Source organism: Vulpes lagopus, chromosome 14 (assembly GCF_018345385.1).
Source record: "Vulpes lagopus strain Blue_001 chromosome 14, ASM1834538v1, whole genome shotgun sequence".
NCBI lineage: Eukaryota > Metazoa > Chordata > Mammalia > Carnivora > Canidae > Vulpes > Vulpes lagopus.
The window spans coordinates 26,656,165-26,757,967 of record NC_054837.1 but is presented as its reverse complement, the minus strand read 5'-3'; the positions used below and the strand labels follow the sequence as shown (position 1 = coordinate 26,757,967).

Here is a 101,803-nt window from a genome sequence, read left to right as displayed (position 1 = left end):
GGACTTAGAGTTGGGCCAATGGGGGAGAAATGGAAGTCTGTGGCCTAAAGAGCAGGGCGGTTTCCTGTCCTCATAGTCCAGTATTATCTGGTTCAACGATGACCTGGGAAAAAATGCAGGTGGGTGCTGGGTGACAAGCCAGAGACTGAGGGAGCTAAATGCTAGTCCAGAGCCAACAAAGAGAAGGTTCCACTACAGCTGGTACCACCCATTCAGCTCCCACTCCTCTTAGCAGAGGCTAAGATCCCACAAGCTGGCCGAGTCAAACCACACTTCCAGGCAGGTAAAAAAAAAAAAAAAAGACACAAAAGAAATGGATCAGTTGTTTAATTAGGTTCTTTGTAAGAAATTTAGAACACCAATTTGTGAGGGTAAACTCCATTTGTGAGAGAAAACACAGAGCGGAGGTAGCCCTGAAGCTGAGGAACAGCTTTGATTTTTGGCAGAATTTGCGAGTCCACAGCTTTCTGATCAACCTTGCGCTGCTCTGTAATCTCGTATTTCTAGGTGGAAGAAAAAAAGAAAGAAAGAATTTAAAAGTAGGGCACAAGTACCAGACTCTAGCTAACCCAGGAATTCTATCTCACAAGTACTCAATCCCAGGGAGATTTAGAAAGCAACTTTGACCATCCCTTCCTTAGAAGGCTGTGAAGTATAATCTTGTTTTTAATATAATAAAAATAGTAGCTCTCTTTCTTTTCTCCACTTCAATACACATCAAAGATCAGCAAGGGTGGGGGCACCTGGGTCAGTCAGTAAAGCATGTGACTCTTGATTTCATCCCAGGTTATGATCCCACCAGGGTTGTTGAGATTGAGCCCTGTGTGAGGCTCTGCACTGGGCATGGAGGCTGCATGAGATTCTCTCTCTCTCTGCACTCCCTCCTCTGCCCCCCAAAAAAGGATAAATAAGGGTCAACTCCTAAAAGAACAGCAGCAGTTAATTCACAGAGCTCTACCAAACTCTCAAAAGGATTCTAGGCTGAGTTCTCAATTCCCATTAAGAATCAATGAATTCGGCAGCCCTGGTGGCTCAGTGGTGTAGTGCCACCTTCAGCCCAGGGCGTGATCCTGGAGAGGGATGGAATCCCAGGTCAGGCTCCCTGCATGGAGCCTGCTTCTCCCTCTGCCTAGCCCCTCAAGAATAAATAAAAATCTAAAAAGAAAAAAAAAAAAAATCACTCAATGTTGAGGAACCTGGGTGACTCAGTGGTTGAGCATCTGCCTTTAGCTCAGGATGTGATCCTGGGTTCCAGGATTGAGTCCCACATCAGGCTCCCCACAGGGAGTCTGCTTGTCCCTCTGCCTAGGTCTCTGCCTGCCTCATGAGTAAACAAAATCTTAAAAAAAAAAAAAAAAAAAAAGACCAACAACAACCACAAACCACTGAATGCAGCACCACCTTGAACAAGATTATTCCCCAGATATTCTCTTTATTTACTTCTCTTTGTCAATTCTTAACTTTGTTTTCACTCCCACCCAGGGAAGCTGGAACTATCACAGGCGAAGACAGAAAGAGCAGCTTACCTCCTTCTCTGTGTCAAAAATCTCCCCTTCCTGGTGTCTGGGTTTACGCAGCTTCTTCTTCTTGAAATAAGCATCAGTGAGATGTTTGGGGATTTTCACACTGCTTATATCAATTTTGGTGGAAGTGGCAATGACAAATTTCTGGTGTGTTCTACGCAGAGGAACTCGGTTGAGGGCCAGAGGTCCTAGGGGGAAAAAAAAATCAACATACTGAGGGAAAGAGAAAGCAAAGATTTAAGAATGGATTTAAAGAAATCCAATGAGATGAATTTTCTTTTTCTCAGCATCTGAATCTCAAGCTGCTCTCTCTACTGCCAGCATTCAGACTTTTTCAAGATGTTTGTCCATAGCTCCCCCGCCTCAAACCTTAAGTGTCCAAGCTGGGAGACAGCACTGTCGCTCATACACATTGGCCAAAAACACAGGTCCCTGACAAATTTAAACCAAGCACTGCTCTCCAGAGTGAACAGTACACTTTTTACCTGTCTGGCAACTGTCCTTTGGTTTCAAGTGGCAGATCAAGTACAACTCTTATGCAGGATCATTCCTTGGGGTTAATAGCCAACCATTCTGCACTTTAGGTGGCAGTTACTTAGTGGTATGTTGCCACCCAGAACTTAAATACCCGCTTCTTTAGAATTCAGGTGTATGCAAGACAATGAAATGGGGTAAGTAATCTCACAGCACTGGAACTTCCATGTAGGTGGGAGCAAAAATACATTTGAAAATATAAAGTTTCTGAGAATATAATATCCTGGTGATTTTCTTACCAGTCACAAGTAGCAAGCCACTGCTCAGTTGCTTCAGGAAAACTACCCTCTGTAAATTAAAGACATTTCTGTGATTAAAAACAGACTTCTAAATTCATCAAATCACAGGCTTTAAATTTGGTAGAGGAAATTCCAAAATATGTATCTGCTTAGCAATTCTGGAATGAACTATACAAAACCACCAACAGGGGTGACCCTTGGATATGAGCGATACTTTTGTGTGCTAGTTTATAATGAGCAGCTATTAACTTCTAACAATAAAAAATTTAAAAGAAGGTAACATAACAACTCAGTAATTCTATCCTGCAAAATTATCCTGAGGAAGTAAATATATAAACACTTTTGGGTATAGGGGCATATGAATCAACTGTAATAAGTACTATCAACAGTGGGAAATGGTAATTTATTGGATATTATGGACTAAACCACATTACAGTAGTGACTGGGCTGCTGGTATTGTTATGCCCTCCCACCTCAAACTACAGGTAACATAGGCAAATAAAGAAACTCTACCCAGAGCGTGAACACATTAGGATTAAGCACCTGAGCTGAGGGGTTCTGCTCACCTTGCCTCTGTGGCGCCCAGTGAGGATGATCAAAATGGTCCCAGGAGTGATGCTAGCTCGCAACTTTCTCACATGCTGACTGAAAGGTTTTTTGCCATGGCTCAACAGCTTGCGAGGCACATCTTCAGTAGGATAATACCTAGGCTGCAGGGAATCCATAGGTCCAACTTATTTAAACAAGCTAATCAGATTAGTATTGCTGGTTGTGTCAGTCTTAACACTGGTTATACCCCTCTTCGCCTATTTGAAATGATTTACATAATTTCACTTCCAAGTAGACAGTAAATTCAGAAAAGATCAATGCTGCTTATCCTTTCCTAGGCAAAACACAGGAGAGAATCCATTTAACTAAAGGAACAAAGACAGAAAGCATTAAGCAAGTTACCTTTGTAGGCTTGGGATTAAACCAAACTTTGGAATTATACAGCAAGCTCTGTGTCCTATCGTTACACACTGTGCCATAGCAGTGATTCTCAAGCTTTTCTGGGCTCCTGGAACTTAACCTAATCTGTACATCTCCAGAAACGCTTCTGACACACATTTTGGAAGTTACAGAGGAGGCATGGCTTGTTTTTCCATTCAAATTGTGTTCACATACTTCACATTAATGTGCATGTCTCATTACATCACTACCATGTAATGCACAAAGGAAAACAAAACAAGACCCCACACAGACTATTACGTGTATGACAAGTAACTCACGATGACCTCCTGCTTTTATCACAAACATTAGTACCTAACAGAAAAACCAGCCCACAAAAACTATGACAAGGAATCAAAGCACCATTTTCCCTCTGGGATAGTAATTTTCAACTGTGATGACCATAATCCAACTGGGAATATTCCCAAAATGGAAATTACAAACATCGAGAAAATGTTGCGGCTTGTGGGTGTAAAGAGGAGCCAAACAACAGTGCTCTGGTATATAACTGCTCCACAGGCCTGGCAGCATACTAGGCTACATGCCCCACTTAATTCTCGCAACACTCTGAAGTAAACCTTTATTCTTTATAGGCGAGGAAATAAAAACACAGAAAAGTAATTCTACTTAAGATCAAACAACAAATGTTTAAGAAGCCTGGTGTAAACCCAGAATCCTCCATTAGTAATCCTCTGCCCAACACAAACTTCTAAAACCCACACAAAAATCCCCTCCTGGGGGAAGCGGGTGGCTCCGCGGTTTAGTACCACCTTTGGCCTAGGGCGTGATCCTGGAGTACCGGGATCGAGTCCTCTGCGTCGGGCTCCCTGCATGGAGCCTGCTTCTCCCTCTGCCAGTGTCTCTGCCTCTCTCTCTCTGTGTATCTCTCTCATGAATAAGTAAATAAAACCTTAAAACAAAACCACTCCTGGTATTCAAGCTTCCACTAGGCTTCCCGTTTACAGTCTCTTCCAAACCTTACTTACCATTTTGCGAAGTTTGACCACTCGGGTACCACCATTCTTGTCACCACCAACTGGTTTTGTAACGGTAGCAAGAACCTTCTCCTTCTTTTTCTTTTCAACCTATCACGACACAAATGCTTCAAAGTCAGAGGCAGACAAAAATTTTTAAGGTGAAGATGTAAGTCATGCTCAGTCATCTTCAACCCTTACCCTGGATTTAGCTGCCGAATACTTCCTCTTGTACATGGCTTTTCTGGAATACATAGCCGATCGGGAATATCTGCCAATTCCTCTGACTAGGACAGGGTTTCGGCTGCAGTGGGGCTTCCCCTTCTTTGGCGTTTTAGCCTTTAGGTTACCCTTCTTTGCCTTGCCACCAGCATTAACCTTCTTAGGTTTCTTCTCCTTAGTATCCGGCTTCTCGGCTTTTTCGCCCGCCATCTACCAGGGTATGTTAAAGAGAAATGCATTGCAACAATTATCCCATGACAAAACATTACATAAACAGTACATTGATAAGGCTTCACCCTCTCTCCCCTGTAAGATCTAGGCCTTCCAAAGCCACACACATCGCAACAGCCCTCATATATGTAAACATTTGAAGAGCTCTTACATTTGCTAAGTATTTAGTGGTCAAGGGGATCCCTGGGTGGCTCAGCGGTTTAACGCCTGCCTTCGGCCCAGGGAATGACCCTGGAGACCCGGGATCGAGTCCCACGTCAGGCTTCCTGCGTGGAGCCTGCCTTGGTGCCTCTGCCTCTCTCTCCTTATGTGTCTCTCATGAATAAATAAAACTTAAAAAAAAAAATTAGTGGTCAAAAGTCCCTATTCCACTCGTTCACTGTTGCTGGTTTGTGATTTAGAAATCTAACAAATCGCCACAGGTATGAAGCAGTGAGGCCGGGCCCGGAAACCGTTGGTTTCCAGGGCTTTTGCGCTTTTCAGACTGCTGTCTCATTCAAGAAACTCGGCTTAGGAGACGAGAACGCACAAACACCAGCCCAAACTCAGGGCGGACTAAACAGCGCAAACACAAGGGGCGACTTCCGGTCGCGGACGTGGTTAGATGGAAAAGTAGCATTTGGCCTCAGCCCCAAAGCCCAACGTGGCTCAGACAAGTTCAGAGCTGTGTTTTGGTACCCGAACCCGGGATTCCGGAGCGCGCGCCCTCACTCTGGTCCCTGAGGCCCCACTCCTCAGCTACGGATCCCCAAAAGGGCCCCGTATCCCCAACCCAGGGGGGTGACAAGCAGCCGGAGTTTCGGAGCCTCTCCGGCACCTCACCTCACCCTCTTCGCGCCATAAGCAAACCCAGGCGAGATAAATGAACCGTCTGGGAGGCCTCTCAGTTGGCCCCGACCATGTCCGACCCCTGTAGGTGTCCACTTGAAACCCTCCTGGTTCGGATGGCGAAGGATTGGGGATTCCGAAATCGAGTCTTGCAGAGAGGACCCGCCATTCTTACCTTGCAAGATGGAAAAGAGAACTAAGATCCCCGCTTCCGGTCTATAAGGCATCACGGGAGATGCTGAGTATCACGTCCTTCCTGATCTGTGGCATTATGGGAAATGTAGTTTTCTCTCCTTTGATGGTGTTCTTTCTTTTCGTGTGTGTGTGTGTGTGTTATTTCTTTTTATAAGAGGCAAAAGCGAAGAACACTTTGAAAATGTTTCATTTTATAGACCAATCAAATTCTCAAAACACTTTTGGAAGCTGACATAAATTACAACTTTTTATTTTGCTTACTAAGGACATTAGAAAGGACTATCATTTTCAAAATAAGAAAGGATACTTAGATGAAAAACCAAATCTCCAAATAAAGTGAAATCATTCCTATGAAAGGCTCGTTGGGGACCTTCCATGGACATTTTCTCCGCAGTTGACTTAGGGCCAATATCCCCTCTTCAGACTATAGATTATGCTCAACGGCGGAGAGTCAGAGAAGCTAGAATCTAACATAAGTAAAATAGGAGTGCCTGGCTGAATCAATTGCTAGAGCATGTAATTCTTGATCTTGGGATTGATGAGGTCGAGCCCCACATTGGCTTAGAGATTACTCAAAATAAAATATTTTTTAAAAATTAAAAAATAATATGAATAAAATACATTCCCGTTCTCGAAGAACACACATTCAAAGGAAAAACAAACAGAAAAAATGAATAATTATAAGATATTTATTCTGGGAGATTTAGGAAACTTTTACAAAAGAGTTGAGTTTCATGTTGGATTTGGAAGAATATAAACACATTTGGCAGGTGAAAGTGATTATTGGAAGAATAAAAGCAAGAAGCATGAAAGCATGTTGGAGTACAGTTGTTCATCCCTTCTACAAGCATTTCTGGCTACTTTGTACTTCTTTTCTTTTGGAAGTTTTGTTTTACTTCATTTTATTTATCAAAGTATAATTGACACACATGTTGCATTAGTTTCAGGTGTCGTGCTCCTTCATTTCTTTTTTTAAAAATATTTTAATTTTATTTACTTATTTATTTTAGAGTGATAGAGCGTGCCCATGAGCAGAGTTGGGGGCAGAGGGAGAGGGAGAAGCAGACTCCCCACTGAGCAGGAAGACCCACTCAGGGCTCTATCCCACAACCTGGAGGTCATAACCTGAGCTGAAATCAAGAGTCAGACGCTTAACAGACTGAGCCACCTGGGTACCCCCAGATTCTTTATTTCTAAAATGAGGATAACAGTATTACCTGCCAGGGCACCTGAGTTGGCTCATTGGGTTAAGCATCTGCCTTTGGCTCAGGTCATTATCTCAGGATCCTAGGATCAAGCCCCAGGTAGGGCTTCCTGCTCAGTGGGAGTCTGCATCTCCCTCTTCTGCTGCCCCTCCCCCTGGTCATGTGTGTGTACCCTCTCTCTCTCAAATAAATAAAATCTTAAAAAAGAAAAAACAATATTACCTGCCTCACAGGGTTGTTGGAAAGATTAAATAAATTATTGTACACAAAATCATAAAGAACACTATTTGATGCATGGTAAATGCTAGATAAATGTTAGCTCATGTTACCATCACCTGTCCCCCTGCATGACACCACTGTCATCAACACCAACATCATAGTTTTTTTTTTTTCCTTTTTTAGATTTTATTTATTTATTTATGAGAGACACACACAGAGAGAGAGGCAGAGACACAGGCAGAGGCAGAAGCAGGCTCCATGCAGGGAGCCTGATGCCAAACTCAATCCCAGGTCTCCAGGATCACACCCTGGGCTGAAGGCAGTTCTAAACCGCTGAGCCACCCAGGCTGCCCCACCAACATCATAATTATTGGAGATTCTACTATATGGCAAATATTCTGCTAATGTTTATGCAGCTAAGAGAATAAGAAAAATATTGTATGTTATGTAGTTAGAACTGTGTTATGTGCCTTGCTTTATTTCATTTAATCCTCTCTACAGCCTATGAAGGGTTCTATTATGAGGACTCTGGGGCTCAGAGAGGTCAAATAACTTATTCATAACATGGATTTGATTTTAGAGATTGTACTTTTAATTATCCATCTGTAAAGATTAAAGAGATGACTAGGGACACCTGGGTGGCTCATTAGGTTAGGCCTTTGGCTCAGGCCATGATTCCAGGGTCCTGGGATTTTGCCCTGCATAGGACTTCTTGCTCGGTGGGGAGCCTGCTTCTCCCTTTCCCTCTGCCTTTCCTCCCTGCTTGTGTTCTCTTTCTTTCTGTCAAAAGAATAAATAAAATGTTAAAAAAGAAAGATGACTAATGAAGATGAATAAAAGTTCTTTGCTCATATTAGAATTATGAATACTTATTACCTTTGCAAAATAAACAAAACACTGCATCCAAGCCCTTAAGACAACATATATACATATGTGACACCTTTTTGGCTTGAATTTTCTATTCTCTTTCATTTGCTTGTGGCTGGTGGAGAGCTTTTCACCTTTTCTTCAGATCTAAGTCACCTGCTTTGTGGTTGTGTTCCCTGGGAATCATGTAGTCTTTTTCCCATTCTGGTTGACTGAAGATACAAATAGAGTGATCAGATATCTCTGAAAGCCTCAGAGATTTCAGTGGAAACCTTCAGACTACAGTGAATACAGACTGGCTATACCTGCTGAAACATGCAGGTTTTAAATGAGTCTGTCTTCCTTCCATACAAATTAAGAATGAGTGTGAGTCTAATAGGCTGCATTTTATGCCAGTGTAGGATTATTCACTGTCTGGACCTGTAATATTCCCAAGGAAAAGCTTGGGCACTGCTCTTTTTTAAGAATGGAAATGTCAGCACCTTTATTTATTCAGCTTCCTGAGCAAAACACCTCCTAAAAACAGGTACTTCAGAAAGTGTATTGGGGAAGAAGAAAGAAAGAAAGAAAACGAATTGGAATGAATGAAGTGCAGAGCTGTTCACTTAAGCCCCTAAAAAAAACCCCAAAAAACAAAAGACAAAACAAAAAAACCCGACAACTTAGAAACTTTCACGTAGTACATGCATCAAAATATTTGTTAAATTACCTGCCATTAAAACAAAAAACATGGATCCCTGGGTGGCTCAGCGGTTTGGCCCCTGCCTTTGGTCCAGGGTGTGATCCTGGAGACCCAGGATCAAGTCCTATATCCGGCTCCCTGCATGAAGCCAGCTTCTCCCTCTGCCTTTTCTCTGTGTCTCTCATGAATAAATAAATAAAATCTTTAAAAATAAAATAAAAAACATAAATGAACCCCCTCTTGTGTTTTGTTGTGGTACTGCAAAATTTACTGTTCATTCCTTGGACAAAATATTGTCAATATATTAGTTATAAAGTAAATGTTATTATCAAGCACCTCTTTTTGTCATATTTAAAATACTTTTAAATTTGTGCAGTGCTTGGGGGTGCCTAGATGGCTTAGTCGGGTAAGTATCTGCCTTTGGTTCAGGTCCTGGGATTGAGCCCTATGTTGGGTTCCCTAATAATGGAGGGGTTGGGGGGGGGGTCTGCTTCTCCCTCTTCCTCTGTCTCTTCCCCAGCTTGTGCATGCTGGCTCTTTCTCTGTCAAATAAATAAATAAACAAACAAACAAACATCTTTTTAATTTTTTTTAATTTTTTTAAATGACTTCATTTATTTATTCATGAGAGACAAAGAGAGAGGCAGAGACACAGGCAGAGGGAGAAGCAGACTCTCTGCAGGGAACCTGACATGGGACTCCATCCCAGGTCTCCAGGATCACGCCCTGGGCTGAAGGTGGCACTAAACCTCTGAGCCATCCGGGCTGCCCAATAAACATATATATATTTTTAAAGATGTTTATTTATTCATGAGAGACACAAAGAGAGAGAGAGAGAGAGAGAGGCAGGGACACAGGCAGAGGGAGAAGCAGGTTCCCTGCAGGGAGCCCCATATGGGACTCGATCCCAGATCCCTGGATCACGCCCTGAGCCAAAGGCAGTCGCTCAACTCCTGAGCCACCCAGGCGTCCCTAAATAAACATCTTTAATAAAAAAAATTTTTTTGCACAGTGCTTCATTAAGTACAAAGCAAATTTTTCCTTTTTTTTTTTAAGATTTTATTTATTTATTCTTGAGAGACAGAGAGAGAGAGAGGCAGAGACACAGAGAGACACAGGCAGAGGGAGAAGCAGGCTCCATGCAGGGACCCCTAGGTGGGACTCATTCTGGGTCTTCTCTAGGATCACGCCCTGGGCTGAAGGCAGGCGCTAAGCCGCTGAGCCACCCGGGCTGCCCGCACCCCCCCCCCGCGCCCCGCCCTTTTCTAAGATTATATTTATTTATTTGAGAGAGAGAGTGTGAGCACACACAAGTCAGGAGGGGGCAGGGAAGAGCAGTGGGAAAGGGAGAAGCATACTCCAGGTTGAGCAGGGAGCCTGATGTGGGGCTTGATCCCAAGATTCCGGGATCATGACCTGAGCCAAAGGCACATGCTTAACTGACTGAACCACACAGGTGCCCCCAAAGCAGACATTTTTGCAGACACTAAATCATTTTAAGCCTCAGGGCAAGTAAGAATGTGAAGTAGGAATTTTTTCCTATAAAGATTTTATTTATTTATTTATTTATTTATTTATTTATTCTTTTTATTTTTTAAAATACTTTGTTTATTCATGAGAGACACACAGAGAGAGGCAGAGACATAGGCAGAGGAAGAAGCATGATCCCCGCAGGGAGTCCGGATGTGGAACTCGATCCCCAGATCCCGGGATCATGACCTGAGCCAATGGCAGATGCTCAACCACTGAGCCACCCAGGTGCCCCCCTCCATGAACACTTTTAAGAGAAAATTGAGTAACTGAGTGAATCACTATGTTGACCTTAACTTAGAGAGGTATTATCAATGTTGTCAATATCATCCGCATTTTATGAACATCACATGCAGAAGCTTATCATCAGATCATATATCAAGTGAACTCCAGGTTATAAGGTCAGTACCCTCTGTGTAGTACAACTGCCTGCTGATTTTCTGTCTTTCTGTGGCACCAAGAGGTAGGATTCAATGTGTCTGTGTGACATTGTATAACTCACTTATTGTAAATGAGCTTCAGTTCTTTCATATTAAATGCCTCCTTCAGTGGGACCTGAGTGGCTCAGGCAGTTGAGGGTGTGACTCTTAATCTTGGCCCTGGTAATGATCTTAGGGTCATGAGATGGAGCCCTGCCTGGAGCTCCACTTGGGGCTTCCTGCTCAGCACAGAGTCTGCTTGTCCCTCTCCTTCCCTCTCTGCCCCTTCCCCTGCTTGAGCACTGTCTTTCTCTCTCTCTAAAATAATAAATAGTGATCTCAAGTCCTGCATCAGGCTCCCCAGGGGGAGCCTGCTTCTCCCTCTGCCTATGTATCTGCCTCTCTCTGTGTCGCTCATGAATAAATAAATAAAATCTTAAAAAATTTATATCTCATTAATTTTTGTATGTGTTGATTATAGTTTGAATAATAATATCTTGATATATTAGATTAAATATATTTGCATTGATTTCACCACTTTTTACTTTTTTAAGTGTGACTACTGTAACTTTTTTTTTTTTTTTTTTTACTGTAACTTTTAATATTACATATATGGCTCACATAGTTGTATTGGACAATAATGCTGGTCTAGGGATATTTGTGATACATTAAGAGGAAAAAATTAAGTCACAAAGATATATACATCTTTGTGATTATATATGCATATGTATACACTCACTTTTTTGAAAAAAATTATTAAAAATTTTTTATTTATTTATTTGAGAGAGAGAGAGAGAGCATGAGAGGACAAGCAGTAGAAAGGGGCAGAGGGAGAGAGGGAGAAGCAGATTCTCTGCTGAGCAGGGAGCCCAATGTGGGTCTGGATTCCAGGACCCCAGGATTATAACATGAGCTGAAAGTAAGCACTTAACCAACTGAGTTACCCAGGTGCCCCCAAATTATCTTTTTTTTTTTTTTAAAGATTTATTTATTCATGAGAGACACACAGAGAGAGGCAGAGACATAGGCAGAAGGAGAAGTAGGTTCCCTGCAAGGGGTCTGATGGGAGACTTGATCTTGATCCTGGAACTCCAGGATCAAGCCCTAAGCGGAAGGCAGATGCTCAACCACTGAACCACCAAGCATCCCAAAATTATCTTTATTATAAGGGAAATACACAGCAAAACAGAGCTGGAAGCTGGTGTGGATGGAAGATCTGGAAAAACAATCAAACAAGCTGCTTAAACATGGCTTCCTGCTGTGAGGGAGAATGATTTGGCCTGATCTTTCCACCTTTACTGATTCAGATAAATCCTCTTAGCAGGGCTGGGCCCAGAGAGCCCCATTTTCCAATTTGTTCTCTTCTTAGGAGTTTGGGAAAGTTTAGATAGTTCTCAGGCTTTCAAGATATAGAGGACAATGGGGAGAAAGAAAGGATGTTACATCCCTTTGGTCTGGTGTTACCCCATCCTCATCCCTCAGTATTTGTTGATGCCAAAGAGATGAACTGCAGGGAATTGGAGTAACTTAGGCAGCAGTACACTGAGCAATGAGGCTGTGTTGATGAGGAAGTAAGCAGCATCCTACTTGGTGTAGAAGCTGGCTAGGAGAGTACGAATGGAGAGATGCTGAAGAATTTACTGGAAGAGGCAAATTGGAGTCCGTAGTCCATCTGTTCCCAGAGTGTCAGTAGCTGGACTTTTCTTTGGTCAAGGGTCTCAAAGGCTATCCTTTCTACTGAATGTAAGAGGACATACATCGCCTGCTGGCTTCAGAGGCAGCAGAAGGCATCTGACTCCAGGCTCATCTGACTCCAGGCTCCTACCCACACAGTTAATATAATATACATAATGTGGGGGCACCTGGGTGGCTCAGCGGTTGAGTGTCTGCCTTCAGCTCAGGGTGTGATCCTGGGGTCCTGGGATGGAGTCCCACATCAGGCTCCCTGCGGAGAGTCTGCTTCTCGCTCTGCCCTATGTCTCTGCCTCTCTCTGTGTCCCTTATGAATAAATAAATAACATCTTAAAAAATAAAGTACTTCTAAATGAATATTTTTTCTAAGTGAACATTTCTTAAGCCTATTCTAAACCAGGTACTCTACTAGGCTCTGGGCATATAAAGATGAAGAAAGAGGCACCTGGCTAGCTCAGTCAGTGGAACATGTGACTCTTGATCTCAGGGTCGTGAGTTCAAGCCACACATTGGGTGTGGAGCCTACTTTAAAAATAATGTAAAATAAAGGTGAGGAAGATAGTGAGTTTATTCTAAAAGAAACTTGTAAGGGAAGAGACAGAAGAATCAACCAACAATGATGTTAAACTGTGTTAGGGGCCTATGGAGGGATGAATAGGCAGCCCCCAAAGCATAGGGAGGGAGGGTCTCTATTTTATTCTCAGGAATAAAATTCAGGGGTGTGTGCAGAGAATGATTCCTGGAGGAACTGATTGAGTTAGAACTGAATCTTGCCTGATGCTTAGTTTTCCAGATGGTGATGGGTTTAAAGGGTGTCCCAGAAAGAAGGAACTAAATTTAGGGAGACAGGGAGGCCTTTGGAAACTGCCTGATTATGTGAGTGAGTGGGAGTAAATAAAGCTGAACAGGTAGGCATTGTTCATATTTAGAAGGGCCTGATGTGCTAATGGGAGGTTTTCATTTATTGCTAAAGGTTTTGAACTCCCCCATAGAACAGGAGAATGGTATGATTAGATTTGTACTCTCAAAAAGATCATTCCAACAGCAGAATGTACAGATATAGGAAAGATTGGGGAAGCAATGGTTTCTGCATTCAAAGAGTTTACAGTTTAGTTTGGAAAAGAGACAAATAATAACCGGCATTTAGCAAGTCCTTACTTGCCCAGCACTAAGTACTTCATAAACAACAAATCTTTCATGTTTCACCACCTACCCTATGTAGTAAGTAGTATGGTGATCCCTCCATTTTACAGAAGAAGGAAACTGAGACACAAGAGAAGTCAAGTGACTTCCCTATGGACACCCAGGCAGACAGGCTGAGCTTTGCAGATCAAGAACTTATGATAATGCGTCGTAGAGTAGACTGTGTGTTTAGTTCTAAGCTAGGATAGGTGTCTTGGGGACCATCTAACCTGGACCAGGAGAATCTGGTAAGTCTTCCTATCCCAGAGTTGATGACCTCTAGTTTGAGATTTCAGGCATTAACTAGAGTTCATGAGGTGGGAAGTCAGAAAGAACCCTCTAGAGAGAGAGGGGACAGATTGTGTAGAGAGCCTGGACTGTGCAAGAGCATGATATATTGAGGGGGAACTGAAGGTCATTGAGCATAGCTGGGTAATAGAGTGGCGAGAAGAGGGGCTGGTGAAGTAAGTGGGGGCCAGATTAGGTAGTTTTTTAAAAATGTTATTTATTTATGCATGAGAGACACACAGAGAGAGGCAGAGACACAGGCAGAGGGAGAAGCAGGCTCCATGCAGGGAGCCAGATGTGGGACTTGATCTAGGGACTCTGGGATCACACCCTGGGCCAAAGGCACGTGCTAAACTGCTGAGCCACCCAGGAGTCCCCAGACTAGGTGGTTAAAATATTTTGTTAATTTCATCCTCAAAGCAATGAGTAGCCATTGAAGTATTCAATGTAGGGAGTGACTAGTTTTGCATTTTAGATTATTCTGGCTATTATGTGAAGAATGGGTTGGAAAGGGCAAGCCTGCAGGCCTAAGATGAGTTAGATGTTGTTTGAGTCAATAACACTTGGCCTAGACGGCCAGAATTGAGGGGGTCTGGAAAGAAACAGGGTGGACAACTGCTTGTTGAATGCCTATTACATAAATTAAAATGACATATATTAAAGACAAATTTTGTAAGGATTTTAATTTTTATTTTTTTAAGGATTTTATTTATTCATGAGAGACACAGACACACACACACAGAGACGCAGAGACACAGGCAGAGGGAGAAGCAGGCCCCATGAGAGAGAGAGAGAGAGAGAGAGCGAGGCAGAGACACAGGCAGAGGGAGAAGCAGGCTCCATGCAGGGAGCCTGATGCGGGACTCGATCCCGGGTCTCCAGGAACAGGCCCTGGGCTGAAGGCAGCGTTAAACTGCTGAGCCACCCGGGCTTCCCTGTAAGGATTTTTTTAAAAAAGATTTTATTTATTCATGAGAGACAGAGAGAGAGGCAGAGACATAGGCAGAGGGAGAGGAAGGCTTCTCTTGGGGAGCCCTTGCAGGACTTGATCCTGGGACCCTGGGTTCATGCCCTGAGCTGAAGGCAGACACTCAACCGTTGAGCCACCCAGATGCCCCCGCCCCCCCCTTTTTTTTTATCACCAAGGCTGAAGCAGTGAGCACAATATATGAGGGTTCTCTTAAAGGAATGAGGTGGGAGCACTGGGAGGAAAAAAAATGATTTTGGAGCTACATAGACATGGGTTCAATTCTGACCGTCACTTACTAGATCTGTGGCCTTTAATGAGTTACAAGGACATTCATCAGGTAAAGGCTCTACCTTCTCATTCTGGTCTGAACCACCATCATCTCTAGTCTGGAATATTACAGCATTGTAGTATTCTGAACTAGTTTGTTTCCAGACTTGTCCTCTTGATCTGAGTCTCACAGAGTACCCTTACTTTATTACTTTACATTTTAAAACATGGATTATATTCCTTTTCTGCTAAAAAATCTTTCAAAGGCTCTCCATTTTATCATTCATTTAAATAGTCTACATATATATGACCTTAGATCATCTCATGGTGCCTGGGTGGCTCAGGCCATGATCTCAGGGTCCTGGGATAGAGCCTTGCATCAGGCTCCCTTTGCAACAGGGAGTCTGCCTCTCCCTCTCCCTTTATCCCTTCCCTACCCTATTCTCATGCATGCTCTCTCTCAAATAGATAAAATAATACAATCTTAAAAAAAATTGGGAGTACCTGGGTGGCTCAGTCAGTTAAGCATCTGCCTTTGTCTCAGGTCATGATCCTCAGGTCCTGGGATCGAGCCCCATATAGGGCTCCCTGCTCAGCAGGGAGTCTCCTTCTCCCCCCCCCCCCTCAGGAAAAAAAAAAAAAAGGCCTTAGATCCTCTCTATGGTGTTCTCACTTCATCTCTTACTGCTCTCCCTTCACCCCTTCCACCTCCACCTGTGCTCCAGCCAGAGACCTCTTCATAATTTTTGGGATACAGGAGGCAGCCTCCTGCCTTAGGGCTTTTGCACTTGCCTCTCCCTACGCCTGAAATGCTATTCACCAGTTATTACCACTGACTGCTGCAGGATCAGATCTATACTCCAATTGTCCTCCTCAGTGAATTCCTACACTACGAAGGCAATAATATAGCAGCGACTGGATGGCACAGTGGGTTGAGCTGCAGACTCTCGGTTTGGGCCCATGTCCAGATCTCAGGGTCTGGCGGTTGAGCCAGGGCGGAGCCCCACCCCGAGCCCACCACTCAGTCAGTACTGGAGTCTGCTTGAGATTCTCTCTCTCCTGCTTCCCCTCCTCCTTGTGCTCTCTCTCTCGCAGATAAATTAAAAAAGCAATAATATGGAGGGGTGTGGAGAAGTGGCAAGAAAGGAGGATGGAAGTACAGTATTGTCTCCAGTATTTTAGCAGGGATTTCTGTTTTTTTCAGTTCACGACTGTACTCCCATAGTTGTGTGGGGTCTTGTCTTGTCTTTTCTTTTCTTTTCTTTTCTTTCTTTCTTTCTTTCTTTCTTTTCTTTCTTTCTTTCTTTCTTTTCTTTCTTTCTTTCTTTCTTTCTTTCTTTCTTTCTTTCTTTCTTCTTTCTTTCTCTTTCTCTCTTTCCTTTCTTTCTTTCCCCATCGTTTAAAACAGTGCCTGAAAGAGAGAAAACCTTCCACAGATGTTTAATTATAATGGTAATCCAGGTAACAATCCCAAAGCACTAGTTCTAGGCATTTTGCATATTCAATCTTCCCGAGAATACAGCTCCTCTCTTCGTTTTACAGAAACGAAGAAATGGCGAACCCCGAAGCTCAGAGGCTCGGCCCCTGCGAGGTTAGCCGGGCGGCGAGCGGAGCGGCGATTTGTGGGACGAAATGAATGAAATTCGATTTGGCAGTCAGGGCCGGGATGCAAACGGACAGGGCGGAGCGGCCGCGGCGGGTTCGCGCACGTGCGCACGCTCGTGAGGGCGCCGCGCGCGCCCCGCAGCCCAGGCGCACAGGCGCACAGGCGGGGGAGGGGGCGCCGCCGACTGCGTCGCGGCGGAGACTCCACGGGGCCGCCGCACTGCCACTACCCGCCGCCGCTCAGTCCCAGGCCGACGGAGAGCAGGAAGTGGCGGCGGGCGTCGCGCGGGGTGACGTCACGGCGGCGCCGGCGGGGATAGGCGGGGGAGGAGGAGGAGCGAACCGGGCTTGGGGGGCGGCTGCACAGTCTGCGGGATCCCCAGGCCTGGAGGGGGGTCTGCGCGCGGCCGGCTGGCTCTACCCCCGCGTCCGGTCCCGAGCGGGCCTCCCTCGGGCCAGCCCGATGTGACCGGGCCCAGAGCAGCCTGAGCAAGGAGCGGGTCCGTCGCGGAGCCGGAGGGCGGGAGGAACATGACATCGCGGAGGTGAGGAGCCCCGAGGGCCCGGCCCGGGCCTCGGCCCCGGCCCCCGCCGCGTTCGATCAGCCCCGCCCGGGAGGGGGCGCCCCTGCCGGGCTTCGGGCGACGTCCCGGGGGTCGCGGGGGCCGGCTGCCTCCCAACTTGTCGCCCTCCCGGGGTCGGGGGCCCGGCACCGCCGCGCCCCCACCTCTCGGGTCCCCATTCATTTCCTGCCTCCCCGAGTTCCGGCTCTCGCAGCCCTGGGGATGCCCGTCGGGACCGGGGCAGGTAGAGCCGCCCGGGGAACCGCGGACGCCAGCGGCCCGGCTCGGCGCCGCATTCCTGACCCATTGCCTCATGAGAATTGCCTCATGGTGATTCCGAAATAACCCCGCTCGCTGGGGGAGGCTCCTCGCCCCGGGACGCGGGAGGGGAGAGGAGGGAGTTTCGCAGGCCGGGGCCCCGACGGTCGAGCCGCTCTGGGTCACTCGGTCTCTCGCTTGCCTTTGGGGGCTTCACTCAGGAACTTGACCCCCTTTCTGTGGCTCTTTGCACCTCCCCCCCCCACCCCTCACGTGCCAGAAATGGAAAAACTGACTGTATCTGCTGCTATTAGAAGTATTTCCTTCCTCCGCGGTCTTCGCTTTGGGAGATGGGAGGGAAGGGAGCTGTATCTCTAGTCAGTTAATCCTTAACCACGGCTTGGAAAGGCAGGTACCATTAATTGCCTCCGTTTTACGGATGTGGAAACTGAGGCTCAGAAGTTACATGCTACTAAATGTCAGGATTTGCACCCAAGAATCAGAAGGAGGATTAGTGAATTGATGGGAGCCTTTGGAAGTTCGGGGTAGTAATAACACTTCTAATAGCTAACGTTTATTTAGCTCTTCCTGTAAGCCAGGCATCTTTAATCCTCCCTATAACCTTGAGAGAAGAGAAATTATTCCTTTTATTATTATTATTATTATTATTATTATTATTATCCTGGTTCTAAAGATGAGTAAACTGATTTTCAGAAGTTAGGCAGCTAGCTTGAAGCCACTCAACCAATTAGTGGTGGAGCCAGAATCTCCCCCCTCCCCTTTTCATCACCATGTTGCTATTATTATTTTATAACTGTTGTTAATTGTTTGTAAGCCTTATTTTGTTGTTGAACTGTAGCGTGACCTACTGTTTTCAGATAATGATCTTGTTATTTTGCGTTGCCGCTCTTTATATACGATTCACACATAAGATCCATTGTTTGGCCTTTTCCTTTATTGTCTTGTTATGGTCACTGTCATAGACGTTTGAAAAACTATTTCAAGCTGTTGGGGTTATTTGAATGAGAGAATTTTTAAAATATTAGGAATGCCTTTTCAAAATACACCTGCACGTTACTCAGTCGTGGAATGGAAAGGGGGAGAGAAAAGAAAACCAAGAACTCTTAGGAAATTGAGCGATTTGGACAGGTCTGTTGGCAAGTGCTTACAGATCTGGGTAATATATAACTTTATTTCAACAGGACAGTGTATAGCCTCAAATGTTCTAATGTTTTAGGGAGCTTTTAAATAAAACAGTTGTCTATTCTTTAATCTGTCAAATAGTCATTGAACCTTTTGTTACTTGTGTCTGCTCTTCCAGACAAGTAAGGATCTGCTTCTTTAGGAGACAAAAAGACTGGGGGTTGGGGGTGGGGAAGGGGCCGGGTAGTAATAGACCCTACATTGTCCAGCTTGTTAGTGTAGAAGTGGAGAACTAGGGGTATAGCCAAAGCTGTAAGTGGCAAAGATCATTCCTTTTCTTTGGCCCTCCTATATTATGGAAAGGAAATGTGTGCCACCTTAAAAGTCAGCTTGTAAACATAATGCTTATAATTGGGAATTATTTATTCTATTTTCAGATTGCAGGTCTGTTTTATTTTTGACCAGCTTTATTGAGGTAGAAATGACACACAATAGATTGCATATATTTCAGTGTGCAATTTGTTTTTTTGACACATGCATAATCCTCACGAAACCGTCTATCATAGTCAAGATAATGAACATATCCATCATCCCTTATGATATTTCCTTATGTCCTTTTTAATCCTTTCCTTGTCAGGTGACCACTGCTCTGCTTTCTGTCACTACGCATTAATTTGTAATTCCTAGAAATTTTATATATAAATGGAATTTAATGTTTGGTTTCTTATGCTCAGCATAATTATGTTGAGATTCATCATGTTGTAGTGCATATCAAAAAGTTCATTTCTTTGGGCAGCCGGGGTGGCTCAGCGGTTTAGCGCCGCCTTCGGCCCAAGGTGTGATCCTGGAGACCCAGGGTCGAGTCCCACATTGGGCTCCCTGCATGGAGTCTGCTTCTCCCTCTGCCTGTGTCTCTGTCTCTCCCTCTGTGTGTCTTTCATGAATAAATAAATAAAATCTTTAAAAAAAAAAAGTTCTTTTTTTTTTTATTGCTTGGTAATACTTCATCGTATGGCTGTACTACAAACTACCGTTTATCTGTCCACCTGTTGATGGACATTTGGGATGTTGTGGAGTTTGGCTATCACAAAGCTGCTGTGAATGTGCACAAGAAGTATTTACTAAAATACCTTTTGGGGGGAATGGCTGGATCATACAGTCAATGTACATTTAACTTTTTCAGAAATTGCCAAGCTGTTTTCCAAATTGGTTAAACCATTTACATTCCCACCAGTAGCATGTGAGTTTTAGTTACTCCACATCTTGGCAACACTTGGTATGGTCAGTTTTTAAATTGTAGCCATTTTAGTGGGTGTGTCATGGTACCTCATAGGGTTTTATTTTTTTTCTTAAGATTTTTTATTTCATTTATTTGAGAGAGAGAGAGAAAGCAAGCAAGCAAGCAAGCATGAGTGATGAGAGGAGGAGCAGAGGGAGAAGCAGACTCCTCATTGAGTAGGGAGCTGGATCTTAGGACCCTGAGATGATGACCTGAGCTGAAGGCAGATACTTAACCGAGTGAGCCAGCTAGGTGCCCCTCATTGTAGTTTTTTTTTTTTTTTTTTTTAAGATTTTATTTATTCATGAGAGAGAGAGAAACAGAGGGAGAAGCAGGCTCCATGCAGGGAGCTTGATGTGGGACTTGATCCCAGGACTCCAGGATCACGCCCTGGGCCAAAGGCAGGTGCCAAACTGCTGAGCCACCCAGGAATCCCCTCATTGTAGTTTTAATTCTTATTTTCTTTGGTGACTAATGATATTGATCATCTTTTCTTTTTTTTTTAAGATTTTATTTATTTATTCATGAGAGTCACAGATAGAGAGAGAGAGAGAGAGAGAGAGAGAGAGAGAGAGAAAGCGCCAGAGACACAGGCAGAGGAAGAAGCAGGCTCCCTGCAGGTTGCCCTATGTGGGACTCGATCCTGGGACTCCAGGATCATGCCGTGGCCTGAAGGCAGGCACCAAACTGCTGAGCCACCCAGGGATCCCCTTGATCATCTTTTCTTATGCTTATTTGCCATCTGTATATTTTCTTTGGTGACATGTCTATTTGATAAAATATTTTCCTTTAGTTATTTAAGATTAAAAAATTCTTTATTCTGGATATAAGTCCTTTATCAGAATTGTAAATATTTTCTCTTGATCTGTGGCTTGTCTTTTTATCCTTTTCTTTTTAAAGAATTTACTTATTTATTTATTTGAGAGCACAAGCTGGGGGGAAGGGAGAGAGAGAATCTCAAGCAGACTCCTCTCTGAGTATGGAGCCAGACTTGAGGCTCCATCCCAGGATCCTGAGGTCATGACCTGAGCCAAAGGCAGATACTTAACTGACTGAGCTACTGAGGCGTCTCTCTCTCTTTTTTTTTAAAGATTTATTTACTTATTTGAGAGAGTGAACGAGAGAGTGAGCATAAGTGGGGAGAAGGGCAGAGGGAGAGGAACAGAATCCTCAAGCAGATTCTCCAGACCCCTATGAGCAAAGAGCCCCTGATGTGGGGCTCGATCCCAGGACCCTGTGATCATGAACCTGAGCTGAAACCAAGAGTCAGATGCTTTACCGACTGAGTCCCATTGTCTTTTCATCATTTTAACAGTGTCTTTTGAAGAACAGAGGTTTTTAATTTTGATGAAGCCCAGTTTATCAATTTTTATTTTTGTTTAATTTTAAAGATTTTATTTTTAAGTAATCTCTACACCCAACATGAGGCTTGAACTTACAACCCAGAGATCAAGAGCCATAGGCTCTGCTGACTGAGCCAGCTGGGCACCCGTCAGTGGTTTTTGTTTTTGTTTTTGTTTTTAATGGATCATGCTAAGGAATCTTTGCTTAACCCAAGGCCTCAAATATTTTCTCAAAGGCTTTAGGTTTATGATACATTTTGAGTTCATTTTTGTATGTGATGAGGTGTGGAGATATAGATGTATGTGCACATATACAGATATATGTTTTCGCATATAGATATCCAGTTTTGGCACTGTTTGTTGAAAAGACTGCCTCTTTTGAATTTGCACCTTTGTAGAAAATCTGTTGTCCATTTATATGTGGGTCTGTTTCTGGACTTCATTCTGTTTTATTGATCTATTTATCTGTCCATATGCCAATAACACATGGTCTTGATTACTGTTTTATTATAAGGCTTGAGATCAGTGGTTAGTCTTCCAGCTTTATTCTTCTCTTTCAGTTTTTTTTTTTAACTTCTGTATTCAATCAAATAGTTCTTGAAACAGGCAGGATAAAGCAGTAAGATTGGCAAAGATATTATTCTTTTGGTTGAGAGAGAAAGAAGAGAAAAACATGAATGAAGATTGCAATTTCAGGTAGTAATAGCTGCTGGGAGAAAAAAACAAAGCAAGTGTGGATAATGTTAGTTTGACAATTTTAATAATGATCTCTCTGAGGAGGTGAGGATAGGAGTTGACTCCTGAGTGACCAGTATTCTCAATTTTGTTTTGCTTAATTATCAAAATATTTTTTTTCCGTGTGTTTAGGATTTAGATTTTGTATGCATTTAGTAATTAAAATGTTAGTATATTCAGTATGCTGATAATTCTTAAAGTCATAAGTAGGGAAATGAAGGCAGTGAACAGTGATAGACTTTCTTCCACCCCCCCCCCCCCCCGCCCCGGGTGATTTAGCGGTGGTAGTACCGTTTTTAGATTTTGAGATTGCTTGCGTGCCCCACTCTGCCTTGCTGAGCTGACAAAACTGCCTGTATTCTCCAGGCCTTCTTTCAGCATATGGCAGGTCCTTTACATTTGCTTTGTTCTTCTGAAAGATGATGTATGGTGACTTGAACTGAGAGGAGGAGAAGATTTAGCTTGTTCTCAGACTCCAGGCTTTTGGTTTATCTGTCGCAGGTCAAGTACATTTTGTCCCAGGCTCTCCCTGGTGGCCATGCTGGTTTATCTCCTGTGGGAGTAAATAAACTTGCCTTGCTGAAAAATAGCAGTCCTGTGCCTTTCCAGTTGCGACTGAGATGTCTTTATTAATGTTGTGTCCCGATATAAGCTCAGAGTTTTGGCCAGAGCTGCTCAAAGTGGGGACACTGCTAAGATTACTTACCCTTCTTGCACATGGTCAGCGCAGAGACTGTTGGAGGCACACAAGATCCTGAAAAAGCAGAGCCAACTCTTTTTTGTGATTGTTACTAGTGGGCCTCAGTGTACTTTGGTAGGCAGCTACTGAACAATAGGATACTTATTCTTCCTTCTCTTTGGGAAACAGCACTGGCCTTCCAGCATTGACGTTCCTAAGGCAAGGTGGGACACTGCCTTACCTATAAGGCAAGGTGAATGCTCATGCTCTGTGGGAGCTGTGGACTGCAGCCAAGGCTTTGAGACCCTTAACTGAAATTCAGACTCCCTAGATGGCAGTTCATTCATCACTGAGTTTTGGAGGGTTGTGTGCATTTTGCAGACTTACATGTCCTGTGGTCTTGACAACACTGATATGTGGATACTATTTATGGTTGCAAGAACACTGAATTCAGAGAGGGAGACAGACTTGTGTGCCAGCATCAGATGCATTTGATAAAAGTAGTACCAAATTGAAATAGAAATTTATCAGTATAGAGATGCCTGGGTAGCTCAGTGGTTGAGTGTCTGCCTTTGGGTCAGGTCTGTGATCCTGGAGTCCTATGATCGAGTTCCACATCGGGCTCCCTGCAGGGAGCCTGCTTCTCCCTCTGCCTGTCTCTGCCTCTCTCTGTCTCTCATGAATAAATACATAAAATCTTAAAAAAAAAAAGAAATTTATCAGTATAGAATATTCTGTTTAGAACACATGTACACGCATACCCATGATATATACATATATATGCGCTATATATGTCTGTCTATACACACATACGGTATACAGGCATACACTATGTGTCTTTTTTCTTTTTTTTTTTTCATACAGTATGTTTCTTATAAAGGTAATGGATTCTAGATCCAAGTCTTTATCATCCCATGGAGCCATGCTAACGAAACATTGATCCACTCAAGAACTATTTATTGTGGAATTACTGTGTGCCAGGTGCTGTGCTAGGCGCCGAGTATTCAGGTGTTACGAAAAGAGCAAGTGTGGAAGTGCTGATGTGCGGAAGTTCTTGAAGCACTTTAAGAGCTGAAGGGAGCACACTGGGGACATTGGGGAGGTAGGTGGAGACTGGACCACACAGGCACTTGTAAGGTCTTCACTGGTCATGTGGAGCATGGAGAGAAGTTTGGATTGTATTTTAAGAGCAGCATAAAGCCATAGAAGGTTGTGATCAGGGGAGTGGCAGGAGGTGGTCAGTTTAAAAATATCCTTTTGGCTACTGTGAAGGAAGGATTGTAGGGGACACGAGTGGACTCAGGGTGAGCAGACAAGTGAGAGAGAGGCTTTGAGTTAGGGTAGAAGCTGTTTGTGCAAAGACTTTTGGAGGCAGTTTGCTTTCATTACCTTGTCATCAGAGCCATGATGCTGACCACTGAAACTCTAAGATACAAAGACAGAGCTATCTACTACCTTTAAAAAACTTCCTTCACAACAAACAAACAAACAAACAAACAAAAAAACAAACTTCCTTCACAACTTTTTTCTAGTTCTCATTACTTAGACTGCTTGCCCCTATTGACTACCCTTTCTTCATAACTTTTTTTTTTAAATTTTTTTATTTATTTATGATAGAGAGAGAGAGAGAGAGAGAGAGAGGCAGAGACATAAGCAGAGGTAGAAGCAGGCTCCATGCACCGGGAGCCCGACGTGGGATTTGATCCCGGGTCTTCAGGATCGCGCCCTGGGCCAAAGGCAGGCGCTAAACCGCTGCGCCACCCACGGATCCCCCATAACTTTTTTTTTCTTTCTTCATAGCTTATCCTTTTCCTATAGGATATTAAAATTTAATTAGAAAAGATGAATATTCCTATAATCTGCAGAAAGTACCAAACTGTAAACTTTCTCCCCAAGGACAAAGATAATTTTTTTTTTTGAGCAGCTGGTAAGAAAGATATACCCAATGTCATTTTATATTTAGTTGAGAAACTGAAATTAGACTTTGGATTCCTAGTTTAAATTCTCTTCTTAGCATGGCAGCCTCGAATAAGAATAAGTTCCTGAAATTATAAGCCTGCTTGACTGTTTCCCCACACCCCTGGGGGAAGAGGGTGCAGTAGATAAAACAAAATATTCAGCATCATTGTATTTTCTTTTTGGTTCATCAGCATTTTTTTTTTTTTTTTTTAAAGATTCACTTGACATAAATAAGTTCCTAGCTTGGGAGAGCTAAGCCTTTGCAGAATCTGTGTTCACTGATGGGGAGGGGTGGGTGGTGGGGTGGTGGGTGGTGTCTAGATTTCTGGTGTGATTTCCCAGCAAATTATGGGTTTGTAAACTCTCCTGCAGGCAGAGATTCTGTCTTTTGTTTCTTCAGACTCACTCGGGCTCATGTGTTTTAGGCATTGATTTGTGGCTGTTTCTCATAAGTGGTGGTAGTGATGTGTATGTGTGTGTGTGCATGCACACACACTTTGAGCTCTTTCGAAGAGATGGGTGGTACCTGCCTGGGCCATGTATAACCCAAGATCCTTACTAAATGATAATGCCAGAGGATGGTCAGTTAGAAGTTGTCAGGGGCCAGCAGGTTTGCAGGTATTAGAATTAGCAAAAAGGGAACACTTTTCCTCCCCCCACCGTGTGACTTTTTCTCTACTTCCCTCTTATATTTTATCCTACCTGTTTCTTTATCCTTCTCCCAAATTCAGCCAACAGCCATTTATCAAATACCTACTATATACATGGGAGGACTGGGAATTTATCTGTTTCTTCTCATCTTGTCAGGATCCATGGTATTAATCACTTTGTTGATATACTCAAATGGAGTTCTACTAATTTGCCTTTACCCATCTTTTTAGGTAATACAAATGTATTTAATCTTTCTTTCTTTCTTTCTTTCTTTCTTTCTTTCTTTCTTTCTTCCTTTCTTTCTTTCTCTTTCTTCCTTTCCTTTCCTTTCCTTTCCTTTCCTTTCCTTTCCTTTCCTTTCCTTTCCTTTCCTCCCCTTTCCTTTCCTCCCCTTTTCCTTTTCCTTTTCCTTTTCCTTTTCCTTTTCCTTTTCCTTTTCCTTTTCCTTTTCCTTTTCCTTTCTTTGAGTAACCTCTACTGTTTACATTCACACCAGGTAGGAGATGGGGCCAGGCTTTGAGATGTGTAGCCTCAGTGCCTAATATTACAATTGTTCATAATCCTTGAGGCTAGCCCCATAATATTATTTCTACTAGTTCTACTCTTTGTCTTTACCTTCACTAAGATCTAAGGGACTGAGTGAATTCTAACTTCTTATTAGTGATAAGCATGCTGCATATCACGAATTGTCAGTGTTTGAAGACAAATATTAAATATAAGTGGAAAAGGTTTTCAGTGCTTACCAGTGCTTTTTGGAAAAATAGCTAAGGAAGAAGAGTTTAAAGTAAATCAAAGCTCAAGTAGATAGATTATGGACTAGAACTTCTAATTTCTAATTATATGCTCTTTGAAATAATATAGGGACAGCCCCTGAACCCTGAAGTTAAGTTTATTAAAAGGCAGTGTAACATAAATGATACATATGTCAAAATGGCCTATGTGATACTGACATAATTATGCATGAGAAGAATCTTTCTTGCTGTCTTCCACCAGTAATAATGATGATAACAAAGGTGATAGCCAATGTTTATTAAGCTCTTACTCTGTCCGGCCTTTGTGCTAAATGCTCGTTACTGTTTCCCCTGTAAACATCACCCTCCTCTGTTCATTCTTAATAACATGATAGGTATAATGGTAAGTTGTAAAGGAGATAATAGAGTTTATTTAATAAAGGGGTAAAGAGCCCACCACTGGCCTATCTCCTGTTGCCAATCTACCTGACGGGTAGGGTGGTGTTTACCAGGCTTCACCTTCAGTAATGGAAGTCACTTTTATATTGTCTTTTGCACCCTCAGCATCAGCAGGATAATCTGTGTAAGCATTATTTCTGTGAAACATGCAAAGGTGAGAACATGTGGTTGCGGTAGGATAAGGGTCACAGTAAGACAAAGTGTGGGTTTAGATCCTGCTTTAGAAACTTTTAGAAATAAATAGCAGAATGTAATGATTACATTGGCACATGGCATTCAGTAAATATTGCGGTAATTTTAATCAGCCATGATATATGATAGCCAATACTACATTATTTTGTCATTGGTATCAGAGCTGGTTCACAATTGCTGAAAAGCATTTGCAATAAACATGGAGAGATCTTTTTTATTTCATAACTTGTAACTTCTCATTCAAATATATAATATTGGTAGTTAAACTATAAATGTGTTGTCTTTCTGTCCCCATATTCTCTCTCCAAGTAAGTTCTCATCTTTGTTTTACTTAGTTTCTTTTCCCTGTCATCCCTTTTTCGTACCTTATATAGCCAGCTTCAGGAGTAAGGATGGATAACATAACTGACGTGAGTCATGCTGGTGACTTTAGCAAAATTTTCAGAAAATTTTATTTACTTGGATTTTTTATTTTTTTTATTTTTTTAAAATTTTTTGTTAACTTTTTAATTTATTTATGATAGTTACAGAGAGAGAGGCAGAGACATAGGCAGAGGGAGAAGCAGGCTCCATGCACTGGGAGCCCGACGTGGGATTCGATCCCGGGTCTCCAGGATCGCGCCCTGGGCCAAAGGCAGGCGCCAAACCGCTGCGCCACCCAGGGATCCCAATTTTCAGAAAATTTTAAAATAATTTTTATCTTTTACTTGGGATTTGTTTCAATCTTCAAGAAAAGTTACAAGAATAAGAATATTGCAAAGAATATGCAAGTGGATGGAATACCATTTAGCCAGACTCACTACTGTTAACTTTGCATCCCATTTGTTTTATTTTATTATTTTTTTCCCATTTTTTTTAAAGATTTATTTATTTATGATAGACATAGAGAGAGAGAGAGAGAGAGAGAGAGAGAGAGAGAGAGGCAGAGACACAGGAGGAGGGAGAAGCAGGCTCCATGCCAGGAGCCTGATGCAGGACTCGATCCCGGGACTCCAGGATCGCGCCTTGGTCCAAAGGCAGGCGCTAAACCGCTGAGCCAACCAGGGATCCCTATTTTTTTCCCATTTGTTTTATATTCTGTGTGTGTGTGTGTGTGTGTGTGTGTGTGTGTAAGTACACATATATAATATTTTATAATTTTCCCCCCAAACATTTGAGTGTAAGTTATGTAGATTATAGCCTTTTGCCCTTTAAATATTTCAGTGTATATTTTCTTTTTTTAAAAAATTATTTACTTATTTATTCATGAGAGACACAGAGAGAGGGGCAGAGACATAGGCAGGGAGAAGTAGGCTCAATGGGAAGCTCAATGTGGAACTTGATCCCAGAACCCCAGAATCACGACCTGAGCTGAAGGCAGATGCTCAACCACTGAGCCACCCAGGCATCCCCAGAAAAGAAAATATTATACACAAGAGAAAGTGGACAAACTCTGCACCAGGCAGTCACTGATGATGATTAACGTCATTAATGGACATTGTGTGCCTCCAGATATAATACCTAAAGAAGGACACAATATCACCTACATAGCACTCAGGTTGAAATCTAATGCTGATGAATTAGACAAATCCAAAATGAGAAATCTTAATTTTGAAAGGGGAAGGGGGGTGTATTTTTCCCAAAAATCACTACCATAAATGACAAAAGCCTTAGAAATATTCTGGATTTAAGAGATCTAACAACTAAATACAACTAGATCCTGTACTAGAAGAGAAAAAAAAAAATCCTATAAAGGACATGATTGGGCCAACTGGCACAGTAGAATACAACAGGTTTGACAAAGGATTATTAGAGATGGTAAAATTACTACAGTTAAAACATTTAAAAGATAGCTTTATTCTTAGAAAATATACACTGATGGGGTACCTGGGGCACAGATCAAAGCTGGGTAAATTACTATAAAGGTGCCAATGTGGTAACAGATGAAGAGGAGTAGACTAAGAGAGTTCTTTCCCCAGTGGTATTAACTTAGTTAGGGGGCCTTTACCAGCTGACACTTGTGTCTCTTCCGATAGCCTCTTGTGACACCATCAGTGACCTATGTCTATGGGGAACTGTGGGTGTGGGAGAGCAGTGACAGGCATCCCTCCCCTCCCCCCCATGGCTGCTTTCGTCCTTCCCTTTTAGCCACAAGTACGAAGGGAATCATGTGTTAGCCCCTTTGTGTGGAGTATGACACACATTGGTATAGCAGCCGACGGGTTCTCTCCCTTGTGAACTGCCAGTCCCGTCTTTAACTTGGTGATTGGAGGAATATGTGATTAGATTTCATGATATCACCCAAGGGATGCTCAGTGTGCTGTGAAAAGATGAGATGGGAACATCTGACCAGAGAAAAACACGTGCAAAGGCCACATGGGGCATATTTGAGAAAAACAGAGAAGTCACCAGAATAAGAGAGTCAGGTTGGGGGTGCCTGGGTGGCTCAGTCATTTAAGCATCTGACTCTTTTTTTTTTTTTAAATTAAAAAAAAAATTAAATTTACTTATGATAGTCACAGAGAGAGAGAGAGAGAGAGAGAGAGAGAGAGGCAAAGACACAGGCAGATGGAGAAACAGGCTCCATGCACCGGGAGCCCGATGAGGGATTCGATCCCGGGTCTCCAGGATTGTGCCCTGGGCCAAAGGCAGGTGCCAAACCGCTGCACCACCCAGGGATCCCATAAGCATCTGACTCTTAATTTTGACTCAGATCATGATCTTGGGGTCATGGCTCTGTGCTCAGTGAAGAGTCTGCTTAAGATGCTCTCTCTTCCTCTCCCTGTGTTCCTCCCACTGAGTGTGAATGTATTCTCTCTGTCTTTCTCTCATAGATAAATAAATTTTAAAAAGAGAGAGAGAATTAGCTTGGGGCACACCTCACAGGCTCCTGTAAAAATCTATGCCTTTATTGTAATTACTATTGTTTTATTATTATTATTTAATTTTATTTTTTATTTATTTATTTTTAATTATTTTATTTTTACTAAAAAGGAAATTCTTGGTTCCAAAGATGAAACTCAAAGGACTGGTTCTGTGCTAAGCATTTTATGTGTATTAGTTTATTTCTATCTTACAACAGTGCTGTAAGTTAAGTTTTTTAAAGCATAGTGAGAAGCCCAGAAATCATAAAGGAAAAATCTCAAAAGTTTAACCATGCCAAGATGAATTTCTATGGAAGAAGAATACCACAAACAGAGTGAGAGGTACAAAAAGCTAAGACAAATATTTGCTACACATATAATGAAGAGTCTTTTTTTCTGGTTATAACAAGAGCTCCTGTAAGTCAGTAAGAAAAAAAAAATGCAGGAGAAAATGAGCAATGACAAACTGACAACTCACAGAAAAGGAGGAAAAAGGGGCTTTGAAAACATGAAAAAGTGCTTAGTGTTACAAGGAAATGCAAACTAGAATGGTACTTTTTCCATGAATCAGATCAACAAAGATGAAAAAATTCGGTAATATATGTAGTATTGGTAAAAGTGAGAGAAAATGGGCTTTCACACTCATTTAATGGGGGTCAAAACTGATACCTTCTTTTGAGTGCAGCTGGGGAGATTTGTCAAAGTGAAAGACAAACTCTTGTCAAAGCAGTTTTCTGAAAATTTAATTTATGGGTGTACTTGAAAAAGTGTATAATGATAATTGTAAAGGATATGTTCTGCTGCATTGTTTTGTTTTGTTTTTGTTTTTGTTTTAAGATTTTATTTATTTATTCATAGAGCCAGAGAGAGAGAGAGGCAGAGACACAGGCAGAGGGAGAAGCAGGCATCATACATAGAGCCCGATGCGGGACTCAATCCAGGGTCTCCAGGATCACGCCCTGAGCTGCAGGCGGCGCTAAACCGCTGCGCCACCGGGGATGCCCTTGTTTTTTTTTTTTAAAGATTTATTTATTTGAGAGAGAGCGTGTGTGCGAGTGGGGAGGGGAGCAGAGGAGAGGGAGAATCTCAAGCAGGACTCCCCACTGAATATGCAGCCCAGGTGGGGCTCAGTCTTACAACCCTGAGATCATAACCTAAGTAGAAAGCTAAAGTTGGATGTGTAACGAGCTGAGCCACCCGGGTCCCCCTCTGCTGTATTTTTTTTTCCCCTCTGCTGTATTATTTGTAGTAACAAAAGCTAGGCATAATATAAATGTCCTATAACAGGGATTAAATTCTTGGGCGTGTATTCATGATGGAATATTGTGTAGTCATTAAAAAATGTACAGCTATAGAAGGATCTTCAAATTGTAAGTGAAAAAAATTGAGGTGTAGATCAAGAGAATTCCGTTTGTGTGTTTGTGGAGGCAGTAGTGTATTTGCACACATATATATGTTACTGTGCCATTTTACAGATGAATTAACAGTGAGATGAAATCATTAGCCACAGTCACACAAAGCTGGGATGTGAACCAGAGCCATCTCACTGCAGGCCATATTCCTACCCATAAGGCTTTGTCACCATGTGCCAGTGGTTCCCAGCTTTTTCACCCAGGCAGTTTCCTTTTTTTTTTTTTTTTAACCATAAACCCAATATTCTGAAAAAAAATTATTTCCAAATCTGTATTTATCATATAACAATTGGCTTTCCCATTTCTTTTTCTTTTTTGGTAGAAGGCAGTATATATGCCACTCTGTTTCAGAGTACCACACCAAGTAATATAATTGTTTTGCAGCCAAAAGCAAAAGGAATTTGACATTTTAATTAGTTTATGTAGGTAGACAAATTGAGGGTTAATGTAGGATTTCTATGATATGTTTTGAAAAGTTTATAAATATATCTGGAAGCCTCTGATAGTACTTTTTGTTTCCATAGGGCTATGGAAACAGGTGGACTCACGTGGGAATCAGAGAGCAAAGAAACGGGGCAAGATTAAAAAAAAAAATTGGTTAGGGACACCTGGGTGGCTCAGTGGTTGAGCAGCTGCCTTTGGCTCAAGGCGTGATCCCGGGTTCTGGGGATCTGGTCCCGCATTGGGCTTGTGGCAGAGAGCCTGCTTCTCCCTCTCCCTATGTCTCTGCCTCTCCCTGTGTGCCTGTCATGAATAAATAAATAAAAATTGGATAGATAAGTAATTGGACTAAATGCAGAAGTATGGGATGCTGGAATGATAGGTATGTAAATTGAGGTTGAATTCTCCCTGGGTGAAATTCTGGTTTAGTCTTTTGACAAGCTCTCAGAGGGAGAAAAAAGCAAACTAATATTTTTTCCTTTTGATCTCAACCCTGTGATTTTTTTCCATAGGCCAATCAGAGTAATGGTTAGATTCCCCATAAAACACTAGTGAGATGGTATAGGAAAAATATAAAACAAAATGAGTTTCAGTTAACGTAAACAACAGGAGTGTTAATAGACTATGTCTGCATTCTTGCTTTTTCTGATTATTTATCTGAGCAACCTTATGTTTATTACAGTTGTCAATAATAATATCTAACATTTAGTGCCTTGTGTGCAACAACACTTGGACAACTAAGCATCTCAAACTTAACACGTACCAAATCTAACCCTTGATTTTCCTCTCTCCATCCTTTCTGTATTTCCAGCCTTCTATCTGGTTAGCTAGGCTCCAAACCTTGGAGTGTTCTTACTCCTTTCTTTCCCATCCCATGTGTCATTCCTTAGGAAATCCTATTTTATTGGCTCCCCTTAAGATTTTCCTAGTTGGACTATTTATCACTTTTCCCACTTTGGCCATCTTGGTCCTTGGTACCATCATTTCTTGTTTGGATTATTTATCATGGTGGTTTTCTTAACTGATCTGTGTGCTATCCCTGTGCAGTAGAGTTTTTTTTTTTTTTTTTTTAAGATTTTATTTATTTATTTGATAGAGAAAGCACAAGCAGGAGAAGGGGCAGAGGGAAAGGGAGAAGTAGACTCCTTGCTAAGTGGGGACCCCAGTGCGGGGCTTGATCCCAGGATCCTGGGATCATGACCTGAGCTGAAGGCAGACACTAACCGACTGAGCCACCATTGCTCATTGTTCACGTGCCCCATTGCTTTATTCATTTTGTAGCTGTTATCACCATCTGACATTTTATTTATTTACTATTACTTCCTTGTTTTTATCGCCTTCATTGTAAAGAAACCCTCTCGAAGACAGGGATGTTATTCTGTTAACTGGGGTGTCCTCAGTGTTTGTGGAATGAGTGAATTTAGTAAGCTATTTTATTATCCCAGTTTATCCTTTTTAATTTTATTTTATTATTATTTTTAAAGATTTATTCATTTATTCATAAGAAACAGAGAGAGAGAAAGAGAGAGGCAGAGACACAGGCAGAGGGGGAAGGAGGCTCCATGCAGGGAACCTGCTGCGGTACTCGATCCCGGGACTCCGGTATCATGCCGAGTCAAAGGCAGACGCTCAACCGCTGAGCCACCCAGGGATCCCATATTTTATTTTTTATTTATTTTATTTTTTGCCCAGCCCCTATTCCTTTTTTTTTTTATACAGCTTTAATGAGATGTGATTCACATACAATACAGTTCACCTGTTTGAAGATACAGCTCAGTGGTTTTTAGTATATTCACATATGCATTCTAATTTTAGGACATTATATCACCTCGAAAAGAAACCTTGTACCTATTACCTATTTCCTTTCTCAAAGCAAGCACTAATTTACTTTCTGTCTATGGCTTTGCTTTTTCTGGACCTTTCACATCAATGAAATCATACGTGTGGCCTCTTATGTCTGGTTTCTTTCCTTTAGCATAGTATTTTTGAGGTTCATCCAATTGTAACATTTGTACTTTATTACTTTTTTTTTTTTTTAATTTTTTATTTATGATAGGCACACAGTGAGAGAGAGAGAGAGGCAGAGACATAGGCAGAGGGAGAAGCGGCTCCACGCACCGGGAGCCCGATGTGGGATTCGATCCCGAGTCTCCAGGATCGCGCCCTGGGCCAAAGGCAGGCGCCAAACCACTGCGCCACCCAGGGATCCCAATTACTTTTTTTTTTTAAAAAGGATTGTATTTATTTACTTATGTTAGAGAGAGAGAAAATGAGAGCAGGTAGAGGGTAAGAGGGGAGGGAGAAAGGGGAGAGAGAATCTCAGGCAAACTCTGCACTGAGTGTGGAGCTGGATGTGGGGCTGGATCCCATGACCCCAAGAGCATGACCCAATTTGAAACCAAGAGTCCGTCAACCAACTGAGCCATCCAGGCACCCCCAGTACTTTGTTATTTTAATGGCTGAATGATACTGTACTGTATGTATTCTCAGTTCATTCTTAAAAGGAACATAAAAATTATTGCAAAAAGAAATGATTGATCATTACCATTTTGAGGATGATGAATCTGAAGTGGAAAGAACATGCCCAGGTCACTGAGCTAGTAAGAGGTAGATGTGCACTTGGGTCCATGTTGATTCCTAACCACAATGCTGTAGAGCTCTCCGTATCCTTAATGCATGATTTATGACAGCTTTTTACCCTTGTGTTCTCTCTCCTTCACTGCTGTAACTTTAATTGGGCAAGTGTTTGTTGAGGAGTCTCTTAAAAGTTCGTTTGATTATCAGTACCAGGACTCTACATTTAATAATTGACGTCTGTTCCCTGGGGTGTTGAATTAGTCTATAAAGGTCCCGGATAATTTGACTTCAGAAATTACTGTTTTTACCACTAATCTTGGTGACTTTTGGCATCCATGAAGGACATCTTGCTGGGAAGTATAGAGGAATCCTCTGAAATGGATGGCATTCATGCTGGACTTCATTATTTGTGTGTTTTTAAAAACTTTTAATTTTGAAATAATTTCAGATTTACACAAATTTTGTATGAATACTACAACTTCTGTTTACTTTTTACCCAGATTTAGCAGCTAACATTGTACCACATTTGCCTCCCCCCTGTATATATACATACTGTATGTATAACTTCATTCTGAACCGTTTGAGAGTAAGTTCCAGATATGATGTCTTGTTACTCTAAAATACTTCTGTGCCTGTTTCCTAAAAACAAAGACAGAGACATAATTACAGTACTCTTGTCAAAATCAGGAAATTTACATTACAATGGGATTAGCATCAAATTCTTACCTCCTTCTGGTCAATGATACGATCCAGAAAGAACCATGCAGTGTATTACTTGTGTCCTGTGACTCACCTGAAATCTGGAAAGTTCTTTGGACGCCCCCCTCTTTCACAGTTTTGACATTTTTGAAGAGTATGTGCCAGTTAGTTTATAGAATGTCACTCATTTGGAGTTTGTCTAATGTTCCTCCTAATTAGATTAGGTGATGTATTTTTGACAGGAATATCACAGAAATGGCACTTGTTCTCAGTGACGTCAGGAGGCATATGATGCCAATTTAATTCATAACTGATGATGTTAACTTTTCTCAGTTGGTTAAGGTAGTATCTGTCAAGTTCTCCACTGTGAAGTTCATGAGTATTTTTTATTTGTTAATTAACAAGTAATTAATAAGCATTTTGTTGGGAGGTACTTTGAGTTGCTGTAAATACTGTCCTTCCTGCTTTGATTCTACTGCAAAGAGCTTTCCCTTTGTCCCCAAGAATTTTTTTAAAATTGTGATTAAATATATGCAACATAAAATTTATCATTTTAACCATTTCTAAGTGGCATTTTTTTAAAGATTTATTTTATTTATTAATTTTTAAAATTTTATTTATTTATTTATGAGCGAGAGAGAGAGAGAGAGAGAGAGAGGGGCAGAGACACAGGCAGAGGGAAAAGCAGGCTCCATGCAGGGAGCCTGATGTGGGACTCCATCCTGGGTCTCCAGGATCACACCCTGGGCTGCAGGCGGTGCTAAACTGCTGTGCCACCGGGGCTGCCCTCTAAGTGGCATTAAGAACATTCACGTTGTGCTACAACCATCACCCCAGTTCATCTCCAGAATGTTTTCATCTTCCCAACTGAAACTCTGTACCCGTCAAATAATAACTCTCCATTCCCTCCTCCCCCAAGTTCCTGGCAACCACCATTCTGTTTTCTGTCTATGAATTTGGCTGCTCTGGCTACCTTCTATAGAGGTAGAACCATATAGTATTTGTTCTTTTGTGACTGGTGTATTTCACTCAGCATAATATCTTAAAGGTTCATCTGTGTTGTAGCATGTGACAGAATTTTTAACCTTTTAAGGCTGAGTAACATTCCATTGATACATATAATGATACTTTGTTTATTCATTCATTCACTGATGAATACTTGGGTTGCTTCCACCATTTGGCTGTATTGAGTAATGCTACTATGAACATGGGTATACAACTATCTCTCTGAGTCCCTGCTTTTACTTCTTTTGGGGTATATACGCAGAAGTGGAATTTCTGTATCACATGGTTATTCTGTGCTTAATTTTTTGAGGAAGCTTAATTAGTTGAAAATAAAATTAATATCTGCATGGACTCTTGGTTTCCTATTTTATTCAGTGGTCTACTATCTATCAATATCATTGTTTATTTTGAGGTACAAATTGTCTCTAATTTGGCAGGCAGGAGTCTTTTAGGCTGGCTCCTCTATTCTTTTGACATGTCCTCTTTGGAGCTGGGTCCTGTGGCACAGTGAGGTGTTCCAAGATCATCTTACCTTTAGTGCCACAGACCTGGAATCAGCTTTTTCTCCAAGGAACCCAGTTCCTTTTGTTGGAGAATGGTTTTTAGAAACCATACTAATAGTGCTGGTTATGCTGATGGCTACTGGGATGTCATTGCTTCAGAGTCCTTTTAGAAGAGAGAGCTAGGAAGATAAGTCTGTATATGAGCCTGCACATATGCACACAGACATGCACAAACATAGATGTACATCTATATTTCTACATCTTTATATGTATATTAAGAACTAGAGTTTAAAAAAAAAGAAAAAAAAAGAACTAGAGTTTACATTACTCTAGTAATTTTTTTTTAAGATTTTATTTATTTATTTATTTATTTATTTATTTATTTATTTAAGATTTTATTTATTTATTCATGAGAGATACACACAGAGAGAGGCAGTGACACAGGCAGAGAGAAGCAGACTCCATGCTGGAAGCTCGATGTGGGACTCGATCCTGGGACTCCAGAATCATGCCCTGGGCCGAAGGGAGGCGCTCAACCGCTGAGCCACCCAGGCATCCCTCTCCAATTCTAATCTAACACCCCAGGGCTTATAAAGGTTTTCTCCCTTTCCATATTTGTATCCCCTCTCCAATAGTGAGAAAACTGGCTCTCATTATCCCTAATATGTCTATTTATTCACTAGTTTCTTTCTTTACTTGTTTAATTCTACTCCATGTGTTCAATCTCCTGATCACATGGACTATCTTTCTGGGCTTTGGGCTTGGCTTGAGACGCACACTCTTGGCCCCAGTCCCATGGACCGTGCCCCTGGCCCTACTGACTATGCTAGCAGGATCCCAGGCTCCTATCAAGAGGAAGTCAAGGAGGGGGCAGTGACCAAGGAGAAGAGGGGGAAGAGGAAGGGAAGGTCTTGTTTTGTATTTTTATTAGCTACTCTATTCATAGGCATTTTAGCTGAGATAGTGTGGAAAGTAGTGCTGACAGAGTCTTTTGGTTTTCATTCCTCTCTCCATTTTTCTCTCAAGATGGTTTCACCCAAACATCACTGGCGTGGAGGCAGAAAACCTGCTGTTGACAAGAGGAGTTGATGGCAGTTTTTTGGCGAGGCCCAGTAAAAGTAATCCTGGAGACTTCACCCTTTCCGTCAGGTAAGTTGGAAAAAAAAGAGAACCCTGTAAGGGTTTTTCAGGTGGGAAATGTCGTCCCCTTCCCACCGCCCCCATCCCCCCCAACTTCCTACCCTCACTGAGAGTTTGAAGGCCTGGTTGTGGGCCTGTGGTAAGACCCAGCCTATGAGTCAGATGTGACTCAAGCCCTCTTGTGGGGGCTCAGGTGTGGCCTCCTGAGAGTGGGTGCATGGGAATGCGGCAGGAGGGGCATCACGATGGGCATTTCTTCTTTCCCCGAGAGACCCCTGTGGGTGAGGTGGCCAAAGTGTCACAAGTCCTTAAGCCACACACTGCTTGATCCTGGTTCCATTCATCCTGAACCTGGTTGCCTGCATTTTTTCCTTTTCCTTCTGTTGATTTCTTAATGGGAAACATGCTTTTGAAGAGTTTCTTCAGCTCCCTTTTCTTTTTCAAGAAATTAACAACATTACTGAGGAAGTTGTGGTGCCATTGGTTCCCCTGCCCAGTCCCATTCCCCTCCCTCTTTCCCCAAAGGAAGCCACCAGCCAGAGGTTAGCATATATCCTTCCTGAATATGCTTTTATACTTGTCCTGCCTTGGTATTATTGTGAACAACATAGAGTTGGTTTGTGTGTTTTTAGCATTCACATGCATGGCCTTTATAATACATCTGTTATTCTGCAACTTCCTGTTTAAAGTTTTTGAGTTCTCTGCTGGTACACACAGATCTACTTATTAATTTTTTTTTTTAAAGATTTTATCTATTTATTCATGAGAGACAGAGAGAGAGGCAGAGACAGGAGAGGGAGAAGCAGACTATGGGGAGCCTGATGTGGGACTTGATCCCGGGAGTCTGGGATCATGCCCTGAGCTGAAAGCAGATGTTCAACCACTGAGCCACCCAGATGTCCCTCCTCTTCAAAAAGATTTAAAACAAACTAAAAACAACTCAGTGTCCCACAATAGAGGGTTGGATAAACTGTTGTAGGTTTATTTAGGATACCTTTGGGACTTGAGAAATCTCTTTCTGGCTTAGATTAGTTTTTTGAGGATCTCCTGTCCTTAGTGTTGACTTGTGTTTTATTTTTATTTTTTTATTTTTTTCTTTATTTATTTATGATAGTCATACACAGAGAGAGAGAGAGAGGCAGAGACACAGGCAGAGGGAGAAGCAGGCTCCATGCACCGGGAGCCCGACGTGGGATTCGATCCCGGGTCTCCAGGATCGCATGATTGTGTTTTAATATAAGGAATGGTTTTTCAGTCCTCAGGGCTTGTCTCACCACAGGCTTCTAACTTAAAGTTGTGTGATATTTGAGCTGTAAGAGTTTGGAGGAGAATATATAGTGATCATGATCATGATGATGATGATAGCAAACATGACTGAGGACTTGACATATGCACCAGGCTGTTGTGTCAAGCACTCTACACATATCATTGTATTTTAATTTTCCCAACAACTGAGGAATAATTATCTTCATAATTATCTCATTTTCCAGGTGAGTAAGCTGAGGCACAGAGGTTAAGTTAGTTAGCTGGTCTCACAGCTAGTCAGTGACAGAACCAGGACTAGGGAATTGGTGGGATTTTTTTCCCTTTGTCTTCCACTTTTTGTTTTGAAAAATTTCTGACCTATAGAAAACTTGAAAGATGAATATAGTGAACACCTACATTGTTTTCACCTGTCAGCATTTTGTCTTGCTTGCCCTTTCTGAGTATGTGTATATACTTTTTTTCCCCCTGAACTTTTTGAAAATAAACTGCAGATAATCAGGATATTTATTTTACCTTTATTTTATTTAAAACATTTTTTTTTTTTTTTTTTTTTTTAAATTTATGATAGCCACAGAGAGAGAGAGAGAGGCAGAGACACAGGCGGAGGGAGAAGCAGGCTCCATGCACCGGGAGCCTGATGTGGGATTCGATCCCGGGTCTCCAGGATCGCGCCCTGGGCCAAAGGCAGGCGCCAAACCGCTGCGCCACCCAGGGATCCCCTAAAACATTTTTTTTTACAGATTTTATTTTTAAGTAATCTCTACACCCAATGTGGGGCTTGAACTCACAACCCCGAGATCAAGAGTCACATGCTCTTCCAGCTGAGCCAGCCAGGTGCTCCTGGTTTTATCTTTAAATACTTTAGTGTGTATATCAAATAAAGGCATTCTCCTGTATAACTACAAAATCGTTATAGGTAATACATTTTAACCTTGCTTTAATAATACTGTCTAATATATAATATGTCATCTGTATTTGGATTTCCCTTATTTCAGTAATGGCTTTTGAAGCAGTTGAAAGTCTCCTCACTTTCCACCCTCCCCTACCCTGAGACTAGAGTCAGGAGGATCTAGTCAAGGATCATTTATTGCATTTAATTTTTATGTTTCTGGTCTCTCTCACCTTTTTTTTTTAAATCTCCATCTTTTGGCTTTTTGGTCAGTCACTTCTAAGGCTGTCCACCAATCTCAATTCACTGATTGTTTTCTCATTTTTACATAGATAAAACATTTTTGGCAAGCACACTCCAGAGGTGACGCTGGATCCATCCCATTATTTGATAGGAGGAAGCACAGGATGTCTATTTGCCCCATCTTTTGGGGATACTCAGTTTAATCACTTGATTCTGGTGTTCGCCAGATTTTTTTATTACAAAGATGCTTTGTTCTTTTAGTGATTAATAAGTGATCTGAGGGATGATAGTTTGTATCTTCTTCCCCAACATTTTTTTATTTCATGTTTTTACCATATGTTGATGAAATTTGTCTGAATAAATCATATTGGTGCCTGAAATTTATTTTTGTAATTCTGTTCTTTTTTTTTTTAAAGATTTTATTTGGGACACCTGGGTAGCTCAGGGGTTTAGCACCTGCCTTCAGCAATTTCTTTAATTTTTTTTTTTTTAAGATTTTATTTATTTATTCATGAGAGACCCAGAGAGAGAGAGGCAGAGACACAGGCAGAGGGAGAAGCAGGCTCCACGCACCGGGAGCCCGACATGGGATTCGATCCCGGGTCTCCAGGATCGCGCCCTGGGCCAAAGGCAGGCGCCAAACTGCTGCGCCACCCAGGGATCCCTCCCTCCCCCTTTATATTTTGGAGAATCACTATGGATTCATAGTGATACTTTTTCTTCTTCTTCTTTTTTTGTTTTAAATATTTTATTTATTTATTCATGAGAGACACAGAGAGAGAAAGAGGCAGAGACATAGGCAAAGGGAGAAGCAGGCTCCCTGCAAGGAGCCTGATGCCGGATTCTATCCTGGACCCTGGGATCATGCCCTGAGCCGAAGGCAGACGCTCAACCGCTGAGCCACCCAGGCATCCCTTTTTCTTCTTTTCTATCCAGTGTACTGTAATTCTCTGGCCTCATCATTATTTTTTATTTTCATTTTTTTATAAAGATTTTATTGATTCATAGAGACAGAGAGAGAGAGGCAGAGACACAGGCAGAAGGAGAAGCAGGCTCCACACAGGGAACTCGACATGGGACTTGATCCTGGGTCTCCAGGATCACACCCTGGGCCGAGGCAGGCGCCTAACTGCTGAACCACCCAGGGATCCCCGAATACTATCTTTATAGTTTACTTTTTTCACTTATAGAAATCTTTTAATGATCTTTCTCATTTTTTGTAGGCAAGTGAATAGCATATACCTTTCTACAATTTCCCTAGGGATACCTATAGATGAGAAGTCAGTTTTTTCTTTCTTTCTTTTTTTTTCTTTTGAAGTCAGTTTTTTTCTAATAGTTATTTAACAGTGATAGATAAGGCTCCAGTAAATGTGATCACATTTTGCATATGTTTTGTGCTTTTGAAAATCTGTTTTCAGGGTGAATTCCTGAGATTGAGGTGATTGGGGCAGAGAGTAAATGCTATGATAGCATAGTTTTTTCAAATTCTTTTCCGTAGTGATTGTGTCATTTTGTACTTACACCGATAATATATGAGGGGCCTATTTTTCCACAGCTTCACCATTTGAGTGTGGTCAAGCTTTTCTTTTTTATTAACTTAATAGGTGAGAAATAGTATCTCTGTGAATTTTAATTTTTATTTCTCTCAGGATTGAAGTTTAACATCCTTTAATATGTTTAATGACCATTTTTATTATCTTTTTTGTGAACTCTTAGAACCACTGCTTTTAATGACTGTGCAGCCCTGCCAAGTTTCATTTTTTATTTTTCTTCATGTATCATATAGATACTGTCATATATGTGCACATTCCTCTGTGTGTGCATGTATGCAAGCATGTATGATGTGTTCTGGTTCTGTGCAGTCTAACCTTTTTGTTATGTGCCCATGCTTAAAAATTGATCATCAGGGATCCCTGGGTGGCGCAGCGGTTTGGCGCCTGCCTTTGGCCCAGGGCGCGATCCTGGAGACCCGGGATCGAATCCCACGTCGGGCTCCCGGTGCATGGAGCCTGCTTCTCCCTCTGCCTGTGTCTCTGCCTCTCTCTCTCAATCTGTGACTATCATAAATAAATAAAAAAATTAAAAAAAAAATTAAAAAAAAAATTGATCATCATGTTGCCTTATATTCATTCAGTTTGTCAAGGAAGATCCCTTTTCCTTTCCCCCTTGTCCTCCCACTCTCCCTTTTTAATTTTGAGGAAAAGGAAACCCAGAAAAATAAAATTATGCAAATTATCCATGTTGTTTTTCCTGCCAGTCATTTTTTCCTTCAAAATAATATATAGGGATCCCTGGGTGGCGCAGCGGTTTGGCGCCTGCCTTTGGCCCAGGGCACGATCCTGGAGACCCGGGATCTAATCCCACGTCGGGCTCCCAGTGCATGGAGCCTGCTTCTCCCTCTGCCTGTGTCTCTGCCTCTCTCTCTCTGTCTGTCTCTCATGAATAAATAAATAAAATCTTTAAAATAGGGATCCCTGGGTGGCGCAGCGGTTTGGCGTCTTCCTTTGGCCGAGGGCGCGATCCTGGAGACCCGGGATCGAATCCCACATCGGGCTCCTGGTGCATGGAGCCTGCCTCTCCCTCTGCCTGTGTCTCTGCCTCTCTCTCTCTCTCTCTGTGACTATCATAAGTAAATAAAAATTTAAAAAAAATCTTAAAAAAATATATATAACGTATATGTGTGTATGTAGATCTGTATCTTGAATAATACATAGTATTACTTGTTTGTCTGCTTATATTTTCATAAATGATACATGCTGAGCATATCATTCTACATTGTGTTTCTTTCATGTAGTATTATATTTTTGAAATCCATCTCTGTGCCTGTGTATTAACGTAGCTCATACCTGAAATATCTTTTTTTTTTGTTTTTTTTTGAAGATTTTACTTATTTACTCATGAGAGACACAGAGAGAGAGGCAGAGACATAGGCAGAGGGAGAAGCAGGCTACCTGTGGGGAGCCTGATGTGGGGGCCTCGATCCCTGGACCCTGGGATCACTACCTGAGCCAGAGGCAGATGCTCAACCACTGAGCCACACAGGCATCCCCTGAAATATCTTTTTTTGTGTTATGTCATTAAGTAAAGGCTAGAAATGGGAAGCTCAAGTGTTAAAGTAGAATTAGATACAGTTGGGAGGAGGGTGACCCGAAGGACTCTTTTCACTTACTGGAAAATGTTGTCACCAAAAATTAGAAGTGAGTATTGTCAGTAACATTATGGGATGGTTTTTCTTGTATTCTTTAGTTCCTGTGTTCTTTTTCCTTTGGTAGAAATGTGTTTATATTTTCCAGAAGCTTCATCAATAATGCTACAGGGTCAGACTAAGGTCAGTGGTTATCATTTTAGAAGTGCCTGGTCCTTTGCGGGGCGGGGGTGGGGGGTTTACCCCCCAAGGTGATAATGGGTGTCCTTGTGATGTATTCATTTGCTCAGGAAACTGAATGGAAGTCACAGACTGCTTCAGCTAACTAAAATACCAAGTTTTAGAAACTTTTGGTCAATGTTTTGTCAACTCAGTGGGATAGCATTTTAGCCATTTTATGCTGGAAACTGTCAATTGTGTTCTTAAAGTGATTATTTAAGGTACAATTATAGATAGTATCATAAGTGCACCATGACATGAATTTTGACAACTATATATGTAACCAACGGTACAGTCACAATATTTTTATCACTCTAGAAGATTCCTCTGTGTCCATTTCTAATCTCCTTCCTTCTGCGTAGCTACCACTGTTCTCATTTCAAACCCTGTAGACTAGTTTTGCTTATTCTACGATTTCATTGACAATTGAAGTCATACAGTATATATTCATTTGTGTCTGGCTTCTCTCTCTCTCTCTCTTTTTTATTTTTATTTTTTATTTATTATTTTTTCTTTTAATTTATTCATGAGAGACAGAGAGAGGCGGGCAGAGACACAGGCAGAGGATGAAGTAGGCTCCACGCAGGGAGCCTGATGTGGGACTCAATCCCCGGTCTCCAGGATCAGGCTCTAGGCTGAAGGCAGTGCTAAACCACTGAGCCACCTGGGCTGCCCTCTCTTTTAAAGGTTTTATTTTTAAGTAATCTCTATACCCAGCGTGGGCCTTGAAACTCACAACCCCAAGACCAAGCGTCATATGCTCCCCTTCCTGAGCCAGCCAGGCACCCCTGGTTTCTTTCTCTTAACGTAATGTTTTTGAGATTATCCATGTAATTGTATGTATCAGTGTGTGTTTTTTTTAATTGCTGTGCAGTGTTCTGTGGTCTGAATATGTAACTATTTATTTGTCCATTTTGGTGATAAATGTTTGAGTTGCCAGGATTTTTCTATCTCAAATAAAGCTGCAATAATATTCTTCTACAAGTCCTTGGGTAGCTATACAGTTTCATTTTGGGGGGGGGGGCGCAAAATACTTATGAGTGGTTTTACTGGATTAGAAAATAGATGTTTAACTTTATGTGTCTTTTTTTTTTTTTTTAAGATTTTATTTACTTATTCATGAGAGACACAGAGAGAGGTGCAGAGACACAGGCAGAGGGAGAAGGAGGCTCCCTGAGGGGAGCCTGATGTGGGACTCCATCCTGGGTCCCCAGGATCATGCCCTGAGCCGAAGGCAGACGCCCAACCGCTGAGCCACCCAGGCATCCCTAACTTTATGTGTCTCGATTGATTACTGATGAGAAAAATTATTGCCACTTAATATATGCATTTCGGTCAGACTTCCAAAATAGAAGTTGTACAAGGGAAAGGAGCCAGGCAACAAAGCCTTTGTGTTGAAATGGTTGACTTGTAAACTGGCTCCTTGGGTATGTTTCAATGTTTAGGTGAAATCTGATATAGAATATGAGATCCATTTTTACTAGTATAGCTCTTTATTAGTTTTTGTTTCCCCCCTAATGGACTCTTTTAGAAGAAATGGCGCTGTCACCCACATCAAGATTCAGAACACTGGTGATTACTATGACTTGTATGGAGGGGAAAAGTTTGCCACGTTGGCTGAGTTGGTCCAGTATTATATGGAACATCACGGACAATTAAAAGAGAAGAATGGAGATGTTATTGAGCTTAAATATCCTCTGAACTGTGCAGATCCTACCTCTGAAAGGTCAGTGACGTTTAATGCACCTCTTCCATGCCATAGGTGTTCTACGAATGCATTACGGGGCTTTGGCTTTACCTGTTTCTCAAGCTGTAATATTTGCAACTAAGTAAGTTTTACTGAAGCAAGAATCATAGGATGAAATTATTTTCAGAGTGCCTTTTTTCTGGTGAAAGCTTCGATTAACGTTCCTTATGCTTAATTTTGCAGGGGTCACAGACTATTCCTGTATATACTTGGTACATGCAGTAATTTTAAGATTATTGAATTCGAGCCAATAATCTTTAAGAATTAGGAGAGGAAAATAAGTGCTAATGGAGGCACCCAAACAGCAGCAGTTCCCTGTAGCAGCTCCCCATCAGCTATTCAGCCATGCCACCAACAGATGTCAGTTTAAGCTCAGAAGCTGAAAGTCAGAGCTTGCAGAGGGTCAGATTTTTCATCAGTTCTGTTCTGTTATATCCACAAATGTGGGAGAATGACCTTGCTTAGAGGGAATTACGTTATTTCAGAGATCATCTTTCGCTTGATTTGGAACTAAGCTGATGAAAGCTGAGACTTGACTTACTTTTATTGATTTTATTGGTTTTCTACATTCCCACTCTCCTCTCTGACTCAGTACAAACTCAGGGTCTACTTAATTAGGTTTGTATATTTTGTATCTTCAGGTAGGTCTCTTCAACTTGCATCTTCATGTCAGTGCTGTTACAGGCAGATAATTTCTCTAGCTATACTATAACTTCAAGCAAAAGGCTGTCTGCCAACTCAGTTTGTTTCTGAATTTTACTCTGTTCATTTGAGGGTGGATGAAAAACAATTCACTGTGTATTCCTCTAGTGATGAGCCACTACACTAGCACTATCTGCCATGATAGTTAGTGCTTGCTTTCTTATCAAGATCCTGAGGGAAAAAGCCACATTATTAATATAACTATGTGAAGGTTTTTTTAAAAAGTTTGTTTGTTTATTTATTTAATCTCTATCCCCAACATGGGGCTTGAACTCATGACTCCAAGGTCAAGAGTCACAGGCTCTTCTGACTGAGCCAGCCAGATGCCCCGTTAAAATGTTTTTTTTTTAGTATCTTAGAGTGATATCTCAAAATCTGTCCTCTCGTGACCCGCATCAGGACTCTTGAGTACTGGGTAAAAATGCAGATTGCTGGGCTCCTTTCAAATGTAGTATATTGCTATTTCTGGTTGGGAGGCATGGGAATTCATTTTTTTAGCAAAATCCTTCAGCCTTTCCATAAATATTATATGCTTTAGAAATGATAACCCAGCATACAGTCAGTCTAAAGATACTGACAGCAAACTTGGAAGCTGTTGAAGTATTGGTTGGAAATATTAAGGAATTTGGAGCGCTTAAATTAATTTATAATGAAAATTTTTTAATGTAATGTTCACATACTAAAACAAGGACAAACATTCAGATGATTTTTTTGTTTCTTTTTTTCTTTTTTTTTTAAGATTTTATTTATTTATTCATGAGACAGAGAGAGAGAGTGAGAGAGAGAGAGAGGCAGAGACACAGGCAGAGGGAGAAGCAGGCTCCATGCAGGGAGCCTGATGCGGGACTCGATCCCGGGTCTCCAGGATCAGGCCCTGGGCCTAAGGCAGTGCTAAACCACTGAGCCACCCGGGCTGCCCGATTTTTTTGTTTCTACCATGACCACCTATTTTAATTTCTTTTTCTTTCTTTCTTTCTTTCTTTCTTTCTTTCTTTCTTTCTTTCTTTCTTCTTTCTTTCTTTCTTTCTTTCTTTCTTTCTTTCTTTCTTTCTTTCTTTCTTTCTTTCTTTCTTCTTTCTTTCTTTCTTCTTCTTTATTTTTTTATGATTTTATTTATTTACTTGAGAGAAGGCACGAGCAGGGAGTGGGGGGTAAGGGGCAGAGGAAGAAGCAGACCCTCTCCTGAGTAGGGAGCCAGACGTGGGGCTTGATCTCAGGACCCCCAGATCATGACTCAAGCTTAAGGCAGATGTTTAACTGACTGAGCCACCCAGGCGCCAGTATTTTAATTTCTTTAAATGGACCGTGATTCAATAGTCCTTCTAGGGTAGGGCATGGAGAAATGACAAAGTGCATTTTTCAAAGATGGGAGATTCAAAAGAAAATAGGAAAGAGTGAGGGCATTTGTTTACAAATGACTGTGGGCCCATTAAAAAAGTTTAATGATTATTCTTAACATCTTTCTCATTTTTTTCCTGCCTGTTTGGGAAGCATGTTGTCTCATGTGGGATTGGCCAGTCTCTTAGAGGAATGAGTCTGTTTTTTAACTGAGTTCAGGAAAGATGGCTCTATATAGTAGTTTTGTGAGAGAATACTATGAACCTGTGGCAGAACTCCATTGATTTTTCATTTAAAATCAACATTTCATTTTAGGTGGTTTCATGGACACCTGTCTGGGAAAGAAGCAGAGAAATTACTAACTGAGAAAGGAAAACATGGTAGCTTCCTGGTACGAGAGAGCCAGAGCCACCCTGGAGATTTTGTTCTCTCTGTCCGCACTGGTGATGACAAAGGGGAGAGCAATGATGGCAAGTCTAAAGTGACCCATGTCATGATCCGTTGTCAGGTAAGGTCCCACTTGAACTACCGGTCTGGCAGAATGTCGTCTTTGGGTGATTCTTCTGCGGGAGGAAGACGGACATCACTTCTGGTCAGAATCTCCTGGCTCCTCCAATCATAGGCGTATATGCTTTTAGAACATTATTTATTATAATTGTTTCATTGTTTCAGAACTTTATTAAATCATTTCCAGTCTCTCGCTGGCAGATTAAGTCATGCCTCAGTGTATCACCTTTTGCCCCGTACTGGCTAATCTGTTTTTGCTGGGGTCAGCCTCATTCGCCATGTTTCAGAAGTGATGGCCTCAGCTTCTCTGATTCTCACTATGCACCTATGACTGCATTCATAGTCCAGAGTTCCTGCATTAATGCTGGGAAAATTGAACTCCTTCTTTCTTTCTCTCTCTCTCTTCCCTCCCTCTCTCTTTCCTTCCTTTCCCCTTCCTTTCTTCCTTCCCTCCTTCCTCCTGTCTTTCCTTCCTTCTTTTCTCCCTCCTTTTCTTTCTCCCTCCCTCTCTCCCTTCTTTCTTGATTTTATTTTTAAGTAATCTTTACACATAACATGGGGCTCAGACTTACAACCCTGAGGTGAAGCTCCACTGACCGAAACAGCCAGGTGCCCCTGAACTCACTATTTATTGTTTTTTTTTTTTTTTTTAAGATTTTATTTATTTATTCATGAGAGACACAGAGAGAGAGAGAGAGAGGCAGAGACACAGACAGAGGGAGAAGCAGGCTCCTTGCAGGGAGCCCGATGCGGGACTCGATCCTCAGACTCCGGATCACGCCCTGAGCTGAAGGCAGATGCTCAAACTGCTGAGCCACCCAGGGATCCCACTATTTATTTATTTATTTATTATTTATTTATTTATTTATTTATTTATTTATAAGATTTTATTTATTTATTCATGAGAGACACAGAGAGAGAGAGAGAGAGAGGCAGAGACACAGGCAGAGGGAGAAGCAGGCTCCATGCAGGGAGCCGCATGTGGGACTCGATCCTGGGACTCCAGGATCACACCCTGGGCTGAAGGCGGTGCTAAACCGCTGAGCCACCCGGGCTGCCCTATTGTTTTTAATGTGGTAATAGAACTAAGGAGGTTGATTCTTCGTCAACTATGTCAAACTTTGTTTTGACATAGTTTCCTAAAAAAATAAGTCAATTCACTTATTGACTTATTGATTGTTTTTAAATCACATATATATTTTAAAAACCCAGCTTTATTGAGGTACGATTCCATACTATACAATTCACCCTTTTAAATTGGACAGTTTAGTGATTTTTGGTATGTGCACATATTATGCAACCACTGACCCTAATTCCAGAACATTTTCATCACCCCAAAAAGAAACCCTGTGTTCATTACCTCATTATTTCTTCTCCTTCCAGCTCTTGATATCCGCTAATCTTTTTTTTATTTTTATGGATTTGCCTGTTTTGGATGTTTCATGTAGATGGAATTCTATAAAATGTGGCTTTTACATTGGTTTTTTTTACTTTACATACAAGGTTTATCCATTTTGTGGTGTATGCCAACAAACTCTTTATTGTCAAATATTCCATTGTGTGGCTGGAGTACATTTTGTTCATTCATTAAAAGAATTGACGGGCATTTGGCTATTATGAATAGTGCTGTTTATGTACACATAAACATTTGTGTATAGATGTTTATGATACCCTCTATTTGGTGAGACAACATCCTCATATTTTAATTTATAAAGTACAGTTTCCTTTAGTTCTTTTAACATATTTATACTAGTTGATTTCAATTCTTTATCTGGGCTTTCTCAAGGATAGTGTTTATTGAGTACTCCCCCCGACCCCCCATGTTTGGTCCATACTTTCCTGTTGCTTTGCATGTTTCCTAATTTTTTTGTTGGAAACAAGACATTTTAAGTAATATGGTGATTCTGGAAATTAGATGACATCTTTTCCATGGTTTGTTTTTGCTACTTTTTATTGTTGCTGTAGTTATTGTTGCTCTTTCTGTGTTTCGTGACTTTCCTTCATTCTTTGCCATGAGTAGCCACTGAAGTCTTTGCTTGGTTAGCTTAGTGGTCAGTTAATGATTGGACTGAGATTTCCTTAAGTGCCATGAATCATTAGGTCTCCCAGCCTTTGCCAAGGGGGCTGTGTGTGTGCACGCGCGTCTGTGTGTGTGTGTATTGGGGCACGGTTTCATTGCTCTGGCAGATTATAACACTGTCTTAGCCTTCACTTTCTGTTTGCACAGAACTTCAGGATGAGCTAGAGGTGAAGATTAGGGTTTTCTTGGATCTTCCCTGGATTTCACATGGCCTTGCACATACACATAGCCTTCTAGCTTCTTGAGAATATGTTAGAGTTTTTTTTTTTTCTTTTACTTTTAATTTAAATTCCAGTTAGTTAACATACAGTATAATAGTTTCAGGTGTACAATATAGTGATTCAGCATTTCCGTACAAAGGCTGGTACTTCTCACAATAAGTACACTCCTTAATTCCCATTACCTATTTCCCCCATCCTCCCACCTGCCTCCCCTCTAGTAACCAATAGTTCTCTATAATTAACAATCTGTGTTTTGGTTTGCCTCTCTATGTTAGTTTTCCAAGCCCTCTGTAGACATTGCCTAGATTTTACTTCTTTCCTTTTGGTCAGTCTCTTATTTGCCTTAACTGGTATTCCCTGCTGCAGGCTACTGTGATACTAAACAGTTGCTGTTGATTATTTTTAGCAGATCCCCTGAAGACAGGACCAGGTGAGCTCTAAGTCAGGTCAAATAAACACAGGCTCTGAAAACAGGACTTTTTCAGGGAGCTGCTAACCAGGCCAAATACAGGTGTATCTCAGAGATATTATGGATTTAATTCTAGACTACTACAGTAAAATTAATATGGCAATAAAGCAAGTCAAATGAATTTTTTGGTTTCCCAGTGCATATAAAAGTTACGTTTATGCTATACTATACTGTAGTTTATTAAGTGTGCAGTAGCATTATGTCTGAAAAAATAGACAATATACTTTTTTGGGGGACAACATTAAAAAATACTTGATTGCTAAAAAGTGCTAACCATCATATGAGCTTTCAGTGAGTTATAATCACTGATTATGGATCACCATAACAAATATAATAATAATGAAAAAGTTTGAAATACTGAAAGAATTACCAAAATATGACACAGAGACATAAAGTGAGCAAATACTATTGGAAAGATGGTACCAATAGACTTGCTTGATGGAGGGTTACCACAAACCTTTAATTTGTAAAAAATACATATCAGCAAAGCGCAATAAAGCAAAGTGCAGTGAAACAAGGTTTGCCTGGAGGGATTATTCTCTGGGGATAGGTCCCATGAGAGAGCTCTAAATTCATTCTGTCCTCTGTAGCTGTGCTAGGTTGCGGGCTTTCATAGCTACTGTGGTTATGAGGCTGTTTGTTTTCAAGACTATAGAAGAGCTGAAGAAAGATACATGGGAAGATAGGGCAAGTTAAAATGCTACGGTTTGCTCCTTAGTCATTTTTCTTGAATAAATGTTTCTTGGACTGTTGCAAGTTCTTGGTTAATTTCCAGGGTTCTGAGAAATATTATGAGAGCCTTTTTTTTTTTTTTAAGATTTTATTTATTTATTTATTTGAGAGAGGGAAAGCATGAGAGAGAAACAGATCACAAAGAGGAGGGAGGGGTAGAGAGAGAAGCTCTCTTGCAGGGCTCATGACCTGAGCTGAAGGTAGATGCTTAACTGACTAAGCCATCCAGGCACCTCTGATGACCATTTTTATTAGTGTTTTTGTTGCTTTTATGGAAGAATGGATTTTCAGAAGTCCTTTGTCATTCTGAAAATACTTCTTCCCCACACTCCAATCACAGTTTTATTTTTATTTTTATTTTTTTAAAGATTTTATTTATTTATTCATGATAAAGATAGAGAGAGAGAGAGAGAGAGAGAGAGAGGCAGAGACACAGGCAGAGGAAGAAGCAGGCTCCATGCTGGGATCCTGACGCGGAACTCAATCCCGGGACTCCAGGATTGCGCGCCCTGGACCAAAGGCAGGTGCTAAACCACTGAGCCACCCAGGGATCCCGATCAGTTTTATTTTTAAATAAAAGATTGTACCTGAATATCTTCATATATAATTTCTTTTTTTTTTCTCATTTTTTTTTCTTTTTTTTTTTCATATATAATTTCTAGCGTATTCTATTTTCTGAGTAATAATAATAACATCCTTTCCTGTTGTTTCCTTTAAATAGCCTATTTTGATCTTTTTATTAGAAAAAAGTTACCTAGTCTCTGTTTATAATTTCCCTTTTAAATTTTCATTACAAGAGGAAAGTAGAGACATGTATATTTTGCCTTCAGTGCTGCCTACGCAGCCTTGGAATTTGTGCTTCAGAGAGAAGTTGTTACTTATCTTCTCTTCAGCAGCCTGCCGTATAGTTGCTTAGCCTAGAATGTAAGTAAATAGTAAAGAATACTGTTTTTCATTTCTTTAACTACTTAGTTAACTTATGAAGGGGACAATTTTTTGTACTCGAGTTGCTGAGAGATACTTAGAGCATCTCACACCTCGCAGTCAGCTCTTTCACATTGGGTCAGCCTTTGCCCTTCCATTGTCCTCGTTTCCTTTTCTTTGTACTACTATAGCTGTTTGATCTTTGGGTGAGAGTCAGTCTGTATACTTCAGTTGGGAAAAACAGTAATTTAACATAAAGATAATAAGCAGGACTTTTTGTTTGTTTTTTTGGTCTTGAAAGGAACTGAAATATGATGTTGGTGGAGGAGAACGGTTTGACTCTTTGACAGATCTTGTGGAGCATTATAAGAAGAATCCCATGGTGGAAACTTTGGGCACAGTACTACAACTTAAGCAGGTGAGCTAAAACTCTTATCTCCTTATAGAGTTAAAAAACTCGGGATCCCTGGGTGGCGCAGCGGTTTGGCGCTTGCTTTTGGCCCAGGGCGTGATCCTGGAGACCCGGGATCGAATCCCACGTCAGGCTCCTGGTGCATGGAGCCTGCTTCTTCCTCTGCCTATGTCTCTGCCTCTCTCTCTCTCTCTCTGTATGACTATCATAAATAAATAAAAAAAAAATTTAAAAAAAAGAGTTAAAAAACTCCTGATGGAATATTTCAAATATAGAGTAGTAGAATAGTGTCATGAACTTACACACACACTGATCAATTTACCAAGTCTTGTTTCATTGTTACTGCACTCACTATTCTCCACCTTCAGTGTTTGGAAACAAATTCCAGATCTTGCATCGTTTCCAGGATTGTCTCCATGTGTATCTCTAAAAGGCCTCCTAGAGGTTTTTTTTTTTTTTTTTTAAGATTTTATTTTTTTTATTCATGAGAGACACACAGAGAGAGAGAGAGAGAGAGAAAGGCAGAGACAGGCAGAGGGAGATGCAGGCTCCATGCAGGGAACCCAATGTGGGACTTGATCCTGGACCAGGGATCATGACCTGAACCAAAGGTAGATGCTCAACCACTAAGCCACCCAGGTGTTCCCCTCCTGGAGTTTTTATTTTTTTATTTTTATTTTTTATTTTTTATTTTTTATTTTTTTCTCCTAGAGTTTTTAAAGCAAGTTTTTACCAAATTTTTATTCTAGATTTACCTTTGGTTACTTTGGGTTACCTTACTCACTTTGGAGCTATTGCTATTTCAGAGTTTACCTAGTGGCAGATTATATCATCTCTCTAAGTAATGTTGTGGTCTATTTATAAAGAAAAATAGTTTTGAATTTATGTTACTGGAGTAAAGTATGTGTGGAGATTGAAGAAAGATTTCCTCACAAAATAGAAAAGAAAGTGAAAGTGTATTTGAAAACTTTGTGAATTACCATGTCCTTTGAATTTCTTACTCTTGCCTTATGAATATAAACATGGAAATTTTTTTTTTTGCATTAACACCTTTTTTTTTTTTTTTTTTTGGTAATACTTTCTTCATTTCACACCAACTGCTGAATTTGATTAGCCCCTCAACACAACACGTATCAATGCAGCTGAAATAGAAAGCCGGGTTCGAGAACTAAGCAAATTAGCTGAGACCACAGATAAAGTCAAACAAGGCTTTTGGGAAGAATTTGAGGTAAGTTATTAAAAAAATTTTTTTTAACTTGAGTTATTAAATACTATTTTTAATGAGAGAAAAGTTGGCCCTGTATTTGGAATTGGATAAAAGACTTGAATCTGTATTCTTTCTTAATTCAGCCATTGATTGACATGGCACAAGTTGCTGAGGGGGCTTCTTTGAAATAGAAGGGCATTGTGTTCTGGGAGAAGGGAGTTGGCAGTTAATATTAAATGGATGAGCCAATAGCTCCATTTGGCTCTTTTGGTTTGGACTGCTGGCAAAAAAACAGAAAAACAAAAGGATCTAATTCCTTTGGAAGATTTCCAGCATTGGCTGGCTTCTTTAGAAAGAATCTATAGCCTTCTTGCAGTGAATAAATAAAAATGAAATACCTCATGGTGGTTTTAATTTGGGAGTTGACATTTATAACTTTGGGAAGTTAAGTGAACTGATTTCTTTCCTGAAACCAACTTGGGTAGGAGAATGTCTCCAGAGGGAACGTGCTGTGTTCCTATTTCCCTGGTATGTTACTTACCAGTTCATATTGTAATGTTGTTCTCTCTTCTTATCCATTTGATTGGAAACCTCCTCAAAAACAAGAATTGTACCTTACCTTAATAGTTACCCCTAGCATGTGGCACAGTGCCTAGTACACAGTAGAAACTCCATGAATGGAGCCATGGATGGATATTTACATTAAGGTAACGTTGTATTGTTTTATTATTACTATTCTGTTTATGGGAATGATTGACTATTCCATACTTTCTGTAGGACTTTAGAATTCATAAATATTTGTGAAATGAATGAATGGCCACATGAATTCCTTGAAACCACAGTAGTTCCAATAAACTTGTTGAGATAAACGTTATTTCCATTTTATGGAGGGGGGCAGCCTGAGTCTTGGGGAGGTTGAGTAAATCCTCCAATCTCTATACCACAAATATTGATTGTGCTATAGCACTTAGGTTGAGTGCAGAATAGAACAGTTATAGTCCTTGCTCCACAAGAACCTGAGCTCAGGTTTATTCGTTCATACGAGGTGTTACGTTAATCGCTGAGGACATCATGGTGAACAGGATGGACAGGGTTTCTGTCTTTAAGGAGCTTCTAGCTGAGAGAGGGAAGACAGTGATGATCAACATAATGAGTCAGAATTTTTAAACCTCAAGCTCACTGCTCCCTTCATTCTGTCCCACCAGCAGAAAAAATAAAGGGCAGCATATCTATTCATTTAATTACTTTCACTTTATTTCATTCATTTCATGTATAAAGCCTCATGAAATAGACATTTTACAAACCTTGCGTTAAAATTTGTTTTTTTTTTTAAGATTTTATTTTATTTATTCATAGAGACAGAGAGAGAGAGAGAGGCAGAGACACAGGCAGAGGGAGAAGCAGGCACCACACAGAGAGCCTGACGTGGGACTCGATCCTGGGTCTCCAGGATCACGCCCTGGGCTGCAGGCGGCGCTAAACCGCTGTGCCACCGGGGCTGCCCTTGCATTAAAATTTGAATGAAGAACCTATTTTTCAAAACTTTTTATTATGTAAAATATCAAATATATACAAAAGCAGAGAGAAGAGCATAATCACAGCAATGTGTCTATCACCAAACATTAACAATTGTTGATATAGGGCCAGTCTTTTTTAGCTACTCCCCAGTGGTTCCCCTAGCCTTGGCTTATCTTTTTTTTTTTTAAGATTTTATATATTCATTTTTAGAGAGAGTGAGTGAGCGTGGGGAGGAGATGTAAAAGGAGAGAGAGAATCTCAAGTAGATTCCATGCTGAGCATGGAGTCTGACCCAGGGCTGGATTCCACAACCCTGAGATCATGATCTGAGCCAAAACCAGAGGCTGAATGCTCAACTGCCTGAGCCACCCAGGTGCCCCCAGCCTTGTCTTATCTTGAAGCAAATCCCAGGTGTTTTTTCGTGTATAACTATTTCATTTCACAAGATTTAAACCAGAATATCATTCTCACATGTAAAACTATTAATAGTAACAATGTTAAATGGGTGTCATTCACTGTTCACATTTTCCTGATTGACATGTGTGCACGTGTGCACAAACATGCAGTTTGTGTTAATGGAGAGTGCCTTTTCCTACTTGATTAAGAAAAAACTTTGAAAAAAAAAAAACTTTGAATGTGTTATATAGATTTGTATAAAGAACCCCCATATGTCATTATCAACTTTGCCAATTATTATTTTATTTGTAAATATTTCAGTATTTATGGAATTCTTAAAAAATTAATCAAAATACTCTTCCACATCTAGAAGAAAAGAACACAAGTTCATCAGATATCACTAAATTATGCCACTTGTTTTATAATTAAAAAAATTTGTTGGGGGATCCCTGGGTGGCGCAGCGGTTTGGCGCCTGCCTTTGGCCCAGGGTGCGATCGTGGAGACCCGGGATCGAATCCCACGTCGGGCTCCCGGTGCATGGAGCCTGCTTCTCCCTCTGCCTATGTCTCTGCCTCTCTCTCCCTCTCTCTCTCTGTGACTATCATAAATAAATAAAAATTAAAAAAAAATTTGTTGGATTATGATTTAGATATGCTTCACACATACCTCTCTTTTAAAAGTCTTATGTCTCTTAATATTTTGGCTCCCTTCCATCCTTTCCTCTCCTCTTTCTTCTTCCTCTCCCTCATCTTAGTCCACTCAGTCTTCAGTAGCAAAATACCACAGGATAGTTTATAGACAGAAATGTATTTTTCATAGTTCTGGAAGTCTGAGATCAGGGTGCTAGCATGGTCAGGTGAGGGCCCTCTTCTGGGTTGTAGACTCTTGTAAGCTTAGATAGCAGAAAGGATGAGGGAGCTCTGTGGGGTCTCTCTCTCTCTCTTTTTTAGAGAAGGAGTGTGTGTACATGCTTGTGAGCAGGGGTAGGGAGGGCAGTAGGGAGGGGCAGTGGGGGAGGAGAGAGAATCCCAAGCAAGCTCCACACTGAGCATGGAGCCTGACACAGGGCTTGATCCTATGACCCTGAGATCATGATCTGAGCTGAAGTCAAGAATCAGACGCTCACCTGACTGAGCCACCCAGGTGCCCCTGTGAGGTCTCTTTCTTTTAGAAGGATACCCTGCCTCTTAATATCATCACCTTTGGGGGTAGAAAAAAATATATATATTTTTTTGGAAAAAAATATTAAACTTTTTAGTAATCACAACTCAGCAAAATCCAAACCATAAGGAACTTTCAGGACAAAAGCCCTGCTTTCTCCAACAACAGCAACAACAGAGAGGAGAAGCAGGCTCCCCTTGAGCAGGGAGCCCAACATGGGGCTCAGGACCTTGGGATCATGACTTAAACAGAAGGTGGAGCTTAACCTACTGAGCCACCCAGGCACCCTAATAGTAACATTTTTAATGTTCCATGTTAAAAAACACAATAGTTGTCACTCATCTTTTTATTATTATTATTATTATTAATTATTGTTATTTTTTTAAATATTTTATTTATTCAGGACACCTGGGTAGCTCAGCAGTTGAGTGCCTGCCTTTGGCCCAGGGCATGATCCTGGAGTCCCAGGATCGAGTCCCGAGTCAAGCTCCCTGCACAGTGGGGAGCCTGTTTCTCGCTCTCCCTCTGCCCCTGCTTGTGATTTCTCTTTCTCTCTCTCTCTCTCTTTCAAATAAATACAATCTTTAAAAAGAAAATTAAAAGATGTTGAACTTTCTTGGTAAAGATAAGACGTAGTGAGCTATTTTCAGTCTAGATCCATGTTCATCTGACACATTGTTTTAAAATGGTAGCTCAGGGGATCCCTGGGTGGCGCAGCGGTTTGGCGCCTGCCTTTGGCCCAGGGCGCGATCCTGGAGACCCGGGATCGAATCCCACGTCGGGCTCCCGGTGCATAGAGCCTGCTTCTCCCTCTGCCTTTATCTCTGCCTCTCTCTATCTCTCTGTGACTATCATAAATAAATAAGAATTTAAAAAAAAAATATTTTAAAAAAAATAAATAAATAAAATGGTAGCTCAGGTGATCATTCATACACACACTTCCTTTACAGTGACTATGAACTTTCAAAAAAAATGACAACAGTGAGGTGGGTGTCTGTCGTAGTGGTGGATTTTTGAACACTAAGTTCACTTAGGCAATACTTAGGGGAAAAGTCAGACGTTCCCAGAGAGCTTGTGGTGGCAGGGGTGGTTTTCGAGATCTTGGTGGGGTCAAGATATGAGCTTTGAACTCCTAGCCTTACTTTTCTGGCCTTGGAAAAAGAAGGTTGATTGTAATTGCTGGCCTATTGGTTTCACTCTGTGACATTTCAAATTCAGGTCATCTTTTATACATTATTAACAAAAAAGGTGAGGGGGATTGAGTTGGCTTTTCGGGGAAGTGGAAAAAACAAGATCATGTCTTCTCTGTAGAGATCAGTCTGATGTGATAAAGCATCATTCACTACATCAGAGTGTTAAATCTGATAACCAAAGGTAGATAATAGCTGATGGTCTGCTTTCTGGGTCTCTTAGGTACCCGCTTCTCAAATCCAGTTAATTAACTAGTTAATTAATTAAAAAATTTATTTATTCATGAGAGACACAGAAAAAGAGGTAGAGACACACAGACAGAGAGAAAAGCAGGCTCCTTGCAGGGAGCCCCATGCGGGACTTGACCTCCGGACCAGGATCATGCCCTGAGCCGAAGGCAGATGCTCAACCATTGATGGTCTCGGCGTCCCTCAAATCCAGTTAATTCTTAAAAAATGCCCTTTAAGGTTGGGGTGAAGGGAGGATGGCTAAGAACAGAATCAAACCATTAAAGAAAAAATGAGATATGTGGAAGCAGAGACTTATATTCTAAATCCTGTGAAACTGAAGTTTGATCCCAACAGCAAGGCATTATTATTTTAGCAATTATTTCAGTTGTTTCCTGGGAGGTGATACATTTGGGATCAGTTTCTTCTTACTGTGTGTTCTCATGCTCTTTAAAAGTGAACCAGAACTCTAAATTGCAATGTCTCTTGTAATTTAACTCCGACAGCTGTGTTTTGTTTGTTTCTATGGCCGACTCTGTTATCTGTAAAACTCTATGCGTCCTTTCAGATATGTTACCCCAGAGGACACTTAGAGATTATTTCTGCATTTTATACATCCTTAAATACAAAGGATGTAAATACAAGCTTCTTATGAAGCTCTTTGGGTTAGGTCTTTTCTTCTTTGCTTCTAAAAGAAATTCAGGGGATACCTGGGTCACTCAGTGGTCGAGCGTCTGACTTCAGCTCAGGGCATGATCCTGGAGTTCTGGGATTGAGTCCCGCATGGGGCTCCCTGTGGGAAGCCTGCTTCTCCCTCTGACTGTGTCTCTACCTCTCTCTGTGTGTCTCTCATGAATAAATTAATAAATAAAATCTAAAAAATAAAAAATAAAATCTAAAAAAAGAATAATAAATAAATTCAGGTTGTTGATCTTCTTCTAGGGTTTGTTGTAGGACGAAACGTTGTAACCCCAAGTCTGATTTTGTTCCTAGAGACTGCCCATTTTTGCTCTGTGTACACATCTTGTATCTCCTGCATCTCTCTGCTTATGAATGTGAAGAGGCAGCTAATAGTGCTAGATTGTTGTAATGGAGCAAAGTTCTGCTAAAACGAGACACTCACTACATAAATGAAAAGGCAGGTTATGATCTTAGAATTTTGTGCCTGCAATGTGCTTTACCTGAAACCAGAACTCAGCCTTTGTGCATCTTGGTGAGATCTGTGTTGTATGGCCACGTTTATAGGGTATGTGTACTCTCTCTCCACCCGTTCTTCCCTTTGGAGTCCTCTGGGCCTGAGCTGCCAGGGTACACTGGGTTGAACCTGGACATTCCATCTGACTGCAAGACCCAAGTGCAGGGTGGAAGTCTTGCTGCTGACAGTACTTCAGCTGCCACTCCTTCTTTCACCCTCCTGCTCCATCTGGCTGCCCTCTCTGTATCCAGTATCCCTGCTCTCTAGATACCTGCTTCATCCTTTGTTTCCTTCCATAGATTCCTCAGCTTCTTGACTTACAGACCGTACTTCTGGTCCCTTACAGGTTGAAACCAGCAACTTTAGTCTTTTTACCAAAGTCTAGGATTCTCATTGGCTCAGTTGCCATCCATATCTGGTCCAAGGAGTGGTACCCAGGACATGATCACTTAGAACAACTAAGTCTGTAAGGAAAAACAGTTGTTAGAGATGAGTGTTCTAGGGAGTTAGACAGATGTCCCCCAAATATTTCCCCCAACAGTAGACATTGGTAGTGGCGTGATTCATTCATTCATTCACCAAATAGTTATTAAGCACAGACTCTATGCTGGGTTCTCTTCTAGGGCCTGGGGATGTACCAGGAAGCAAATTGAAGTTATTATCCTTCTGGAGCTTTGTAGTCAACTGGAAGAGACAGAGCAGTAAACAAATAAGTGAATGTTATGTGAGATGGTGATATATGCTGTGGAGACAGTAAAATAGGGCCAGATAGGAAGGGTGTGCTAATGGGAGCATTACCATTTTACACAAGTCTGTTTCTCTGATATAGTGATATTTGAACAGAACTTCGAAGGAGATCAGAGAGCAAGCCATGGAGATAACTTCAGAAAGAACATTCAAGGCAGAAAGAACAATGTTAAAGTTGGACGTCTAACTGCCTGATAGACATCTGATGGGAATATGATTGCTCATATGATGTTATGGGTGGGATTATACTAGGATAATGTTCCTTTGTCACTTCACCTTATTAACACTCCTCAGTTCCCAGCTTCAGGGTCATTTTCTCAGGGAAACCTTCCCTGATCCCTGTCTGCGTACCTGGATTTTTTTTTTTTTTTTTTAGATTTTATTTATTTATTCATGAGAGACAGAGAGAGAGAGAGAGAGAGAGTGTCAGAGACACAGGCAGAGGGAGAAGCAGGCTCCATGCAGGGAGCCTGATCTGGGACTTGATTCTGGAACTCTAGGATCACGCCCTGGGCTGAAGGCAGAGGCTCAACTGCTGACCACCCAGGCATCCCATGGATTGGTTCTTATTATAGGCGCACCTAGGTAGCAGCCCTTTACTTTATAATCCTTGCTCTCCTTGGAGTTTTCAGGCACTCGATGCGGCTATTGTTTTCATGCTTGTCTCTCGTGCCATGAATTCACAGAAGCAGAAGACATTAGGTCTGTTGGAATACTGAGAGGTTTTGCTCGAATTAAACTAATGGTGAACAAATAAAGAGATATACTTTGATTCTGCTATTATAAGTCTGCCATGTGCATATTATCTCTGAAAAGAACCCAAAGCAGTCTGTGGGCCCCAGAAGAACAAATAGTCCTGTGTTGTTTCCTGTATCCCCATAGGAGAGCCTGGCTCACAGTAGACACAAAGGATGTATTTGCATTGGGTGTTGAATATAAGTTCTTTTTAGTAGAGAGAGAGAGAGAGAGAGGTATTGGATTCAGACTGTATGTATTCAATAGGGAACAGCTTTCTGATGCTTACAGAGTATGGAGGAATATTCCAGGCTTTGCTTTGAGATATTCCTCTTTACTCCTGTGTACTTTTCATGTGGAGACCCTGCTTGAGGGTTGTAAATGCACATTTTAGTCTTCAAGACCCTTCTATATACTTGCCCAAGAGAATCTAATTCAGCATGGTAGTTAATGAATTTCAGAAAAATTTTAGCTTTGAACCTCCTGTTCTGACTTAAAAAAAAAAAAAAAACAAACCCACAACACACACTCATACAAACCCTACACATCATATTAACTGGGTTTTTTTTTTTTTTCCCAGTGCTTTAAACTTGTTTTCCTTAGTAATTTGATTTTTGTTTTTCAAGCCCATCCTCCTTCTGTTACGCAAGCGTCTCTCTGTCGTGGTCTGAAGCTGTTTTCAGCTTGCATGGGCGCTGCAGTCATTTCCCTGACAGCTACACAGATGTCCTGGATTCTGCCAGCAGCTCTGCCAACCGACGTGTCTCTAGGAGGAGCTAATGCCTGTCTTCAAACCCACAGTCCGGTTTGATTTCTTTAAAGTGATTACGTCCTGCTCAGGGGAGCTATAAATTCTACTTTGAGATGGTTAGTTTTATGGAAACAAGACTTTAACTGCACCCCAAAGCTGTGTCTAGAATAGTAATTCTTGCTGGTGATCTCTAGCTGACATCTTCCTCTTGGTGGCTGAGCCCCCAACCAGGGCTCCGGCCTTGTGCTTCAGAATGCTCTGGGATGGCAGGCCTGAGCTGGAACTAGGATTTTCCACATAGGCCTGAGCTCCCAGTTGCTTAACAGAAGCACTGGTGCCTTCCTGTGGGCAGAGCTCTACAGGGTTAGAGGTTTTATTCTGCAAGCTTAATGCTCCATTCTGGGGAAATTCTTTTGTTTCCTTTGGACTTTCTCTTCCAGCATCTCTCTCTGTTCTGTTCTTTGCCCCTCTGGTGTCAGGTTTTTCTCTTTAGAGTTGTTTCCTTTTGCTGGAGCAGCTTGGTGTCTTCACAGAGAATAAGAACTGAAGGTGCTTTCAGGCCCTTGAACAGATACCTCATCTCTGCCTCAGGCTTCCCTGTCACCCTTAAATGACCTTGCTGCTTTCTGCGTCTGCCATTCTCCTGTCTTCCTCATTGAGCGGGCCATGGCTGTGGCCTCTGTTTCTTCTGAGCTCCTGCTCTGTTTAACCTTGGGATGGGACTTCTTGCCACATACCAAGAGAGCACTGGTGGAAGATCCCAGCAGCTTTCTTATTGTGACACCAATAGTCTTTGCTTTAGCCCCTTTTCCCTTGTGTGCTGCTTTTGAGACCACTGTCAGCTCCTCATTCCAACAATTTCCTTCTCTTGCTTTCTCTGACCTTTGGCAGCATAAGCATAAGTTTGGCCCTTTCCCGCTCCCTGTGCCTCTGGTTGCTCTCTACCTTCCCTTCTTCTGACCAGCTACTTGACAGTTCCCTAAGACATGGTCTGGACTGGCTGACTATGGCCGTTCCCTAAGACATGGACATGGTTCATTTGGCTTGAAAATTTGCTTTTCGTTGGGTAGTACATCCATTCTCATCCTTTTCTGGCTAACCCCTAAGTTTATCTTGCTTCTGAGCTCTGGTTTTGCCTTTTAAATTATGTTTTCCACATTTCTTGGCTGTCCTGTCTCTTCATATTTGAAGATATGAATAGGAGCCTATTATTTCCCCCTTCAAACCAAATGCCCCCTTTTACTTCACTGTCTCTGGCGCTCATGCTGTGTATCCATTGGCCCCACAGGCTGGAGTCTTCAGAACCTCTCCTACCTCCTCTTTATCCCCTTTCTACTGTACCTTGCCATTTACCAAATGCTATCGATTCTTCTTTCCTGATGTCTTTCTGCTCTTAGAGAACAGAAGAAAACTTTCATTTATTGTCTACTTGGTGCTGCATATTGGGCTAGGGAAGTCATCTCATTGCATCCATGTGTTCTGAGAGATCAAGGCACCTGCTTGGGACTGCCCAGGTAGGCAGTGGTGGAGATAGAGTCTCATCTGATGCCAGAGGTACAGGCTTTCATCACCCCAGAAGACACGAGCTGTTCTTTTCCCCTCTGTGTATCACCCTCCACCCTTTGTACGAATCTGCACTCAGCATTTCTCCTGTCCCTCTTGTGCTCAGAAACCATCAGTGGCTCCCTATTTCCCACCTGAGACATACCCTTTGCATTTTGATGAAGAAACTGAAAGAAGTGAGAAACTTGTCCCCAGGGGTGGGGCTAGGGCTGGGGCTAGGGCTGGGGCAATGGTTGGCTGTGTGGTGTGATCAGGTAGACTTGACTCCGGAGTCTGCTACATCATGCTTCTTTTCACTCAGCTGTTAACGATTCTTCTGCCCAGTTTTTAAGGCCCACCATTGTTTTTCTGACCCTCTGCATCTAACCCCATTGCCCCACATCCTAGTATACAGCTTCTAGACTTATCTGCCAGTCTCCTTTACCTCTTAGTAACTCTAGCCTCTTAGCCATGTTTGCTTGCCTTCCCTAACTTGATGAGGTGTCTTTCTTTCTTCCTTGGACCTGTTTAAATGTTTCACCTGCTTCAGGCCTCAGCTCTTCCCAGAAACCTGCTTCAGTGAGTTTTCATGGATATCAATCCCTAAATTCCACACCACATAATTAATCCCACACTTAATTATAGATTTGTTTTATACTGTTTGCTTCAATATATGAGCAAATTGTGTCAGAAACTGTTCTCCTCTAGGGACTGTGCCTTTTAATTCATTTTTCTACTGATTCTCCACCTTCTTAGAGGAAGGGGGTGTCTGGGCTTACAACAGGCAGCCGGGAGGGGACCAGATCTTAGGTTGGTTTTGTCCGTCAACTTCCTAAGTGCTTATCCATCATTTGGGACTTTCTCTGGTGATGCAGGTCTACAGCTGCCCCTTCATTCCTGGGCAATGCTGTGGACTCGTTCAGGACAAGCTGCCCCAAATCCATCGCATAGAAATGGTGACAGGCTGTGCAGCATGATGATGGGGGTGGGGGGGTGGCTTTCACCTGCCCGTGGTGCCTGGTGACACCGTAGGCTTTGCAGTAAAGAGGACCTGATGAGAAATTGCAGTGTTCCTCTGCATAGAGGACAGATGCCAAAGGAAAACAGAAGTTCATTCAGACTGGGTAGAATGCTTGCTTTTGGATCCTGCCCAGGTGGTTACCACTGTCTTAATAATTATTCATGGCATCAGAGCCAGGGAGACCATCTGCCTGCCAGCCTTTCTCGGCTCCCTTTCTGTCCTTCAGGAGGCCATGGCCGAGGGGTGGGGAAGGGAGAGCGAGTGGGAGCTTTTACATTTTTATTATTAATTTGCCTGTAAAAAACCCCTTCGTTTATTATGTAAGCTTTCAAATACTCCAAAGTAGAGAAAATAGTGTGATGGACCTTCTTTTTCCAACTTTGAAACTCACTAACATTTTATTAATCTTTCCTTTATCACCACTCCTCCCCAACCTCATCTAATATATACACCCTTGTAGTTTTTTATTTTATTTTTATTTATTTTTATTTTTAAAGATTTTATTTATTCATGAGAGACACAGAGACACAGGCAGAGAGAGAAGCAGGCTCCCCAGAGGGAGCCTGATATGGGACTCAATCCCGGGACTCCAGGATCATGCTCTAGGCCGAAGGCAGATGCTCAACCACTGAGCCACCCAAGTGTCCTATCTGCCAGTTTGTTTAACAGCTGCTGTCTGTCTCTCTTTGATCCTGTTCCTCCATTTGGATTCATGACGTTTTGGTCAGGAGTCAGGTCCAGTGGTTTTCAATCAGGGCTTTGGAAGTCCTGTGGGGGTCTCTTGGTCATTATAGTGACTGGGGGTGGGGTGCTGCTCTTGGCATTTAAGCTGCAGGGGCTCCGGGGAGTGGGAAACGGGTGTTCATTGGCCATAAACATCAGGGGATGGTTCTGCTCAATGGACACTTGTCCCATACACCATTAGTCATGCTCCTGGGCACTTTTTTTTTTTTTTTTTGAAGATTTTATTTTTAAGTAATCTCTGCACCCAATGTGGGACTGAAACTCACAACCCTGAGATCAAGAGTCGCATGCTCCACTGACTGACCCAGCCAGGCATCCCAGCTCCTGGGCACTTCAAAATGTACAATGTGGATCAGGGGATTGGCTCTCTCTTGAGACTTTTTAAGGCTTAAAATTTAATATAATCCCTTTGGCTCTAGATCTGTTTTGACTCATGCAATCAGGAGACTGTAACTAGCCTCTGGCATACTTTAGGGTTCATCATTTAATCCAAATTCTTTGTTTGTATTACTTGGGCAAACAGGTACCTTGCAGCCTCTGTCCTTGCAGCTTTACATTGTTCCTTTTTCTGCTTGTCGTTATCATTAGCATCCCTACCACCACCGAGTGGAGACTGGGGATGGAGACACAAGTGACATTTAGCTTGACAGGTCATTTGCAGCTTTTTTGTGCCCCAGGGACTCTGGTGAGAGAGAGGTTGTGGAAGATAAACCAGCAAAGTGTTGTAATAACCTGCAGGGGCAGGCTTGTTGGATATTCTGCTTCTTCCAGCCATCAGCCTGGTGCTGGGGAGGAAACACCCCATGGCAGGTGGTGGCTGATCATCTTGGGTTCCGTTGGGGAGCCTCTGTGGGTAGAGCATGGCAAGTCACCCTTCTGAGTTCTTTTTATTTTCAGCCTCCCTCTAGATGGATGGCAGCCTTTCTCTGTGGAAAATGAAATGTATTCAGACAACTTGGGCCCCAGGCACAGATGAGAATGGATTCATGGGCACTGAGGAAGGAGCTGGCAGTAAGACACATAGTTAGTCATTATTAATCTGTGACAGCTGCCGGCCACTGCCAGTTAGCACTGACTGTGCCTGGGACGCAGGTGCTCTGGGCTTGTTCTTTCTGGAAGACAGTCTCAGCCTGTGTGCTGTTCAGACCCCAAATCCACATGAAAGAGGCAATTGGTAACTTGATGCAGGATGAGGGGAGCCCCTGGTCAACCTGAGTAGATGGTTTAGCCAACATGCCATGTTTTTGTATTTTCCACAGTTTTCTATCTCAACTCTCACACCAACCCTGTGGGGTTGGTAATTAGGATTATCCCCACTTTACACTTGAGAAAGCTGAGGCACAGACAGGATCGTCACTTGGCGAAGTAGAAGCTGAGGTTAGAGGCGGGGCTCCATTAGCTCAGAGAAGAGAAGGCGTATGAGTTGTCCTGAAAAACTTAGACTTGGTCTCAGGCAGGGGGAGACATTGAAGGAGATTGAACAGGGAGGGCCTGGGTGAAATTTGCCTTTTATAGAGCTAGCTTGGATCTATGCCTCCACCAGTGAAGCGTCACACGACATTTGGTTCTTAAGTGAGCGCTTGAGTGCTTCACTGTCAGGTTGGTTTTGAATCAAGCAGCTAATTATTTCCTAGCCCCTTCCACTCCCTCTGTAGCTTTTGTTGATGTTTCTCTTCACTTGTTTGGCTTTTAATTGGTTGAGTCAGTTTGCAGTGTTTGAGCTTCTTTTTGAACCTCACCTTTGTGTCTGAAAATCACGATTGAACCTTCCTCCTAACATGGCAATATCGCTCTGAATCGTGGCTTACAATTCAGAAGAAATGCCAGTTTTCAGAAGGCAAGTGGCTGGGGCGCCTGGGTGGCTCAGTTGGTTGAGCATCTGCCTTCCACTCAGGTCTTGATCTCAGGGTCCTGGGATCAAGGGAGCCTACTTCTCCCTCTCCCTTTGCTCATCCCCAGCTGCTTGTTTTCTCTCTCTCTCTCTCTCTCTCTGTCAAATAAATAAATAAAATCTTAAAAAAAGGCAAATGGCTTTAATTACTTAATCTGAGCTCATTTTAAAAATTGGAATGGCCATCTCATCGTCAGAGTTCTGTGTACATTATATTTTATTCCTGCCCAGGTTCTAGCTAGCTAACTACTTTTGTTATGAGGTGTATGTTAAGGCCAAATACTGCATTTTCAAATAGAGAGTCAAATAACAGTTTAAAATCCTGACTTTCATACCTGTCTGTGAAATTCAGATAAATGAAATGGAAGTACAGTGGGCTGCTTGTTATAAAACACTGAATTGATTCTTGCTCCTGGTGGAAACCTTCATGAGCTAGCCATTTTGAAATTTATAATGTGCATATATAACACATCTATATTTTATTTTTAATTTGCTTTCCACTTTCTTGATTTGCCCACTTGTGATTTCTGCTTACAAATTAGACTTTTTGGAAACTAATGGTTCCTTAAAGAGGTACATTTGAGTACGTCTGGGTGGCTTAGTTAGTTAAGCATCTATTTTCGGCTTGGGTCATGATCCCGGGGTCCTGGGATTGAGTTGCATTTCAGGCTCCCTACTCAGTGGGGAACCTGCTTCTCCCTCTCTCTTTACCTGTCCCCTTTCTCATGCTCTCTCTTTCTCAAATAAATAAATCTTAAAAAAAAAAAAAAGGTACTTTTTATAATTTTGAAAATAAAACCTACCCATTGTATATGCTCCAACCTGGCCTGTCCACTTCATCTGTTTTTGCAGCTGGTCCTTCTCTGCTTCCCTATGTCTTCTCTTCCACTTGGGCTAGTCCCGCTGTGGCTGCCTCAGGTAGCCTCTCCCTGATTGAGTTCCTACCTCCTTCCCCTGCAGAAGTGTCCCTCCTGGCCACTTGCTCCAAGAGCCTGACATTCTCTTCCTCATTATCTGGCTGGGGAAAACATAGGAAGCAGGTGTTTGTGTAGATGCAGTAGATGCAGGCTGGCTGCCTAGCACACTAATGTGGGTTTCTGGTGTGGAGGAGCAAAGCTTGCATGCCCATGATCCAGTGGTAACCCAGTACCACTTCTATTGTATCCAACTTTGAGAGCTGATGTGTGGCTTGCTTTGAATTAAACAGTGGTAAAAGTAGGCAGCAGATCATAAAGTCAAGAATGTGATCACAGCTATTATCTATTTACTCTACAATGCTCATTGGCTTTCGTTCTTTTTTTTTTTTTTAAGTTTATTTATTTTTAGTAATCTCTACACCCAATGTGGATCTCAAACCTATAGCCCTGGGATCAAGAGTTGAACACTCTCTTAACTGAGCCAGCCAGGTGCCCCGATTTTCATTCTTAATAATTATTATTTTAAACAGTTTCTCTACTAATGAATATTTTTTTCATTGTAAAAAATTTAGGCAAAAAAAAAATGAAGATCAGGCCTTCATAATCCCACTATCCAGAAAAAGAAATCCACATTACTTTTTTGGTATATATTCTCCTGCCATTTCTTATATACATAGGCAAATGCAAACATATGACTTATGTAACAATACTGTTTTGGAAATCTTACCTTCTTTTCACTTAACACTCTGGTAATTTTTTCCACGGCATTAAAATTTTTCTTAGATGTCTTTTTAAATGACTGCAGAATATTTGTTTGTATGAACTAATGGTAGTGTTATATAGGCAGTTCTTTTTTATTAGAAATTGTTTTTGACACTATTGATACAGTGTTAAGATGAGCTTCCCTATAGCTGCTGCAATCCTGAACCTTTCCTAGGATAAATTTCTCAAAGCAGAAATGCTGAGCCAGGCTTTTTTTTTTTTTTTTTTAAGCTTTTGATGTGCAATAATATTTATCACTTTTTTCCCTCTCCAGACACTACAACAACAGGAGTGCAAACTTCTTTATAGCCGAAAAGAGGGTCAGAGGCAAGAAAATAAGAACAAAAATAGATATAAAAACATCCTGCCTTGTAAGTATTAATATTCTGTTCAATAATAGTCACTCTTGGAGAGTTTGATTCCTATGTCCCTGTAACTTCCTGGGTGCCACATGCCTTCTCAGAAGATCTGAGGCCTTAGCCTCTTTGAATTGTGAGTGGTTTCCAAAATCAGAAAATGTGGTGGGGATGGTTGATAATTCACCTAGTTCTTGTGATGCTGGTCCTGGGTAAAATTGCCACCAGATGGTCTTGAGTGTGTTGTTTGTTTGTTTGTTTGTTTGTTTGTTTGTTTCTTTCTTTCTTTCTTTCTTTCTTTCTTTCTTTTTAAAGATTTTATTTATTTATTCATGAGAGACACAGAGAGAAAGAGACGCAGAGACACAGGCAGAGGGAGAAGCAGGCTCCATGCAGGGAGCCTGACGTGGGACTCGATCCTGGGTCTCCAGGATCACACCCTGGGCTGAAGGCAGCACTAAACCGCTGAGCCACCCAGGCTGCCCGTGTTATTTCTTGCTGTTAATTATTTTTGTCTGCCTAAGAGTGAAAATCTCAAGGCTTGCCATCTCCCAGGATCAGGCCACACCAAGACCCTCAGAGGTACCAGGCTTGTGTCCTTGTACTTCAGGACTCCGTTTGTGGGTCTTGGGGAAGACACACCTTCTGGAACTCCATTCCCTCTTCTGGGAAACAGGCAGCTTCCTCCTAAAGACTCTTCAACTGCTGTCTGCTCCCTGAGCTCCTGAACTTGAGTTATAGGAGATACAAGTACATACTTACACTTTGCTCTGAAAAGGACCCCGAGGTATCCATAAGGCATTTTATACCCAAATGCTGCCTGGTAGAACCCAAGCTGAGCCACAGGGAGCAAGAGGCCTGGAAGGATGAAGGTCTTAGGTGAAGATCCCAGAGATGGCACTAAACAGTTGTCATAGCCTACCTCCCCTGAGGGCTGACTCTGTGCCAGACTCTGCATTTGTCTCACTTACTTCCTTCCACATGCACATAAAGCAGGTGTTCTTATTCTTCCGGTTTTTATAGACCATTTTAGCAAGATTGCAACTTGGAGAACTGACATAGCAGCCCCCATAGCCACTGCTCTTAGCACCATGCTCTCTGAGGGATCTCCAGAGTGGTCTGTGCAAGGCAGTCCACTGGGGGGAAGGGAAGGAACATTTAGAACTTCTCTTGAGGAGATCCCTGGGTGGCTCAGCGGTTTCACGCCTGCCTTTGGCCCAGGGCGCGATCCTGGAGTCCCGGGATCGAGTCCCACATCGGGCTCCCGGCATGGAGCCTGCTTCTCCCTCTGCCTGTGTCTCTGCCTCTCTCTCTCTCTATCATAAATAAATAAAAATAATCTTAAAAAAAAAAAAAACTCTTGATTTATATCCTTTATCTAAAAAAAGAAACAAAGAAAATTTAAATCTGACATACAGATTGATAGCAGTGCATGCATAATGTGTTTACCAACTTAAAAATAGGGCTTGTTTGTATATATGTGTGTATGTATTTCAGAGTTCAAAAACTTCACAATTAAGTTCTTTATTGGGATGTATGCGCAAATTTGGTGAGCATTGCTCAAATGTCTCATCAGGTCCAAGTCATTTTGTCAGGTATCAGAAACTTGGGGTGTGTGTGTAGCATGGTCTTTCTCTTTCTGTGTACATATGTACACTTATATGCTACATATGTACATCACATCGATACAGTTATTTGAGATATATGTAGGTGAGGATGGGAGGAAGTGGATGCATTAAAATAGGGAGAATAGACAATACGAATTTGCAGAGAATCTATCTCAGTCACACTATGGTCCTGATGACCTTGGGGAAGCCTCATCCTGTTTCTGTCGTAAGTTTTCCTTTCTGCTCAGAGGACCCGGTGGAACTCATTAATAAGATTCAGGGATGTAGGAAAAGGTGACGGGAACAATAGTATGTAGTATCTGAATAGAGTATCCTTGCCTTTCCTCTCCTAAAGATCCCAGTCAGATGCTTCCTCTTGGTTAATACCTTCTTTCTTTAGACATGAGGAGTCCAAGGCATACAGCTTTATTACTAATTCCTGTTGTAAAATATTTTTTTTTTTTTAAGAGAGAGAGGGTAGGAAGTGTTCAGGGAGAAGGAGAGAGAGAGAATCTTCTTTTTTTTTTTTTTTAAAGATTTTATTTATTTATTCATAGATACACAGAGAGAGAGAGGCAGAGACACAGGCAGAGGGAGAAGCAGGCTCCATGCAGGGAGCCCAACGTGGGACTTGATCCCTGGTCTCCAGGATCACACCCCAGGCTGCAGGCGGCGCCAAACCACTGCGCCACTGGGCTGCCCGGAGAGAGAGAATCTTAAGCAGACTCCACACCCAGTATGGAGCCTGACATGGGGCTCAATATCACATGATCTCAGCCAGAGATTATGACCCGAGCTGAAGTTGAGAGTTGGACACTTAACCGACTGAGCCACCTAGGCACCCCTCCCATTATAAAATAAGTTGCTTAGTAGAGCACTCAGATTTTTATACCAGTAATTTTTTTTTTTTTTAGTAATATACTTTTGTACAGAATTTAGTCAGTTGATACCATCAAAATCTTATCTTCTGGGGCACATAGGTGGCTTAGTCTGTTAAGCGTCTGCCTTTGGCTCAGGTCATAATCCCAGGTCATGGGATTGAGTCCCAACATCAGGCTCCCTGCTTGATGGGGAGCCTGCTTCTCCCTCTCCTGCAGCTCCCCCTGCTTGTGCGCTCATGCATTCTTTCTGTCAAATACATAAATAAAATCTTTAAAAATTTTTTATCTTCTAGATTAGATTTCATTCTGCTTCACTGAAAAAAAAAAAAACCCACCATTTTTATTATGGGGGGGATCTCTCTCCCCAAATTATGTGAAGCAAATCTCAGACATTATGTCATTTATCTGTACTTTACTCTTCTTTAAAAAAAAAAAGAAAACTTTTGTTTTGAGATACTTTTAGACTCATTAGAAGTTATAAAAATATACAGAGGGTTCCCATGTACCCTTTATCCAGCTTCTCCCAGTGATAATATCCTGTGTATCTATAGTATATCATCAAGACCAGGGAGTTGCTGTTGCTACTTTATTTTTCTTAAATATGGTATTATGAGACATCATAATGGTATTCAGATCATTGTGCTCATTAAGATTTAATTTTTTATGTGGTTTTATCACTAAAAGAATAAAACTTGGATTGGGTTGAGGATTAACTGATCTGAAATGATTTATCCTGAAGAAGTATGATTGTGGTCTCTTTTTCTTCCAGTTGATCATACCAGGGTTGTCCTGCATGATGGTGATCCTAATGAGCCTGTTTCAGATTACATCAATGCAAATATTATCATGGTAATCTTTGCTTTCCACAGTGTTTTCTGACCATATATTGCTACCCATTTTTTCTATTTTGTTTTTTGTATTTCTTGTAACCTGAAAGCAACGTTCAAATGTTTGAAGGATTTTCTTAATAAATTTCTAGCCTGAGTTTGAAACCAAATGCAACAATTCAAAGCCCAAAAAGAGTTACATTGCCACACAAGGCTGCCTGCAAAACACGGTGAATGACTTTTGGCGGATGGTATTTCAAGAGAACTCCCGAGTGATTGTCATGACAACGAAAGAAGTGGAGAGAGGAAAGGTATATTCCGTGCTCTTCTAAAAATATTTTTTAAATATCAGACATGTCAGATTGAACTTGTTAAGAGTTGAGTAAATAAATTAAGCTTACTCTAAACTGACCCTCTGGAGAAAAGGGAGTATAAGAAATTTGATTGTGACAAGCCTTAGTGTAGTTTTCATAAAAGTTCCTTCTGCTTGGTGTTCACTGAGCTTCATGGATCTGTGGATTTGTAGTTTTCTCTAACTTTGGAAATGCTCATTATTTCTTCAAACATGGAACACCAATTACACATATATTAGGCTGCTTGATGTTGTCCTGTGGCTTACTGAGGCTTTGCTCATTTTGTGCAGTTGTCTTTTTCCCCTTGTTTCATTTTTTTTTTTAAAGGATGTTTGTAGTACATACACCATAAAGATTTAGAGAGCATGTGTGCACACAGAGGTAGAAGCAGACTCCCCGCTGAGCAGGGATCCAGATGTGGGGCTTGATCCCAGGACCCTCACATCATGAACCCAGGTGGAAAGCAGACGCTTAAGTCTGCTGAGCCACCCAGGTGCTCTCACTTTGTTTCATTTTGGATAGTTTCTTTTGCTGTATGTCTTTAAGTTAATCTTTTGTTTTGCAGTATGTCACCTGCTATTAATACTATTCAATGTGTTTTCTATAGCAGATGTTGTCTTTTTCATCTCTAGAAGTTTTACTGTTTTTTTTTTTAAATGTCTTCTGTCTTTCTTTTTAGCTTATACTTTTTGGACAAATGGAGTATATTTGTAATAACTGTTTTAATGTCCTTGCTACTAATTCTGTTATATATATATCTCTTCATTCTGCCTGTATTTTACTTGTTTAAGGTGGGAAGGTGAATCCAGTCCCTCTTACTATATTGTATCCAGGAGCAGAGGTCCACAAGGGAGTGTTGAGAAGGCCAGTCTAGTACCTTCAGAGGATTAGACTACTAACAAATAGCGGTTTCACTGGTCATATAAATTATACTTACTATGATGTGTAAACATTTTAACATTAATTTGAATTTTCAAACAGTATATTCATATAAATATCCAAACTCATTATGGTCATGGTTAAAATTGCATTTGTCACTATCTCTTGTCCACCCATTTGAAATCCCCGTTACCAGTGTGTGTGTGTTCTTCCTTGCTGTCTTCCTGGCTTTCTCATACATACATGTAGGAGAGACATTATTATAGGCATTACATACCTGCAATTATGTATATGTATGTATGTATGTGTGTGTGCGTATGTGAGTATATAGTAATATTTTCTGAAAAATACTACATGTAAAAGTGTTTTCATATCTTAACTTTGTTGTGGATCTTGGGCCCCACGCAAATGAATCTTCTAACATCTACTGTTAGTACATAGTGGTCTATTTCCTTCTTTTTAGTAATTGCATGATGGTCCATAGTAAGATCCATAATTTACATAAATCTCACCATTATGTATCTGGCATTGAAATGTTTCAGTTTTTGCTCTTAACAAACAGTGATCAAGGGAATAATCTTATTCTTGCTTGTGTGTGTGTGTGGCAAGTGTCTCTCTAGGTTAGATGTCACAAAAAGGAATGCTAGAGCAGCCCGAGTGGCTCAGTGGTTTAGCGCCTGCCTTCGGCCCAGGGCATGATCCTGGAGTCCCGGGATGGAGTCCCACATCGGGCTCCCTGAATGGAGCCTGCTTCTCCCACTGCCTATGTCTCTGCCTCTGTGTGTGTCTCTCATGAATAAATAAAAAAATAAAATCTTAAAAAAAAAAAAAAAAAGAATGCTAGGTCATCGGGCTTGCATGTTGTAAATTTAAAGAGATTGTGCCAAACTGCTCTCAGAGTGGTTGTCCCAGCATGCACCGCTCCCACCCCCCCAGCTGCTCTGTCAAGTGATCATCTCCCCGCACTCCTCATGACACTTCAGGTTTTTAAAAAGTTGTAACATCCCACATCCACAGTGAAGCAGACAGATTTCATTGAGTGACAGTTCTGTGTGCTATCCCAACATGAGTCCATCCATGTGGGTTTTTAATATGGGAAAGTTCTGTGTTTTTGTGTTTTAGTCAAAGTTCTTTTGTAGTTACAGTTTAATTGGCTTACATAAAGTTTGTATGGAATTTAGCAGTCATACCTGTGAGTTAAACCTAAGACAGATGGGTGATTTTGCATTTTAGCTCTCCCAATGTAATTTTCCTGTCAATTTTGAAGGGCAGCATGGTTTTGTAAGATTTTCATCATTGTGCTAACTAGTCGTTATGCTGGTTATTGTGAAACAAAGGCTTCCTCTAGCAGCCACCTGCAGTAATATTAGGTGGTGGTGGTGTTTTTTTTAAAGATTTTATTTATTTATTCATGAGAGACACAGAGAGAGGCAGAGATACAGGCAGAGGGAGAAGCAGGCTCCTTGCAAGGAGCCCGATGTGGGACTTGATCCCAGGACCCCAGGATCACACCCCGAGCCAGAGGCAGATGCTCAACTGCTGAGCCACCCAGGCATCCACATTAGGTGTTTAATGGACAGGTCTTGCTAGTTTCTGCTTCAGATGAGTGTCACTTGCCCTGAGTATAGAAGAGAAAACCGAGCCATCTCTCCTGCCTAGTGTCTGATTCATAGGAGATGACCTCTCCTTATGGGATCTGGGGACATGAAGAGAGGGTTCTTTTTTTTTTTTTTTTTAAGAGAGGGTTCTTATGTCACTTCAGAGGTATTAGTTTTGGTCCCTTTCAGAAGAGCGTTGGAAGCTTCTAGAACAGACAGACATTGGGCCAATCAGTCTGCCCCTTCTTCACCTCCATTTCAAGTCTGGACCTGCTTCCCGATTATGCTCTTCAGTCCGGTGGAGAGGATAGAATGATGGATGCATTCTGTCCACAGCCGGTTCTGATAACCTGCTCTCTCGGCCTCAGACTCTAGATTCCCCTCGATTCCTGGGCTTTAGTTTATTTTTTATTTTTTTTGAAAGGCTTTAGTTTAAAAGCTGATGTATTAGCTCTCACATTTTAGAATATGTTTGCCAAAGTCTGTGTAGGAGTTTGGAAAACTGGGAGGAGGGCTGTGGTAGCCTGGTGATGTTTAAAGTCGGCTGAAATGTTTTCAGAGTTGTGATTTAATTTTCTGTTCTCTATTGAATCTCTTGAGCAACCAAGAGTCACAGAGTTGATTGGCCAGCAACAGCATTGAGTACAATTAATATTAAAAGTGCTTATCTGGGGATAATAAAAATTGTATCAAATGTATCAAAGAGGTATTTGTATCTACAAAATACTGCAGGGATAGCTGAATTCAGGATAATAATAAATAAAAGACCATGTAAACCATTGCCAGGCAAAAAAGTTGCACTATCTGCTAATGCTTCTGTTCAAATTTCCTTCTGCCATTTTTTTTTTTTCTCCTTTCAATTAATCATTGACTATGGGGATGCCTGCAGCTGCTCTCTTATTTATAGTTTTATAACTGAATTTCTTTGTCTTCCTAATATAAAAGGTAAATTTCTCTTGCTGATACTGGCGTATTGGTGATTGTAGAAAGTCTGCTCCCAGTTGAAAAAAAAAAAAAAACAACAACACAAAAATATTTATCTGCCCAGGACATGTCACCAAATATATATAGAGACTCATCTCTCATTGAGCTAAATATCATCCTCTTTGGCAACAAGAATAATTTACTTGGTGCCATATATTTCAATCTGTCTGCTCTGAAGCCAGCAGCTACTGTAGGCTTGGTGTTCCTAGGCACCCAGTGAAGCAAAGGTGATGTGTATAGGAGGTAGCAAATGGATCTGGATATAGAAGAAGCAGGTGGTTCAAAACCCCATCAGCTGCCTTGCTGTGCTGGAGTTTTTCACACTTGAGTTAGATAAGGTATGGAGTCCTCCTACACCAGTGCGGAAATGAGCCAGACAGTCTGGCTCTTTGGGCAACCCATCCACCTCCAGAGGGTAGCTTGCTTGCTTGCCTTCCCTGGAGAGTGACTGGCAGATCTCTGGAACCCAGAATTCAGTGATTGCTAGATAGAACCCTCAAACTGGCTAGTCCCTCACTCTGCATCTTTGGTTCCTTAGAGATAAATGAAGAATCCTTGACTGTCCTTTGACATGCGTCTTAGATCACACAGCTCTGCAAAGTCTGTTCTGTCTTCTCCTTCTCCTGGCTTTGCAAGTACCTGCTTTTCTTTTTCTTTTTTTAAAAGATCTTATTTATTCACAAGAGACATACAGAGAGAGGCAGAGACATAGGCAGAGGGAGAAGCAGGCTCACTGTGGGGATGCGGGACTTGATCCCAGGATCCCGGGATCACGATCTGAGCCAAAAGTAGATGCTCAATTATGGAGCCACCCATGCATCCCAGTACCTGCTTTTCTTATTTGAACTTATTTTTCCTTTCCTCTGAAAATCCAACAGATGCTAGATGGATCCTTTTCCTTATATTGGTCATTAAGACTCGAATATTTTTTTTCCTGAATATTTATTTTCCACTGGTTTAGGCTTTAATTTCAGAGTTCACAGAGGTTAACTGTCTTTTCTCTGATCCCTTTCAGAGTAAATGTGTCAAATACTGGCCTGACGAGTATGCTCTGAAAGAATATGGGGTCATGCGTGTTAGGAACGTCAAAGAAAGTGCCGCTCATGACTATACATTAAGAGAGCTTAAACTTTCAAAGGTTGGACAAGTAAGTATATTGTCGTATTTTACAGACTTTGGTAAGCAGTTTTCATATGCAGTACTCCAGGGTCATGCAGTTATTCACGTGTGCATGCATTCATGCCCTCATGCACTCATTGACATAGTAGCCATTTATTAGGTGCCTTTATGTACCAGGTATGTACATTGCAAACAAGATAGGTGCAATCGCAGCCCTCATAGAACCTAGGGGGTTAGAAGGTTAAAAAGCAAGCAACCAGCTTGCTTGATTGTGCTCAGTCTACGGAGGCTACAGGAAGTTATGTTAGAAGTGACTGGGTAATTGAGATGGAGTAATCAGAGAGGGCCTCTCTGAGATTGTATCACTTGAGCCGAAGGTGGAGGAGCCAGGCATCCAGAGAGTCCGGAGAAGAGTGTTCAAAGCAGTGGGAACAGCAAGTGCAAAGCCTCTGAGGCCTGTTTCGTGATCAGATTCTATGGCATCAGATCTCAATTGCTTATAGTTTAAGTTTGTCACTGGGGTGACTAACTTTATAAACCAGGGTTAGATTTGAATTCATTTTAATTTCATGGTTAGAGGGGACTTACTTTTTCAAGGTCTTTTGGGGACACAGATGAATGAAGTCTTTGTCCTTAACGAATTGAAATCATGTAGCAGTGGGAAGCACACTCTGTGCTTCAGAGCAGACACAGGCTGTGATAAATCTGAAGTGGTGTGGGATTGTAAAGGTTGGGCTTTCTTCTGACTGGGATGTCAGGGAGACTGTTTCAGAAGACGCTGGGATTTTCTGGGTAAGATTTCCACTGGAGAAGATGATGGAGAGACCTCCCAGATGGAGGAGGTGTCACTGTAAGCCCTGGCACTGAAGTGCCAACTGAAGTTGGAAATGGGATTTATGGGGAATGAAGGCAAGTGGAGAATTGAGGGAATAAACTCCAGAGAGGTGGGGTCCAAGTTGGGAAAGAGTCTTAATTCTTACATTAAGAAATGTGAATTCTGTGCATTAGTTAGCTCGGAACCTATGGTGGTGATGCTTTTGCCAAGTGAATGCACACAAAAAGCCTTGTGTTGGGAAGGTGTCTGACAGCTTTGGGTAGGGAGGTTCGGGCCAGGTGACCCAAGTGGCCAGCAGGCTTGTTGGGAGGCTTCTGTGGTGGTCTGGGTCTGGTGGCCTCCTCTTCAGAGGTCAGATCCCAGGGACTCTGGCACTTGTTCTTTTTTGCCTTCTTGTTCCTGCCTCCAGAAACAAATATGCAAAATGCCAGAATAAATGGAAGAGGAGCAATGGAGGTGATGGCTGCCTTGAGGTGGCACCTGCAGGGTGTGGGAATGGTTGGGCTGCTGGAGGAGGAGGGGGAGGAAGAACCAACATAGTGTGAGGGGACAATGGCACTGGGGTGAGGGCAGAAGATATACAGGATGGCAGGGCTTGAATGGTCCAGGTGAAAGGTGGTGTGGTGGTGGCAGGGTGGTAGACAGAAGAGGACTGCCTACAGGTAACTGAGGAGTGGATGTGAAGGAGTTTGGTGACAGTGTGGATGGGGGGTGAGGGGCAAGGGTGGGTTAAGGATGATCACCAGCTTTCTATCTTGAGTGAGGGGTTGGCAGTGGATTTGAGAGGAGAGGGAAGGGCGAACAACCTCCTGGACAGGTATAGTGTGAGATGTCTTTGAGATGTCAAAGTAAAGATGCCAGGGAGGCAGGAATGGAGGTTGGATGGCGAGGGGAAGTAGGATCCAGAGCATCATGGGTGGATGGGTTTTTGTTTTTTTTTTTTTAAGGATTTTGAGAGATCGAGAGAGAAAGGTAGAGACATAGGCAGAGGGAAAACAGGCTCCCTGTGGGACCATGGGATCACACTCTGAGCCAATGGCAGATGTTCAACCACTGAGCCACCCAGGTGCCCCAGATTGGCTGGGTTTTGACGAATGGAGGGCTAGTTCTTCTGTCAGCAGAACGGGAAGAGGAAGAGGTGACCACAGATGCAGGTAGAGGAGCTGACATGTATTTTCCTGCTATTGTCTATAGCAAGGCCATCAACTGGAATTAGAAGGGAATCAGAGATGAATTATCTGGGGAAAGTGGGAAAATACCAAATAATAATGTGTAGAAATGATGAGGAATCCAGTGAATTTTCAGGCAGCACTGAGTGCCCATTTGAATAGGTGAATATGAACGTTTAGTGACACCAATTCCCTGGTGTGATTTTTCTCCAAGGACACTGTTCCTCGGGTATAAAATGGTGAAGGTGGGTGGTTGGTTTTGTCCAGGCCTGGAGCTTTTCCCAGGGGTGCTGTGGATGGAGAGAGAGTGGAGGGAGCAGAGCTGTGCAGTGGAGGGCGATTGTCACAATAGTACTCCGGAGGCACCTGGGTGGCTCAGTTGGTTGAGCGTCCAACTCTTGATCTCATGGTTTTGAGTTCAAGCCACATGTTGGGCTCCAAAGTAAAGATGGAAAGTACCAAAGTACCATCCTGCCACCACCACACCACCTTTTACCTGGACCATTCTACTGGGTGTAGAACCTACTTTAAAATAACAAAAAAGAATAGTATGCAGAATCTAAGCCTGATGTGGGGCAGCAGGGTAGGAGAAGGCAGGTGGAGAATAGAAGAGGGCTCAGTGGTCTGCTGAGCTCCATAAGGTGATGGTCAGGGGACCAAAGGTAGCTGGAAACCTGGGTGGCTGTGGTCCAGGGTGGGATGCTGGGACTTTTGACATTAGCAGGGGTGTGATTCTGCTGATGGTGGGATGAGGCAGAGGTTACTCTGCTGCAGAGATTGAGACGCTGGAAAAGCATAGCTGTCAAGCTGAAATGGAAAAGATTTAGAGTACACTGGCCAGAGATTCCAGATAGGTTTGTTCAGATTTAGGCTAAACCACCCATCTTCTTGTTATCAGGTGTTTCTGAGTAGCAGATTGATGTTTCTTCAGTTTTAGTGATAAAGTATCCATCTTCTTGTTAACAGAGATTTTTGAGCAGCAGGTACAGGAAATAATGACATTTGGGTTTGTGTCTTATACCCGTGGATTCAGGTGCCGACACAGGACAGATCATTTCTCCAGAATTGCTGGTCACGTGCTTTTTATAGAAACACATTTTTTACCTGCTTTTTATAGACCACATTTTTTTCTAAAGTGCTGTGGCATGATCTCATTTAAGTTTCTTAGCAGGGAGGAGCTGGGTCAGAGATCTCTTGGGACAGAGATATACCAAGGATGGGAGCAGGATGTACAGGGCAGCTGGGTCTCCTTCCTTGAGTGTCCTTACGGTGTAGCCCCCGAGATTTAGCTAACTGGTAATGTCAAGAAAATTTTTTATTGTGACATCGATAAATTAAATGCACATAATTCAAGAAAAGATCTTTTTTTTTTTTTTTTTAAGAAAAGATCTTAATTGTGGTTTGGATTCCTTGGATGTCCTGAAGGTCACCGGTGGTAGACACTGGCTTCATTTTTCTTTCTTTTCAAAATCTCCTTTAATAACGTCACTAGCTTGGATTTCCTTCAGATACATAAGATGCAGATGGAGCAATCAGCAGCACTGCTACAGTGACCTCATGTGGGTAGACCCAGATGGTTTTCTGTAGTCTTGACCTTGGTTAATGATCCCTCTCCTCAGAAGAGCACCAGTGGCCGATTCTTTTATTGCTGCCGAGGCTGTGTGTTTAATTGGTCTTGTTTAATCCCTCTCACTGTATTGTGAGAGAGATGATTATTCCTATTTGCAAATGAAGAAATTGAGGCTTAGAGATGCCTGGAGACGACAGTGATTATGAATGCTGGAATTTGGGCTTAAACCCAGCCTTCTGATCACAAAGCCTGTCTTCTTACCTACTTTGCACTAAACAGAAGGTTTAACTGCTATGATGTTATAATAAAAGTGGGTGTTTGGGGAGAGGGGATGAGGGCTGGGTATAAAAAGACAAAGAGGAATACTCTTGACAGGGTAGCTGTTTTCTTATCTGCTGGGAAGAAAGCCCCAAGTCCCAGAGGCTTCAGTTGCCTCCTGAATTGAGCTACACGCAGACAAGGAAGATGGACATTGCCTGCCACCGAAGATTCAGAAAGCTGATTCAGGTTGTAGCCTCCCAAGGAACTGATCGCTGTACTGGACATTCTGGTTCTTATGACAGAGGCAAACAGTTGCCTTCAGGATTGCTCAGCCAGATCCGAAAGGAGACGTGATTTGGAAGCTTGTCTGACCTTTAAATGGAATGTGGGGAGATTCAGTGCTGGTCTGCTCCATTGGCTCACATTGGGTCCAGGGAAGATCAGAACTGGGCGATTCCTCAACCCCTTGATTTATTTAATTCTTTTCTGGTTTTTCTTGGCTCTACTCCAGGGGAATACAGAGAGAACCGTGTGGCAATACCACTTTCGGACCTGGCCGGACCACGGAGTGCCCAGTGACCCTGGGGGCGTGCTGGACTTCCTGGAGGAGGTCCATCATAAGCAGGAGAGCATTACGGATGCAGGGCCTGTGGTGGTTCACTGCAGGTGACCGGCCCCTGCCACCTCTCCAGGCCGCAGCCTGTCCCGTCTCTTAATGCCCAGGGCTTGTCTTTACCTCCCCACCCCCAGCCCTTTCACTGTGAGAAGAATTTCATCTCGGTTTCAGACATGCATAAACTGCATGAAGGGACACTTTGACCATAGAGTATTTTTCTCATAGGTCCTACAGTACTGCCAGGTATTGGTGGTGGCCGGGCAGAGGGTGGTGGACTTACTCCTTATCCTCAGGCAGCCTTTACCTAGTCTAGTGATGTTTGCTTGTGTGTATATGTGATTTTTTTTTAATATGGTAGTTTAGAATTAATCACTTTGATTGTGATCCTATTCTCTTCTGCTGCAGGAATAAGATGCATTTTTCCCCCTGATAAGACACTTGTTCACTTCAAAAGATTTGGATCACTCCCTCCCCAGACCTCTGGAAGCCCTGCCCGTGGCATCTCACCACGGTTTACAGCCTCCTGGCACCCAAGTTTGGGCTTCATGATTATACTGGGGGAAGTTTAATTTCCCAAATCTCATCCATACATTGGGCAAGTAGCTGTGTATGAAACTTTTTCACTTTTTTAAAAGCTACTGTTTATTGAGCATGTGCTCCACTCCGGCCTCTGTGCTCAGTGTTTTCCATACGTTACTAACATTTGATCCACACAACAACCCTGTAAAGTATGTGCCATTATCTGCATTTCACAGACGAGGAAACTGAAGGTCAAAGAGGTATGGGACTTGCCTTGGGAAGTCCTAGAGAAGCTGGGCTCCACGTGGGTTGGACTAACCCCAAAGCCCGTAGCTAATCTAGTCTCAAATACAAACAGGCAGTCTTATAAATACTCCCAAGAGCAGACATTGTTTCTGTTCATATTAATAGTGTGGGTTTGAGTCCAAAACCCCTATCAATGGCTCCAGCATCATTGCTCTTTGTCCTTCTGTCCACAGTGCTGGGATTGGCCGGACAGGGACGTTCATTGTGATTGATATCCTTATTGACATCATCAGAGAGAAAGGTGGGTCATCTGGAGGGCAAGAGGTTGTAAGTTCTTTTTTAGTTTATGGAAGGAAAGTGCTAGTGAAAATAGCCTGGAGGAGAGAATTTGAATGTTAAAACATTTTCAAAAATCTGGGCTGAAGACTTTGACTTTCAGTTGTTTATAGGAGAACAAAAGTGATTCTATTTGAGCCTTTGACATAAAATGAAGCCCAGGAGCCGTGGTCCCGCTGCTGTGGTCTTTTGTTGAATATGCAGTGGTGGTCTCTGGGGTGGTGCTGATGGAGAGTCCTGACCTCCGATACTTATTCCGATCATTTTCTGGAATCTTTTGTATTAGTCAGAAGGCCAGTGTAGCCCTTGAAACATGTTCAGTTAGAACATTAAAGACTACATTTACTATATCTCTGAGTCTGCTAAAAGTTGTGCATTAAACCACTTCATCCTGGCCCCACAGTTTCTCCTAATGCTTCATGGTGCTTGCTTTGCAGGTGTTGACTGCGACATTGATGTTCCCAAAACCATTCAGATGGTGCGGTCTCAGAGGTCAGGGATGGTCCAGACAGAAGCACAGTACCGATTCATTTATATGGCTGTCCAGCATTACATTGAAACACTACAGCGCAGGATTGAGGAAGAGCAGGTACCAATCCTGGAGGGGGCTGGTGTGCATATTTGTACTTTCTTTTCTGGGCAGCTCTGATACATTCTGCTTTTGAGCAGGATGGGCCTCTAAGAGATAGCTGTTACTGTTCAGGAATGAGAAACTCATTCCCAACCAGGAAGAGCCTCTCTGGAAACTATTCCCTACTTCACAACTCTGGTATTTCAGCAGAGGGTAGCTTGGAGATAGCTGCTATCATCCTGGCCTGGCAGATTGGGGAACTGCCACGTGGAAAGGTTAGGATTTTCCCAGACAACATCCCAGGATTCTCACATGGCAAGTTTGGAACTGAAAGCCTTGAAGTTTCCAGCCTGTTCCTGTTTAGATCCAGGCCATCTTTATCCTGATCCCATCTCTTAAACAAATGCTTCACTCTTCATAGCACATAGCAGTTTGAACCATAAACTTGGTTGAGTTGGAAATAGTGAAATTTCAATTTTAATAAGCCATGCATAATGAAGAAGAATGTGGAGTTGGAGCATTTCCATTTGAAGCTATTCATAACAGACACAAAGCTGAGTTAATTAAGAATACGCTGAGATGAGGGAAATGAGGAGACTGCTCCTTTGGGGATCTGGGCATCTCCCCCCCACCCCCAATTGCTCTGCTGCAGACAGGGGAATGTCTAAACAGCAGTGATACCTGCCTACTTTACCCTGTGTATTGCCTTCCAGAGAACCCGGCTTCTCAGAATGGCACCTGCCAGTGAATTGAGAGACTTCTAGCCTAGCAGAATAGCAGCCACATTATCAAAAGCTTCATTAGCCAAAGTAAGATATCTGTTAGTTAGCTTAGTAGGTTCTCAGTTCACATAAAAAGACTAGATTATGGGGTGCCTGGGTGGCTCAGTTGGTTAAGTGTCTGACTCTTGATTTCAGCCCAGGTCATGATCTCAGGGTTGTGAGATTGAGCCTGGCACTGGGCTCCGTGTTCAGTGTAGAGTCTCCCTCTGCTCCTCTCTCTGCTCGTTTGCATTCTCTCTCTCAAAGAAATAAGATCTTAAAATCCAAAATACTAGGGGCAGCCTGGGTAGCTCGGCAGTTTAGTGCCACCTTCAGCCTGGGGCATGATCCTGGAGACCCAGGATCGAGTTCTGCGTCGGACTCCCTGCATGGAGCCTGCTTCTCCTTCTGCCTGTCCTCTCTCTATGTCTCTCATGATTGAATAAATACAATCTTTAAAAAAAAATCCAAAACACTAGATTGTTTTCCTTGTACAAAAACATCTTCAGCAACGGTGTACGTATAGAAATATAAGGTCAAATAATCAACATGGTACCAGTTTTGACCTTCAGTGCTTTAAATCTGATTTGATGTTATCGTAATTGTTACAAAATATTTAGATGGTTGCTATAGGCTATTTTCTATTTGTCTTCCAATTATACTGAATTTGGGTCAGGAATAAAACATGAAGTTGCCCATATAGAAAGACCTCCTAATAAATACAGAGAGAATGTAGCACACTGTTGGTACAAATTCAGGAATATCCTGAAGCATATAATCTTGTTTGGAAAAGCTGGGGGAAAAGCTCTCTTTATTTCATTCAGAAGTTTTGGTATTTATCCTTGTTTTGGCAACTTTAGTAGGGACTTCCTCAGCCTTACAGCACTTGAGATCTTCTGAATTACCATATATAGTCTCTCTGACCCTAAATCTCAAGATGTAATTTGGATTTAAGAACTCCTTTATTTTTATTTTTATTTTTTTTTAAAGATTTTATTTATTTATTCATGACAGACACAGAGAAAGAGAGAGGCAGAGACACAGGCAGAAAGAGGTTCCATGCAGGGAGCCTGACGTGGGACTTGATCCCCGGTCTCCAGGATCACACCCCGGGCCAAAGGCGGCGCTAAACCGCTGCGCCACCAGGGCTCCCTAAGAACTCCTTTAAAAATAGCTTTATCGGGCAGCCCTGGTGGCGCAGCGGTTTCGCGCCGCCTGCAGCCCAGGGTGTGATCCTGGAGACCCTGGATCGAATCCCACGTCGGGCTCTCTGCATGGAGCCTGCTTCTCCCCCTGCCTGTGTCTCTGCCTCTCTCTCTCTCTGTGTGTCTCTATGAGTAAATCAATAAAATCTTAAAAAAAAAAGCTTTATCACCCCAGGGTCAGGAGGGGGTAGAAAAAAGCAGAACATATTCCTTGATAATTTAAGTCTTATAGAATATCGAAACCGGATGTCACTGATAATCCTATTTGAAGAGTGCTTCAGAATGAATGCATGCATTCATTCGTTCAGCCAGTATTTTTTGGTGCCAATATGTGCCAGTATTGTCCTTATTAGCACATTAACTGCTCTTTGGGATCTGAGCCTTCAGAGTTTAAAAAGATGGATTGGCTTAGATTATTCATTTTTAAAAATGAGATCCTATAACTTGTAGCTCCATTTAATTCCATGTATGAACTTACTACCTGATTTTGTGGTAAAATTAAGAAGTACCTTCTTCTGGTAGAAAGCTTAAGTGGTAGCCTTAAGAACTAGTGAAGCCACCTGAGTTTTAAACTAAGCCAAAGAATGAAACTCATTTAGGATCATTGGTTATTCTTTTAAATACCATCATTTCTACAGTTCTGAAGTTAAAGACCTTTGGGAATGAAGGAATTTTTGAAAGAGGGTAAATGAAAAAAGACAGTGAGTCAGGGGTGTTGAGCCTGGGGAAGGAAGCAGGAAGTAGTGCTGGTGCTGGGAGGAGGCGAAGCAGAAATAGGTGGGCGACCAGGGGAGGGTGCAAATGAGGCGAGTTTGAGAAAATTCTCAAGTTTTTATAAAAGATTCTTCCCACACTCTGCCATTTGCTTGAAGGTAGATTTGTTTGTTAACTTCCAGTTGTAGCATTATTTTTTTTTTAATTTGCAAAAACAGTGTACGTAATTCCCTTCACCTTGTTAACATGTTAGCATACTTTATCATTCATTTGTATTTTCTCTCTTTATATACATTTATGTAATTTTAAAAATGAAGTGTTCATAAGTTGCAAATATCTGTGCCCCTTTACCTCTTAATATTTTGACCTATGTATGTCAAAATGTGTATGTCCTAAAAATACAGACATTCTCTTGTTTAACCATAGTAAAATGATAGAACCAGGGAATTAACATTGATATGGCACTTATCAATATAGACCATATTCAAATTTTACCAGTTTGTCCTATCTTTCAGTGGTCCAGGGCCCCCTGGTACATTTGGCTGTCATGTATCTTTACTTTCATCTGGAACAGTTTCTCAATCTTTATCTTTTTTTGTTTGTTTTTAAAGATTTTTTACTTCTTTATTCATGAAAGAGAGAGAGAGGCAGAGACATAGGCAGAGGGAGAAGCAGGCTCCTCACAGGGAGCCCAATGCGAGACTGGATCCCTGGACTGGGATCACGCCCTGAGCCAAAGGCAGACGCTCAACCACTGAGCCACCCAGGCGTCCCTCAGTCTCTTATCTTCTGTGACCTTGCATTTTCGAAGAGTTCAGGCCAGTTATTTGATAGAATGCCCCTAGTGTGGATTTGTGTGATGTGCTCTCTTGATTAGAATCAGGTCGTGTGTTTTTGACAGGGCTGTCACGGAAGTCATGTTGCATCCTGATACCTCACGTCAGGAGCACTTCTGTTGATGCATTTCATACCTGGCAGCGTTCTGACCTCTTAAGGTGTTATCTGTCACATTTCTCCACTGTACAGTAACGATTTCCCCTTTTTAAATTAATATCTTATAGGAAAATGTTTGAGACTATATAAATAACCTATTTTCCATAATACGTTTTGCCTACTGATTTTGCATGTATTCACTATTCTTGCCTGGAAAAATAACTACTGCAACATCTGCCCAGTGGTGATTTCCTACTTCCTAATTCCCTTTTCATTCATTAGTTTGGAGCCTACTCTAAGGAAGAGCTTTCTCTTTTCATTCATTCATTCATTCATTAATTCATTCATTCATGTCAGAATGGGTGATAATCCATTTCTAGTATTTATTTTGTTCCTTAAATTGTCCCAAATTTGGCTAGTGGGAACCTGTTCAAAATGGTTCTTATCCTTTTGATAGTTCCCATTTTTGAGTACTTCATTACACTTTTTTTAAATTAAGTTTTTTAAATTAAGTTTTTATTTAAATTCCAGTTAGTTAACATACACTGTAATATTAGTTTCAGGTGTAGAATTTACTGATTCAGCACTTACATACAACACCTGGTACTCATCACGACAAGTGCACTCCTTCATCCCCATTACCTAGTTCACCCTCCCTGTGACCATTGGTGTATTCTCTGTAGTTAAGAGTCTGTTCCTTAGTTTGCCAAACTACGCCTTGCATGCACCCCCTCCCCTGTAATTGTTTGTTTAGTTTCTTACTGCCTTACACTTTTGGACACCAGAATATGAAGTCTCATATTGTACTTTCCCAGCTATTTTTCATAGGAGCCCTGATTTTCACAGGAGCCTCTTTATTGTAGAGTGGTATTTTGAAGCCAAGAGCTGGGTACTGGCTGTATTTATTTGTACTGGTATAGGATTATTTGTATGGCTAAATAGCCAATTAATTACTGCTTTAATTGTTCAATTGTTGAGCTTTTGCTGTATAACCTCATATTTATATGGGGTTTATATATTATGTGAGAAATAGATATATATATGCACGCTTCTTCTCCAGTAGCTTTTTAAAAATACACTTTAAAAAAAATACACTTTATTTTGGAATAATATTTAGACTTCTAGAAAAGTTGCAAAGATAATGTTAAGAGTTCCTTTGGGTGCTTCATCCAATTTCCCGTAATGTAAATATCTTGCATAACCGTAATACCTTTATCAAAACTAAATAATCCCAATAAATTGCTGGTGACTGCACTCTAGAATTTATTCAGATTTCACCAGTTTCCCCATAAATATCCTTTTTTGTTCTAGGATCCTATCCAGGATCCCACATTGAGTTTAGTGTCCCTTCTGGTCTGTAATAGTTTCTTAGTCTTTGCTTGTTTTTCATGAACCATGACACTTGAAGAGTGCTAGTCAGATATCTTGTAGAGTGTTCCTCAGTTTGGGTTTATCTGATTATTTCTTGTTTGACTGGGGTAGTGGATTTTTGGGTAGAGTACCAGCAAGGTGATTTGTGAGGTACCCCTCTCATCACTCAAGGGGCACCTGATAGCAACAACATGGCCTAGGGATATTAAACTTTCATCACCTGGCTAAGGTGCCAGATTTCTCTTACTGTAACGACTCCCTGTCCTTACTTTGTTCTTTGAAGTAAGTCATTTAGTATAGATCATACCCAAAGGAAGGGGAATTAAGCTCCATCTTCTGGAATGAGTAGTTTCCATGTAACTTATTTAGAATTCCTTTGTAAGGAAGATTTGTCTCTTCTCTCTGTTTGTTTATTCAGTTTTTTCTTTTTTCTTTATGAGAGACAGTCCATGTTTGTATATGTGTGTAAGTGGGGTGTGAGGGGTGGAGGCGAGGCCGAGGGAGAGAAAGAATCTTAAGCAGGCTCCTTGCCACACACAGAATGTGACATGGGGCTTGATCTCATGACCCCGAGATCATGACCTGAGCCCAAATCAAGAGTTGGACCCTTAATTGACTGAGCCACCCAGGTGCCCGTATTTATCTAGTTATTTCTTTATATCTTAATAGATTCATGTATATTTATTTTATACTTGGGGTAATAATCCAATATTATGCTATTTGTTGCTCAAATTGTTGCAGCTTTGGCCATTGGGAGCATTTTCAGGTTGCCTCCTGTGTCCCTTTTGCATGTTTGTAGACTTTTGCTCCTGTGCACTTGCTTACTTTCTGGCATGCAAGATGCTCCAGGCTCATCTTATATCTTCCCTGTCCCAGCCTTTGCATTGGTCATTTTTCTATGGAGCCCTGGTTCTGTTTATTAAAGACAAGTATTTAAAATTAAAGTTTGGGTGTTGGGTATGCTTGTTGCTACTGGGTATTACTGCTTCTGGGTCCCCTCAATGGACAGTGTTAGGAAATGATGTCTGTGTACTAATGCGTGTCCACATGCATCAATAACGTGTATCTATATAAGCTAAACCTCAGTTCCTGTTGATGTCTCGCTCTCAGTACCACAAGGCTCAGTCTAGCCTTCCCATTGCTAATTTGTAACTTCTCTAACTCGGAGAAACCTGGCTCCCATGATCTACAATTTACTCATTTGTTTACCCCTAGTATACATGTGAAATGGTTTCAGAGAGATCTGTGTCCCTATGAGAATCAAATTTACCATGTGGGCAACTCTTGTTGGAAGGAAATAATTCCACATTCCACAGCAAGCGTCCTTGAACTGCTGTGTAAAGGCTTTAGGTGGTATGATCTGAGTGAATCATTGTAGGACAGAAGTTATCTTTAAAAATTCTGTAATCAGGGGCACCTGGGTGGCTCAGTGGTTGAGTGTCTTCCTTTGGCTCAGGGCATGATCCCGGAGTCCTGGGATTGAGTCCCACATTGGGCTCCCTGTGGGGAGCCTGCCTCTCCCTCTGCCTATGTCTCTGCCTCTCTCTCTGTGTCTTTCATGAATAGATAAATAAAAAATACATATGTATTTTTAAAGATTTTATTTATTTATTTGTAAGAGACGAGAGAGAGAGAGGCAGAGGCAGATGGAGAAACAGGCTTTCTGTGAAGCAGGGAGCCCAATGCAAGAGTCAATCCCAGAATCCCGAGATCACAACCCAAGCTGAAGGGAGACCCTTAACCTACTGGGCCACCCAAAGTGCCCTTGGTGTTATTCCTGTAAGAAATATTTGGGAGCACATGAGTGGCTCAGTCGATTAAACATTTGACTTCATCTCAGGTCTTGATCTCAGAGTCCTGGGGTTGGGCTCCACACTCAACAGGGAGTCTAATTCTCTCTCTCCCTCTGCCCTTCCCCCTGCTCGTGTGTTCTCTCTCTCTCTCTCTCTCTCTCTTTCTCCCTCATATAAATAAATAAAATTAAAAAAAAAGAGAAATATTTGGGTGCCTTTTGTGTTCCAGACACTGAATAGATGCTGAGGATGTAATAGAAGAAGACAGACATAGCTATTGCCTTAATGGAACTCTAATTCCACCATGTACAAAGTTTGAGTTACTATGAGGCCCTTGTCTACATTTGTTCCAAGTCTTTTATTCATTTCCCTGGACTTGTGCTTTTCACATATCTTCCTAAGTTCCTTGGTCCAATCAAAAGGCTCTTTTACATTTATTCATTCATTCCCACATTAATTAAAGTAAGTTATACTGGGTGCCAGGCACTGTGCTGGGGGTATAAGTGATGATATTCCTGATATGGAAAGAAATCTGTGTGGTTGGACTGGAAGTTGGTGAGAGGGGCAGGGGATGTCATAGGTGGGATTGGGAAAGTAAGCAGAAACCTGATTTTTAGGGGGTATGGCTTGCAGGCCATATTAAAGATTTTAGGCTTTATCCCAAGGGAAATGGGATATCACTGAGGATTCTGAAGCAGGAGAGTGACATAAAAAGATCCTCACTTTGAAAAGAGGGTGAGGAGTGAGTGGGCTCTGGGGTCAAGCAGAGGTGACCAGCGTAGGTAAGGATTGATAGCAGTTTGGACAGGACGAGAGGGCTAATGGTGAGCACAGCGAGAAGCAGAACTAGTAATCATCTCATTTTGTGATGAGATGTAGTGGGGAATCAAGGTGTTTGTAATCGTGATGTCTGAACCCAGAGTATCCTGCCCAAGTAGTATTGTTGCTCCGGAACCTAGATAAGAGCATTTTCTTCTCATTTCCTTTCCTTTCCCTTCACTTCCCTCCCCTTCCTCCCCATCCCCTCCCCTTTTCTTTTCTTTTTTCGTGGGGGTGCAGAGGGAGAGGAGAGAGAGGATCTTAATCGGGCTTCACACCCAGCACAGAGCCTGATGTCACGATCTCATGACCCTCAGATTGTAATCTAAGCCGAAATCAAGTTGGGACGCTTAAATGAGTGAGCCACCAAGGTGCCCCAAGAGCATTTTCATTTGACACTTTCTTCCTACTCTTGGCTTTTGGGCTTTTCTTTCTGTCTTTTTTTTTTTTTTTTTTCTGATTAATATATGCTTTATTTTTTAGTCTTAATTTTTTTTTTTTTTTGAAGTAATCTCTATGCCCAGCATGGGACTCAAACTCATGACCCCGAGATCAAGAGTTGCATGCTCTACTAACTGAAAAAAGCCACGCACCCCAGGCTTTTTTGTAATTTAAAGTTTAGAAATGGACTGGAGTTACTTCATATGGCAAGATATTTAATGCCAGATGATTTTAGAGACTTATGGTTGGACCCTCCTCTCAACCTTGACTGTTGGCAAGGCTCTAAGATTTATTATAAATATTACAAAAGGTTTGGTAACTCTGCTTTGTCCTTGAATTCAGGAGGATAGATCAATTTCAGACCATTATTTTAGGGCTCTGTAACAAATCTCCCTTCACCCCTCCCTATGAAAACAACCCCTATCCCCTGAGATTTTTTCTTGTTCTATAAGGACAGCCTGGGCTGTCATAGTACTGAGAAATAAACTCCTCTAATTTGTAGATCGGTTTTATTTCTTGTTCTTTCTAAATAAGCTAAGAAGCTCCAACATTTTTATGCTTTTTCTTGAGCCATTTAGTTCATTGAAATAATTCCTGTCCCATTTGTATTAATTGTTCCCTGTTAGAAAATTCTTTTGTAATTGCTTTATGTAGAAATATTTAATAGGGAAGGAAAAATGAGGGTTGCTGTTCAGTGGATCTAGAGTTTCAGTTATGTAAGGTGAAAAAGTTCTAGAGATCTGCACAATGATATCATATACTTGACAGTATTGTAGTGTATACTCAAAATTTTGTCAAGAGCCTGTGTCTCATGTTATCTGTTGTTTTTCTTCTAACAACAATTTTTTAAAAAGTGTTGAGTAGAAAGCAAGCTTATGCTTCAACTTACTGGTTGTATATTTCAAATTTTTATTTAAAAAAAGAGTTAATTTTAAGTTATTTTAAGGAGGCTCCATACCCAGTGTGGATCCCAACACAGGGCTTGAACTCAAAACCCTAAGATCAAGACCTGAACTGAAACCAAGAGTTGGATGCCCAGCTATCCAGAATAAGTTTTAAAATAAGTGATGTTCTTAGCCAGGTCTTCCACTTAATATTTCATTTTAAATCCTGTCTTTTAAGAAATTGTTTCTTGTGTATTTCAGTGCTAAAAACCTGTGGCTGCTTTTCAAGGCCATTAGATTTTTAAGAACAGTTGTTCAGAACATTAAAATATTCTGTAGAGTAAACAAAACAGTTTCTCTTTGGATTTCATTTTTGCAGCTTCTTTCCTAGACTCTTAAGTTCTGTGATGGCTAGTTAACAAATTGGCTGGGCTGCTTTAACAGAGTTGAAATAATAGGGGCTTCAACAAAATAGAAGCTCATTTCTCTTCTAACATAAAAATCCAAGTTGGCAGGCAATTTGGGGAGAAAGTGGGCAGCTCCGCTCCATGGGGTCATCTGGGGATCCAGGCATTCTGTATCTTGTCCCCCAATTGTCCTTTCGGATGTTTCCTTTTCTACATGGTTACAGACAGCACAAGGAAGCAGACAGCAAGCAGCTAGCTGCCTGTTAATGTCAAGCTTTTTCTATGAAGAGTCAGACAATGAATCTTTTAGGCTGTCCAGCATCCTTAATATTTTGTTCTCATGTTCACATATGGTAGCAGTTGCTTTATAATTTATAGGTTGGAGTTGTAACAACTCTTGTTGTATGTGAAATAAGATTTTCTACTTTTTATTCGCTGTTGTTTTTGGGGTGAGTTTTGAGTAAGGAGAGGAAGGAGAAACTTCAGTGGATTTAAATTTATTTAATGTTTCATTTGAAAAAAATGTAAAATACTACTAGTACTATACCTGTTGTCGATCATTTTATTTTGTTACATTTCTTCCAAGTTTTTTCCCCTTTTTAAAATTAATTAAACTAATCCCTGCACCCAAGATCAAGAGGCACACACCCTTCCAAGAGAGCCAGCCAGGTACCCCTCTTTTTCCTTTTATAACAGCAATCGAATGTGGCAGTTACAGCTGTCAGCCCCAGGTACAACCCTTATTTCTACCCTTGGAGCCCCAGGGCAATTGCTTGGCTTGCAATCTTTTTTTTTTTTTAAGATTTTATTCGTTTATTTAAGACAGAGAGAGTATGAGCAGGGAAGGGGCAGAGAGGGAGGGAGAGGCAGAATTCCTGCTGAGTGAGGAGCCTGATTCACCCCAGGATTCTCGCTAGGATCATGAGCCAAAGTCAGAGGCTCAAGCGAGCCTGAGCTACCCAGGTGCCCCTGCTTGCACTCTTTTTTATATTTTAAAATAAAAATACCAAAAATTGGGACACCTGGGTGGCTCAGCGGTTGAGCATCTGCCTTCGGCTCAGGGCGTGACCCTGGAATCCTGGGATCAAGTCCCACATCTGGCTCCCTGCATGGAGCCTGCTTCTCCCTCTGCCTATGTCTCTGCCTCTTTCTATGTCTCTCATGAATAAATAAATAAAATCTTTTAAAAAACCCCAATAATCTACACATAATAGATAACATTATTGTATGTGTTTAGAATGTTCAGCCTGTATCATACTGTTTTATTCTATAATTTGTGTTTTTCCACTTAACATTGATTATGAAGCCTTTTTTGAGACACAATCTCTCATGTTGTTCCTCCTCACTATTGCATATTACTTCATGATATGAATACATCACATTGATTCCTTCCCTGGGTATAAACACTATTAAGAATAACATGTCATCAGACATCCTTTTACAGCTCTTTTAGGCTCCTGTGTATGAGTTTCTCAAGAAGCAAATGTTCAAGGTTGTAGAATATAGTTTTATTATTACTAGATACTAACTGGTTAGTACTGTGAGTTCTGACCAGTAGTGCACTAATTTACCCTCTCACCAGCCATGAATGGAAGTCACTGCTGTACGTCAGTGTTTCAAAAAAGGGTATGTGGATACCCTTTCTAATATTTGCTAGTTTTCTGGAATAATCCTAGAATGATGGCAACATTATATAATGATGATTGGTGGGTTAGATTTTCAGAATTGGTTATTTTTAGGTGAAATTAGGAGTGAAGAGTGATAAATCATATAACTGGGACTCCTACTAAATATATAGTTAGTTCACTCTGCATCTAAGAGGAGATTACATTCTACTGGTTTTCTTTGCCAAGTTTTTTTTCCCCAAAAAAGTATCATTAGAGCCAAAAATGAAGTTATAAAGGTGCTAGGGTCTTTTCTGGGGTGGAGGTGGGAGGCAGGGAAGATATAATAAAGCATATTACTGTTTCTGTTAAGAGTACTACCATCTTTTGTACCTGTGTGCTATTTTTACTTGGAGTGAATTTATTTCTGGAGCTCTTTTCCCAACTGTTTATCTGAGAATCATTAAATGTGTTGCAAGTGAATTATGAAATGATTAGATGTTAATGTAGCAAAGAAAGTGAGAATTCTCTTTTAGCTCAGAAATAGATACATTTGGTTTAATACAGTAAGTTGTTAGTGCATGACTCTGCTTTTGAATTGCATGGTTCAAAAGTACTTTTTCACTTTTACATTGAGGAGGTGAATTCCCTAACATTTGATCAACGTATTATTTAGGGTCCAACCTTTCTGTCTGCCTATGTGTCCGTCGCTCTTTGGTGAAATGCCTTCTTTGCTTCTTTTTCCCTTAAAAAAATCCAATTCCTCATATATCAATCTTCACCTTTCAGAAAAGCAAGAGGAAAGGGCATGAATATACAAATATTAAGTATTCTCTAACGGACCAGACAAGTGGAGATCAGAGTCCCCTCCCGCCTTGTACCCCAACACCATCTTGTGCAGAGTAAGTAGTAATGAAGGAAATTCTTTCTACCTGAACACGGTCCTATAGAAAAGCTTAAAAAACAACAGGTCTTGGCAGCACAAGCCTGTCATTGTTGCCCAGCTGATTAGCAAACGAGTCAGTGGCTTTCTAAACTAAATTTTAATTTACCTCAACCGAAGGCTAATTGGTACACTAGCTATGATTATGTGAGGTTATAAGTATATCAAGTAGTGGTTCTCTACGAAGAATCTAATTTTTCTTTTTATGCAGTGGGGATAACATCTGTTATTAATGATACACAACAAAGGTAGGTATTTTTGGCCTTTTGATGTGTAAGATTCTTTGCTAAGTAAAAATAGATCAATTGACCACTAATGTCTCAACACTGTCAGGATCTGCTGATTTTCCAGTCAACACACAACAGAAATCTACTGGGCCTTTAAGCCAAGAGTCTGTAAACTACAGCCTCCAGGCCAAATTCCAGCCATGGCCTGTTTTTGTACAGATCATGAATGATTTTTATGGGGCTATATATTTTTTAAAAAAACACCAGCACAAAGAATATTATGTACCAGAGACTGAGTGTGGCCTGCAGAGATTAAATTATTTACCTTCTGATCCTTTATAGAAAAACTTTGCCATCCCCTTGTTTAAGCTAAAACATGCATTAGGAAAACATTTGTTAAATTGATTATGTGAACAGCAGTTGTAAATCGTTGCTTTTCTATAAATTCTAAGGTAGTCTTTGGTATAACATTTACTTTTTTATTTTCCCCCATGAGTCTTATCTCTGTTTGCTTCTGATGTGGATTTTTAAACCCCTGCTGACTTTAATACTCTATATAAACGTTTTAGATAACAAATATGGCACTTATATTTACATTTGGTTTCTAGTTAATGTTGAAATGAAATTATACAGCAGAAGTATTCTTTCCACCAAGTTGCTTTTTCCTCCTGCCTGCTTTTTCCTTTCCCAGTGGACTAATGGGTAAAGTTGATATTTTAAATTGCTATCTGCAGTAATTTGCCATGGCAGCTGCATATCAGGGCTTTCCCCGAATATTGAATATCTGACGACTCCCTTCTTGGTGGTGGCCTATACCCTGTGCAGGGTGTCACCCAGGATACCCCAGACCCTGAGGCCTTTCTGCCCATTTTGTCTTGTCCCTATTGGGTTGGCATTGATGGCTGCTGGGTACCCTGTCCCCCTAGAGAGCTCTGATCTCCACTCCCTGCTCATCAGAATGGAGTCTGGCCTCTGATGCATTCACTGGACCTTTGTCTCAGGGCCCTAAAGCACCATGGAGCTTCACACTCATTTTTGCCCTTCATGTAGCTGGATTCAGAGCCAAATGGGCCTTTAGGCCCTGCCTCACTGCTCCTGCCCTTTCCTTTCCTGGACCTCTTGCTCACTTGGAAAGAATACCTAGCCTTTCTACATGCTCACGTCTCACCCTGCTTCAGGGTCTTACTCAAAGTCCTCATTGTCTAGGCCTCCTTGGCTCTGCCCACCAGAAAAAAACAGCTCACTTTCCTCCAACCCCAGAGAGCTTAGGGACTTAAGGCTCTTATTCCACTTTTAGGTTGATACTGCTGTACGTTTATGTTTTACAGCTCGTCCCAGAACTGTAATTCTTACAGGCTGTGTCTGCATCATATCGGGCCCTCCAAGAATGGAGTGTGTACTTTATAAATACTGTGCAAGCTTGGTCAGCATGGTCTGTGTGTTTTTATTCATGTATTTATTCTTTCTGTCTTTCTCTCTTTCCTTCCTTCCTTCCTTCCTACCTTCCTTCCTTCCTTCCTTCCTTTTCCTTTTCAGAATGAGAGAAGATAATGCTAGAGTCTATGAAAATGTGGGTCTGATGCAGCAGCAGAAAAGTTTCAGATGAGAACACCCACCAAGACTTCAGCACAGACGTAGGTATTTAAATGGATGCGCTCACTGGTTGTTACATCATTCGTGGCACATAATTTGTGAGTGTTCTAGTGAAGTGTACCATAACTAAGTTTTACAAACCAGCCTCCTTTTTTTCTCTTCCTAAACTTTTTCTAAGTTAGATTTATCTTCAAGTTCATTAAGGATTGAAACCAAATACAGAATTCATTCTGTGAGGGGCAAAGCTGGCCCTTACTGTGGAGAGATGGTTGATATGGGTGATGAAGAGCGGGCATCACTGTTCCTTAAATTTGTATTAGAGTTGGATACCCCAGTCTGTGATGAGAGATGATCTGTGGGGACCCGGGAAGCAGAGGGATACACAGCTCCAGAGGGTTGGAGTCAGGATGCCCAAATTCTCATCCCCCTGGGCCCTCTGACTGGCTGTGTGACACAAGGCTCTGGCCTCATGGGCCTCCACCCCCTCACCTTCCACACCCCTTCCAGCTCTGTGGCTGGGAACTCTTCTCCCTGGTACGTCTCTTCCCTGTCAGTCACCTTGGTAGACAGTGACTCAGGTTGTGATATATGTTGGAAACTCACAGTTTGAATATTGCATGTTGCAATTCCCATTTTAATGGGTGGTATATTTAGAAGCTTTCAATCTACTTGAAAATGGTTTAGTGCCTTGAGAAACTTTGAGATGTGTACTCCTTAAAAATTCTAACTTATTTCTTCCCTAGATATGGACCTTTACCCTCTCCCTAAAAATGTTCAAGAACAGATGCAAGAAAGAATATGCGAGAATGAATTTGAGTTTGGAAAGCTTGTGTTGTGGACCTTTGGAGAAGCAAAATTTGAAACCATTTAAAGACCACTTTATTCTAACTCAACAATACCTGATTACCAATTACTCATTTCCTCAGATAAGAAGAAATCATCTCTACAATGTAGACAGTGTTATATTTTATAGAATTTTATTTTAAATTGAGGAAGCAGTTAATTGTGCTCTATATTTTACAGATGATGGTGATTCAAATTCTACTTATATTGGCATTTTCTTTTCTTTTTATAACCTTAAAAATTCAATTATTTTTCTCTTTGTGAGGGATAACGGCACTTTTAAGAGGAAAATGTTCTGGAAAAGGTGACAACATCCTGTGGGAGTGAGAACAGTTTCATTTATCATTGTTTATCCAGTAGTGGATAATTCATTTGATGGCCTCATTTTTTGGCTAAGTGATAATTAAGCCAGTGCTCCAGACCGTGAGAAGTTGACTGTCTACCTTTGCATTGCCATTAAAAAATCATGGGAAAAAAAAAAGAGTCATGGAAACTTGGGAGAATAGGCGTGTTTTCTTCTTAGCAGATGACCAGTTACCTTCAGCCTGTTGGCTGAGGAGGATGTGGTGGGAAAATGTTTGTCATATTTTCTTTTCATTTGAGTAATTGTCTTGTATTTAGAAAAAAGAAATGCATCTGTGGAGAACCAACTAGAGTCGTGATTACCGATTGTTGGTGACAAACCACCCCAAAACGCAGTGGCTTGTCCTTTTTTTTCCCCTCCTCACTATTCTTCAGTCTGGGCTGGGCTCAGGTGAACTGTTTCTGTCCTCTCGCTGGTGTCACCCATTTGGTCAGCAGGTTGGCCAAAGACACTGGGATGGTTGGGCTTTTCTCTGCAGTTCCATGGGCCTCTCCTTTTCCATGTGGCTCCAGTGGCCACGAGAGCACAGTAGCTGGACTGCTTACATGGCAGCTCAGAGCCCGCAGGGTATAAAGCAGGCATGGCCAGGACTTCTTGAGACTTAAACCCAGAACTTCTACTATCCTCTGTTGATTAAAGCATCACAGGTCCAGCCCAGATTCAGGAAGAGGAGATGGCACAAGGGTGCCAAGTGGAGGTATGATTCACCGCAGGGGATGGGGGTGGGGGGCAGAGTAGTAGACTGTCAGAATCAGTGCCACAGGAAAACAGCAATAGTTAGCAGAAGTAGAAGCTGCTAGTGATGTTGGGAAATTGAAGCTGCTTTCAAGAGCTGGTGTAAGCTGGAAGTCAAACAGAGAGGGCCTTCTAGAAGCTCCCTGAACCACTTCTGCTGGCTCTGAGCATATTTTCTGAACCATCCCTTAGGGAAAGTAGTCTCGTAAGGATGGATGTGTTTCAGGGGCAGAGCATCTGAAAGCAGAACCACCTGTTGCTGTTGACCCACAGGAGGAGGTGAATGTGGTGCTTTCTCCTTGCCAGTGGTTTCAGGCTGAGGAGAAGAAGGGGCAGTCCAAACAAGGCCGCTAATCAGATTGAATTAGCAGTAGTCCATTTTTGTTTTAATCAAGCCGTAAGATTTGCTACCGTTCTACCTGAAGTGCCTTCTCCAAAGACATCCTCTTTGCCCCATGTGTTGGATCATCCTTCACTGAGTGTGTTTCAGTTAAAGTATCATTGGTTGACATTGTAAAGATCATAAAATGCATGGCAGCTTTGCTGTTAGCTTATGGTCTCCTGATGGCAGATCCTTCTTGATTTGGCTCCCGATCCAGTCCTGGTAGTACTGAGGTCTTTACCTCCCATGAAACCTTGAGGTAGTTTGAAGACTGCCTTCGCTACCATTTTCACAGACAAAATGCACATTGGTCCCCCTGCCCCCCCTCCATTGAACCTAGAATTGCTTTAGAACACAGGTATGGCCCAGAGGTAATTACCTTCTGAGAGGAAGGTCAATGACTACTGTCTTCTTGTCAAGCCTGGAAAGAAAGAGATTCCAGTTCAGTATTTGCAGCAAGGATCTTGAATCCTATTCTTTTTCATTCATTGTCACATTGAATTGTTCTTGTTTGCCTTGATTTTTTGTGGTATAGTTTAGACTCTGGACTTGGGGGGCAAAGTCTTTCACCAGCACACAAGGGTTTGATTGTACAAATATATCTGCTACATTAACGTCTCTGCCGGTAGCTTAAGATCAAGTTGTTTGGCGCTTGAAACAGAAATACCTGATCTTGGCTAGCTTTGTTTGTTACAGGACATTGATTTCATTTAGATTTCCCTCCATGAAGTCAGCAAACTATCATGTTATGTGAATTCATGCCAAGATAACATTGTGGGTGGGAGTCCCTGGGTTGCTAAGGTTTGTCATGTTTTTGGTGAAAGGTGATTGCAGGTTCTCAGATGAGGTTACTCTTCATGAGATGAAATCAGGAAGAGAGGCCGTGAAGATGTGGGGAGCTGGAGGTGCAGGTGTTAAAAAAATTGTGGAAATGAAAGTTCCAAAGAGGTGGTTTGCGAGGAGGTCAGAGTGCGTGGGGCCAGAGCAGTCAGTACTTGAATAGGTTGAATCAGGTAACCTGGCAAGTAGGTATGATAGATACAGGGATACAGTCTGCTTCTGGGCTGCTGGTAGACATTAAATTTGCACAATATCCCATAGCTGGTCGAGTATTTTAAAAATTATAAGCATAGGGTTTTATATTTGGGGTGAAGAAATTATCTGGCACATGGTATTGGGGTTTTTTGTTTTATTGTTTTTTTCTTTTTTTAAAAGCCAAATTTCAGAGTCTTAATAGTTCCCCCCCCCCCTTTGGTTAAAAAAAATAAAAAGACACCTCACCTCCAGTATGTGACCCTCCTGAAAATTATGGTCCTCTCTCCCATTGAATCAGTGACTTTTCAGATGTGGCTAAATGGGGATGAGCAAATTGATGTATGATTTACTTGGTGTTTGTACATTCTTTACATTGCCTTGTTGTTTTGGAACAGCAAAGATTATCAAGATTATTTTTAGTTTTTGTTTTGTTTTGTTTTGTTTTTACTGGGGCTCTTAAGAACTAATATAACATCCTGGGTTATTTCTAGTTCAGGGAAATGTGGAAAGGTATGCAATTGTGAAGTATTTTGTTGTAGCTTATTAGTCCATAAGGGGAATTTAGGCCGTAGACATAAGGACACACCCAGTGCAGTTTCTGTTTTCTGTTGTTGGGGGGAAAAAGTTTTCTATAGCAAGCACATGGCCTCCCTGATTTCCAGATGCCTTTATTAGGATCTGTATTAGCCCTTAATGTTGTGGAAACCTTTCTCCCTCTTCCTCTTGAAAGATAAGTTCCAAAATACAGTTTATTGTATCTTCCATCATTAAAAAGTTTGTTCTTTTTTTCACTATGGGCAGTTCACACAAGGCAAAAATATTAAACAGTTGATTTTAGTGTGTTATATAACTTTACTGTATATCAAACTAATTTCTACAAGTTTTCATCCTAAACCTCAAATCATGTAATTAATAATTTGCCTGTTTATTTATGACATAATTGTGATTCTTTTATTAATAAAAGCTAATGGAAAAGGATCCTTTATTAAGCTGATGACTAGACCTACATTTAATTTTCCTGCAGTATATGAAGTATTGTACCAGAGTATTAAAAGATATGTAATATTTTATTGATAAATCTATCCTTTAAAAGGAATACATTTTAGGATGTCATCATTTTGATGTGAATCATGTAAATGTTGATAATATGCACTGTTTATTATACATTTAGTGTTTCAAAAGATTCACTTAATTGCCTTTTTGCCCACGTATTATGTAGTCTGTTTGCAATTGTTTTTTAAAAAAATGACATGAAAAGAATAGTTTATGTAGAGAAGCATTAGTGGATGTTGTCTCCCCACCTGTATTTATGGGTGTTAGTTCAACTGCGTTGCTAGTTGCAAAGCCGTATTATCAGAGTAGACGTGTATTTGTAAACTGTATGGGAACTAAAAATTAGGAATAAAACCATTTTCTTATATTATGGTATGTCATTTACTTCATTGGAAATGTCCAGGAAAAACTGGGATTATAGGTCACTCAGCCTCTTATACTGGCCAAATGCTGACATTTAGTGGCTCTTATCTGGAAGTTAAGTCAGAATACAGAATACACGAGTCAGTTCCTCAAGCATTTATTGAGCACCCACTTTATGAATAGCTTCAGGAGACAGGCAGGGAATTCCACTTCCAAGAACTTATGAGTAAGCGACGAATAGGAAATATGTCTGTAAAACATACAGGAAGTGATCAGGAAACATACAAACCGAATGCTAGACACCACCCATGTGCTAGACTCGGGCCAAGCAGTGACTGAGACAGATAGGGGCCACCCTTGCCGCATTGATGTCCTAGGGTGAGCTGGGCCTCACAGGAGTCAGAAGGCAGAAATTCTAACTGGGACACAGCACTG

At 41.6% G+C, this 101,803-nt stretch overlaps 2 protein-coding genes across 5 annotated transcripts; one reads left to right on the top strand and one right to left on the bottom strand.

Moving 5' to 3' along the window:
• Window positions 1-312: 312 nt before the first annotated feature.
• Window positions 313-5,731, bottom strand: RPL6 (ribosomal protein L6). Of its 2 annotated transcripts, none has more exons than XM_041729485.1 (7): window positions 5,714-5,731; window positions 4,459-4,689; window positions 4,270-4,368; window positions 2,863-3,006; window positions 2,297-2,345; window positions 1,527-1,711; window positions 313-503 (listed from the first exon to the last, which is right to left on the bottom strand). In XM_041729485.1, exons 2-7 carry the CDS (start codon window positions 4,687-4,689, stop codon window positions 351-353), a joined length of 861 nt encoding a protein of 286 aa, XP_041585419.1. In that variant the 5' UTR covers window positions 5,714-5,731; the 3' UTR covers window positions 313-350. The 2 variants fall into 2 exon arrangements, with proteins under 2 accessions (XP_041585419.1, XP_041585418.1); XM_041729484.1 differs by lacking the exon at window positions 5,714-5,731 and adding an exon at window positions 5,533-5,686.
• Window positions 5,732-16,961: 11,230 nt separating this feature from the next.
• PTPN11 (protein tyrosine phosphatase non-receptor type 11) lies at window positions 16,962-101,372 on the top strand. Of its 3 annotated transcripts, none has more exons than XM_041728899.1 (16): window positions 16,962-17,204; window positions 37,158-37,280; window positions 44,565-44,759; window positions 47,136-47,328; window positions 52,055-52,171; window positions 53,280-53,393; window positions 68,446-68,542; window positions 71,785-71,864; window positions 71,995-72,153; window positions 76,672-76,803; window positions 81,110-81,276; window positions 82,225-82,292; window positions 82,765-82,916; window positions 94,620-94,732; window positions 96,537-96,638; window positions 97,337-101,372. In XM_041728899.1, exons 1-15 carry the CDS (start codon window positions 17,191-17,193, stop codon window positions 96,604-96,606), a joined length of 1,794 nt encoding a protein of 597 aa, XP_041584833.1. In that variant the 5' UTR covers window positions 16,962-17,190; the 3' UTR covers window positions 96,607-96,638; window positions 97,337-101,372. The 3 variants fall into 3 exon arrangements, with proteins under 3 accessions (XP_041584833.1, XP_041584832.1, XP_041584834.1); XM_041728898.1 differs by having other exon boundaries at window positions 16,963-17,204; window positions 96,537-96,634; XM_041728900.1 differs by having other exon boundaries at window positions 16,965-17,204; window positions 81,122-81,276; window positions 96,537-96,634.
• Window positions 101,373-101,803: the final 431 nt, after the last annotated feature.

Bases quoted from the DNA above. Each gene is read 5' to 3' on its own strand.
- PTPN11 (XM_041728899.1), top strand. The intron at 47,329-52,054 runs GTAAGGTCCCAC...TGGTCTTGAAAG, and splicing joins ATGTCATGATCCGTTGTCAG to GAACTGAAATATGATGTTGG. The intron at 82,917-94,619 runs GTACCAATCCTG...TTCACCTTTCAG, and splicing joins GCAGGATTGAGGAAGAGCAG to AAAAGCAAGAGGAAAGGGCA.
- RPL6 (XM_041729485.1), bottom strand. From the start codon at position 4,689: ATGGCGGGCGAAAAAGCCGAGAAGCCGGATACTAAGGAGAAGAAACCT. The intron at 3,007-4,269 runs GTAAGTAAGGTT...GATTCCCTGCAG, and splicing joins TGGTCAAACTTCGCAAAATG to CCTAGGTATTATCCTACTGA. The intron at 2,346-2,862 runs GTGAGCAGAACC...TTTAATTTACAG, and splicing joins CTGGGCGCCACAGAGGCAAG to AGGGTAGTTTTCCTGAAGCA.